Raw genomic sequence first — 144,179 nt, 5'->3', positions numbered from 1 at the left:
CTTGAAATGTCTTTCAATTCTGATCAAGAACAACACATTCTGTAGCCAATGGATCCGAATTACCCTTGGGTGATTGCTATTAAGATTTATCTACTACAAATCAATAGAGCAGATTTTGAAACAGGTTTGCTCAAAATTACACTTCCCTTAACCAACACCACTAAAAAACAGAAAATTCTGAAAATACTCAACGGACCAGGCAGCATCTGTGGAGAGAAAGAGTTACTGGGCTGAATTTTATTTGTGCGCTGTATTTCATGGCAGCGTTCTACGAACTCAGCGGTGTGTCTGCACTGAGCGGCCGCCACTGAGCCCTGTGATATTACATGCAGGGGCTTGTTAGCATTACTGCGACATGCTGCCTACAACCCCCCCCCCCCCCACCGCACCCAAATATTACATGGGGAGAGGTTGGACATCTGGTGCAGCGAGGGACCTTTTGATAGCTGTGTAGCAGGTGCTGGGACCCTATTTAAAGTGCCACAGCACCTGCTTCCTGATCGCTGCCAAAGAAATACTTACCTGACTGCTGAAGAGTGGGGCTGCTGTCAACGTGGCAGCAACGCAGAAAGTGCTGGAGAAACTCAGCAGGTCAGGCAGCATCTGTGGAGAGAGAAGCAGAGTTAACTTTCAGGTCACTGACCAAGTTCACAGACCTGAAAGTTAACTCTGCTTCTCTCCACAGATGCTGCCTGATCTGCTGAGTTTGCCAGCACTTTCCACTTTGCTGCCACATACTTACCCTGCTGTGTCCCAGTGTCCTGTGAAGTTGCGATCCTCTTCCACTTAAGTGTAACATTCCTTGTTGTAGGCATGCCACACCGCGTGAATAATCTTAATTTCGTACATTCTGGGATGAGAGACTTAAATGTACCATAAAAGGCAAATACACAACAGAAAACCATAATTGAAGAATATCTATATACTATAGGCTTCTAATCATCTGATGGGAAAGCTGCAGACTAATATGCTTTTGGAATCTGTATTCATTTCTCTACTAAATGTTATGTGAAAATACATGTAACTGCAAGTAAATGATCTTTGTAAAAAAAAAGGAAAATATATTCATATTCTAGCTGCATTGCCAACTAGCAATAATACACCAATGATTATGATCAGCTGCTGCAGAAGCAAAGTGTTAGTGAACATGTGTCGAAGTGTAATAGATGAAAAACCATGACAACAGTGCAGATTTCCTCACTAGTCCTGCACTGGTTTTCAAACGTGCACAATAAATCTTGCAGCCAGAAGTTAGAGCAATTACATGGTGGAGTCACCTTTGCATTTAAAGGACTATACCAAGAACTGCGAATAGCAGAAGGGTACTCTAGGGTGGCCCCACAGTTCAGCGAAGCCTCTCTACTCACTCTCCTCCAGGCTGTGCGGGCAAGGCGGGAGGTCCTTTTCCCCAGTGATGGTAAGAAGAGGCTCTCCCGCCTGAACAAGGCAGCCTGGCTAGAGATGGCAGAGGAGGTGAGTTGCTGTGGGGCCATCCAGTGTCAAAGGGTCCAATGCCAGAAGGGGATGACCGAGCACTCCCTCAGCCAGCAGGGGCCCTCTAGGCCTCGTGCGCGCAGGGTACAAGTGCCAAAGTCATCCACAGCCAAAGGGCAATCAGATCAGCAGCTTTCCTCCAGCCAGGCTGCCAGCACGGAGGTTGCACCAAGGAGGGGCCCTCAAAAGTGTTTACAGAGAACACATTGACACAAATGGGAATGCATGGGTGTCACAGCAATGTAAATGCATCTTTCACTAAATGTTCCTCACCAACGTGTGTCCTTTTCTCTGTATGAATGATGTGTTCCAGCATGTAGTGCCAATGTCACATCCCTTTGCACCGTTGGCTCTTCAGGAGAGCCAACGAATGCAATAATATCGTTGCCATGCCACCATTACTCATGAGCATCTCCACGGATGCAGTGACATGGACATTTGCTCAGTCAGCTGCTGCCTCTAATGGTTTCCACAGGGATGCTACAGATGTGGACTGGTGCACATCAGTTGAGCGAGGGTGATGTGTGGTTTGCAGAGCTCATGTCGGTTGCTATGGAGCAGAGAGCCTTTGTCTGATAAGCCACTGCCGTACATTCCTAGCTCACTGCTAACCCTGCATCTGCCCTCCCATGCGTCTTTCATGTTGTAGGTCCTCATTGTCCGAGAAGGAATCCTGTTGACGTCGCTCCTCATCATGCCAGGCCTGCCACCTATTGGGTGCGTAGTTGTACAGAGCACAGTGAGTAGCAAAGAAAGGAGCTGGCCTTTTCGGCCCATAGTACAGGGCATCACCCTATCTATCCAGGCATTGGAAGCACTTTTTCAGCATGCCGATTACCTGCTCAATGGTGGCTCTTGTAGCTCAGTGGCTGACATTGTATTTTTCCTCTGCAGCAGTGGTGGGGTCTCTCACTGGTCTCAGGAGCCATGTCTGCAAGGGATAGCCGTTGTCTCAAGAAGCCACCCCTCCATCTGAACCAGTTCAGTGAACGGCAGTGGCAGCTGGGACTGGCACAGGGTCTAGGTGAAATGGCAGCTGCCTGAAAAGCGGGCACAGATTTGCATGAAGCTTTTCTGGTGATCACATACCAGCTGCACCTAGATTGAGAGGATTCCTTTAATGGTAACGTATGCAGGCTGTAGCCTGGTGGGAGGCCTGATGGCCACATGAATGCAGTCTATGAACCCTAAAACCTATGGTCCTCCAGCAATGGTGCCAAAAGTGATGGCCCTCTGGGTCGTGCTCGGGTCGGGTTGGGTCAGACATACATGGTAAGTGCTCTGCTGGTAAGTACTAAAAATAAAAAACTTACCTGAGCTGGGAGTCCGGGACGAGACTGAGTCTGCGCAATGAGCGAATTATGTCACTATGATGTTATCACACATGCGCTGTAGCTTCGTGGAGCTTCCCAGTCGGAAGTTAAGTAAAGGGATGGTCGGGTCGGGGTCAGGTCGGGTTGAGTGGTGCCGGGCTCGGGCTCAGGGCAAAATTAGAGGGACTCGGGCCAGGTTGGGTTTGGGTCGGGTTCTTTTTCCCGACTTGAGCAGGCCTTTACCGCACCTGCCTGTTGATTTTGCCTCTGGCGCATACAGTTCCTAGGAGCAGAGGATGACACAATGTAGGATGAGCCATACCTATTTCCATGTGATAAATAAAGTTGTACCCTTCATTTATTCGAAGGTTCCTAACAGGGTAGAGATTGGTGTTGATGGGTACATCAGGTGCTTTCATGGATCAACAATGAGGCGTGCCATGGCATTGCCCATCTTGGCCAACACTCAGAGTGGCACAGCATGACCACATCAAGATCCTATCAGCTGCACCCATTGCCCCCACCATTCATATAACCTTTACCCTCCTATCCTTTCCGGCACCATCCCCACACAAAGGGTGACTAGAGTGCCATTGCTCCTTCACACACACAAACAAACGCAGAGCGTACACTGTTTATGGAGGGAGGGTGCACAGTACCTCCCTTTATGCCTGCAGAGCTTTCCCTCCAGTAATCCCAGACCCCCTCCCTCCTCTCTTCCAGAATGCAGAGCTGAGGCCCCTGTCTATCTGGACTTACCTTCATTGTCCAATACTCCTGCTTCTGATGTCCTTTCTGGTTTTCTGTTTGTGAACGGGATGGCACATGACGGCCACCCGTTCAACGTAAAATGCAGAAGTGTGGAGCGAGAGGCAGCGGGATGTATAATCTGGAGAGGTAAGTAGCGTTTTACATATTCTACTTGGGGTCCTGCTGCCGAGCGGTGGGGGCGGGGTGGGGGGGGGGGGCGGTGGTGGTGGCCGCACCAAGGTCCCCCTGCTGCTGGTAATATGCGATGGGCCCTTCTCGACCATCATGGTCGAGGCAGGCCTCTGCCCGCAGAATTTTACGGGCCCCCCCCCACCCCCCACCCCCCCCCCCAGCCGCCGCGACCCATGGCGTCCAGGGGTTTGTAAAATTCAGCCCACTGTTTCAGATCTTTGACCTTTCATCAGAACTAAAAGATTGTGATTATGTAGCTCGTACCTGTTTGCGGGACTTTGCTCTGTGCAAATCGGCTGTTGCATTTTCCTACATTTAAACTGACTACACTTCAAAAGTAATTAAATGGCTGTAAAGTGCTTTGGGACGTCCTGAGGCCATGAAAGGTGCTATATAAATGAAAATCTTTACCCGTACTTCAACAACTTTCCCTTTATTCCCATTCTAGTTCCTACTTGGATATACTAATTCTCATGTATTCATTTTGATCTGGTCTGCAGAATCACTTGAATATTAGAAGGAAATAAAGCAGAAAAAAGTTAACATTTAAGGGCTCAGGTGATTTTACATTTAATATGGCTTGGTATTAATGCTTCACTATAATTAACTTGCACCTTTTACAGCTTTCTCTACAGTTTTGTTAAATGCAGAATTGTGATAATTGTAGAGAACTACTGAATGTAATTGCACAAAGTAAAGGAATAATATAATTCATCAAGCAATGGCTAAATTCACTAAATTTCATTCCAAATCAACTGAATAATCTAGTGCAACTGAGATTTGGGAGGGGAATTAAATCCAATTTGACTAATCAGTATATTGGGCTGAATTTTACCTGCCCGCGGTGGCTGAGGAAAAAAAACGGCAGCCCGACTGCTCGGGCCGCATGTCACAGAGCCACCACAATCTTCCATGATGCGGCTCATTTAAATAGCCAGGGTGGGATGCCCCACCCCCCGCCGATCACATGGAGGGGGCGGGCTGTCCGTCCGCAGCAATGGTGCCAGCTGCCTGTGCACAGGCACTGATGCCATTTTTAAAGAGCTGTCAGCCCTACTGGGAAATTTAAATATTTGAAGGGAAATGGAATTAAATAAATAAATACATCTCTTTTTTTCCCCTCTTCCACCCCCTCAATAACAGTTAAATTAATTATTAGCTTTTGCCCCCCAAAACACTAACCTTTACCATCTGATCTTCCCCCGCAAACTGCACAAACTTTCAACTCCAACCTTTCCCACCATCCCCTACACCCATGATGCTAATTTGATCCCGTTTCCCCCCCTGCAACACTAATAAATTTACCTCCCCCCCACCACCCCACAAGTGTTCCACCTCATTTCCCCGGATGGGGACCCGAAGGCGCGGGAGTGCCAGCCGCCAGGCTGAAGATCGCGGCAGGTCATCAGGAGGCGACGTGAGATTAATCTATTCACTTATTTTAATGTATTTAAATATTTAAAATAAGGTCCCATTGCCGAGCGGTGGGGGGCCTGCAATGAGGCCTCGCTGCCCCTAGTGAAATCAGGCCGGGCCCTCCCAGCCTCAGGGTGTGTGATGGCCAACTCCCTGAGGCATTTTCCGACCCCCCCCCACCCCGGCCACTGCCCCCACCACGAACCCGACGTCAGGGGGTTGGAAAAATCCAGCCCATTGTGTCTTGGCTGAAATGCTGCTTACCATTAGATCCAATCTTTAATTATGTAACACCATCGGTGCTGGAAATTGCATATAATGCACATGCCCCACATTTAAAAAGAATACTCAAACAACGAACACCTTGCACATTGTTCTCTGCGTTCAGGTTACAAAAGGTTCACATTTTTAAAAAATACCATTGTGACATTACAAGGATTTGACTACCGTATGTTTTGACTGCAGGATCAGAAATAATTTTCCCTTTCTAACTTTATCTTAAAATGTTCATATTTTAAAGTTACTGAGCACAAGGCAAAACAAAAGTCTTGCTTTTACTTATAAGAAGTTTTGCTTGCTTATCACTCTCGATAGCACAATTTCAGTACTGTCTACATTGTGGGACCAATATTAATTGAAGTCTTTTGAAGTGGTTAACCCTTTAATATAATTGAGGCTTCTACAGAATGCAGAAAGTGACGGGGGTGGGGGTGTGGTGGGGGTTGGTGGGTGTGGGGTTGGGTAAGGTCCAGATAGGAGTCTGAATTTTACCAGCCCCTCACGTCATGGGTTGTGGTGAGGATGCCTGTAAAATGCTAGCAGGAGTGGCCTGCCATGACGCACAACTCCGAAAAGGCCCCGTCGGATATTAGCAGTGGGGGCGAGGCCTTGGTGTGGCCCCCCTGTCACAAAGCGGCGGGGCCTTCATCTAAATATTTAAATGCACATTAATAAGATGCAAATGACCCTACCTGCTGGCGGCAGCCGTTCCACGCCAATTCTATGGCTGCCAATTGCAACTCGCGCGCCTTTGGAACTTTATATGGAGTTCCGAGGCGGGAATCTGGTGGGGAGGGGGCAGGACTAAAATTCTCAGGGCGGTGGGGGGAGCGGGGAAATCGTTTTTGATTGGCTGTGGGGATGGGGGGAAGGGGGTGAAGGGCAAAAGTGACGAGGTTGAGGGGGAAAGTTCGCGATGTCAGTAAAGTTAATTCAGGCTCTCTGGCCCAAAAATAAACATTGGAGTGGTGGATTGAAAGGGCCTCCAGGTTCTAATATAATTTTAAAATGAGGTTTTAACCTATTTCTGCTTTAAATATTAAAATTTCATCTCAGGCCATTAAAAATGGCGCCGACAACTGCACGGTGTTGCCACACGTTGGTGCCAGGGACACGGCGGCCACCCCCGTTGACAAGCTCCTCTATTTAAATGAGCCCCCGGGTGTAATATTGTGGGGGCTCGGCAGCGGCACTTCCATGTCAGAAGGCGGCCGCTTTCACATGCGTCGCCGTGGAGCAAGCTGCGCTGATAAAATTCAGTCCAGAAATGCAGAATCCTGACGTTCACCTGCAGCAGAACTGACACCAGTGTGCTACAAGATGGCGATATTCTCTGCACAGTGCAATGAGAGGTGGTTTATAAAGTCCTTGAGCAACTTTTAACTGCAATAACTTTGAATGTATACATGATAGCAAACTGTAAATGGCACATGAAAGCATCATTCATAAAGTTTTAACACATGATCAAATTTCTAGTCCTCAAAATATCTGCCATTTTTTGTGATACCATTCTTCAGTCTGATTTTCACCAACAGTTCACCTTTCCTGCTAATCCATTTCAGCATTTGAAATAGTGAAAAAACATTAACACAGCATGAACAACATTAGTATTAAAACTTACTTAATTATGCTTTCATATGGCATTTACAGTTTGCTTCTATTATGTGTACTTTCAAGGTTTTTAAAATTGCATAAGGATTTTATAAACACTGTGAAGGAGACCATTTGGTTCATCAAGCCTGTGGCGTCTCTGAAAGAATTATCCAATTAGCCCCACTCCTCTGCTCTTTCCCCATGGTCCCGCAAATGTTTTCCCCTCAAGTATTTATTCAATTCTCTTTTGAAAGTTACTATTGAATCTGCCTTCCTTGAATCTACCAACCTTTCAAACAGTGCATTCCAGATTACAACAACTGCATTTTGTTCCCCCTCATGTAACCTCTGTTTTTTTTTGCCAATAATCATCTTAAATCTGTGTTCTTTGGTTACCGACCCTTGTGCCACTGGAAACAGTTTCCCCTTATTTACTCTATTAAAGCCATTCATCATTTTGAACACCTCCATCAAATTTCTCTGATGAAGGGTCATCGATCTGAAATGTTAACTCTGTTTCCCCACAGATGCCAGACCTGCAGAGTATTTCCAGCATTTTCTGCTTTTACTCCTCTTAACCTTCTCTGCTCTAAGGAGAACAACTTTAGCTACTGCTTTCTCTCATTCCTGTTACCATTCTAATAAAACTCTTCTGCACCATCTTTGAGGTCTTGCCATCTTTCCTAAAGTGTGGTGCCCAAAATTGAACGCAAGGCTCAACCTGAGGCCTACCCAGTACTTTCTCTATGTAGCATCCTCTTTGTCTGAGGATTGCTAATCATGATTCATGCTAAGATATCATTATGGGGCAGGGGGAAGAGGTAGGCCAGAACAGGGATTGAACCCATGCTGTTGGTGTTATTCTGTACCACACTCCGGCCATCTAAGCCCTAACCGCTACTTTAGAAAGGTTTAACATACTTTCCTTGCTTTTGTACTTGTATGTCTCTTATTTATGAAGCCAAGGATCCCATATGGTTTTGAATAACCTTCTCAACTTATCCTGCCACTTTTAAAGATTTGTGTAAGTGTACCCCCAGATCTTTGTTCCTACACCCCCTTTCAAATTATATCGTTTAGTTTATATTGCCTCTCCTCATCTTACCAAAATGTACCATTTCACATTTCTCTGCATTACATTTCACCTGCCATGTGCCTGCCCATTTCACCAGTCTATATCCTGCTGAAGTCTGTTACCATCCTATCATTACTACATTTCTGAGTTTTGTGTCGTCTGCAAACTTTGGAATTATGCCCGGTATGCCCAAGTCCAGGTCATTTCTATATATCAAAAAGAGTAGTGGTCCTAATCCTGACTCCTGGGGGAAAACCACTGTACCCTTTGCTCCTGTCTTCAACAATCATTTACCACTAGTCTCTACTTTCTGTCATTTCGCCAATTTTGTATCCACATTGCCACTGTCCCTTTAATCTCATGAGTTTCAATTTTTCCAACACATAGAAGAGGTATTAGATGACACTTACCATTCTGCCAGACTGCCAAAATGTCTGTTATGTTAAACCTTTCTAAAAGTACTGGTTTGGGGTTAGATGGCTAGAGTGTGGTTATAGAATAGCACCAACAGCATGGGTTCAATCCCTGTACTGGCTGAGGTAGTTCTTGGGGCCTACCTCCTATTACAAGAATAATTTTGGACAAAATTAATAGTCACATGGACAAATGCGGGTGAATTAAAGAAAGCCAGCAGGAATTCTTAAGGGAAACTTGTCAATTGGGCAGCACAGTGGCGCAGTGGTTAGCACCGCAGCCTCAGGGCTCTAGCGACCCGGGTTTGATTCTGGGTACTGCCTGTGCAGAGTTTGCAGGTTCTCCCTGTGACCGTGTGGGTTTCTGCTGGGTGCTCTGGTTTCCTCCCACAGCCAAAGACTTGCAGGTTGATAGGCAAATTGGCCATTGTTAATTGCCCCTAGTGTAGGTAGGTGGTAAGAGAATGGTGGGGATGTGGTAGGGAATATGGGATTAATGTAGGATTCTATAAATGGGTGGTTGTTGGTCAGCACAGACTCGGTGGGCTGAAGGGCCTGTTTCAGTGCTGTATCTCTCTATGACTCTAAAATCATGTTTAACTAACTTTCTGGAGTTTTTTGAGGAGGTAACAGAGAGGGTTGATGAGGGCAGTGCAGTTGATGTGGTGTACATGGACTTTCAAACGGCGTTTGATACAGTGCCACACAACAGACTTGTGAACAAAGTTATAGCTCATGGAATAAAAGGGACAGTAGCAACATGGATATGGAATTGGCTGAGTGACAGGAAACAAAGAGTAGTGGTTAATGGATTAAAACCAAAAAAGTGCTGGAAATACTTAGCAGGTCTGGCAGCATCTGTGGAGAGAGAAGCAAAGTTAATGTTTCAGGTCAGTGACCCTTCATCAGAACTGGCAAAGGTTAGAAATGTAATAGATTTTAAGCAAATAAAGTGGGGGTGGGGCAAAAGAGAACAAATGGGAAGCTGTTGATAGGACAGAAGTTTACAGAGAATAACTGACAAGGAGGTCACGGGGCAAAGCAAAGACAAAGAGTGTGTTAATAGTGTGGTGAAATACAAAGCGTTAGTGCAGAGAGGGTGTTAAATGACAGAATAATGAAAGCCCTAGTCTGTAAATGAGATGCTGTTCCTCGAGCTTCCGTTGATGTTCACTGAAACACTGCAGCAATCCCAGGACAGAGATGTGGACATGAGAGCAGGGGGCTGTGTTGAAATGGCAAGCAACTGGAAGCTCGGGGTCATGTTTTCGGACTGAACTGAGGTGTTCCGTAAATCTGCGTTTGGTCTCCCCAAAGTAGAGGAGACCGCATTGTGAGCAGCAAATACAGTCTACTATATTGAAAGAAGGACAAGTAAATCGCTGCTTCACCTGAAAGGAGTGTTTGGGGCCTTGGATAGTGAGGAGAGAGGAGGTAAAAGGGCAGTATTACACCTCCTGTGATTGCAAGGGAAGGTGCCATGGCAAGGGGACGAGGTGGTGGGGGTAATGGAGGAGTGGATCAGGGTGTCGTGGAGGGACCGATCTCTTCGGAATGCTGACAGGGAAGGGGAGGGGAAGATATATTTGGTAGTGGCATCACACTGGATGTGAAGGCTGGTGGATTGGAAAATGAGGAAAAGGGCAACCCTGTCATGGTTCAGGGAGGGAGGGGAAGGGGTGAGGGTAGGGGTGCGGGAAATGGGCCGGACACGGTTGAGGGCCCTGTCAACCACAGTGGTGGGGGGGAATCCTCGGTTGAGGAAAAAGGAAGACATATCAGAAGCACTGTTGTGGAAGGTGTAGATGGGATGGTTTGAGGGCTCTTCACTTCTTCCTTGAACAGAGGTCCAACCAGTCCCCATCCACCAGCACCCTCCTCCGCCTGGCTGAACTTGTTCTCACATTGAACAACTTCTCCTTCAACTCCACTCACTTCCTTCAAGTAAAAGGTGTTGCTATGGGTACCCGTATGGGTCCTAGTTATGCCTGTCTTTTTGTGGGATATGTCGAACATTTCTTGTTCCAGTCCTACTCAGGCCCCCTCCCCCAACTCTTTTTCCGGTACATTGATGACTGTATCGGTGCCATTTCCTGCTCTCGCCCCAAACTGGAAAGTTTTATCAACTTTGCTTCCAATTTCCAACCATCTCTCAACTTTACATGGTCCATCTCCGACACTTCCCTTCCCTTTCTCGACTTCTCTGTCTCCATCTCTGGGGATAGGTTGTCTACTAATATTTATTATAAGCCCACCAACTCCAACGGCTACCTCGACTAGACTTCCTCACACCCTGCCTCCTGTAAGGACTCCATTCTATTCTCCCAGTTTCTCCGTCTCCGACGCATCTGCTCTGATGATGCTACCTTCCATGACAGCACTTCTGATATGTCTTCCTTTGTCCTTAACTGAGGAATCCCCCCATTGCAGTTGACAGGGCCCTCAACCGTGTCCGGCCCATTTCCCGCATCTCTACCCCCACCCCTTCCCCTCCCTCCCCAGAACCGTGACAGGGTTCCCCTTGTCCTCACTTTCCAACCCACCAGCCTCCCAACATCCAAAGGATCATCCTCCGCCATTTCCGCTACGTCCAGTGTGATGCCACTACCAAACGCATCTTCTCCTCCCCTGTCAGCATTCCGAAGGGATCGTTCCCTCCGTGACACCCTGGTCCACTCTTCCATTACCCCTGACCTCTTGTCCCCTTCCCACGGCACCTTCCCTTGCAATTGCAGAAGGTGTAATACCTGCCCTTTTACCTCCTCTCACCTCTCTATCCAAGGCCCCAAACACTCCTTTCAGGTGAAGCAGTGATTTACTTGTCCTTCTTACAATATAGTTGTTATGACCACGTAAGAAAGGTGTCTAGGGGTCCCTTTTATCCTTTACCTGGTCTTATTGTAACAGCGTTTAATTTTAAACACCGTGTTTTGAGCTCCCCCTTGGTGAATCGTTGTTCATCACTTTCCAATTATAAGGCAAAGAAACAGGTATTCTTAGGTTTAAAGAAGAAAAGTGAAATTTATTAAAAACTTACACTTAAACTCTAATACGGTGAATGCCTATGGATTCGCGCCGCGTCCCACACTGCATGTATACACGATACACACATGCAAATAAGGGCAGAAAAGAGCAGAAGGAAAATAAAGTAAAAAAGTTTGAGGCAATCTCTGAAGAGGGGTTTTTACTGTGCTTTGATTGTAGGTAGTCCTTGATTGTAGGTAGTCTTACTTTTTGTTGGGGTCCAGTATTCTTCTTAAACCTTGTTCAATGTAGGAGACTTTTCTCTCTTGGGGTTCATGTGTCTTCAATGGGTCTTCAGTTCCGTGAAAAAGAGATGAGAGCAGACAGGAGAGAGGTATTCTCAGTCCAGGGGAAAAGAACTTTCTGAGTTTCTGTCTCTCAGCAAATTCAAATTTTTAAAAAAAGCTCCAACAGTCTGTTAGTCATGTGACTAAACTGGTCTGACCACTTCTTCTGAGCACTGGGGAAGCAAGGACTGGGTTCCTTGTTCCAACAATGTATGCTCGCATGCAAATGTCTTTCCAGCCAGGGGCTTGGCAATTCTTTGTGATAGGCCCTCTTTTCTTCCCAGCCACAATTTTAAGTGTTAATTTTCATATGGCAAAATAATGTGTGCCTCAGTCTTGGCAGATGGGGGCCTGCATGACAATAATATACGCTGCTCACGATGTGGTCTCCTCTACATTGGGGAGACCAAACGCAGATTGGGTGACCGCTTTGCGGAACACCTCCACCAAAAACATGATCCCAAGCTTCCTGTTGCTTGCCATTTCAACACAGCCCCCTGCTCTCATGCCCACATGATGTCCTGGGATTGCTGCAGTGTTCCAGGGAACATCAACGCAAGCTCGAGGAACAGCACCTAATTTACCGATTAGGCATGCTACAGCCTACCGGACTGAACATTGAGTTCAATAATTTCAGAGCATGACAGGCCCCCCTTTTTAAAATTTTATTTTGCATTTTTTATTTGTATTTCATTTTATTTTAGTTTGTTTCATCATTACACATTTTTTTTTTTACCATGTGCCTGCCCACTGCTTTTTTTTCATTTTTTTCATGATTTCCCTTGTGGCTAGGGCTTTCATTATTCTGTCATTTAACACCCTCTCTGCACTAATGCTTTGTATTTCACCACATCATTAACAGACTCTTTGCCTTTGCTTTTGCCCCATGACCTCAAAGAACAAAGAACAAAGAAAATTACAGCACAGGAAGATGCCCTTCGGCCCTCCAAGCCTGTGCCGATCCAGATCCTCTATCTAAACATGTCACCTATTTTCTAAGGGTCTGTATCTCTTTGCTTCCTGCCCATTCATGTATCTGTCTAGATACATCTTAAAAGACGCGATCGTGCTCGCGTCTACCACCTCCGCTGGCAACGCGTTCCAGCCACCCACCACCCTCTGTGTAAAGAACTTTCCACGCATATCCCCCCTAAACTTTTCCCCTCTCACTTTGAACTTGTGACCCCTAGTAATTGAATCCCCCACTCTGGGAAAAAGCTTCTTGCTATCCACCCTGTCTATACCTCTCATGATTTTGTACACCTCAATCAGGTCCCCCCTCAACCTCCGTCTTTCTAATGAAAATAATCCTAATCTACTCAACCTCTCTTCATAGCTAGCGCCCTCCATACCAGGCAACATCCTGGTGAACCTCCTCTGCACCCTCTCCAAAGCATCTACATCCTTTTGGTAATGTGGCGACCAGAACTGCACGCAGTATTCCAAATGTGGCCGAACCAAAGTCTTATACAACTGTAACATGACCTGCCAACCCTTGTACTCAATACCCCGTCCGATGAAGGAAAGCATGCCGTATGCCTTCTTGACCACTCTATTGACCTGCGTTGCCACCTTCAGGGAACAATGGACCTGAACACCCAAATCTCTCAGTACATCAATTTCCCCCAGGACGTTTCCATTTACTGTATAGTTCACTCTTGAATTGGATCTTCCAAAATGCATCACCTCGCATTTGCCCTGATTGAACTCCATCTGCCATTTCTCTGCCCAACTCTCCAATCTATCTATATTCTGCTGTATTCTCTGACAGTCCCCTTCACTATCTGCTACTCCACCAATCTTAGTGTCGTCTGCAAACTTGCCAATCAGACCACCTATACTTTCCTCCAAATCATTTATGTATATCACAAACAACAGTGGTCCCAGCACGGATCCCTGTGGAACACCACTGGTCACATGTCTCCATTTTGAGAAACTCCCTTCCACTGCTACTCTCTGTCTCCTGTTGCCCAGCCAGTTCTTTATCCATCTAGCTAGTACACCCTGGACCCCATGCGCCTTCACTTTCTCCATCAGCCTACCATGGGGAACCTTATCAAACGCCTTACTGAAGTCCACGTATATGACATCTACAGCCCTTCCCTCATCAATCAACTTTGTCACTTCCTCAAAGAATTCTATTAAGTTGGTAAGACATGACCTTCCCTGCACAAAACCATGTTGCCTATCACTGATAAGCCCATTTTCTTCCAAATGGGAATAGATCCTATCCCTCAGTATCTTCTCCAGCAGCTTCCCTACCACTGACATCAGGCTCACCGGTCTATAATTACTTGGATTATCCCTGCTACCCTTCTTAAACAAGGGGACAACATTAGCAATTCTCCAGTCCTCCGGGACCTCACCCGTGTTTAAGGATGCTGCAAAGATATCTGTTAAGGCCCCAGCTATTTCCTCTCTTGCTTCCCTCAGTAACCTGGGATAGACCCCATCCAGACCTGGGGACTTGTCCACCTTAATGCCTTTTAAAATACCCAACACTTCCTCCCTCCTTATGCCGACTTGACCGAGAGTAATCAAACATCTGTCCCTAACCTCAACATCCGTCATGTCCCTCTCCTCGGTGAATACCGATGCAAAGTACTCGTTTAGAATCTCACCCATTTTCTCTGACTCCACGCGTAACTTTCCTCCTTTGTCCTTGAGTGGGCCAATCCTTTCTCTAGTTGCCCTCTTCCTCCTTATATATGAATAAAAGGCTTTGGGATTTTCCTTAACCCTGTTTGCTAAAGATACTTCATGACCCCTTTTAGCCCTCTTAATTCCTCGTTTCAGATTGGTCCTACATTCCCGATATTCTTCCAAAGCTTCGTCTTTCTTCAGTCTCCTAGACCTTATGTATGCTTCCTTTTTCCTCTTAGCTAGTCTCACAATGTCACCTGTCATCCATGGTTTCCTAATCTTGCCATTTCTATCCCTCATTTTCACAGGAACATGTCTCTCCTGCACGCTAATCAACCTCTCTTTAAAAGCCTCCCACATATCAAATGTGGATTTACCTTCAAACAGCTGCTCCCAATCTACATTCCCCAGCTCCTGCCGAATTTTGGTATAGTTGGCCTTCCCCCAATTTAGCACTCTTCCTTTAGGACCACTCTCGTCTTTGTCCATGAGTATTCTAAAACTTACGGAATTGTGATCACTATTCCCAAAGTAGTCCCCTACTGAAACTTCAACCACCTGGCCGAGCTCATTCCCCAACACCAGGTCCAGTATGGCCCCTTCCCGAGTTGCACTATTTACATACTGCTCTAGAAAACCCTCCTGGATGCTCCTTACAAATTCTGCTCCATCTAGACCTCCAACACTAAGTGAATCCCAGTCAATGTTGGGAAAATTAAAATCTCCTATCACCACCACCCTGTTGCTCTTACATCTTTCCATAATCTGTTTACATATTTGTACCTCTATCTCACGCTCGCTGTTGGGAAGCCTGTAGTACAGCCCCAACATTGTTACCGCACCCTTCCTATTTCTGAGTTCTGCTCATATTGCCTCACTGCTCGAGTCCTCCATAGTGCCCTCCTTCAGCATAGCTGTGATATCCTCTTTGACCAGTAATGCAACTCCTCCACCCCTTTTACCTCCCTCTCTATCCCGCCTGAAGCATCGATATCCTGGGATATTTAGTTGCCAATCATGCCCTTCCCTCAACCAAGTCTCAGTAATAGCAATAACATCATACTCCCAGGTACTAATCTCAGCCCTAAGTTCATCTGCCTTACCTACTACACTTCTTGCATTAAAACAAATGCACCTCAGACCACCAGTCCCTTTGCGTTCATCATCTGCTCCCTGTCTACTCTTTCCCTTAGTCACGCTGACTTCATTATCTAGTTCCTTACAGGCTTTAGTTACTACCTCCTTACTGTCCACTGACCTCCTCATTTGGTTCCCATCCCCCTGCCACATTAGTTTAAACCCTCCCCAACAGCGTTAGCAAAAGCACCCCCAAGGACATTGGTTCCAGTCCGGCCCAGGTGTAGACCGTCCAATTTGTAATAGTCCCACCTCCCCCAGAACCGGTCCCAATGTCCCAAAAATCTGAACCCCTCCCTCCTGCACCATCTCTCAGTCAGTTATTCTCTGTGACCCTCTGTCCTGGCAACACCTTCCCATTTGTTCTCTTTTGTCCCACCCCCACGTTATTTGCTTAAAATCTATTACATTTCTAACCTTTGCCAGTTCTGATGAAAGGTCACTGACCTGAAACATTAACTTTGCTTCTTTTAGTTTAGTTTAGAGATACAGCACTGAAACAGGCCCTTCGGCCCACCGAGTCTGTGCCGACCGTCAACCACCCATTTTATACTAATCCTACATTACTACCACATCCCCACCTGTCTCTACATTTCCCTACCACCTACCTATACTAGGGGCAATTTATAAAGGCCAATTAACCTATCAACCAGCAAGTCTTTGGCATGTGGGAGGAAACCGGAGCACCCGGAGGAAACCCACGCAGACACAGGGAGAACTTGCAAACTCCACACAGGCAGTCCCCAGAATTGAACCCGGGTCGCTGGAGCTGTGAGGCTGCAGTGCTAACCACTGCGCCACTGTGCCTCTCCACAGATGCTGCCAGACCTGCTGAGTATTTCCAGCACTTTTTGGTTTTATTTCAGATTTTCAGCATCTGCAGTACTTTCCTTTTATTTTATTGGTTAATGGATGTTTTTCGAGCTGGAGGAAGGTTTGTAGAGGAGTTCCCCAGGGGTCAGTGTTGGGACCCTTGCTATTCCTAATAGATGTTAATATCCTAGACCTTGGTGTACAGGGCACATTTGCAAAGTTTTCAGATGATATGAAACTTGGAAGCATTGTGAACTGTGAGGAGGATAGTGTAGAACTGCAAAAGGACATAGACAAGTTGGTGGAACGGACGGATAGGTGGCAGATGAAGTTCAATGCAGAGAAATGTGAAGTGATTCATTTTGCTAGGAAGAACATGGAGAGACAATATAAAATAAAGGGTACAATTCTAACCGGGGTGCAGGAGCAGAGGGACCTGGGTGTATATGTGCATAAGTCATTGAAGGTGGCAGGACAGGTCGAGAGCGCGGTTAATAAAGCATACTGTATCCTGGGCTTTATTGAAAGGGGCATAGAGTACAAGAGCAAAGAAGTTATGCTGAACTTATTTAAGACACTAGTTCAGCCTCAGCTGCAGTACTGCATCCAGTTCTGGGTGGCACATTTTAGGAAAGGTGTGAGGGCATTGGAGAGAGTACAGAAAAGATTCATGAGAATGGTTTCGGGAAAGAAATTTTAGTTACAAAGATAGATTGAAGAAGTTAGGACTGTTTTTCTTTGAGAAGAGTAGGCTGAGAGGTGATTTGATAGAGGTATTCAAAATCTTGAGGGGTCTGGACAGGGAGAAACTGTTCCTACTCATGAAAGGATTGAGAACGAGAAGGCACAGATTTAACGTATTTGGTAAGAGAAGCAAAAGTGACATGAGGAAAAGCTTTTTCATGCAGCGAGTTGTTAAGGTCTGGAATGCGCTGCCTGAGAGTGCAATGGAGGTAGGTTCAGCTGAAGCATTCAAAAGGGAATTAGACTGTTATATCAAAGGGAAGAATGTGCAGAGTTTTGGGGAGAAGGCGGGGGAATGGCACTAAGTGAATTGCTCTTTTGGAGAGCCGGTGCAGACATGATGGGCCGAATGGCTTCCTTCTGCACTGTAACAATTATGTGATTCCGTGATAACACATCTCTATGATTTTCAATTTTTACACAGATAACCTTTTCAGATCTCTGACACAGGATGCTTCTAATATTCATCTAAAGAATCCAAAGATTAGAAATCTGGATTTTTGGGGATGCAATCGATCATATCTCATGAATCTTCTGGAATTATTTGAAGTAACTAAATTAGTAAATAAAGGCTATTCAGTGACATCATTTATTTGACTTTTCATAAGGCACTTGATTAAATTCCATTTGTGAGGATTTTAATATGAATAAGGAATTAACAGCAATTTAATTAACTGGCTTGAAACCTGGGTTGTCAATGAAGAGCTCAGTGTGATGGCAAATGGAAAAAGTTCTATTTTGAAACAATGGGGATCGAATTGGCCTATGCTAGCAGCATGAAATGGGCTCACAGCAAACCTGCAACCTCTCTTACACACTGCCCAATTTCCTTAAAGTCAATGAGCAAAAAAATTGGCTGGAGTCTAAAATGGGCTGCCAATTCACTATGAGCCCATTTCACACTACTGATGTAGACAAATTTCGCCCCGGTGGAGGTCTGAAGGGGTTTGCTTGGGTACTTGCTGTTCATAAAAGGTATGAAGGAATATAGTCTTAGTAATATTTTTTAATTTACTGATCGCAAGACACTGCACATAAGACCCCTGTTGGTTTTTGCCTGTGGGACTGGGCTTCACCTAATCTCACAATCTATAGGTCCATTATGATGAGTATGCGACAGATTCATATCAGCCTAAGGGATCTGGACAAATGAATTAAAGCAAAATATTGTGGATGCTGGAAATCTGAAAAAAGAAAGTGCTGGAAATACTCAGCAAGTCTGGCAGCATCTGTGGAGAGCGAAACATTTAATGTTTCACGTCTGTGAACTTTCATCAGATCTGATGAAAGGTCACAGACCTGAAACGTTAACTCTGTTTCTCTCTCCACAGATGCTGCTGGACAAATTAATTTTATGGGTTAAGGAAGGGGTAATGGATTTTAATTTGGATACATGTAAGATAATGCCCATTGAACAGAAAAATGAACAACATGTATGCAATGAAGGAATCCTATTGTGAAATGGGCCTGTAAATTGTGAGATTGCAGGAAGCTCAATGCTACTTGGATATATCAACAGTTGTCTTCCCATGCAGGGACGACTGCACAAATAATTCGAGGAGATGCTGGCCCCCCAAATGGATACTTCGATGACAAAATTAGAAATGACAAAAAATGAAAACAGCAATGCAATGTCAAATAACATGAAATACAGCCTGGCCTCACATGGACACAAATATGTGCCTTTCCTCAAAAAGTTGACACAACTGGGGTCTATTTTATATGTGCATTAGGCAAAGGTAAAAAACATATTAGGGTGAAATCCATTTGCTAAAAAGACTGGTCATTCTGAAATTGCTATGAACAAGGCTGACTGATTACTAAGGTGCAGCTGACAAGCATTTTAGTTAATCTTGTTGTGATGGAAATCACGCCTGCCAAATGGAAACATGGTCATATGGAACACTACTGAGACTTTTTTTTTACTGGACATTGCACATAACTTGTTTAAAAAAGATGACAGTTGAACAGCTGAAAACATGGTTGCATATTTGCATTCTGAAATAGTCGAATAGAGAGATCATGGGAGTGCTCACTGATTCAATTAACAAGATTGGTCTGGACAATCATGATAATAAACATTCTTTGTCTGTGTAAGAGCCAGAATTCCACACGCCACCGGGTGTGACTGGAGAGCTTTGAGAATCAACAACCCTCGCAGAAGAGGCTGTTTCAAACAAAGAGCTAGTCACATGACTTACCTGCTGGCCAGACTGGGGACTGTTTGAATTGTGCCACACAGAAAGGTTTTTTTTGAGACTTTAACTGAACTCAGAGGAGAAAGCTCTCCAGCAAAGTCGCAGGAAAGACATGGTGACAGCGTAAGCCTCAAGACTACAAAACTTTACAGGCGACCACCGAGAAGACAACTGAAAACTCTCTTCAGCATTTTGGTACCAGATAAGCATGTCTGAAAGTGTGTACTGGGCCCCAGTGAGAACTCCAAGACCTCAACTTCAACCAAGGACTTTACAGCAAAAACAAGACAGTAACTGAATTCCATTTATAGTCAACATTACTTCATCCCCACCCTAATTCTTTTCCCCCCTCTGTAACTATTTGTGTGTGTTTAACTCGTATGCATGCGAGCATGGTTATGTCACGTATTTTAGTAATTTTAACCGAATTAGAGTAATAAGGCTAATAAACTTACATCTTTCTTGAACCTAAGAAAACCTGTCAGTTGGTTCATTTTTAACTACACCTAGAGAGCTTTGAGCAAGGACTCACTGAGGTAGTAAGCTAAAAAAAAAACACTGTGTTTTAAAAGATAAACCCTGTTTTGGCCAAATCAGGAAATGGACAAGAGGGGAGGCTAAGACCTCTTCCTTACCCAGTCGAAACGTTGTGAACAACTGATCAGGTCTCTCTGACAGTTATCAGTATCCTATCTTGAAATGTACATCCGTGGTAATTCAGAAACGTGGGAAAGATGATTCCAGGACTTAGATTTCTGAATTAAGAAGAAAGAGTCAAAGAACTGGATTTTCCCTAACAGAAAAATAATTGAAATTGGCTGTACTCCAAGTTTTTCATGGATAACGTAGATGCAATCAAGAGGTGTAATTTTAGCTGTGAGCACAAAACTGGAATTAAGTGCATAATTACCAATGGCATAAAGAATAGAAGGAATGGTTTTTACATAAAATAACAACTTGCATTTATACAGCCTCTTTAATGTAGAAAAACATACAAAAATGCTTCACAGAGGTGTAGTCAAAAAATGAACTCTGAGCCAAAATAGATAATAGGAGGGGCTGACTTAAAGTTGGATTACAGAGATGGGTTTTAAGGAGGGTCTTAAAGGAGGAAAGGGTGAACAGGTTTAGGGAAGGAATTTCAAGGTATTGGACTTAGACAGCTTAAGGCACAATTTAAAATGATGAGGAGAAGTTGGGGATTGTAAAAGAAGTCAGAAGAACGGAGTTTGGGGGAGGGGGGTTATATAGAATCATAGAATGGTTACAGCACAGAAGGAGGCCATTTGGCCTATCGTGTCCATGCACGCTCTTTTGAGGGTGGTTATAGGTCGGAAGCAGGTTACAGATTGGCGAAACCATGGAGGATTTAAACATGAGTCAGAATTTTAAATTTGAGGCATTGGGAGGCAAGGAGCTCAGTGGGAAAAAGGGTGTTGGATGTGTTGGAATTGGTACAGGATAGGATCTGAGCAGCAGAGGTTTTGATGAGCTGCAATTAACAGAGAATGGAGGCTGGCAGGCCTCCAGGAGAATATGGGAATGTTGAGTCTAGTGGCATGGATGAAGTTTTCAGTGGCAGATGGGTTAAGGTAGGTGTGGAAGTGGACACTCTTCATGATGGACAGAGTATGGAGTTGAAAGTTCAGCTTGCAGTTGAACAGGATGCTGATGTTGTGAACAGTCTGATTCAGCCTGGGACAGTGATCAGGAAGGGTGACGGAATCAGTGGCAAGGGTACAAGTTTGTGGCAGGAGTCAAAGGTGTTGGTTTTAGTCTTCCTGATGTTTAGCTAAGGGAAACTGGATATTGAATAAACTCTGACAAAATAGAGGCAGTGAAAGGTCTGGAGAGGTGGTGAAGAGGTAGAGCTGGGTGTCATCTGTATACATGTGGATGCTGATGTTGTGGAATAAATCAGACTTGGCACGGGGAGTACTCACAACCGACTTTTATTAACTTGTGCACAAGGAGAACAAACACATTAGAGCTCACATTGAGACTCAATGCGATGTTCGGAAGAATTTCAGTAAAACAATGGCAATTATACTATTCTGCAACCAATAATCTTACAACGATAGTTCAATCCTTAATTTGCATTCTAAAGCACCAATAATATTACAATTCAGTTTTTGCTCTAAACGAATAAGATACAGTAATTTTCAATCCTTCGTTTACATATCCTTCGTTTACATATTGGCCTTGCAGCTGGTACAGCGCAATAACAGAAAGAGACATTATGCTTCAACAACACTCTTTTTATCTCATCACCCAGACATGACACATTCCTAAGAAACAGTTAGTGTGAGAAACACACTGACCAGGCAAACCCACACCCTTGTCCGAGGGTGGCTCACCTCAGGTTCCACACTGCCCCACTTTTGTCCTGAAAGGACAATCCCAGTCCTCACTCAAGTTCTATGTCTGCTATAATAAAAGCAAAATACTGCGGATGCTGGAAATCTGAAACAAAAACAAGAAATGCTGGAATCACTCAGCAGGTCTGGCAGCATCTGTGGAAAGAGAAGCAGAGTTAACGTTTCGGGTCAGTGACCCTTCTTCGGAACTGATGTCTGCTAGCCGCTGGGCTTCATCCTTAGTGGGGTCCTGGTCCCTGAGGAGAGGGAAGAGATGGGTTGTTGGACTGTCACCAGGACCCTGGAGATTTTGTGACCGGCAAACGGAGTGGATGCAACAGAGGAAGAGTTGTATGATAATGTATAGGATGAGCTGCACAGACCCCACCTTGTGCCGCCAGCAAGAAGTCAAGGGCCATTGTTGCTAGATATGATTTCAGGGATTCCAAACCTAGGCACATATTCACGTAACAGTAAAATAAAAGCAAAATACTGCGGATGCTGGAAATCTGAAATAAAAACAAGAAATGCTGGAACCACTCAGCAGGTCTGGCAGCATCTGTGGAAAGAGAAGCAGAGTTAACGTTAACTCTGCTTCTCTTTCCACAGATGCTGCCAGACCTGCTGAGTGGTTCCAGCATTTCTTGTTTTTATTTCACGTAACAGTAACTTGGCTACAGTAATAGCAGCACTTAGTTGTATCCCATACATTTAGGCATTTGTATCATCACCATTACATAATCAATTGTGCGAACATAATACAGCCGCAATTTCATTCTTAGAGCATGTTGATCATTCATTAATTCATTTAAAGTATATATGAATAGGTTATACAATCACCCTTGTGTGGCATAACTAATTGTCTATCTTTTATAGAGCAAGTTTGAAAACTGATTGTCTTTAAGGTAGCTGTCCATCCTGTATTCATACATCCTCTCACATCGCCTAATTAATTTCTTAAGTTTCCAAATTAAGTATGTCACATATAACACCATGATACCCAAAACCACTATCAGGACATGGGAGATAATTCTAAACCAGGGGTGCATCTGCACGTTTGACCCCCAGTTCCATAAGTCCTCCCACCAGGTTGAATCGTTTATCTCGTCAATCTCATCTTGTAGCTTCTTCAACTGTTGTTCCAGATTGTAGTACACTACACCAATGACTTCTAGCTGCTGTCTCTCTTTACCCAAGCGTGTGGGCAATTGTGCAATAGTATATTATATTCCCGGAGGTAATTTGTCAAACCTTCCTTAATACTTTCTGTCTTTCGTTTTTGTATGTCTACCAACTCCATCTTCCCCACCCTGGTTGGTATTTGTGCGTTGAAACAAAACGTACTGTTGTTCACCGGACAAGTCCGGTTATGTCCATACTGGTACTCCTTTGTTGTGGTGGTTAAGCAATATCTCCCCTTTCCCATATAGGCCACATGGGTTAGCCCTGACAATGCTTTCCTAGTCTCCATGGTGCAATTTACAGTGGCATTAAACCCACATTTTGATTCTGCCGTTTTATATATAGGATGAGGACATATGACCACCTGGTTTTCCAGACTACACTCAGACAATGTTGTTCCAACTACCTCTTTTCCAATTTCCATAATGTAGGGTAAAATATCATAGTATTTTATGTAATCTTTTCCCCTTCCCCTATATTTTCTACTTCATGTAATTGCATCCCTAACTTATCTCTCAGAATTACAGGTATTCCCAACACTACTCCAATACTCATAGATCCTGTATTTACACATTCCTGACCTTTCCATACCTTAAGTTTTCTGAGTTGGCACCTGATAATTTTATCATTTGTGTGACTAGCTAAGTCCTCCAACTGGGTATCATTGATCCAAACTGGTACCTGTCCTGCATCAATTTGCCTCCAATTTTCCTTCGTTTGTTCTAACATCCACGGACCATATGTACTGCAAACACTTTCATTATTTGAAATGTCGTGGACCTCCTTTACCTTTTCTATGATATCATTAATAGTATGAGCATAACCTTCCCGTACTCTCACCAGTCCTGTCACTGTTTTTGACAGATCCTGTCCTACTTTAGCTACACCACTTCTGTGCCTTTTGTTCCTTTTTCAAAATATCCTTTACTAGCTGACTGAGAGTTCTAACCTTCTGGTCCACATTTTCCAAATCTATAGTATTGACAATTGAAGTTCCTGTATTAAGGACTGTTGCTGCGTCATTCACTAAACTACGTTTATGTCTCTTTCCCTTTATTTTTTTCTCATTACCAAATTCCTGTCTCAACAATTGTTGCAGTAATACCTTGTACAACTCTCGGGTCTTCTCAGGGCACCAGTCAGGTAGCTGGATATCTGAGATATTCAATATTACCGGTACCAACTCAAGCTTTATATTATCATATACAATTTTATTACTTTTTATTATTGCAAGTCCATTTTCTGGTCCTGTAGTCAAGGCCGGGCAAGGGAGACCAGTCACTTGTGGCTGCTGGGTCGTAACCTTACTCGTTAGTAATTCGGATGTGGGATTAACCGTGGTGATTGGAGCTTGTTGTCTGTTTAATAAATTTTGAGTGCTGGTTTGATTGCTGGCTCCTTCCCTTGTACACCCCCCAATGATTTTGACACAAAAGGACCCTGGAGGGCCTTTGCTGTCAAAATCTGACACACCTGGTAGATTAAATTGTCCACTAAAATAAAAGCAATATACTGCAGATGCTGAAAATCCGAAACAAAAACAAGAAATGCTGGAAATACTCAGCAGATTAAATTGTCCGCCAGGCACATAGTAGTTCTTTGCAGGATATTATATAAAGGGGCTGGCTTTAAGTCAAATCCATCAGTAAGGTTCCTGCGATACCCAACAAGGCCCAAAAATGATCTCAGAGCCTTAGTATCTTGTGGTAGGGGGAGTTGGAAGTTTGAGGATTGCCTGTACTCGCATCTGCTCTGTCTCACGCTTTCCCTGTGTTATCACTATTCTCAAATAATAAACCTTTTCTTTCAATATCTGTGCGTTTTCCGGGTTAACTTTCACTCCAACCTTCCAAAGGAGTCGAAGGAGCTCCTCCAGTAGGTCAATTGTCTCATTGATAAAGATGCTGTGACATTTGATGTCTGCAATTAAGTTTTTAAATTCTTAAAGCTTCTGGATCTCTTGCTGTGGCATCAGTTCTCATGTGGCCTTGGAAACTGCCGTTACCTGCTTAAAAAAACACAAAGAATCTATTGTGGCTCTGCCCCTGAGCCCAATGAGTTAATTTGTCCAATTCTATCTGTCAATTTAGAAATTTAAGATTTAATAATGTCCATTATATATAAATTTTACTCTCAGCAATGCAAAATTGTGTGGTGGATTAAATGGAAAAACAGTAGCTGCAGCGGGGTTTTTTTTGTCTCCAAGGGGGCGGAGCAATATCTTCTCAGCTGCGTCACTTTACAAAACCTTTTCTTCTCTGATCGAAAAGAACTACACTCCATTTTAATCTATTTTTTTCTCAATCCTTTTGGTATCCTTAGGGCTGGAAAACAACAAAATCATTTGTAACATTATCAAATTCAAAGGAAAGCATCTCCATCAGGAACAAAGAACAAAGAACAAAGAATAAAGAAAATTACAGCACAGGAACAGGCCCTTCGGCCCTCCAAGCCTGCGCCGATCCAGATCCTCTATCTAAACATGTCGCCTATTTTCTAAGGGTCTGTATCTCTTTACTTCCTTCCCATTCATGTATCTGTCTAGATACATCTTAAAAGACGCTATCGTGCCCGCGTCTACCACCTCCGCTGGCAACACGTTCCAGGCACCCACCACCCTCTGTGTAAAGAACTTTCCACGCATATCCCCCCTAAACTTTTCCCCTCTCACTTTGAACTCGTGACCCCTAGTAATTGAATCCCCCACTCTGGGAAAAAGCTTCTTGCTATCCACCCTGTCTATACCTCTCATGATTTTGTACACCTCAATCAGGTCCCCCCTCAACCTCTGTCTTTCTAATGAAAATAATCCTAATCTACTCAACCTCTCTTCATAGCTAGCGCCCTCCATACCAGGCAACATCCTGGTGAACCTCCTCTGCACCCTCTCCAAAGCATCTACATCCTTTTGGTAATGTGGCGACCAGAACTGCACGCAGTATTCCAAATGTGGCCGAACCAAAGTCTTATACAACTGTAACATGACCTGCCAACTCTTGTACTCAATACCCCGTCCGATGAAGGAAAGCATGCCGTATGCCTTCTTGACCACTCTATTGACCTGCGTTGCCACCTTCAGGGAACAATGGACCTGAACACCCAAATCTCTCTGTACATCAATTTTCACCAGGACTTTTCCATTTATTGTATAGTTCACTCTTGAATTGGATCTTCCAAAATGCATCACCTCGCATTTGCCCTGATTGAACTCCATCTGCCATTTCTCTGCCCAACTCTCCAATCTATCTATATTCTGCTGTATTCTCTGACAGTCCCCTTCACTATCTGCTACTCCACCAATCTTAGTGTCGTCTGCAAACTTGCTAATCAGACCACCTATACTTTCCTCCAAATCATTTATGTATATCACAAACAACAGTGGTCCCAGCACGGACCCCTGTGGAACACCACTGGTCACACGTCTCCATCTTGAGAAACTCCCTTCCACTGCTACTCTCTGTCTCCTGTTGCCCAGCCAGTTCTTTATCCATCTAGCTAGTACACCCTGGACCCCATGCGACTTCACTTTCTCCATCAACCTACCATGGGGAACCTTATCAAACGCCTTACTGAAGTCCATGTATATGACATCTACAGCCCTTCCCTCATCAATCAACTTTGTCACTTCCAAATTTTTTAGCATCTTTTGTCAGAGGTTTCTAATCCAAGGATTTTTTTTTATATAACAAAGATGATTCCAAATTCCAATTCACTGCAATAAATATTTAAAAATCAAAACTGCCAATGTAATATGAGTGAGTCTTATGTCCGGAACTTAAGACTCCCCCAAAACTTGACATGCTAAACTTGAAAGTTCATTGTGGTCATAAATGAAATTTCCAGTTTTTTTTTTCAACTTAACAGGTCAATTAACCTTAATCGTATAAAGTTAACTCAGACTTATTAACTTATAATACTTATTAACTACACACAGAACAGAATAGCATGTGCTTTTTAAAAAAAAAGATATATAAATTACGTCATTTTTCTTGTTCTTTCTTCAGGCGCCTTTTCAAATGCCTGTAAAAAATCAAAAACTAAAGAAAAAGTTATTTAACATTCTTAACATAAAATATTTAACACCAACTCCTTACACAAACTTTAAACAGACAGAATCTTTCCTATATCTCCTTTGTTTATCCTTCTCTCCCTTAAACCAATATCCAATTTCTGACATTTGCTACTTGAAACAGTCAGTAAAACATGTATTTAATTTAAACTCCAAGAAAAAACTAGAACAGATTTTAAACTGGAACTCCAATTAAAGCAGTGTTTTAAACTTCAAATTGGATTTCTGCCAAACCTCTTCAGACCTTCAAGGCTGAAGCTTATCTCCTACAAAATTGCCTTTTCACAGTTGCAAAACCAACTTTTAAAATCAAAATAAAATTTTAACTTAAAATATAATTCAATTTTATATCCCATTCCTGGGTGCACAATCTTAAATTGAAATTAATACACTCAACAATCACTTTTCACACCCATTCAATTGCAAACAACTTAGAAAATTGATTCCTGTAATGGGTTATGAATTCAAAATACCAAAATCTCTGTCAAATTCCCTGTCCCGATGTCAAGTTTCAACTAATTCACAACCAAAATAGGTTCCCACAAAATATACACGTGTAAAAATAGAAAAAGTAACAGACTCATTCCTTCATCATTAAGGCCAGATAACAAAGAGTTAACGACAGTCGGTTCTACAGAACACAAGCTGCACAGCCCACATTCATGGAAGCTTCCAACATTCACACATTTGAATCAAAAGACACAGTAACTTGTTTTTACTCACTTGAAATTTCCTCCTCCTGCTCAACAGGAGGTTCAGACTTCTTAGGAGCCGGTCCCTTCTGTGTTTGCGCAACCAGGATCCTGGCTTTGGGTGCCTGTCTCACTTCCTCAGATTTTCGTGCAATTTCCTGACTCTTCCTCCGCGACTCATTGAAGTGCTTCTGCATTTCCCTCTGCCAGTTGAGATACGCAGACAAACCTATGTTCTTTTTGCCACTTTTCTCTATCTCCCCCAAAACACATCCCAAACTTTCAATTCGGTCCTTATTAAAGGTACCGTCGGGCGGGAACATCTTTTCCCTACCCTGCGTCCACTTCACCCATCTCGGGACATATAGAATGCTTTCAGGCCCATAATGTATGTACATATATGCATTAGGTGTTCCCTTGGGGGGGGACCCCAGTCCCCTTTGTTAACGAATTTCCCATAATTACAACAAAAGCTAATCAGACTTTACCTTGCCAGCCGGCTTCCGAATTACCTACCAATCTCGTCGACCTGGATCTGACGGGGCCTCTAACCCCGAGGGGGCCTCTAACCACCCTCCGAGGGGGCCTCTAACCACCCTCAAACTTTTCCGGATCCAGACGGGGACTCTAACCCCGAGGGGGACTCTAACCACCCTCCGAGGGCGACTCTAACCTCCCTCAACTTTTGGGGACTCTAACCCCGAGGCGGACTCTAACCTCCCTCAACTTCTGACGTCAGGCCGGGGCCTCGAATCCCGAGGGGGACTCGAACCTCCCTCAAACTCTTCTGACTTACCCCGGTAGTGCTACACAGGTGAGCGTGTGCGTTTCCTCGGTCAAAACCTCGTAATGCCGAAATCAGGCAGCCGCGGTCATCGAGCTGTTGACCCGCGAGGCACCATGCTAGTCTCCCGTGCTAGCACTCCGGGAGTTTGTCATCTCACTGGGACCTCCAAGAAACTGTTGTGGTAGGGGGAGTACTCGCAACCGACTTTTATTAACTTGTGCACAAGGAGAACAACACAGTAGAGCTCACATTGAGACTCAGTTCTGAAGAATTTCAGTAAAACAATGGCAATTATACTATTCTGCAACCAATAATCTTACAACAATAGTTCAATCCTTAATTTGCATTCTAAAACACCAATAATATTACAATTCAGTTTTTGCTCTAAATGAATAAGATACAGTAATTTTCAATCCTTCGGTTACCTATCTACCTCACCATTGGCCTTGCAGCTGGTACAGCACAATAACAGAAAGAGACATTATGCTTCAACAACACTCTTCTTATCTCATCACCCAGACATGACACATTCCTAAGGAATAGTTAGTGTGAGAAACTGACCAGGCAAACCCACACCCTTGTCCGAGGGTGGCTCACCTCAGGTTCCACACTGACCCCCATGACTGTAGAATATGTTGCTAAGAGGCACGTAGATGTGGAAAAGAAGGGGTTCAAGGTTAGACCTTGAGGAAATTCTGGAAGATAAGCCTGTTGGCAATTGCCTGTTTGGCAATTTACAATATGATTTCTTTTTATTCTATATAAAATACTAAGATTTTGCACTATATTGTTGAATGTATATTTTTATATTAGGTTACATTTTGTAGTATCTTCAGTAGCTCCCAAAAGATGATGGGATACAATACAATCATAGAACACTGAAAGAGACCATTTGGCCTTTCATGCCTATCCAATTAGCTATCCAATTAGACCCACTCTCCCTGCTCTTTCCTCAAATCCCTACAAATTTCTCCATTTGAAGTATTTATCCCATTCCCCTTTGGAAGTATTATTGAATCTGCTTCCACCCTTTCAGGGTGTGCATTCCAGATTATAAGAACTCGCTGCATAATTTATTTTTCCTCGAGTCATCTCTGTTTCTTTGCCAATTACTGTCCAATAGTTACTGACTGTTCTGCCACTGGAAACAGTTTCTCCTTATTTACTATCAAAACCCTTCATGATTTTGAATACCTCTTAAATCTTGCCTTAACCTTCTCTGTTCTTAGGAGAGCTATCCCAGCTTCTCTAGTCTCTCTCTATAGTTATCATATATTGAGACTATACATCTGGCGGAAAGGGAGGAAACATCCTTGGGCAAACTAGACAGCTAGAGTGAGATGAGCAGAAGTAAATGCAGCTGAGACTATTTATGCTTAGCCATAACAAAGATTAGAAGTAATAACAAACTACAGAATGGATCAGACTGAGTTTTTAATACCATCACAACCCTCACTTACCCATAATTCACATCTCACACACACTGTCAGCTAATCAACCATGGCAGCTATATTCTCCAAACTCCTCGCAAGACTAACACACTTCACACTTTCTTGCAGGAGAAGGTGAAACAGGATACAAGCTACCACCAGATAAGGAAGAGCCCTTCTGCACCCTCTTCACCTCCTTTTGAAGAGTTGCATGCTGACCATTATGGGAAAGGACAGAGCAGAGCCTGTGGAGACTGGCAATGCTGTGGAAGGTTTATTTATACCTAATCCTCTTTGGCTCTTCTGGCTTCTCCCTTACCTAATATACTCTGTATGACAAGCTGCAGATGCTTTCAATACCCATTTCTTTCTCTTTGCTCTTCCTCATTTTTTTTATTCGTTCATGGGACGTGGGTGTTGCTGGCTAGGCCAACATTTATTGCCCTTGAACTGAGTGGCTTGTTAGGCCATTTCAGAGGGCATTTAAGAGTCAACCACATGGTCTGGAATCACATATAGGCCAAAATAAGATGGCAGATTTCCTAAAGGACATTGGTGAACTAGATTAGTTTTTACAACAATTAACAATGGTTTCATGGCCACCATTAGACTATCTTTTAATTCCAGATTTTTATTACTTGAAATGAAATTTCACCATATGCCATGGGGAGATTCGAATCCATGTCCCCAGAGCATTATCTCTAGATTACTCCTCTAGTAACATTACCATTACATTGCAAACTAACCCTTTTCCCTCTTTTTCATTTCAACTGCTGACAATGTCAGTGTCCATCAGTCAGTGGAGGAAGAAGGGGGTAGTGTTCCTAAAGTAGCGCCAATCATTTGCTATGACTCACTCTCACAAGCACCAGCTCAGTTACTGATAATACATGGACTTTAGAGACTAAGTTAGAGGAGGGACCTGCATGTAATGACTCACGGGCTCAAGTGTGCAGGATCTAGGGAAGGGAGATAGGATTCCTCTAGTACCAGCTTGCCTGACGATGAGGTTACATACACTGGAAAATGCTAGGTGCATTGGGCAGAGAGCTTGCACACAATATCATGGAAGTATGGAGCAGTCCAACTCAAACTTGTCTCAAGACTTTTGCATAGAGCATGGAGACCAACATGGACTGAATGGCCAGCTCCATCAGCATCACAATGGAACCTACCATGTTGGAATGTTTTATGACAACTCCCACAATTTCCATAGCAGCACAACCTGCTGCCATTTAAGTTCATATTGCAACGAAGGCAGCTCACACTGATGACTTGGGTGACTGCCATCTTGGCTTTGAAAGCACCTGTTGATAAGGGTTTCCAGGGTATCACATCTCTCCTGCACGCTATTCACCAGCGGATGCCTCGGATGCGCTGACCCAGCGGAGAGGCCTTGGCCTCATAGGAGAGGCACCGGCTGGCATCTCCCATTTACATAATTGATTACCATATCAGAATATTTCAAAGCATTTTACACAAGTAATTACTTTTGAAGGGCAGTGTCAAATGACTTAATAATCACTTATTATTTGTATTATTCCAAGAGAATTATATTTAAACAAAGTTTTTCTTTTTTGACTTCTGAAGTGAGAAGATACCAATTTTAAATCTAAGTTTGGGCTAGGTGGAAACTTCAGAAATGGGCCTGGGACTCCTCACCTCTGCAAAAGAAAAGGTGCTGGAAGCTGGTCTCTCTTTACCCAGATGAGAGTCACCATAGGCCTCTAAGTCTCCAGGAGAACCCTCACACCAACACATCACTGAACTCATCTCACTTAGGGAGCACCTTATACAAGGAGTAAATTAAGAGTTAACACAAGTAAATTTTCTAGCATAAAGGATAGATTGTGCGTATGGATTTGTTGCAAACTTTTAGTGAATGTTGTTCTGGAACATGTATGAAAAATGCTGTAAAAATGGCCTTACATGTACCTCAAAATGAAGTCAGTAGACAAACTAGGTAGCTAGGCGAGGATAAAGATAAATTAATTAAACCATGAAGGTTTATACAAATGAAATATTCCTCACACTGTGTTAGACTTGATGATTGCACAATGTTCAGCACCATTCGCAACTCTGCAGAAACTGAAGCAGACCGTGTCCACATGTAGCAAGACCTGGACAATATCCAGGCTTGGACTGATAAGTGGCAAGTAACATTCATGCTGCATAAATGCCAGGCAATGGCCATTTCAAACAAAAGAGAATCTAACTATCTCCCCTTGACATTCAATGGCATTACCATCGCTGAATCTCCCACTATCAACATCCTGGAGGTCACCATTGACCAGAAACTGAACTGGACCAGCCACAGAAATGTTGTGGGAACAAGAGCAGGTCAGAGGCTGGGAATTCTGTGGCAAGTAACTCACCTCCTATCTGCCCAATGCCTGTCCACCATCTACAAGGCACAAGTCAGGAGTGTGATGGAATACTCTCCACTTGCCTGGATGGGTGCAGCTCCAACAACACTCAAGAAGCTCGACACCGTCCAGGACAAAGCAGCCTGCTTGATGGGCACTCATCCACAAACATTCACTCCCTCCACCACCGATGCTCAGTGGCAGCAGTGTGTATCATATATAAGATGCACTGCAGCAACTCACCAAGGTTCCTTTGACAGCACCTTCCAAACCTGCAACCTCTACTACCGAGAAGGACAAGGGCAGCAGATGCATGGGAACACCACCACCTGCACGTTCCCCTCCAAGCCACACACCATCCTGACTTGGAACTACACCACCGTTCCTTCACTGTCGCTGGGTTAAAATCCTGGAACTCGCTCCCTAACAGAACTGTTGGTGCACATGCACCCTCAGGACTGCTGCGGTTCAAGAAGGCAGCTCACCACCACCTTCTCAAGGGCAATTAGAGACAGGCTATAAATGTTGGCCTTGCCAGCGATGCCCACATTCCCCAAACTAATTTAAAAAAAACTTGGCTCAGCAGAGCTGAGCTCAAATCAAGGTTGGCATTCTCTGTACAGTACTGAGGATGTGTTACACTGTCAAATGTGCCATCTTTCAGAGAAATGTTAATCCAAGCCCTCATCTGCCCACTCAGGTGAGCTCCAAGCCATTGTTGCTTCCTTCACTGAAGCATATGACAGGATGGACCTTACTTTAAATATTTGGAAAACTAAGGTCATCTTTCAACTCACTCCTGCAGCACAACATCATCCTCCGTTGATTAGGATCCATGGCAAGACCCTGGAAAACGTGGACCATTTTCCATATCTCGGAATCTCCTCTCAACGAAGGGAGACATAGATGACAAAATCCACCACCATCTTCAATGTGCCAACTCTGTCTTCAGCCGACTGAAGAAGACAGTATTCGAGGACCAGGACCTCAAACCCAGGACTAAGGTCATGGTGTACCAGGCAGCAGTGTTCCCTGCACTCTTATATGCTTTGGAGACTAGGACAATGTAAGGCACTGGAGAAATACCACCAATACTGTCTCTGCAGAATCCATCACATTTGTTAGCAGGATGGGTGGTCTAATGTCAGCATCCTCTCCCAAACCAATATTCCCAGCATCGAGGGCCTAATCATCCAAAACCAGCTTCGCTGGGTGCGTCACGCCACCAGCATGCTTTACAGAAGGCTCCCAAATCAACTGCTCTACTCTGAGCTTCACCGAGGCAAAAGACCCCTGGAAAGGCGGAGGAAACGCTTTAGGGACGTTCTCAAGGCATCCCTGAAGAAATCCAAACATACCCACCGACTCATGGGAGTCCCTGTCCCTCGACTGCTCAAAGTGGTGAAGGTGCATTCGGGAAGATACCGAGCACATTGTGAGATTTCTATGGGAGCATGCGGAAGTCAAGTCCAGGCAGTGGAAGGAGCGCACCCAAGTGACTCCCCCCCCCCCAAGTGACTTGCCTATCCAACTCTTCAAACACCCCCTGCTCTACATGTGGTGTAGTCTGTGGTCCGCGCATCGGACTTGTCAGCATGTTAGAACACTCTGAACCAGAGTTCCCGAGGGACTGCCTAAGAAGGCAGGGACGGGGGATTTTACCTGTTTACTATTGGCAGTGAAGGTATAACTGGAGGCGAAAGACTTTTGTTCACCACAAAAAGTGAACAATTGAACTGTCATCTCAATCAATTATTCCCAGAACAATAAATCTCAATTGGAATGAACGCCTGGCCGGTTAAAAGGCGGGACCGAATAAACAGGACTCAATTTCAATTGGTAGTTCTTTTGCGGTTCCTATGGCAACGATATGCGATTGACAAGTGTCTTGCTTTATATGAAGTGTCGCCGCTCTCATCACAAGTTAGTGATATTGAAGCAATGGGAAACCTTTTGGAGAACGCATGCATTTTGTTTGGCATTTTTGCCATTTTTAGTTTTTTGCTAAAAGTAGTGAAATGTCTGAAGTATTTTGTACTCACCAAGTGGTTTGGAGTACCGAATTCGTTCTTTAATTCCTTGGGCGAATGGGCAGGTAACAAATTTTTGCGCTAATGGATTTTTTCCAGCCAATTGTTACATTTTAATACTTGTGTGTTAATATATAGTAATACGGGATATCTACAGTTTCGATTTTTTTTTTTACTGGTTTGAACTTAATTGTGCACATCTTTGCGGTATTAGGAAATTTTTTTTTATAGATGAAAATTTCGAAAGGCGAGGATGAAATATAATTCATATCAATTTATTTTGCTTAAGTTTCTTTAAAAAAAATGCTTGCCTTTCACAGCAGTGAAAGGAAATCTGGAACGAAAGGTCCCGAAATTGTACTCACTTTTTAGGAGGAAAGTAAGAGTACTGGGTTGGAATTTGTCTCGTAATTCAAATACGCCCAATTTTTAATTATTGCAAAATACAATTTGAATTCTAGTGGAACTGGTTGCTGGCAAAAAATATAATCTGCCACGAAGTGGTGCATGAATCGCTAATGACATTATTTGAAGACGGTGTTCTCCTCCGTGTCCTAACCAATGTACAGCCCTCAAATAGGATGATGATCACACTGTTGTTTATGAACGCTTGCTATGTGCAAATTGCTATGGAATTCCCTACATCACAACACACTTCAAAAACTGCTTCATTGACTGAAGTGCTTTGCATTACCTGAGGTTGTGAAAGGTGCTATACAACTCTTATTTTGTTGATTCAACAAATACATAATATAAATTTTTTTTTTTGTACAACCCTTAAACTGTTTACAATACTCGCAAGCTCGTGGAACAGCATCCCATTTACCGATTAGGCACACGACAGCCTGCCGGACGGAACATTGAGTCCAATAATTTCAGAGCATGACAGCCCCCCATTTTGCTTTCATTTTTAGTTATTTCTTTTTTTAACATTTTTTTTTTACATTTTTTACAATTTTTATTTTTGCATTTATTTCATTTCATCTTTGTTTGTTTAGTTTGCTTACCCACTTTTTTTTTTTCAGGTTTGCACTTGCTGCTGTTCAATATTCAGTGTATTTACACCTAATCTGTACTAATGCTTTGTCTTTCAACACACCATTAACATATTGTTTGCCTTTGCTCTGTAACCTTTTGGTCAGCTATGTGGCCTGGTCCAATCTAGACCTCCTTTGTTATCTCTTGCCCCACCCCCACCTCACTTGCTTATAACCTGTGACTTTTCTAATATTTGTCAGTTCGGATTTCGGGTCAGTGACCCTTCATGTTAACTCTGCTTCTCTTTCCACAGATGCTGCCAGATCTGCTGAGTGATTCCAGCATTTCTTGTTTTTATTACAATACACAGCAATTTATAAAAATGAATAAAGGCACATCTAATTCAATGACTCCCACACCCTGCCACTGAAGCCCAGCTTCAGTGAGAACAGGCTCAATCCGAAAGGAGAGGCATCAAAGTTGCCTGACTTTGTGGGGGGGGGGGTTGAATTTTACTGGCCCCCTGATGCTGGGGGACCTGGAAAATCTGTCCAGGAGAGACCTGTTGCAGGCCTCAATGCTGGGAAGGCCCTGTCCCATATTACTGGTGGCAACGAGGCCTTGTGGTGCCCCCCCACCCCCCCACTGCCGCTCAGTGGGAGCAGGATTTAAATTGATATAAATTAATGACCATCCTGCTGCCATATTCTGGTCAGTTGCCAAGACTTCTGGGCCTTTGGATCTCTTCGGAGTTCTGAGGTGGCACACTGGTTGGGAGGGGGAGCAGGTAAGTTTTCAGGGTGGGGTGGGGAAATTGGTGGAGGGGGTGGTGGGAAGGGATTAAAGATGAAAGTAAATTAACTTTGGGAGGGTTAGGTCAGGATTGCAAGGTAAGCTTTTTTTGGGGTGTGGAAGAGGGTAAGTAATACATTTAGTTTAGTTTTTTTTTAGTTTAGAGATACAGCACTGAAACAGGCCCTTCGGCCCACCGAGTCTGTGCCGACCATCAACCACCCATTTATACTAATCCTACACTAATCCAATATTCCTACCACATCCCCACCTGTCCCTATATTTTCCCTACCACCTACCTATACTAGGGGCAATTTATAATGGCCAATTAACCTATCAACCTGCAAGTCTTTGGCATGTGGGAGGAAACCGGAGCACCCGGAGGAAACCCACGCAGACACAGAGAACTTGAAAACTCCACACAGGCAGTACCCAGAATTGAACCCGGGTCGCTGGAGCTGTGAGGCTGCGGTGCTAACCACTGCGCCACTGTGCCGCGGAGCCAATTCCGTGGTGTGCCCTGCCATCTTTGAAGCTCACTGAGATCAGCAGTGAACTGGAAAAATTCAGCCCCATGGAAATAAAACGCGTTGACCCAGATTTTGCGGGTGGTGGCGTTTGCAACTGACTGCACAAAGAAATCCAAATTTACCTGATTTCATATGTTGCTGTGGAAACTTGCTCTTCCGGCTGCAGCATGGGCCCAGCAACAAAACCATGGAGGCTGTGCAGCCAGGTGCATTGCTGGTGAAGCCATGCCTCTTGAGGCCAGGCTGTCAGTTTTCTGGTGAGTGCTTTATAATAAACACTTCTGAATTTAAGCTTACCTCTAGACTTGTCTGTTCCAATGCATTCCTGTTTGGCCTCCCACATTCTACTCACTGTAAACTTGAATTCATCCAAAATCCTGCTGCCCATGTCTTAACTTGTACCAAGTCCCTCTTCCCTATCACGGCTGTGCTCGCTGGCCCACGTTGGCTCCCAATCAAGCAACATCTAGATTTTAAAATTCTCATCCTTTATTTTCAAATCCTTCTGTGGCTTCACTCCCCTCCCTATCTCTGTAATCTTTTCCAGCCCCACAATGCTCAAGATATCTGTGCTCCTCTAATTCTAACTCTTGCGCATACCTAATTTTAATTTCTCCACCATTGGTGGCCGCACCTTCAGTTGCCCAGGTCACAAGCTTGGAATTACCTCCCTACACCTCTCCACCTCTCTTCTCCTCTAAAATACTCCTTAAAACCTATCTCTTTGGCCAAGCTTTTGGTCATCTGATCTAATACTCCTTTTGTAGTTCGATGTCATACTTTGTTTTATAATGCTGCTGTAAAGTGCCTTGGGGCATTTTGTTACATTAAAAGTGCTATATAAATATAAGTTGCTGACTGTTCTTAAAGTTGTATAGCAATTCAAATATTTCATTTTACTTTTTCAGTTTGTATTTACATATTCATTTACAATGATTCACTCAACTCAAATTAAATGTCACTTTAACGCAAATCAGCAGATTACAGCTCCAAAATATATCTTCTCCTCTTTTGGCCTCTTTATCTTGAGACAATGGATAAGTGCCTGGAGGTGGTCAGTGGTTTGTGAAGCAGCGCCTGGCGTGGCTATAAAGGCCAATTCTAGAGTGACAGGCTCTTCCACAGGTGCTGCAGAGAAATTTGTTTGTCGGGGCTGTTACACAGTTGGCTCTCCCCTTGCACCTCTGTCTTTTTTCCTGCCAACTGCTAAGTCTCCTCGACTCGCCACACTTTAGCCCTGCCTTTATGGCTGCCCGCCAGCTCTGGCGGACGCTGGCAACTGACTCCCACAACTTGTGATCAATGTCACAGGACTTCATGTTGCATTTGCAGACGTCTTTAAAGTGGAGACATGGACGGCCGGTGGGTCTGATGCCAGTGACGAGCTCGCTGTACAATGTGTCTTTGGGGATCCTGCCATCTTCCATGCAGCTCACATGGCCAAGCCATTTCAAGCACCGCTGACTCAGTAGTGTGTATAAGCTGGGGATGTTGGTCACCTTGAGGACTTCTGTGTTGGAGATACGGTCCTGCCACCTGATGCCAAGTATTCTCCGGAGGCAGCAAAGATAGAATGAATTGAGACGTCACTCTTGGCTGACATACGTTGTCCAGGCCTCGCTGCCATAGAGCAAGGTACTGAGGACACCGGACTGATACACTTGGACTTTTGTGTTCCGTGTCAGAGTGCCATTTTCCCACACTCTCTTGGCCAGTCTGGACATAGCAGTGGAAGCCTTTCCCATGCGTTTGTTGATTTCTGCATCTAGAGACAGGTTACTGGTGATAGTTGACCTTAGATAGGTGAACTCCTGAACCACTTCCAGAGCGTGGTCGCCAATATTGATGGATGGAGCATTTCTGACGTCCTGTCCCACGATGTTTGTTTTCTTGAGGCTGATGGTTAGGCCAAATTCATTGCAGGCAGCCGCAAACCTGTCGATGAGACTCTGCAGACACTCTTCAGTGTGAGATGTTAATGCAGCGTCAGCAAAGAGGAGTTCCCTGATGAGGACTTTCTGTACTTTGGACTTCGCTCTTAGACGGGCAAGGTTGAACAACCTGCCCCCTGATCTTGTGTGGAGGAAAATTCCTTCTTCCGAGGACTTGAACACATGTGAAAGCAGCAGGGAGAAGAAAATCCCATAAAGTGTGGGTGCGAGAACACAGCCCTGTTTCACACCACTCAGGATAGAAAAGGACATGTGCGATGCCAATATCATCACCCTCTATAAAAACAAAGGTGACCGCGGTGACTGCAACAACTACTGTGTTCTCCCTTCGTCAGATACAGGAGAAATGCCATGAACAACAGATGCCCCTCTACATTGCTTGCTTTGATCTCACCAAAGCCTTTGACTTCATCAGCAGACGTGGTCTCTTTAGACTACTAGAAAAGATTGGATGTCCACCAAAGCTACTAAGTATCATCACCTCATTCCAAAATATGAAGATTGCTTTTAAAGAGATTCAACAAAAATACAAATATATTAACCCTAACTATGCACGATCAGCATTTTTAGCACCCAATATGTTGAATAGCCAATGGATGCACTTCATCTGCAGACAGCAGTGCTGCTTCCAAGTCAAAAGATAATTTACTCATGGAAGTAAAATATTAATTTGGAATCCATTATATTAGAAGTCATATTTATAATGTATGTACATTGGCAGCTCAACAGCTGGCCACCTAGTTATAGACAAAATATAAGCTACTGCAGTCAGCTCCATATCTACTCCCACTGAGTTTGTCCCTTTTCTTAAAAAAAAAAATATTTTTTTTTAAGATGGCTTGGATGAAATGTTGCATTCTGCATAGGTCCTTGCAAAAGACACTGGGGCAAGATCCTTTATGTAAAAAAAAAAATTAATTCAGCTAAAAATCAGATTTTATAATCAATACCACCAATTTTTTTTTTATTCATTCGTGGGATGTGTCGCTGGCTAGACTAGCATTTATTACCCATCCCTAATTGCCCCTGAGAAGGTGGTGGTGAGCTGCCTTCATGAACTGCTGCAGTCCTTGGGGGTGTAGGTAGATTCAATGCTGTTAAGAATTCCAGGATTTTGACCCAGTGACAGTGAAGGAATGGCAATATAGTTCCAAATCTGGATGGTGTGTGGCTTGGAAGGGAACTTGCAGGTGGTCCTGTGCATCTGCTGCCCTTGTCCTTCTAGTTGGTAGAGGTCACAGGTTTGGAAGGTGCTGTCGAAGGACCCTCCGAACATATGAATTAGGAGCAGGAGTAGGCCACTCAGCTGAACCGATTACTCCACATTTCCACATACCCTGATAACCTTCCACCCCCTTGTGTATCAAGAATCTATCTACCCCTCTCAAAAATATTCAAAGACTCTGTTTCCACCACCCTTTGAGGAAGAGAATTCCAAAGACTCACGACCCTCAGAAATTTTTTTTCTTCATCTGTCTTAAATGGGCACCCCTTATTTTTAAACAGTAACCCCTAGTTCTAGATTTTTCCACAAGGGGAAACATCCTTTCCACATCCACCCTGTCAAGACCCCTCAGGTTCTTATGTTTCAATCAAGTCACTTCTTACTCTTCTAAATTCCAGCCGATACAAGCCTACCCTGTCCAATCTTTCCTCAAGACAGCCTGCCCATTCCAGTATTAGTCTAATAAACCTTCTCTGTACTGCCTCCAATACATTTACATCCTTCCTTAAATAAGGAGACCAGTACTGTACACAGTACTCCAGATGTGGTCTCACTAATGTCCTGTATAGCTGAAGCAAAACCTCCCTACTTTCGTGTTCAATTCCCTTTGTGATAAACAATAACATTCTATTGGCTTTCCTAGTTACATGCTGTACTTGTATACTAACTTTGTGACTCATGCACTAGGATGCCCAGAGCCCCCTCCCTCCCTCGCTCCGCTCCTCTGTCTCCCCTCTTCAACTCTGGGCTTTTTGCGTGCTTGTTAAACCTCCGCTGCAGCTGTGCTCCTCTCTGTCTCCAGTCTTCGTGAGTTGCTGCAGAGCATCTTGTAGATGGTACACAATACTGCCACTGCATTGATGGTGGAGGAAGTGTTAGTGGATGGGGTGACCATCAAGCGGGCTGCTTTGTCCTGGATGGTGTCTAGCTTCTTGAGTGGTGTTGGAGCTGCACCCATCCAGGCAAGTGGAGAGTATTCCATCACACTCCTGACTTGTGCCTTGTAGATGGTGGACAGGCATTGGGGAGTCAGGAGGTCTGTTACTTGCCACTGAATTCACAGCCTCTGACCTACTCTTGTAGCTGCAGTATTTGTGGCTGGTCCAATTCAGTTTCTGGTCAATGGTCACCCCCAGGATGTTGATAGTGGGGGTTTTAGCGATGGTAATGCCATTGATTGTCAAGGGCAGATGGTCATTGCCTGGCACTTGTATGGTACAAATGTTACTTGCCACTTATCAGCCCAAGCCTGAATGTTGTGTAGGTCTTGCTGCATGTGGACATGGGCTGCTTCAGTATCTGAGTAGTCGTGAATGGTGCTGAACATTGTGCAATCATCAGCGAACATCCCACTTCTCACCTTTTTATGATGGAGGGAGGGGGGGGGGGGCGGCAGGGGAGGTCATTTATGAAGCAACTGAAGATGGTTGGGCCCAGGACACTGCCCTGAGGAACTCTTGCAGTGATGTTCTTGGGCTGAGATGATTGACCTCAACAACCACAACCATCTTTCTTTGTGCGAGGTATAACTCCAACCAGCGGAGAGATTCTCCTGAGTCCCATTGACTCCAGTTTTGCTAGGACTCTTCGTTGCTATACAGTCAAATGCTGCCTTGATGTCAAGGGCAGTTACACTCCTCACCTCTTGAGTTCAGCTGTTTTGTTCATGTTTGGACCAAGGCTGTAATGAAGTCAGGAGCTGAGTGGCCCTGGCAGAACCCAAACTGAGTGTCAGTGAGCAGGTTATTGCTGAGCAAGTGCTGCTTGATAGCACTCAGTGACCCCTTCCATCACTTTACTGCTGATTGGGAATAGACCGATAGGGTGGTTATTGGGTTGGATTTGTCCTGCTTTTTGTGCACAGGACATAGCTGGGCAATTTTCCACAGTAGTGGGTAGATGCCAGTGTTGTAGCTGTACTGGAACAGCTTGGCTCAGGGCACAGCTAGTTCTGGAGCACAAGTGTATTGCCAGAATGTTGTCAGGGCCCATAGCCTTTGCAGTATCCAGTGCCTTCAGCCTTTTTTCTTTATCACTGGAGTGAATTGGAATGGCTGAAGACTGGCATCTATGATGCTGGGGACTTGGGAGGAAACCTTGATGGGCACAATGGTCACTCAGCACTTCTGACTGAAGATGGATGCAAATGCTTCAGCCTTGCCTTTTGCACTGATGCACTGGGCTCCCCCATCATTGAGGATGGGGATATTTGTGGAGCCACTTCCTCCAGTTAGTTGTTTAATTGTCCACCACCATTCACAGCTGGATGTGGCAGGACTGCAGAGCTTGGATCTGATCCATTGGTTATGGGATCGCTTAGCTCTGTTTGACGTGCTGCCTATGCAGTTTGGTATGCAAGTAGTCCTGGGTTGTAGCTTCACCAAGTTGACACCTCATTTTGAGGTATGCCTGGTGCTGCTCCTGGCATATCCTCCTGCACTCTTCATTGAACCAGGGTTGGTCTCCTGGCTTGATGGTAATGGTAGAGTGGGGGATATGCCAGGCCATGAGGTTACAGATTGTGGTTGAGTACAATTCTGCTGCTGCTGGCCTGTGCCCAGTTTTGAATTGCTAGATCTGTTCAAAATCTATCCCATTTAGCACTTTGGTAGTGCCATACAACACAATGGTGGGTATCCTTAATGTGAAGGCGGGACTTTGTCTTCACAAGGATTGTGCAGTGGTGACTCCTACCAATACCATCATGGAGAGATGCATCTGCAACAGTAGTTTAGTGAGGATGAGGTCAAGTAGGGTTTTCCCTCTTGGTTCCCTCAGCACCTACTGCATACCCAGTCTAGCAGCTATGTCCTTTAGGACTCAGCCAGCTGGTTCAGGAGTGGTGCTACTGAGCCAATCTTGGTGATGGATATTGAAGCCCCCCACCCAGAGTACATTTTGTGCCCTTGCTACCCTCAGTGCTTCTTCTAATTGGTGTTCAGCATAGAGTACTGATTCATCAGCTGAGGGGGTGGGTGAGGGTGGTAGGTGGTAATCAGCCTAAGTTTGACATGCTGTGAGACTTCATGGGGTCTGGAAGTGATGTTGAGGACTCCCAGGGCAAATCCCTCCCGACTGTATACCACTGTACCACCACGTCTGGTTGCTCTGTGTCCAGCCGGTGGGACAGGACATACCCAGGGATGGTGAAGAGACAGTGTGCAAGGTATGATTCCATGAGTGACTATCAGGCTGTTGCTTGACTAGGCTGTGGGACAGCTTTCCCAATTTTGGCACCAGTTACCAGATATTGGTAAGGACAAATTTCCAGGGTTGTCTGGGCTGGGTTTTCTATTGTTTCCGGTGCCTAAGTCAATGCCAGGTGGTCCGTCCATTTTCATTCCTTTTCTTAGGCTTTGTAGCAATTGGATACAACTGAGTGGCTTGCTAGGCCATGTAAGAGTCAACCACAATGCTGTGGGTCTGGAGTCACATGTAGGTCAGACCAGGCAAGGATGGCAGATTTACTTCCCAAAAGGATATTAGTGAACCAGATCTCACCACTATTAACAGTTTTTAATTCTGGATTTATTAATTGGATTCAATTTCCACCTTCTGCCATGGTGGGATTTGAACCCATGTCCCCAGAGCTGTGGGTTACCAGTTGTGTGACATTGCCACTACCTCCCTGTATATAATCAGTCAGGACCCCTTTCTCTGCATTGCCCTTGTGCACCCCAGTAAGTCCCATGGGTTTACCCTGCAACTTCCAGCATTCTGCATGACGGTGTCTCAACATGTGACAAAGGCTTGTGGACCTCACTTTCACTCTCAGCTTCATCCTTTCTGGCCTGAAGAGGGGATCCTGGGGCATTCCCAGCTGTCCTTTGTTCTGGTTACTTACCTTCCTTTCATCCTCCCACTTGTTCACCACCTCAAGTTGGGGATGACTAACAAAGGGTTTGGGCTTGTAAACAAGCTCTTGATCATCAGCAATCTTAGCTGCCTGTCTGTTGAAACCTTCTGGTTCTCTACATGGATTCTTGCTAACAGAGGGAATTAATTCTCCTGGAAGAATTTAAAAATTAACTCCCTAAAGTTCTCATACGTGGCCTCTACCTTTAGTGCCCATATCCAACAATCAAAATTAATTTGCTTTACCCTCAAATTCTATACAAGCTGGCCTAGGCTGTCTCCAGAGGTTCAAAAATTTCTGCCTGTATGCTTCAGGGACCAACTCATAAGCAGTGAGAATTGCCTTTTTTTTTCCAGCTCATAATCTGCATAAGCTTCCTCAGAAAACATGGCATAAACTTCATTGAGCTCTGTCCATCAACCTACTTTGCATGAGCAGTGTCCAGCTTTCTTTCGGCCACTTCATCTGTCTGGCTATTGTTTCAAAATAAATGAAAAATGCCTCTACATATCTTTCCTGGAATCTTGGGAGGGCTTGTACAAATTTAAACAGCCCTCCACTGGTTCCTGGGCTGGAGTCTGATCTTTCCTCACCAGAACTTTCACTGGAGTCAAGACAACCCCTTTGTCTTTGTTCCATCTTTTATAATTCTCTTTCCCGTCTTTCAAGTTCATGTTTCTTCTTCTGTAACTGAATTTTAGCTAATTCAACAGAACTATCATCTGGTTTGCCTTGTTCTTATAATTTCAAATGCTGCACTATTCCTGAAAATAGACATGTTGAAGCTCTTCATCTTGCACTTAGCTGGACAATCTGCAAGAATACCAATGTAAGGGAAAACAACAACTTTATACTTTGAGAAGAGAGTGCTGATTGGTAGAGGCATTGCCATGGAGAATGCACCAGTTTACGGTGACTGACAGTTAACTGCCAAGCTTTGTTTGAAATTTAAACCTGGCAGCTTGACTGGTCAAGGCATTGCCCTGAGGAATTAACCAGCAAATGGCTGTCACTTATTTTGTTCAGCTGAAACAGAAACAATGTTTGTACATATTCTTTCTGTCTGCAGTGAACAGGGCCCTGTATATTAATATATGTAGCTTCCAGTATGTGCAAATGTGCCACACTGCGACCCCTACTGACAATCTTAAATTGGTTGTCAGCATAATTCTTAGCACACTGGATTATTTCGCAAATGTTGTCCAATCACGGAGCCACATCTAATGTTGGACACTGTTTTGAGTTTTGCAAGCATAGTCTGGTTGAGTATGGCCTGTACCTAGCCTGTTGTGAACAGTAGAAGGGACATGTTTAATACGATCCACCAGTCTTTGGGACATACGGCCTATGTAACCTAGCATCACACTGGCATTGAAATTCATATATCTCATTACTCATTTGTGTGATATGCAGGATGTCTTTTTGGCTTGACTGCAGCATGTGGCGAACACAACATGTGTTGCTACTGCATAGTAGCAGCGTGAAACAGCTAGCTTTACCTGTTGCTCAAATTTTTGGGATGCATTACCCTTGATGGGCAGAGCGCATGAGGTTTATGCCATGCTTTCTGAGGAGGCTTCTGCAGATTAAGTAGTGGCAAAAAAGACTATTCTCGCTGTTTTGAGTTGGTCCCTGAAGCATACAGGCAGAAATTTTGGAACCTCCAGAGACTGCCTGGGCCAACTATATATAGCATTTGAGAGGTTAAGCAAATTAATTTGGATGTTGGATGTGGGCACTAAAGATAGAGACCATGTATGAAAACCTTAGCGAATTTAGGATTGTCAGTAGGGGTTGCAGTGTGGTACATTTGTGTGTACTGGAAGCTACATATATTACACCAGGCATTATTCTTTGCAAACAAAACATGTACACACATTGTGCTTGTTTCAGCTGGAAAAAAAGTAAGTGACAGCCATTTGCTGGTTCATTCCTCAGGGGAATGCCTTGACTAACCTGTCAAGCTGCCTGGTTTAAATTTCAAACAAAGCTTGACAGTTAACTGCCAGTCACCATAAACTGGTGCATTCTCCATGGCATTGCCACTATCAATCAGAACTCCTTGTGCAGTATAAATTGTTTTCCCTTACATTGGTTATTCTTGCAATTGTCCTGATGATTGAAAGACAAAAAGCTTCAACATGTCTCTATTTTCAGCAATACTCCAGTTATGTACCAGTAAATGACTAGCTGTTCTATTACTTCAATTATGTCTGCTTCTAGAGTTTTTCATGGTCTATCTCCTATGCCTGGCACTGTCTGCTCCTTTTGAGCATCTTGTCTTATTCTATCCCTATCACCCTCATTTAAAATACTTGTTCTCTACTACCCAGTCAAGTATCATAAATTTTTCTCAGCTCTTTACTGCTCTCATCCTCTGTGGTTTCACCCTCCATCTCAATTCACCATTCTTGCAGGCAGGGGGGAGATGGTATGGATAACGTATAGTTTTCACTTCACTGTCTAGTGTTTTTTAATCTTGTTTTTGTCCCTGTGTTGTAGTGGTCAAATAAACAGACAAACAGCAGGTTTTCTTACAGGATTAAAAGAAAGATGAATCATTTGTTAAACAATATCTGAAAATATTCCCAACTTCATCCACTCACAAATGTGCACACACAGATTGGAGGATAGGTTGCATTTAAGTCAGATTATTATAAAGGGTTCACTTTGAAACCTTGGTTTTCCAGGAGGAATTTTTAACAGTGGTACAGGCCTGGTGTTCCTTTTCTTGGTTCACTGAAATATTGTAGACTCCTCTGGTTAAGATTCAGTCAATGTTGGTGGCAAAGCCTGTTATGACTTCTCAGGTGGGGAGTTTTCAAGGTCACCTTGCAGTGTCTTTGCCTCTGTGGTTTAAAGATATTATAGACAGGGTGGTCTTCATGGCTAGAATGAATCTTCTGTTTCCCGGCTGGCTGACTTTCTGTTCTGTCTTTCAGAGAAGTATATTTAAGAAAACATTATCAGGTTTGGTTTTGGTCAGGTGACCATAGATGTTCTCTCCTGGTGTGTTTTTGAATGTGGGATCATTCTTGCACAATGGGGTTTTAATGTGGCTTAACTTGATTAAAGTGACTTTGTCCCATCTATTATCTTGGCTTTGAATTCAGAGTCTCCCTGTCTGTGAAGGCCTTTGTTAACCCAATTCTTGGAGATAGGAACTACTTGGTGTTGAATGGGCTGTTTGGCATATTAACGTACCTTCCCACGGATAAGTCCAGATGTGGTGACAATAGATTTAGTCTCCAACAGCCACTATGTATACTTGCAGTATTGGAGAGGTCACCTGACCTCTTACTCCATCTTGTCTGTAGCAAAAGTGTCCTTTTTTTTTTTTGGAGTTTAGTTCATCAGTTTATTTTTACAGTTCATAATTGCTCCAGTTTGCTCTAGTTCATAACTGTTCCTTGTGTGAGCATGACACCATGCTCGCTCTCCTGAGCTTGGTGCCCTCCTATCCATCCTTAATCTATCCCTCAATCCATATTCACAGCCACTCCCTTCACATGGCCTCATTACTCCTTGTTGGCAGGAATGAATCTAGAAGAATCACTCGACACTCGGGTCTGCTCCAATGTCAAACAGTTTATTTAGTTACGCTGGCGGGGAGCAGGTCACTGGGCTGTCCAGATGCCTCTCCACAGAACAAAGGAAAATCATCCATACTTATACATTTTCAAACAGTTACTCAGCCCATCCTGGCTGGACATGGTCCAATCACAACGATTATCGATTATATACATTGATTCTTAGAGCCAATAGAAGCAGTTACTAGGCATAAAGGGGCTGCATGACTGGCCCATACACAGGGGATTATCCGTGATGTTTTCCATACCCCCTTATCTTCACCTCGTGACAATTGTTAACACCTTTGTCAGCATTCCACTAGGGCGTCTGCTTTTCATTTTAATTAGCCTTTTGTTTGAGATTGGATTACTCAGCTCCTGTGGAATGTGGTCAAGTTAACTGAGCCCCATGTTACTGGTTACTCAAATAATGTTTAAATATTATGATATTTATGGCAGGTGCCTCTGCTTGGGAATTCCCTACAACAATACCCCCTTTCAGTAGGAGACTAGCCCTTTAAACTCGCCCAGTATTCCCTGCCTTGGACATGCTGGCCAGTCACATGATTTCAGGACTTCTGGTTGTACTATCTCTCTAATGTGATCCAAATGACTTATTCCCCTGGATAGACAAATTGTCTGTCTTGCTTTTGCTCTAGTATTCACCCTCCTTCGCTGCCCATATCGCCTGCATGATCGGCAGGCCAGTATGCCCATGTTATGGCCAATATCAACTGTATTCCAACTAGCACATGAGACACTATCCAAATCCAGGGGTGGATATTCACATTCATTCCCCAATCCCAAATCTTCTCCTACCAACTCCGGTCCTGCAATTCTGTGTCTGTATCTTTCTCCAGCTTTTTGATTTTTGTCTGCAGTTGGTAGTTTTACAGATTGGCCCACCCTGAGCCTTATTTCCCTTAGCACTTCAGCCAGGTGTGGGATGGGGACTGGTTCTGGTTCCTTGTAATCCTGTAGGTGATCATGGAGATGATCAGTGACGTTAATGATCTTGGTACCTCTACGCTGAACGTGGATAATTCGGGCTTGCCCTATAGTGACTGGTCGTAAGGGTGTAAAGCAAAAATTAGAAAATGGGATAGGGCATTGCAGATTATTGTAGCAGTAGGAACTTTCTGTGGCGGAAACGCAGTATTTCCCTTTACCTCCATAGCCTGTTCTTGCAAAATGCTTTGGGGCAGGTATGATCTCTACGACACAACCGTTGGTTCGATTGAACCCACATTCATCCAGTTCTCCCTGTCCCACAGGGTGAGGACATACTGTAAGTCCCCCCACTTTGCTTGCATCCCATGAGGGAGGTTTCATATAGTGTATTTGAGTATGGCAGAGGTTTCAGTTAAATAGCAGCGGAGGGAGGTATTACCCCATACGACCCCAATATTTTCCAACTGGTAATGGGGAAATGGCCCTGAGTCCCTACAGTGACTATTGGGATCATCAGGACTATTGCCATCCTGTAGCTTTGCCCATTACGCAGTCTGGGATCACTGGATATACTGAGTACTTTCGGAGTACAATTGTCCAGTGTCCCTTTTCTCTCGGCTAGCCGAGCCAGATGTGGGCTGTCTATCCAATCAGGCACCTCCCCACTTTGGATCTGATCGAGGTTGTCGTGTCTGTCCCACCATCCACAAGCCATAAGCATGACCAAGTTGTCCCTGCCTTAGCTTTGCAGCATCTTCCCGTTCTGAGGTGGTTGACAGTTCTGGCATGTGCCTCTAATATCGTAATTCTGTCTAATTGTATCTCCGTGCCCTCTTTTCCCAAATTGGTGTGATCCTCCTGATTTTTCTCTGCTTTCTTTAAGAGTCCCTTCATTACTCCTTTAAGGTGTTCCATCTTTTCATTCAGACCTTGTATATCTAATGAGTTTACTATGGAGGCACCGGTATTGAATCCGGTAGCAACGTCATTAACTATCCCCCTCTTTGTTCTATAAAGCTGATCCTGGCCTCTAAATCTAGTGGCACCCATGGCATCGGCAGCCTGCTGCATTACAATCTTTCTTAATACACTGCATATTTCTTGCCTGTTCTGTACAATATCCTGGCATTTGCATCCCTGAGATATTGACCAGGACAGGCACAATCTCATGTTTAACATTATCATACAATGCTTCCCCTGGGCTTGATGTACCCACACATCCATGTTCCTTTCAACTTTCCTTATCTGTTGCCCAATGGGAGGGGCACAAACCATTCCAAAGACAAAGCTCTGTTACCCCTTCCCCTTTCTGTCTGGTCACGCAGTTAGCACGGTCATCTGTGGAACACCGTACACATACTGCATCTTTGCCTGGATTCACCATAAGCCATGCAGTCAAGTAGGTTTACTCGCCGTTATACACTTCCCATCCACCATGTTGTGCAATGCCCCATAGTTCATATAGTCCATATTAATACTCCTTTCATTAATCCGTTGTGCATCCATTACCGGGTCTTTATTCTTCTCCGGATATTAGCATCAGGTCCCACAGCCACTGCAGTCCGGTTCTTTCCCATTCACCACTAGTGGTTATATCTAATTTAAACACACTGCCCTGGTGGTCACCAGGTGTTGGTACTTGTCCATGTTGAGTATCCCCCGATGAGGGATACATGTCTACCTGTGGGGACTGAACATATTCTGGGGAATCCAGGAGTTAATTTATATTATCTCTACTCTCTCGAAATTATCTATATGGTCCCATCACGCTCTGGCTTCGTTCCCCACAATCCTTGCCCAGTTAGTAGCCCATTTAATAATAATCCAAATGCCTATCAACACTACCATTATTCCCAGCCCCCCGAGTAGTCCATTCTCAAGTCTATTCTTCCATTCCTGGTATCTCTTTGCGTACCAGGTGGTGTTTATTTCGGAGTCTATCATTTGCTGTTGTCTTTATATACCTTCAGTTGGGACCTGTTTCCATCGGCCCTTCCCTTTACCATTACTTTGTCTCCCACAACAGGCACCTTTTGTCTGTTCCTCTTCTGTTTCTATAGAACCTCCTGCCTCACCTTGTTATTTGCACAACTCCTTCAAAAATCTTTTAACCCTTTCTCTTGCGGGTCCTATTTCCTCACTACCTGCTATGACATCCCCTGGCAACCTCATTGCCCTTCCTGTCATTATTAAGGTGTTTAATTTAATTTATCCTGATTATTATAAAGTCATTTTCTGAGTTGTCTCACTGCACTGGCTGTATTAAACATTTCATGCCATGCTATTTCTCAAGTGAGTAAACATGTTTGAGACCTGTTCATCAGGTGATATCAAAAGATCAAAAATGGGCAGACTTTCAAATGTAGCTCTCCTTTTAAAAACTCATATCTCCAAGAGAAAACTAACAATTGCCAGTCTTATCTACACTTTCCTGACTTTCACTAAAATTCTAGACTTCTTGGAAATTTCACACAATATTATTTTAGCTGTTTGAATTCTAATTTCACCATTTGTTTATACCCAGAATTCCTTTATTAGCTCTTGCATCAGCCAGATCTAATTGCCAATTCCTATTAATTATAATTCTATTTCATTTTGAGCCCTGGAGAACCTTTTACAATCAATATTCATAATTCCTTAAAACAGAAATCAAACATTTCCATTTGATTCCAGGCATTACCATATATTTTTTTTTAAACCTTGGATGACATTTTAATTCCTTAAATAACTTGCCAAATTAAACTGGATTTTCGGCATCTCAGATTATTTCAAATTCAAACAGTAAATTTCCCTTTGAATGCTTTAAATAACCACTCATATCAATTTAATTTTGTTTATCGATTCCAATTTCTTATGCCCAGACTTGGTGATATTGCATTTTTTTTTTAGTAAAGACAGAAGTGCTTGCAACTATTTCTCCTTCTCAAGCACTTTGTCTCATTGATAAAGATAGTTGCAGCAAGGTTAATTTCTTGCTTGTCTCCAAATGGGCGGAGCAAAGCATTCTCTGCTGCGTCGCTTTATGTAACCCTTTTTTTTTGGGAAAAGAACTAAACTCCATTTTAAATGTTTTTTGGTATCCTTGGGATTTTCAAACAACAATCTTTCGTAACATTATCAACTTCAAAGGAAACCATCTCCACCAGGAAAGACAGCATTTTAGATTAAATTCCAATTGTTTCCAAACTTTTAGCATCTTTTGTAAGAGGTTTCTAATCTAAGGATTTTTTTTTTTATAACAAAGATTCCAATTCACTGCAATAAATATTTAAAAATCAAAACTGCTGATATGAGTGAGTCCTATGTCTGGAACTTAAGACTCCCCCAAAACTCGACATGCCAAACTTGAAAGTTCATTGTGGTTGCAAATGACATTTCCATTTTTTTTTTTCGAACTAACCAGGTCAAATAACCTTAACAGTATTAATTTAATTCAGACTTAATACTTATTAACTACACACCAAACAGAATAGCACGTGCTTTTTTTTTTTAAAAGATAGGTAAGTTATGTCATTTTTCTTCGGGTGCCTTTTCAAATGACTAATAAAACCAAAAACTAAAAAAGTTATTTAACATTCTTACAACAAAAGACTTAACACCAGCTCCTTACACAAACTTTAATCTTTCCCATTATCTCCTTTGCTTATCCTTCTCCCCCTTAAAATCAATATCCAATTCCTGACATTTGCTACTTAAAACAGTCAGTAAAACATGTCTTTAATTTAAACTCCAAAAAACTAGAACAGATTTTAAGCTGGAACTCCAATTAAAGCAGGAGTTGTAAACTTCAAATTGGATTTCTGCCAAACATCTTCAGACCTTCAAGGCTGAAGCTTATCTCTTAAAAAATTGTTCATTGCCTTTTCACAGTTGCAAAACCAACTTTTAAAATAATAAAACTTTAACTTAAAATATAATTCAAGTTTATATCCCATTCCTGGGTGCACAGTCTTGAATCAAAATGAACACACTCAACAATCACTCTTCACACTCGTTCAATTCCAAACAACTTGGTAGACTCTGGCTTTCAACATTAAAGCCAGACAACAAAGAGTTAATGATAGTCAGTTCCACAGAACACAAGCTGCACATCCCAGACATTCAATTCATTCGTAGATGCTTCCAACATTCTTAGTCGAATCAAAGACACAGTAACTTGTTTTTACTCTAAAACATAGTCTTTTATGTCGCTCTGCCATAAACCTAGTGAATGCTTTTCTTTTTGTCACCACTCCCTTCGTTTTGCGGCAGGGTCATGGGGATTCCAATTAGATTTAATCATCTTATCGATTAACTTTTTATGTTTCTCTGGCAGGTAAGGGACCCCTCTGGTCCCCGCTCGAGCTATATCTTTTCACTGGCCAGGCTTGGGTAGGATTAGAACCGTTAGAATCTACTCTGAGGTCTGCTTTTAACCTAGCACAACTTGTAGTAGACCGTCTCCTGGCTAACTGGTCACAAGTCTGTCCATATTTCATACAACAAGCTTATGATATATATACACATACATATATTCCAAACCCTCCTTGACAGTGCCTACGTCTCAACGAACTACCTACCACCGTTTGACCATTGTTCAGATCCTGTTCACAAACTTGGCATTCGTCGGTCGCGAAACACCACCCAGCCCTGGGATAAGCTTTAAAGATACTCACCCGGTATTCCTGATGGCATTAACAACCGCCGAACCCTGTTCTCAAGTTCGGGATCAGGCTTCAGCCAACTCCTCCTTGTTCCCTTCGCCCACTTAATTCCTGGCCTTCACGTGGGACTCAGTCTTCATTCCGGTTCAGGCTGGGTGATTGGGATATCCGGGTCGCAGAAGAGTTGACTTACACCTGATCCTGCCGACTACGCCAGTTGTTAGCGGGAATGAATCTAGAAGAATCACTCGACACTCAGGTCTGCTCTAATGTCACAGTTTATTTAGTTACGCTGGCGGGGAGCAGGTCACTGGGCTGTCCAGATTCCTCTCCGCAAAACAAAGGAAAATCATCCATACTTATACACTTTCAAACAGTTACTCAGCCCATCCTGGCCAGACATGGTCCAATCACAACAATCATCGATTATATACATTGGTTATTAGAGCCAATAGAAGTGGTTACTAGGCATAAAGGGGCTGCATGACCAGCCCATACACATAGGGGATTACTCATGATGTTTTCCATACTCCCTTATCTTCACCTCGTTACAAGCTAGCACCTTTGTCAGCATTCCACTAGGGCGTCTGCTTTTAATTTTAATTAGCCTTTTGTTTGAGATTGGATTACTCGGCTCCTGTGGAATGTGGTCAAGTTAACTGAGCCCCATGTTACTGATTACTCAAATAATATTTAAACATTATGATATTTATGGCAGGTGCCTCTGGGAATACCCTACAACACTCCTATCATGTCAATCACCGATAAGCCCATCTTTGATCACTTCCTTGTATTGCTCTCCACACACATCCTCCTCCATCTCCCAGCCCTACTTCACTGTTTCTAGCCCTGGACAAAAATCTCCCAGTTCACTTTCAAAATCCTGACTGTCTAGCAGTTGGCCTTCCATTCTTCAATATATCTGCAGCTACTGATCTGCTCAACCACGCCCTCAATTCTGCCTTTTTTTGATCATCTAGTCCTCATTTAACACCATTACATTCTCTTGTCCTGGTACAACCCTCAGCTCCACTACCTTAAGTCCAAGGGGTGCAGAATAGAACAGATGTGGCGGACAACTGGTTTAGCTATTCACCACTAAATCTGACTGGATGCCAAAGCAGGGTCCTGTTCACTATTCCAGGATCATCTTGAAATACAAAGATAATCAGTCACATAGGATGTCATTTGTGACTATGACAAAAGTAAACCATCTCTCTTCATCCTTTTTGACCTGTCTGCAGCCTTTGACACAATTGACCATCATCCTCCTCCAACTCGTCTCCACGATCGTCCAGTTGGATCAGACTCCGCTCGTCTGGTTCCATTCTTATCTATCAAGTCCTAGCCAGAGGATCTCCTGAAATGGTTTCTCTTCTAGCTCCTGCACTGTTATCTCTGGCCTCCTCCTATTTCTCATCTACACACTGCTCCTGGGCAGCATCATCCAAAAAAAACACACAATTAGGAACATAGGAGCAGGAATAGGCTGAGCCTGCTCTGCCATTCAATTAGATCATGGTTAACAACACCTGATCTACCTCACCACCTCACTTGACCCCTCCATTGTCTCTAATCTGTCAGACTGCTTGTCTGACACCCAGTACTAGATGGGCAGAAATTTCCTGCAACTAAGTACTGGGAAAACTGAAGCCATTGTCTTTGGTCCCTGTCACAAATGCTGTTCCCTAGCAACTGAGGCTGAACCAGACTGTTGCAACCTTGATCATATCTTTGACCCTGAGATGAGTTTCTGACCACATCTGCACATCACTAAGACGATCCATTTCTGTCTGTCTTATCACTGCACTGCCATGACCCCCCACTCCCACCAACCACTATCTCAGCTCATCTGCTGAAAGCTTTATCCATGCCTTTGTTACCTCTAGACTTGACTATTCCAATGCACTCCTGGCTAGCCTCCGAAGTCCTACCCTTTATAAACTTGAGGTTATCCCAATGCTTCTGTCACAGCAAGGCCCATTCACTTGTCACCCATGTGCTCGCTGACCTACATTCCAGGTCTCCATTCTAAAATTCCATTCTTTGTTTTCCAGTCCCTCCATGGCCTCAGTCCTTCCTATCTCTAATCTCCTCCTCCAGCCCTACAACCCTCAGATAAATATGCTCCTCCAATTCTGGCCTCTTGTGCACCCCTCATTTTTAATCATTCCACCCTTGGTGGCTGTGTCTTCAGCTGCCAAGGTTCTAAATTCTGGAATTCCCTAAACCCCTCTGCCTCCATCTTTCCTCCTTTTAAAGCCTACCTCTTTGATCAAACTTTTGGTTAAATTTCCCTGATATTCTCTCTTGTGGCTCAATGTGAAATTTCGCTTGATAACTCTCTTATGAAGCTTCTTGATTTTTTTTTTACAATGTTAGTTACTTTATAAATACAAGTTGTCATTATTAAATGTGTTACTGTTTTTAGCTGTTAAAGGAATTAGCAGAAGGTTACATCAAACAATTTTCCTCTGCACTAAAGTGACAAGCAACAAAAAGGAAATGTTAAGTTTAGCAAAGCATCTTACAGCCTGTTTAAAATAGCTTCCATTTTATATGGAAGAGTGACTGAGTCCATGTTAGGCATGCACAAACATTGGGAAATCATGTGAAATTCTCAAATTGCTGCTTCTTGCCCTCTAGTCCTCCACAGGACAAAACAGCATGACTGACATCAGCCCATTTTTGTGATCTTGTCATGTGTTGAATTCGATCTTAAGAGTTCCAATGCTAATGTTCTTTCAGTGCTTTGAGCAGAAAAGAAACCAGTCTCATGATTTTATGCAACCAAATGTAATTTTTGTTAATAGATCATTCAGCTCTCAAAGTAAATTCCTTACATATAAGGGATAATTCCACGTCTGACAGCCCATGATTTTCTGACCATTTTAGCATCTGGAAAATAGTGGGCAATGCATGCTTGAGTTTCCAAGGTATACTGAGTCTGGCTCCTTCCAGGAGTGCAAATGCTGAAATTTATCCCTGCTGTCCATGATCACTAGTTTCTTTGCTTTTTGAGGTAATTTTTTTTTTTGTTCAGTGAATTTTAACATACTACAGTAAATTACTGCTTAATTATATTTTCAGTTGTCACTGGTGGAACAGATGGAATTGGGAAAGCATATGCATATGAGGTGAGATGTTGCCATGATTTCTTGCTGCATAAGTTACAAAACTTAATTGGTTATTTTGGATACTTTTTTGTCTTCTGACTTTATTTAATCTACAATTACTTGTGTATCAAGATGTTTTATTTCCAGGTATATACTCTAAAGAAAATTATTATTCTGATACTCAGTGATCACATTATTGATGGGTTAAAGACTGGTTTTGCAGTTGGGTTTAGAGTGTATATTACCATGACACTGCCCTAAAAGTTAGGCATAAGTAATCATTTTATACCAGTGGTTCCAAGCCTGAAATTTAAATTCCTTGCCCAGCAATACCTGTTGATATTTGTATGTTCTAATTTGTCATTATTTCTGCCTGAAACATGAACACTGATATTGGAAATTTGAACTTTTGAGTCCACTTTTTCCTGTACTTCCTGAACTTGCATAGTGAGTACGATGCATGCTACTTTTTGTGCTCTCAGCCAAGTTTTATCTGACATTTTAATTTTTTTTGCAAATTTCTATGGACAGTTGCCAGGAGTGCTTTATGCCTTGCTGCAAACACCCACATGTGGAAATCAGTGAAATTCCTTGTGCCAGAGCAGACAGGCAGATGCCTGATAGCATCATAGAAATCACAGAAGGTTTAAGGCACAGTAAGAGGTCACTTTCCCATGATGTCTGTGCCAGCCGAAAAACAATCCACCTATTCTAATCCTACCTTCCAGCATTTGGTCCGTGGCTCTGCAGATTACAACTCTTGAGGTGCATATCCAAACTCTTTTTGAATGAGTTGAGGGTCTCTGCCTCAACTACCCTTTCAGGCAGTGAGTTCCAGACCCCCTCCACCCTCTGGGTGAAGAAGTCGTTCCTCATCTCCCCTCTAATTTTTCTACCAATCACTTTAAATCTATGTCCCCTCGTCACTGACCCCTCTACTGAGGTGAATAGACCCTTCTCTTCCACTCTATATCCAGGCCCCTCAAAATTTTGTACAGTTCAATCAGATCTCCCCTCAGCCTTTTTCTGTTCCAAGGAGAACAACCCCAGCCTATCCAACCTTACCTCATAGCTGCATTTTTCCAGTCCTGGCAACATCCTTGGAAATCTCCTCTGGGCCCTCTAGTGCAATTACATCCTTTCTGTAATGAGGCGACCAGAACTGCACACCGTATTCAAGTTGTGGCCTAACCAATGAGTTATACAGTTCCAACATAACCTCCCTGTTCTTGTATTCTATAACTTGGCTAATAAAGGAAAAGATTCCATATGTCTTCTTAACCACCTTTATCGACCTGTCCTGCTACCTTCAGGGACTGAACATTCACTCCAAGGTCCCCTACTTCCTTCACACTTCTCAGTATTTTTCCATTAATCGTGTATTCTTTCGCCTTGTTTGACCTCCCCAAATGCATCACCTCAACTTCTCAGATGAATTCTATTTGCCACTTTTGTGCCCATCTGACCAGGCCATCAATATCTTCCTACAGCATCCTCCTTGCTATCTAACACACGGCCAATCTTTGTCATCCGCAAACTTCTCGATCATGCCCCCTACGTTTACGTCCAAATCATTAATATACACCACAAAAAACAGAGGACCGAGTACTGAGCCCTGCGGAACACCACTGAAAACAGCCCTCCAGTCACTAAAACAGCCGTCAACAATTACCCTTTGTTTCCTGCCATTGAGCCAATTTTGTATGCACCTTGCTGCATTTCTCTGGATCCCATGGGATTTTTTTTAACAGTCAGCCACGTGAGACCTTGTCAAAAGCCTTGCTAAAATCCGTGTAGACCACATCAACTGCACTACCCTCATCTACCTTCCATGTTACTTCAAAAAATTCAATCAAGTTGGTTAAAGAAGATCTTCCCTTAACAAATCCATGCTGACTATCCTTGATTGACCTGTCCCTTTCTAAGTGACAGTTTATCCTGTGTCTCAGAATAGATTCCAATAATTTGCCTACTACTGAGTTTAGACTGACTGGCCTGTAATTATTCGGTCTATCCTTCGCTCCCTTTTTAAGCAGAGGTACAACATTAGCGGTTCTCCAATCCTCCTGCACCACATCTGTATCCAGTGGGGACTGGAAAATGGTGGTCAGACCTTGCACTATTTCCTCTCTCGCTGCATTTTACAGCCTAGGATACATTTCATCTGGCCGTGGTGATTTATCAACCTTCAAGGATGCTAATCCCACTAATACTTCCCCTCTCCCTATGTTTATCACATCTAATACTTCACACTCTTCCTCAACTATAATATCTGCATCGTTTCTCTCTATTGTGAATACAGATGCAAAGTATTCATTAAGAACCATATCCATATCTTCCTCTCCTACACATAGGTTACCTTTTTGGTCTTTTATGGGCCCTGCTCTCCTTAGTTATCCTCTTACTCTTATTGTATTGATAAAACATCTTTGGGTTCACCTTGATTTTTGCTTGCCAAATTTCTTTCTTGCCCTCTCTTTGCTTTCCTATTTTCCTTTGATTTCACCCCTGCACTTTCTATACTCTTCTCTGCTTTCTGCAGTATTGAGTTCTGTCAGACAAGCTTTCCTTTTTCTGCCTTATCTTGCCCTGTAGGCTCCCTGACATCCATGGGGCTCTAGATTTGGCCGCCTCACTCTTTTTTTTCCTTTTGTGGGACCATATGTACCCTGAACACTTTGCCTCCCACTGTTCTGATGCTGATTTACCTTCAAGTAGCTGTTTCCAGTCCACTTTTGCTAAATCACTCCTCAGTTCAGTAAAATTGGCCTTGTCTGAGTTGAGAACTCTCACTCCTGTTCTATCTGTCCTTTTTTTCTTTTCTTTAATTGTTGAAACTGACTAAATTGTGATCACTACCACCAAAATGCTCTCCCACTGCCACTCCTTGCACCTGCCCATCTTCATTTCCTAAAACTAAGTCTACAACTGCACCCTCTTGTTGGACTTCCTACATGCATACTAGGCAAAAATGTTCTCCTGACTGCATCTCAAGAATTCTGCTCCCTCAATTCCTTTCTCACTAAAACAATCAGTTAATATTTGGGTAATTAAAATCCCCCACTATTACTGTCCTATTGTTCTTGCACTTCTCAGAGGTTTGCCTACATATCTGCTCTTCTATCTCCTTCTGACTGGAGGTCGATAGTACACTCCCAGCAGTGTGATTGCCCCTTTTTTTTTTTTTGTTCCTTAACTCAATCCATATGGCCTCATTTGATGAACCTTCCAACATATCATCTCTCCTCACAGCTGTAATAGTTTCCTTGACAAATTGATTCTCCCCCCTCCCTATCACATTTGAAAACCCTGTTAACCACGAACGTTGAGCTGCCATACCTGTCCCTCCTGCCATGTTTCTATAATAGCTATGATATCATGCTACCACGTGTCTATCTGTGCCGTCAGCTTTATTTGCTATACTCCTTGCATTGAAATAGATACCCTTGAGCATCGCCAATCTTTAATTTTCTAACCCTCGTTTTCTGTCTTCCAGACTCCTCCCTTAATTTTCCACCTTCCATTTTAATTTCTGATTTTTGTCCTGGTTGAGTCTACCCTCCGGTCCCCATCCCCCTGCCAAACTAGTTTAACCCCTCCCCAACAGGACTAGCAAAACATCCTGCAAGGAACTCCATCCTGGCTCTGTTCATGTGCAGCCAGTCTGCCCTGTCTCCCATCTCCCCCACAGCCAGTCTGAGATATGAGTGCCTAAATAACCACTGTACTGGATAATTCTTCAGAAATGCCCTGATCATGGCATGTGCTTTTTCATGATACACCATGAAAGAATGCATGCCTGAGTGAGAGCCAATGTTGTATAATTGGTTACACCCTAGTCAATGTGCCACAAATCAAATAGCTGAAATATCTGTCTGCTCAGGGTCTGACAGCAAAAAAAAAAACCAATTCAGAGCTGTGCCATTTTCTGCAAGGGCACCTGTGGATAATACATAGCAGAAGATTGGGACATGTGGTGATCATTACAATCAGTTGTGGTCTGAAACTTGACTGCATCTCCTTGCATGTTGACCTATGGGGATGGTACCATGGCATGTCACAGCAGTGTTGCTCAAACTCCTTATTCAGCACCAGCTGATTACAGCAGCCATCAAGCTGGGGGCTGGTGCTCGACTGCTCTGTTTTGAGGGCTCCCTTCACTTTCATTTTGGCTTGCCAGTTTTTAATATCCTGCTCTCAACCTTGGCTAAAGCTTCAAAAGGTTAGAGATGACTTTTTGGGCTCTCCAAAAGCTTTCTGAATTTTTGTTCCCCTATTTTTTTTTTCTCAAAGAATAGTGGGTATCTGGAATGAGCTGCCAGAGGAGGTGGTGGAGGCAGGAACAGTAGCAACATTTTAAGAGGCATCTGAACAGGTGCTTGAATGAGCAAGGCATAGAGGGATATGGAATTAATGCAGGCAGGTGGGATTAGTATAGATAGGCATTATGGTCAACATGGATGCAGTGGGCTGAAGGGCCTGTTTCTATGCTCTGACTCTAATGTGACACTCCAGTTTAATTGGTGTGATTTATTTAAGTTTCACTTGCATGCAATTCTTCTCCCCAGCACCAATGTGCTCCTAGGCCCATCTATGTCTGCATCTGTTCCTGTGAATAATTATTTCGATGAGTTTACCTCCAAATTGAGTGCTAGTAGCATTATCTTTTTTCTAGTAGGATTTGCATCAGTTTCTAACCATTTAGAAGTGAAACACAAATCTACCCTCTTTTCTTTCAATGCCCATAATGCTCTAAAATGTTTCTTTTCTCTACAGTTTGCCAAGCGTGGTTTTAACATTGTACTTATCAGTAGAACTAAGGAGAAGCTGATGAAGGTTGCAGGTGAAATTGGTAAGATGATTTTTTTTCTGTTAGTAATTTTTCTTTTTTTTTTTAAACTAAATGTCACCATTGACAAACCCTGGATAAACCATGTAAATGAGAATGGCTAATCAGGGCAATTTTATAGACTACAAGAAGTAGTTTTATTTTAATTTAGGCTTGGTTTGCCTGCCATTTTTGCTTATGGTAGAAACATCTGAGTTTTTTTTTCTGTTCCACTTTAATACTTCATTACGTGGGTTGGGGAGCAATTTGTTTTTGTGTTCCACATACTGGGTGGATAGTGGGAATGGCAAAAACAGCACATGCCCACAGGAGTCTGCATAGGACCTGATCAATTTGGCCATGGGTCCTTTTTTATAAGCTGGTTGGTGAGCTACCAGTGTGAAACATCCTCCCCAGTAGGCAGCTCACTAATCTGGAGATGGGAAATTGGATGGGTGATTGAATGTAAAGGTCCTTTAGCTATACTTTAATGCAGAGATTAGTATCAGGAATGAAAAGAAGCAACAGTCAGAATATTTGTAGAGCTGCAACTGCATTAAATTTGAATGTCAAGACTTTCTATAAATGTTGCCAAAACCTCACCCAACTTTATCTGACTAGATGTCTAGCTTTTGATTTTGTGGCTCCATAGTTAGTGGATGGAAGCAAAAGTTGGCAGTAGCCAGGCAGGCTGAAATGAAAATGGTATCCGGGGTTGTTACGACCAGGTGAGACAGGGGTCTAGGGGTTCCCTCTCAGCCTTTGCCTGGTGTAACCATAACAGGGTTTAATTTTAAAAAGTGTTTTTAGCACCCACCACCCCCCTCCCTGGCCCCCAGTGAATCCTTGTTCACTGCTTTCCAATTGCAAGGCAAAGAAATCAGACAGGTTTTCTTGCATTTAAACAAGAAAAGTGGAAGTTTATTAATCTTGAACTCTAACTCGGTTAACGACTACCAGTACATGATATGACCACACTAGCATGCATATGTGATAAACACATGCAGATAGAGACAGAAAAAGCAGAAGGAATAAAGGGGAAAAGTTTGAGACTGTAACTACCAGATATTGCCCTGATTTTGATGAGTCTTTGTCAGTAAGTCTTGTTGTTCATTGGGGCCCAGTGCACGCTTTAACTTGTTTCGATGCAGGAGTTTTTTCTCTCGAGGTTTGTGTGTCCTCAGTGGGTCTGGAGGCTTGAGAAAGCAAGAGAGTCAGCCAGGATAGAGGCTGTCTTGTTCCAGGTTCAGTTACAGTCTGATCAAACTGTGCTGTGAGCACAATTCAAACCTCCAAGTTGGTCAGCAGGTTAGTCATGTGACCAACTGTTTTTATAAAAAAAAAACTCCTGTTTGTGGACTTCAGAGCTCTGTGGGGGGTGGGGGTGGTCGTGCTATCTCCCACCCTGACTAGATGTGGATCACCATTGCCCAGCCCAATCTCTGTTAATTGAATCAGTGAGCAATTCTTTGTCTCTCCAAGCACTGTCTTAGTATGCAAATGTCCTCCAGCCAAGTGTCTGGTGATCTCTTGTAAAACAAGTCATTTCTTCACTCCAGCAACAGTTTAAAAATTAATGTTCATATGAAATTAATACGCCTCATTCTTGGCAGGTGGGGGTCTTCATGACAGGGATCTTGACCCCAATTTGCATACGAGTCCCTCACCTGTTTCAGGTGGGAGCTCTGGTCACCAGAATGGAGGTTCATCCAAAAATCAAGATTGACAGTGACTCTATGATAAATCAGCATAATTACTCCTGTTTTTTAACAGCTCTCACCAATAGTTTTCATTCATTGTTTAATCCACAGTGGCAAAAATATTAAGAAATGCAAGGTTAATTTTTACAGCCAGGTGGTATCAGTGGGAAATCTCTTGTGTTCATACATGTTGGTTTTGCTGCCCACTACTTTCTGTCTGGGTGGTTTGCCTGTAATTTCTTGATTTGCACGGTGAGGAGGCACCCTGTCGCTAGCATGCATTCATAAAATTACCCTTCGTTTTTAAAGTCTTCTGAAGTACAATGCACTGTTTGTGATTCCCATGTACTTTGTAAAAAGAAAGACTTGCATTTAGATAGTGCCTTTCACGATCAGGATGTCCCAAAGCACTTTTACGGCCAATGAAATGATGACCATGCCAATAATGCCAAGCACTGTCCTCTCCAAGGAGGTGAGCTGTTCCTGTCCCCCACCAGTTTGTTGCTGCTGCCTCCTATTATGGGTCACCTTGACCTGTGGGTGAGGGGGGAAAAAAGAGAAAGATTGAGATTTTGAAGTCTTCGTCCCTGACAAAACAGCAGGACCTGTAGTGGGTCAGGAGCTCTATTGCTGCAGGAGCAGATTTGCTGCATTAGTATCCTGGCATCAGTGTCTCACTTCTGGGTTTCCTGCCCAACCAGAGGGGGATGGTGGGATCATGCACTGGATCTATCTGAAGGTTCACTGTTTAAAAAGACCCTAGAAGGGATCGGAATAGTTGCAGGAAATCTTGTTTGGGAAGGAACCAGAAAGCTGAAGAATGGAAGGAAGACTTGGGAAGGCTGCCTCCTGGTTCTCTGCCTCTTCCCTGGAGGTCATGATGGAGACGGTGAGGGCCAGAAAAGAAGTCCTTTTCCCTGTTGATGGGAGGAAAAGACCAGCTATGCAAATAAAGCAAGTTTGGCTGGTCACAATGGAGGCTGTAAGCAGTGGGAGTGTGGTGCCCAGAACTTTGATTCTGGGCCAGAAAAGGTAGTGTTGTATTACTTGCAGGCAACAAACCTTTCTCTCACCTCCCTAACATTCTCTGACCAACACTTCTTGTAGTTTCACCTACTCCTTTCACTACAGGCACCATCTCAAATCTCCATCACAACAGCTAACCTCATGTTCACTCTCAGGAGGGAGGGTGCAATGCTGGACCTAATTCTGGGGGATGAAGCCAGACAGGTGGTTGATGTGTTGGTGGGGAGCACTTCGGTGATGGCGACCACAACATGGTACAATTTAAGCTTGTTATGGAGAAAGAAATAGACAAGTTGCAAAAAATGTTTTGGGTTGGGGGAGAGCGAATTTTAGCAAAATAAGGCAGGATTTGACCAAGGTAGACTGGAAAGAGCTAATTATCAGGAAATCTACAGAAGAGCACAAAGGAAATGGGGAGGGTACTGGCCCAACATGTTCCCTCTGGGGTAACTGGTAGGAGCAACAAGCTCAGAACCATGGATGACCAGAAACATTCAGGGTATGATGAGAAGGAAATGAGGCATTTAGCAAATACAAGGAGCAAATCAACAGAAGCATTAGTGGAGTACAAAGTGTAGGATGGAGCTTGAGAAAGCAATTAGGAGAGCAAAGAGGGGATATGAGGGCTCTGGCTGGTAAAAGTAGGGAAAATCCCAAGACATTCTATATCAATGGGAAGGGGATAACCAGGGAAAGAGTAGGACCTATTGGGGACCAAGGGGGAAATCTGTGGGTGGAGCCAGAGGACATTGGTAGGGTGTTGAACAAACACTTCACATCTGTCTTCACCCAAGAGAATGAGGATGTAGATATGGAACTCAGACTGAGGTTCTTGAGCAAATTGTCATGGGGAGTGACAAGGTATTGGAGGTATGACAGGCTTAAAAGTAGACAAATCTCCAGGTCCGGACAATTTGTGTCCCAGGATGCTGTGGGAGGCGAGGGTGGAGATTGCAGGGGCTCTGGCACCACCCCCATGGCAGAGAGGAATTAAAAATTTGGGTCCGAGGACTGGAGAACAGTTAATATGGTCCCACTATTTAAGAAGGGTTGTAGAGGTCCCTCATGGGAGACTTATCAAGAAAGCAAATGCACATGGGATACAGGGTAGCTTGATGAGGTGGATTCAAAATTGGCTTAGCTGTAGGAGACCGTGATGACAAACGGTTGTTTTAGTGACTGGAAGCCGGTGTCCAGTGGCGTACCGCAGGGATCTGTGCTGGGTCCCCTATTGTTTGTCATTTATATAAACGACATAGATGACTATGTGGGGGGTAGGATCAGTAAGTTCGTGGATGACACAAAGATTGGCTGAGTGGTTAACAGTGAGGTGGAGTGTCTTGGGTTACAGGAAGATATAGACGGGATGGTCAAATGGGAAAACTGAAAAGTGCGAGGAGATACACTTTGGAAGGAGTAATGAGACATAGACGTATTCAAAGAACAAAGAAAATTACAGCACAGGACCAGGCCCTTCGGCCCTCCAAGCCCACGCCGATCCAAATCCTCTATCTAAACCTGTCGCCTATTTTCTAAGGGTCTGTATCTCTTTACTTCCTGCCCATTCATGTATCTGTCTAGATACATCTTAAAAGACACTATCGTGCCCGTGTCTACCACCTCCCCTGGCAATTCAATGAATGGCCTGACACTGGGAAGTTCTGAGGAACAAAGGGACCTTGGTGTGTTTGTCCATAGATCTCTGAAAGCAGAAGGACAGGTTAATAGGGTGGTGAAAAAGGCATATGGGACACTTGCCTTTATCAATTGAGACATAGATTACAAAAGCAGGGAGGTCATGTTGGAGTTGTACAGAACTTTGGTAAGGCCACAGCTGGAATACTGTGTGCAATTCTGGTCGCCACATTATAGGAAGGATGTGATTGCACTGGAGGGGGTACAGAGGCGATTCATCAGGATGGTGCCTGGGATGGAACATTTAAACTATGAAGAGGTTGGATAGGCTGGGCTTGTTTTCATTAGAGCAGAGAAGACTGAGGGGTGAACTGATCGAGGTGTACAAGATTGAGGGGCATGGACAGGGTGGATAGGGAGCAGCTGTTCCCCTTAGTTGAAGGGTCAGCTACTCGGGGACACTAGTTTAAGGTGAGGGCAGGAGGTTTAAGGGGGATTTGAGGAAGAACCTTTTTACCCAGAGGGTGGTGACGGTCTGGAATACACTGCCTGGGAGGGTGGTAGAGGTGGGTTGCCTCATCCTTTTTAAAAAAAGTACCTGGATGAGCACTTGGCATGTTATAACATTCAAGGTTATGGGCCAAGTGCTGGCAAATGGGATTAGGTAGACAGGTCAGGTGTCTTTAATGCATCGGTGCAGACTCAATGGGCCGAAGGTCCTCTTCTGCATTGTATTATTCTGTGATTCATCCTATTGCCTTTCACACACATCCCTCAGTCCCCTCCTCAAATGTTCTCATTCCATCTTCAACACACATTCCACTTCTCACACTCCGAACTCTCTGGCTTCTCTCATTGCAGGCGAAGAAACCTGAGGGGTGGACCTGCAGCCATAGCCACCCTGACTGTGATGGAGGAGAATGTCCTGGAGATCAGCAGAGTGGCCCATATACTTGGTATTAACGATGGAGAGATGGGGTTGGCCTCGAGACCTAGTGACAACATTAAATGTTGCATGCCACTTGCCACTTGACATCAATTCAACATGTGAAACTGTTAACAATAGCTGGACTGTCATGATCTGCACTATGCTGAGTTTGAACTCTTTCACAATGCCAGCACTAACTCATACCTTGCACCTTCCATAGGTTGTTCATGGGTGATGGAGGAGCTGCTGAGGGGTCAGGCTGGAGTCCTTGGAGGAAGCTGAGCACTTTGAGGATGCACATCACATGACTCATGCACACCTCCACCAGAGCAGATACACCCACCTTGGTGGATTAGAGTACAGATTGGTTGTCATATGGTGAGGAGCACAACACATGCAAGCAGGTGCTGGACATAGGGACAGCAGTGGGGAGCCCCATTAGAGGGTGCAGGACACTCCAAGCTGCTCAGCTGGACAGAAAGGAACTTGCGCAGCAGCAATGGGAAATGTGTGCTTCTGTCAGCATTTCCAGAGGCAGCATGCACCCCTGGAGAGAGATTGAAGGAGTCTACCATGAGTGCCATACTGTTTGAGGCATTGATGTCCAGCTCTATGGAAAGAGTAGCCACTGTATGGAAAATCGAAGAAGCAAGCATTGAGTGCATGCTGGCCCAGCCCAATAGCCTGCACACTCTGGCTCCCACTTTACACAGGATAGAGAAGCCTCACTGTGATGGCTCAACGCCTGAAATGCAGCCAAGTGCTCTCTCACTCTTGGTTAACAGGGATGTGCAGGTGGGCCCTGCAAGGGAAGATGGAGAAAAGGCACATGGCAGTGGGTGCTCTTTTCAAGGCGCTCCCACTTCTCATCCTTTGCCCCAGCTTCACCTCAGACAGAGTTGGACATGATCACCTTATAGTTAATGCAAACTAACTGGACATGAGTGGAAGCCCTTCTGATTCCTGAAGACTGACTGATCTGAGAGCACTGTCATGTGGCAATCACCCTGTGAAACTGATGGCACTCTGGGTTTGAGTGACCTCATCCACGTCAAAGTTGGTATAATTGGCAGCATTGGAAAACGAGGCATTTCTGACCTGGGTGAAGCACTTGTGGGTAGCTGACTGATATCCTGGAGATGTCTCCAGCAGATCCCTGGAAGGAACGGAAGGCAAAAAAAAAACAGATGTCGCAACCTTGAAGGCCACTGACTGTGTGCCCAGCTGGCCCCCTTGGAAGGAGGTCTACTTCCAGGAGGCTGCAGATGTATGTTGCAACCTGCCATGAGGGCCTGAGCCTCTTGAGGCACTGCTGTTCAGTCATATTCCAAAAGCTCACCTTCGGCCTATATACCCTGTGCTGGGGGTGTCTCCAAGTTGGAACTTTCTGACCATCCCCCCTCTCCCCCCCCCCCCCCCCCCCCACTCCCATGTGGAGAAAGCGGTTGCAGATGCTGGTGTTGTCACACCTGGTGCTGTTGCCTTTCTTGTGGTTGCTCCTCCTGCATATGTTGCTCCCATGCTGCAGTGAAGACTGACAGCAAGGAAATTGGGATGCAGGTGAATATACTCCAAGGTACTTGAAAGTACTCCCAAAAGTTGCAGCTGTTTCTGAAATTAGTGATTTGATCCTGTCAGCACAACCTTTGCACTGTGGTTAACCATAAGCTTGCTAATTTTCAGTCCCAAGGCTTCCCAGCAGGTCAATTTCAATAAGTATTCATTCCCTGTTGAGCTTCCGCACCCTGGAGAGGTGCAGAGAGATCATGGAACCCATGTGCTGGCTGTTAAAACAGGGTTAAAGTCACATCTAATGAGCTCTTTGAATATTTTAGTTTCTTGACAGCTGTATGGGGGTTTCCCCTTACCTCTGAGCCTGCCTGGGTCAAACCTGGAAATTGGAGGGATGATGCCAGGTTCCTGACTGCCACAGGGTGTATTACAGTATGTTTGGGTGATGTGCCTATCATGGTGAAAAGCTGGCACTATATAGAAGCTGAGATGTGGGTGTGAGGATTGTAGCAGTGGTAGGTGCATGAGGGTTAGGTGAAGTATATGAATGTTGGGCATGAGTCCTGATTGCTAAAGATTGTTTTGTTTAGTGAATGATGGGGCTATGGTGCATTGAGTAGTGTGTGAAGTTGATGATGCATTCACTGGCTGATCGCTCATGGGAGATCATTGAACTTCTTCTGGCACTGTATCCTTGGTGGGGAGGGTCCCACTCCTGGCTGTCTGTTCCCACTGCCTTCACAGTGTGTGTATGGAGGGCCTCCTGGCCCACTGCAGATAGATCACCTCTCCTTTTAATGTCCTGTACTAAGGCCTCCAGAGCTGCATCCAAACACCTAGGGAGGAAAAATCCCTCTTTTTTTTTTTTTTGGTCTACTGGTTTCTTCCTGCTCCTAATGTGCTTCCCAGCCAGTTGCATTCTGGCTGTAGCAATTCATTCACCTTCCTTTTTAGTGTTGTAGGCTAGCTTTAACTGCTGGAAGCATCACATGAATATAGGTCCCCTGCTGAACGTGTAGCCACAGAACAATATATTTAGCACTGGGCTGCGCGGCACAGTCATAGAAATGAGCAGGCAGCATGAAGTTTGCATGCTGCCTACATTAACTTGCACCCATTGAAAGCAATCAATGATGCCTTATTAAAGTCTATGGGCTAAAAATTCAATCTATTGAATAGCCTGGCTAACTATGCTTTTAATTTGTCAGTTATTTAAGAATATTTTAATACTAAATTAATCTTGCCAATAAGTACCACACTCCAACACTAATCTTAACTGTAATTTTTAGAGGCAGCAAGAAGTTAATGATGAATTATTATAACATAACTGAACTACCCTTTAAGCTATTTTTATGGATGAACGATATTGACTAATTTTCAACTGCAACTTAAGTGCTACGAACTGAGGTTAATAAACAATTGTTTCATGACTTTATTGTCTGCCTGTCTTTGATGATTGACAGTAAATTTATTCACTTAGTACCTTGTGCAGGTCCTGATGGGAGTTTGGTAATATAAATGCTAATGTAACCTGACCTGGTTGATGTGATGCTGTCCAATTCCAAATTAAGGCATTATAAACCAGAAGAGTTGAGGTGGGGTGGTTACAGATTTGTCTGCTGCCATTTGTGAATATTCTTAGCAGGGTATCAATCCTACAGTAGCCTGCAGTTCACTACCAGTGAATTACTGTGCAAATTTATTTGAAGGGTGTGCCTGATTTCTGTTTCAAGGCAGTAAGTAAAAGGAAATGGGAAGGTGGTCTACCTTATTCCTGACCCAGAGAATTGCTGACCTTTTGTATTTCTCCCGTGGGGAAAGGCCTGTCAGTTTATGGTACCATCTGTCGTCCCTATGTATATGCTGGAAGATGGGCATAACCATCGTGTTATGATTTCCATCAGCTACCATCTCTAACCTATCTCCTAGAAACTATATAAGTGTCTGACAGTCTTAAAGTGGCAACTATAGTTGCTGCAAGACTTGCAACTCTCAAACATTGCTAGGACAATGATTTTTGGACCATTTATACTGTAGCATCTTTGAGTTGCTCTGTGTCCAATGAGAAAAATATGTACTTTGGCTGAGGAAAATGGATTTTCCTATGGTGGGACCTTTCTGTCTCAATGGCTAGGATTTTATGCTGGCGATGGGGGTCTTGACGTCTGGTAAAAGTGATGCCGAGAACCCCGTGTCGCCTCTTCAGAAGGCTTGCTGAATCAGGCACTTAAGTGAACAGTGGCAGGTCTTCCACAAGATCAAGGACCCCCAGCACTGGAAGTCATGTCCTCAGAACTGCTGGCCAATCTGAGGCTGGCTGCTCTTCCACTGAGCAGCGCCACCATGGAGGTAGTGGCTGCTGCCAGTGGAGTAACTCCCTGAGGCCCAGGAACAGTGTTGGACCTAGGGTCGCTCTCGCTCTTGCGCTCTCCAGTACAGATCCCGGGGAGGCCCAGCTGCAGCTGGTAAAGCTAAGTTTGCAGACCACAACCAACAACTAGGATACAAGGGTCACAACTCCCTCTTCTTTCCAGAGCCTGAGAAGCAAGCCCAAACTGTGCACGTGACCCAGCAAGTACTTCAGGACTACAATTTCAACTAAGGACTCTGGGACTGCTGAACTTTATTTCAGACTCTACTCCAACCACCCAACTGTTTTCCTTCTATAATCTGTGTGTGTCTCTCGTGTGGATGTGTAGTGTATTTTAGTAATATTAACTGGTTTAGAATTTTAAGGATAATAAACTTACATCTTTCTTGTTTTAAATCCAAGAAAATCTGTCTGGTTCTTTTTCAATTATGCCAAAGAACCAGAGCAGGTGCTCACTGAAGTGGTAAGTTCAATCACATTTTAAAAAAAGATAAACCCTGTCATGGACAAACCAGAGAAGGGGCAAAAGAGGAGCCTGAGGCCCCCCCTCACCTGGTCGTAACAAGTGCCTTCAGCTGTTTGCAGATCTTCCTAAATTTCTAGTTAGTCTAGGTATAGATGGGTTTGCTAAGGTATAGATTTGCATACAAGATGATTTATTGATTAGGAGTAGGGGAAGAGGCTGGAAGCCAGCAAGGACAGTGTCCAAGTAATTGGGCTAAATTTTTGTTGGCCTGAGGTGACAAGATCAGAGGCGGGCATGTCTGCCATTTTGTACTACTAGCTGGCAAATTGGTCTGACTGGTTCACTCCTCGGATATTTTTGTGGGGTGGTGGTGACTGCTAACTGCCTGTTGCAGGGAGTGCAATCATCCTCCCTTGCCTTTCAGGAGTTCACTCACCCTCCCTTATTTCCAACCCACATGGGAGTTCAATCACCCTCCCTTATCCCTGGTTCTTGTGGGAGTTCAGTCACCATCCCGTAGCCCCTTCTGGGAGTTCAGTCACCCTTTTTTTTTCTGCTACCTAAGTTTGTTCTCCCTCTGCACGTGCAAGTGATTACCAGGCAAGACTCTAGTTTCTTTGTTAGAACACAGGTTTATTCAAGCATGCAGAAGAGCCACATGAATCAAGTCGAAATGTGCAAGCTGTCTGAACCACAATGGTCGTACATCTTTATAAGATTACTTGTCAGACATTGTTTACATACACCAATCAGATTATACAGTGATTTAAATGAGCCAATCATGACTCCTACATCCCCACACCACATTTAACATGATCATAATGAAGTAGTTAGAGGGGCCTTTTGGTCAGTATGACAGCCTATCCGAGGAACTGCACATACATACTGATTAAAGACTCCACTTAGCGACCAACACACACTCATCTTCTGAGCACCAGTTTATCAAAGACACACCTCCCCCTCCGCTTGTCTGATTCTGTCAGACTCAGCAATTTCATGTAACCATGGTCTTTTAAAGCTTGTTCTTTGTTTCATGTATCCTTTTTAGCTGTTTTTTTTTAGCTTTTTTTTTTCTTTTTCACTGCCCACAGTAGAATTTTTCAGATGGCAGGCAGGACCCCCGCTGAGGCTGAAGCCCAGGCAATGGATGGAGGCAGTCTCCCAGTGGCACACTGAGTGCGGCCAGTGATGCTGCCTTTTAATAACCCTTCTGCCCCCCCCTGCCCTGATTGCCAGTGGGTCACAGCTGTAGCCGCAGGCCATCCTGTGTGGGGGGGTGGATACTCTCTCCACAATGCTGGCCTGGCAGCTGTGGCCACATTTTATTTTTAAATACTGGAAAGTCTTCAGAGGGTGCCTCCATCTTAAGGTGCCCTTGTAGACACCCACCTACTTCATTTCCCACATCTGACGGTGGGGCTGCTGATCTTGTCTGCTGGATGGCATCCTGTTGGCTCTCCAGACCCAGCATAGGCCTCCTGGAGGTGGCTAATTAAATAGCCGTGTCCTCCAAAATCTCCCTCTGGATTCCGCTGCCAACAGTTGTGGGTTCCCGACCTACATTTCATCCTGACAGCATGTTCGGGGCCCAGGAGTGAAAATCCTGCTCATTGAGTGAGTGAGTCTAGATGTGATCAATGAATGGAGTAGGGTAGTTAAGGTATGGATAGAGGTGGGCCGTATTGCAGAAGTGTAAGTAAACTGGCTTTGTGATGGAAAAGAAATGAAGTTTGAAACTGAATTTATGGTCAGATAGGATGGCAAATTTATGGATTGATTAGGAAAACTGACAACGAAGCTGAAGTTTTGCAATGTTTCCAATTTTAAAGGGAGGGAGGATATGGCAGACCTGGAGAGTCTGGGAATGTAGAGACTAATCCAATGGCCAGAACCTATTTCCATAAAGTTCCTTGACTTACCACCCTGTCCATCTCAGGCCAGTGGCAGAGTTAATCAATCTCTTGGCAGACCCCATGGCCAAATTAACCTGTACTCTGCCTTTCTCATCCAGCTCGTGAGAGGTGGCTACATACTGATGGGCTATTCAGATAGCTTCTTGAATTGCTTGCCTAGACACTCCCCGGGGTCTAGTCGATAAAGGTTTTGTCATCCCACCAGTCCCTGAACAGGTACCCTGACGTTTGACTGGGTAAGTGGAATTCCCCTATTGTGAACGGGTCGGTAATTTATAAGCAGAAGCTGGTCAGGGCGGTGCAAACTAGATTGCTGTATGCAAATTCAGGTTCATTAGTAATGAAGCGCCACTGAGTGGGTGAGACTTGTATGGCTCAAAGCGTCTTTTATTGGTATTGCTGATGGGGTAACCCTACTGACCGTAGTTAAGGGCATCAAGAGGTACGGCAGGAGCACACGATTATAATTTTTGGACTCTGCACAGCACCCCTGGGTGCTTAGTAGGAGGAAGTTGTTTATGGACGACATGTACCTGTACGATCCTATTCGGTACACCCGGCCTCCCTGGGGAGCTCCCAGGGATTCGAACCGATAGCTGTTAGTGGAGGTCCAGTTTGTGTGATGTTCTTGTGGGACAGCCATGATGAACTTAATAACCCCTTCCACTTCTCCCTCCTGGGGTTGTGTAACTACCAGTTGTTGCAGGTCTCCATGTAGATTTATAAGGTTCAACCAACTGATGGATTCAAACATGTGTTCAGGGATCGCCCCAAATCGGATGTCCTCTATACCGAATCGGACACCGTCTATAAGATCTTTAGCTAACATGTCGCAGGCCTGCCCCTTTGCCTGTAAATCCGTTACATTTAGGATACTTGTAGCAGTTTTATTTAATGTGTGTAGCAAGTCTTCCCCTAAGACCTCTATAGAGGTTAAGGCATACTCCGTTCCCTTTGCTGCGAACCATATTCTCCTTGCCGTTTCAGTTACCATCCAGGAGGCGTACCTGTTTAACTCGGGTTCGCACGGAGTTTATTGTTGAATTGGCACTCCCGAATATTCCGCCAAAATACCCCAGTATGCTGCTTTTCCTCTTCCCTTCGTGAGCCCACGGGTTGATTTTTGTCCCCAGGGCAATCTTGAACTTGTAATCCCGTTCTAACTTCGCCATCTGGTGGGCTGCCCAACGCCCTGAACTGGGATGTTCCCTGCAGTGGGTATTTAATATCGGGGCCAGCCCGGTGAGGTTATAAGATGCCTCTATAGTGACCATAGTTATGTCATGCAATAGCAGTTTCTTACTCCCTATCCTAATTAACCCGTCTATTGGTGGATCAACTACCTCGGGGCATCAGGTGGGTTTCTGATATCCACAGGTGCTTAAATTATAACATCCTAACATCTACACATCCATATCGCTCTAACATTAATACACATCTCTTCACAATACTGTCCGTCTAATCCAGGTTCCCACACAAAGGGGGGCAAATCTAACCACCCCACTGTTACATTGATTCCTACATTTGTCAGTAACGGGCTGTACGTAGGATGTGTTAACTTGCATACATACCACCAGTTCCCCAGCCTTGTCCTTGTCGTAAACCCCCTTGAGGTCTAAATTACCATCAGAGTCCACGGTGTATATTACTTCAGCATACTGTATGGGGATCAGGGTATCATGATTGAAGGATGTGTTCGAACTGCCATCCTAGACCGCTAGCTGGGGTTGCTGTGTAGCCGAAGTACTTTGCCCATGCACACCCAGAGTTCACTAATCGTAGGGGTTTACCTGGCTTTGTCGAGGTGACAGTGATCATTGTCCCAACCTGTGCTGTAACCATCTGGGTCTGGTGGCAATTGCTGATAACCCTGTTGGAGATCCATGTTGTTGCCTTCTCCTGTCCCTCCTTGCAGTAGCTGTACATATTGGCCCCAGGTGTAAACAGCTGCTTTGGTTGATGTGTCTTTTTGGGACTTCCCAGGCTGAGATCTCGCTCACATCCCACATCCCGAGTAGTATAGATAACCTGTAGAGACATTCGCCGTGGTAATTTCGGAACACAGTTGGTCCTTATGAATCTTTTAACTGTCTCATGTTTCCATTTATTTCCTGTTTTCATATCAATGAGCACACATGTATCACCTGTCATAATTACCTCATGTGGCCCATGCCATCGGCGTTGAAGTCCACCGCATTCTGGACCCCTTCTGACCATTACCTTATCTCCTACCTGCAGAATCTTCTGTTTTTCCAGCTGCTGATTCAATTCTATGTCCTTAGCTGCCTGTCTGTCCTTAACATCTAGTGTAGATGTTTACTCATTTTCTGTGACATACACTCAGATTCTGCCTTTAAGTGGGCCTTCCTTTTGGTAACTGCATTGCCTGTCCTGTCATTCACTCAGTGGAGTAAATCCTGTATTCTTATTTTGGGTGGCCTGTAGGTGCATCAGAATGCTGGGTAAAACTGTTGCCCAGCTATTCCCTGTTTCTCGTATTTCTTTAGCTATAGAGGTCTTTAAAGTCCTAGTCCTTCTTTCTACAATTCCAGAACTTTGAGGATGATAGGGGATGTGGAATTTCTGTTTTATCCCCAGAATTCCTTTTATTAGCTCTTGCATCAACCCAATCTAATTGCCAATTCCCATTAATTCTAATTCTTTTTCTTTCATGTGCCCTGGAGAAACTGTACAGTCAATACTTTAAAACAGAAATAAAACTTTCCCATTTGATTCCAGGCATTACCATATTTTGTTTTTTTTCTTCTCTATCCTAGATGACATTTTAATTTCTTAAAAGTAACTTGCTAAATTACATTGGATTTTCGACATCTGATTATTCCAAATTCAAATAAGTGTTGCTGGCTTGACAGATTTTATTGATCCATTTAATATCTCCCCAAAAGAAACTTTGTTTATATTTAGCAACCACCTAGATTGTTTTTTGTTTTCTAAAACTTTGATTGTCGTCTTCAATGTCAGATAAAGTTCCCTTTTTGAGTGCTTTAAATAACCACTCATATCAATTTTAATTTTGTTCATCAATTCCAATTTCTTATACCCAGACTTGGTGGTATTGCACTTTGTTTTACATTAAAGACAGAAGTGCTTGCAACTATCTCTCCTTCTTGAGCACTTTGTCTCATTGATAAAGATGCTGTGACGTTTGTTGTCTGCAGTATGTTCTTAAATTCTAAAGCTGCTGAATCTCTTGCTGTGGCATCAGAATCCATTGTGGCTCTGTCCCAAAGCCCAGTGTATTAATTTTATTTTCAGCAATGCAAAAATTAAATGGAAAAACAATAGCTGGAGCAAGGTTAATTTCTTTGCTTGTCTCCAAGGGGGCGGAGCAAAACATTCTCAGCTGCATCACTTTGCGTAATCTTTTTATTTTCCCTGATCGAAAAGAACTAAACTCCATTTTAAACTCTTATTTTGGTATCCTTGGGGGTTTAAAACAACAAAATCATTAACATTATCAACTTCAAAGGAAACCATCTCCATTAGAGAAGACTGTAGTTTAGATTAAACTCCAATTGTTTCCAAACTTTTAGCATCTTTTGTAAGAGGTTTCTAATCCAAGGATTTTTTTTATATGACCAAGATGATTCCAAATTCCAGTTCACATCAATAAACATTTAGAAGTTTTTCTCAACTTAACAAGTTAGTTAGCCTTAACAGTATAAACTTAATTCAGACTTATTAATTTATAATACTTATTAACTACACAAGAACAGAATAGTATGTCCTTTTTTAAAAAAAAAGGATAGGTAAATTACATTTTTCTTGTTCTGTCTTCAGGCGCCTCTTCAAATGACTAATAAAGCCAAAAACTAAAGGAAAAAGTTATTTAACATTCTTACAACAAAAGATTCAACACCAGCTTCTTACACAAACTTTGATCTTTCCCATATCTCCTTTGCTTATCCTTCTCTCCCTTAAAACAATATGCAATTTCTGACATTTGCTACTTAAAAACAGTCCGTAAAACATCTAAGTTTAGACTGCAAAACAAAGCAATAGCAGATTTTAAACTTTGGTCCAATTAAAGCAGTGTTTAAACTTCAAATTGGATTTCTGCCAGACATCAGACTTTCAAGGCTGAAGCTTATCTCTTAGAAAATTGTTAATTGCCTTTTTACAGTTGTAAAACCAATTTTTAAAATAAAAATACTTTAATTTCAAATATAATTCAATTTTATATCCCATTCCTGGGTGCACAATCTTAAATTGAAATGAGCACACTCAACAATCACTTCACACTCATTCAATTCCAAACAAATTAGAAAATTGATTCCTGTAATGGGTTATGAATTCAAAATACCAAAACTTGTGTCAAATGCCCTGGCTTGATGCCGAGGAACACAAACGGGTTCCCAACCAAAACCTGACTCAAGGTTCCCACAAAATATACACGTGTAAAAATAAAGCAAGTAACATTTAGATTTTTAGATTTAGATATAGAGATACAGCACTGAAACAGGCCCTTCGGCCCACCGAGTCTGTGCCGACCATTAACCACCCATTTATACTAATCCTACATTCCTACCACATCCTCACCTGTCCCTATATTCCCCTACCACCTGCCTATACTAGGGGCAATTTATAATGGCCAATTTACCTATCAACCTGCAAGTCTTTTGGCTGTGGGAGGAAACCGGAGCACCCGGAGGAAACCCACGCAGACACAGGGAGAACTTGCAAACTCCACACAGGCAGTACCCAGAATTGAACCTGGGTCACTGGAGCTGTGAGGCTGCGGTGCTAACCACTGCGCCACTGTGCATTGAAGCATCATGCTTTCAACATTAAAGCCAGACAACAAAGTGAACATAAGAACTAGGAGAAGGAGTGGGCCGTCCGGCCCCTCGAGCCTGCTCCGCCATTCAATAAGATCATGGCTGATCTTTTCGTGGACTCAGAGCCACTTACCCGCTCTCTCACCGTATCCCTTAATTCCTTTATTGTTCAAAAAGATATCTACCTTAGCTTTAAAAACGTTTACTGAAGTAGCGTCAACTACTTCACTGGGCAAGGAATTCCATAGATTAACAACCCTCTGGGTGAAGAAGTTCCTTCTTAATTCAGTCCTAAATCTGCTCCCTCTAATCTTGAGGCTATGCCCTCTTGTTCTAACTTCACCTGCCAGTGGAAACATCCTCCCTACTTGTATCTTATCTATTCCCTTCATGATTTTATATGTTTCTATAAGATCCCCCCTCATTCTTCTGAATTCCAATGAATATATTCCCAATCTACTCAGTCTCTCCTCATAAGCCAACCCCCTCAACTCCGGAATCAACCTAGTGAACCTCCTCTGCACCCCTTCCAGTGCCAGTACATCCTTTCTCAAGTAAGGAGACCAAAACTGCGCACAGTACTCCAGGTGTGGCCTCACAGGTACCTTATACAGCTGCAACATAACCTCTCTGCTTTTAAACTCAATCCCTTTAGCAATGGAGGACAAAATTCCATTTGCCTTCCTAATTACTTGCTGTAACTGCAGACCAACCTTCTGCGATTCATGCACAAGGACACCCAGGTCCCTCTGCATAGCAGCATGCTGCAACGACGGTCAGTTCTACAGAACACAAGCTGAACAACCAAGGACATTCATTTCATTTGTGGAAACTTCCAGCATTCTCACATTCGAATCAAAAGACACAGTAACTTGTTTCCTATATTTTTGGGCGAGGTGAAGAGACAGAGTCCCTTTGCCTCCCCACTCCGCGACAAACTTGAGTTCCGTTTACTGATCAGTTTCTGATGTTTTCAAGCGTAGAAGAGGGACATGGACCCTTCTCCTCCCATTGCTCAACAAACTCTAGTTCCCCCTTTCCAGCTGCAGCCATTTAGTTAATCGTTTGCCCTGGACCCCCTCGGTCCCACAAACTTGAGTCTTTTTCTCTTGCCCTCCTTTTTTGGTTCGAATCCACCAACTTGGGCTCCCCTATCATCTACCAAGTCCCGTGAGTATTTTTCAAAGGAAATACTCACCAAATCATGGCCAGTCCGCGTGGACAGTCCTGATGGATCCTTCTGACTACGCCAATTGTTCAATCATCATCCCCATGTGGGAGTTCAGTCACCCTCCCTTGCCTTTCGGAAGTTCACTCACCCTCCCTTATCTCTAACCCGTGCAGGTGTTCAATCACTCTCCCTTAGCCCTGCTACTTGTGGGAGTTCGGTCACCCTCCCGTAGCCCCTTCTGGGAGTTCAGTCACCCTCCCTTGTTCTGCTACCCATGAGAGTTCATTCTCCCTCTGCACGTGCAAGTGGTTACCAGGCAAGACTCAAGTTTCTTTGTTTGAACACCAGTTTATTCAAGCATGCAGGAGAGCCACACAAATCAAGTCAAAATGTGCAAGTTGTCCGAAACACACTGGTCATACATGTTTATAGGATTACTTATCAGACATTGTATAATCTGATTGGTGTATGTAAACAGAGTGATTTAAATGAGCCAATCACGACTCGTGCCACATTTAACTTTGTTTTAGTGTGATCATAATGAAGTGGTTAGAGGGGCCCCTTGGTGGTCCGTATGACAGCCTATCCGAGGGGCTGCACATACTTACTGATAAAAAGACTCCAATTAGCGACCAACACACGCACACATCTCCTGAGCACCAGCTTATCAAAAGGCCACACCTGATTGTCAGTCTCAGCAATTTCATGCATCCAAGGTCTTTTAAAGCTTGTTCTTTGTTTCTTGAATCCTTTAAGCTTATTCTTTATGCCATATATATATTTTTAGCTTTTTTTCTTTTTCACCGCCCACAGTAGAATTTTTAAGATGGCAGGCAGGATCCCCGCTGAGGCTGAAGCCCAGGCAATGGATGGAGGCAGCCTCCCTGTGGTGCACTGAGTGGGGCCAGTGATGCTGCCTTTTAATGTACCCTTCTGCCCCCCAAGTCCTGATTACTAGTGGGTCACAGCTGTAGCTGCAGGCCATCCTGTGTGTGTGTGGGGGTGGGGGGGGGGGGTGGGAGAGCGGGGGGTACTCTCTCCACAATGCTGGCCTGGCATCTGTGGCCACATTTTATTTTTAAATACTGGAAAGTCTTCAGAAGGTACCTCCATCTTGAGGTGCCCTGCAGTCAACCCCTACTTCATTTCCCACATCTGACGGTAGGGCTGCTGATCTTGTGTGTTGGATGGCATCCTGTTGGCTCTCCAGACCCAGCATAGGCCTCCTGGAGGTGGCTAATTAAGTGGCCGCCTCCTCCAAAATCCCCCAAATTCCAGATTGAATCCTGATTTTTTTTTTAAATATCTATTTAAAAAAGGACCCCTTGGCTTTCCTATGGGTTTCCTGCACACTTGATTGAAAGATTAAATTAATATTAGGATGTGGTGGAAAGTGTTTGAGATCAGAGGGGGGTTGAGCTGTGCCCGCAGTTTAATTTTCCCACTCCACTCCCAGTTTCACCCAAACAGGTGAGTTAAAACCAGGGAAATAGGTTTGGTCGTCTTGATGTCGAGCTGGAGGAAGTTGATTCATTGAAGGTCAGATGCTGGACAAGCACAAATAGTAGAGCGAGCTAGTGGAGAGAGAAGTGGGCATTAGCAGTGTGCATGTGAAATCTGATCCTATGTCTGATATCAAGGGGCAGCATGCAAGTGCAGAAGAGTTGAGGATCGTGGATCAATCCTTTGGGGTTTCTATAGGTGATGGGAGAGAGGACAGAAGAAATTTCAGGACATCTGGTAGCTACATTTGGATATGTAGGAATAAAAACAAATGAGGCTAGAACAGTGATGCTGGTCGGTGCAAAAGAGGCATTAAGACCAGAGGAAGGGAGAATCCAGAAAACTATAGACCTGTCAGTTTAACGTGCTGTGGGGAAGTTAGTGGAATCTATCCTTAGGGCAGAAGGAGCATTTAAGCAAAAAAATAGTTTAGCATAGATTTGTGAAAGGTGGATTATGCCTGATTAATCTAGATGAAGTTTTTGAGCATGTGACTAACCAGGTGGACATGGGAATATCTATTTGTTGTCTAAATAGACTTCCATGAGGCCTTTGATATGGTTCTGGATAAGATTATTAGCAGACATGAGTGCATGAGATTGGAAGTAATTTTGTGATATGGGTTGGTAATTGATTGGGAGGCGGGAGACAGAGTAAAGAGAGAATATATTTTGAATGAGACATGACAATTGGTGTTACCCAGGATATGTACCGGGGCCTCAACCTTTCACTCCATGAAGGAATACAGTTATATGTCCAAGTTTTCAGATGATACTTATTTGGTAGATACAGTAAATTGTGTGAATAGAAGAACAAAGTTACAAAGGGACATAAGATTAGAGTGGGTAAAACTATGGAAGATGGAGCTCAATGTGGAGAAGTGAGGTAATCTACTTTGGATACAAGAGGGACAAATCAGAATATTTTCTTAATTACAAGAGACTAAAGAACTTTGGAGGAGTAAAGGGATTTTGGTTTTCAGCAATGCAGACCACTAAAATCTATTGCACACATACAAAAAGTAATTAAAAAGCCTAATGTGATGTTGGCTTTTATCTCAAGGGAGTTGGTATACAAAGTGATGTTTTAGTTGTACAAAGCCTTGGTCAACTTCTATCTGGAGTTTTGGGCACTGTACCTCCAAGAAGGATGTATTCATCTTGGAAGGCGTACAGAACAAATTCATCCAAATTATACTAGAGCTCAAGGATTAAATTATGAAGGTAGTTTTCATAAACTTGTTTTTTATTCCCCTGCTTAGAAAGGTTTGGGGGGGAGGTGGTGGGGTGGGGTCGGGAGATGGAGGTTGGTGGTATGTAGCAGAATTTAATGATGTTTTAAAATGGTAAAAGGATTTGATAGAGTAGATACTCCATATCCCCTGAATGGGCACCATCTCTAAGTAGATGGGCCAATTGAGAGTGAAATTGGGAAGTGCTTTTTTTTTTGCACAAAGGATAATCAATGTAGAATTATCTACTTTAAAAAGTTGTAGATGCTAGGTAAATATAAATTTTTAAGACTAAAACTGACAGATTTTTATTAGGCAAGGGTACCAAATAATATAGATCAGCAATGGGGACGCCACTCTAAGTCTGTTGTAAGACCCCCTCTCTGGACTAAAGGTTCTTGTCTTTACTCTTAATATCAATGGCACACAACAACTTGGATACTGTTTCACTAAATGTGATACACCTTTATTAAATCTCTAAGCAATAGTACCTACTCACAATGACACTGGTTGCTTAGGAATCCCGCGAGCTAGGGTCCGTCTCAGGTGGTCAGTCCTTCGACAGATCTTCAGGCCTGACTTTGAAATGGCTGACCAGGCCACTGTACCGACTGCATTAACAATGCCCTTGAGGGCTGCGGCTTTATACACCTTCCTGACCCTTGGCATATAAGGCAATACCTTAAATCGGATTGTCCAATTGGGTTATTAATCCACCCTGGCCATCCAGGACCACCCCCACGTAGTCATATCCTGCCCTCAGTCGGGGGGGGGGGGGGGTGGTGGTATCTCCAGTTGCATACCAATAATGGGTGTGATTACTGTATCTTGGGGCAGGTGGAAGGCCATTCACACATCCCCCCCCCCCCCCCCCCAAAGTGCCCATTGTCTAGTTCAAGTTTCTGTAGACGATGTGTCAGTGGCAATCCACTACCCACCTCAGACATACCCGTGTGTGCGCATACCAGCAATAATGTCATTGGTTAGAACTTTCCCTTCGTACCTCCATCTTACCACCATGAGACAACCTCTGCCCAAAGGAGTCCACCCCACATTCATTAATATGAAAGAAATAAAAGCACGGTTTACATGATTAAGAGTGATTAATACAATTAAGGTAAATAATAAGTCTTACACTGTACAAAGAGTTGTCATTTATATTTCCGTGCTGGAGCAGCAGAGTATTAGATGATGGGAATGAGCTGGTTATAATGAAAAAGAGCGGAGGGAAAACTATTTGTAAAGGTCATCCAACATTAGGGAAGAATTTTGATAGAAACTCTAAAAATATTAGTGTACAAGGGTAATTTTATTTTGTAAAGGGAGAGAATATTATCAGAGTTGTCTCTTATGTGAGCAAATATGTTGGAGAGATTTTCTAGAGTATGGACATATACTCAGCACTAAACTGCCAGGAACCCACATGAAGACCAGCAGAAGGTGATGGCTGCCTTCCCCCCCACCCTATGTCTCCCCAGCAAGAGGTATTTAAAAATAAATATTTGTTGTTGCCTCCAGCCACAGCAAAATTCCACTTGCCTGCCAATGGCTACAATACTGAAATGCAAAAATTGTTTAGAAGCATGAGTAATCCTGAAATTTTTTTAGTCATACCCAGCAAATTAAGTAAGATGTTTATGCAAATTTTTTTGTAAAAGTTAGTTGAATCCCAAATGGTGTGTCTGATAACTGTTCATATACAATGCTTTTTTTTTTTGCATATTTCACAGAGCAAGCTACAGGAAGAAAAGTAAAGACAGTTCAGGTAAACTTTACTAAAAGGGACATCTATCAGCACATAGAAGAAAATCTGAGAGGACTTGAAATTGGGGTCCTGGGTAAGTAAGTTAAATCTTTTGTTAACCAGCTTAGGAAGGTACATTACATAATTCTTGCTTTAGGATTGTGGGGAGTGATTCTGTCTCAGCTGTCTTGGACGTAAGCAAGTCGGTTCAAAATAATCAAATTCTGTCCTGACATACACTGCAAAATTGGCTTCAGATTGCGTATCATGTTATTAAAATATTATCACAAATGAGGGGCCACAATTACAAAGCGATTCTTGAGGGTTTGGGCTTTTCTCATTGAGATGAGAATGTGAAGGAATGATCTGATGAGGGCCTTGAAAATTGTGAAGAAGTATGATGGGGTAAATAGTGATATTATGGGCTGGATTTTAAGAGCCCGCTGCCAACCCCGGCGGCGGTGGGCTGTATGCCAAAGAGCTGCCGCAATCTCCTGCATGTTAGCTCAGTTAAATAGCTGGGGCAGTCTGCCCCTCTCGATCATGTAGAGGGGGCGGGCTGTCTGTCGCCGGCAATGGAGTCAGCTGCCTATGCACAGGCACCATTTTTAAAGGGCAGCCAGCCCTGCTGGCATATTTAAATTTTGGGGCAGAATATCTTTATCAAATAAATTCCTAATGCCCCTTTCCCACCCCACAATAACAATTGCATTAACGTTTTGCCCTTGCCCCCCCACCAAAGCACAAAGTTTAATGTTCACCTCTTCCCACCATCCACTACAGCCATTACATTTATTTGACACCCTTCCCACCAGTGTCACGCCGGCTTTCCTCATACATGGAATTGAAGATGCGGGAGTGACTACTGCTGCGCTGGAGATTGTGGCAGGACTGGGAGATTGCAGATAGGTTTATTTACCTTTATTCAAATCATTCATTTAAAAATATTTAGATTCAGTTCCTGTCATCCAGTGGCGGGGGGCTGCCATAGAGCCTCGCCGCCACCAGGAGGATCGGGCTGAGCCATCCCAGCATTGGCCTTTGTGGCGGGCCTCTGCCAGACCCATATTCCAGCCCCCCTCCCACCACGGAGCCTGACATCATGGGCTAGTAGTCTGTGGGATGGCAATAGAAGTGCACATATTTATGAAAATAGCAAAATTGAGTTTTGAAGAAAAATTTCTTCAAGGGTGACTAGATTGTGGAATTCTCTGGCATAAACTGTCATGCTTGAACCATCAGATAACTATATTCTCTGGAGTTCAGAAGAATGAGAGGTGATCTCATTCAAACATACAACATTCTTACAGGGCTGAACAGGGTAGATGCAGTAAGGATGTTTTCCCCTGGCTGGGGGACCAGGGGACAAAGTCTCAGAATAGGACTGAGATGAGGAGGAATTTTTTCACTTGGTGGGGGCAGATGGGGAGGGGTGGGGTGGTGAATGTTTGGAATTCTCTGCCCCAGAGGCTGTGGAGGCTCAGTCATTGAATATATTCAAAACTGAGCTTGATAGATTTCTACATATTTGAAACATCAAGGGATACAAGGAGGAAGATCAACCATTATCTCATTGAATGGTGGAACAGTCTTGAAAGATTGAATGGCCTACTCCTGTTCCTATTTCTTATGTTCTTGTGTTCTTAACTATGACTGTCATTTGTGAAGAACCCAGAGAAGATGTGCATTATGCTAGACATAGCTAGTTTCACTTTCAGTATAATAAAAGCAAAATACTGCGGATGCTGGAAATCTGAAATAAAAACAAGAAATGCTGGAACCACTCAGCAGGTCTGGCAGCATCTGTGGAAAGAGAAGCAGAGTTAACGTTTCGGGTCAGCGACCCTTCAACTGGATGAACTGGTGTTCCGATGCTGCCAGACCTGCTGAGTGGTTCCAGCATTTCTTGTTTTTATTTCACTTTCAGTATGACAACTTCAATAAAGTTTTCAATGCAGTAACCCATTATGAAGTGGAGGCTGTGGTTGATGCCACTACAACCAATTAGACTACCACCACAATAAGTAGTGCTAAGCAGCCAGCATTGCAACCTCTGCCAGCTTTGGCTATAATTGATTTGAGTTCAGCATCTACATTGCTGCCTCATTCAGAACTTTTATCAATTATCAGTTGACCTTGATCAAGAATCAAACAGCAATTTCCACAAGGAACTTGGCCAAGTAAGTTAGAGTTGTCTGAGCAGGAGTTATATTATTGGATGAGTAGTAGCTGGGTTTCTTGTCTTATGATGACTATCATATGAAATTAAAATTAGTAGATATAAGTGTGATACCCAGAGTGCTTCAGTTATTATGGGTTGGATTTTACCAAGCTCACGACATCTGGCTCTCTGGCGGGGGTGGGGGCGGAAACAGGAATTTGGGTCCGGCAGCGGTCTGCCACGGAGGCCGATGCCAGGCGGTCCCGGTCCGATCCTCCTGGTGGTGGCGAGGCTCCATGGCAGCGCCCACCCACCCCTCTGCCGCTGGGCAATGGGAACAGCATTACAGTATTGAAATGGGTGACCTGAATAAATTTAAATAAACTTACAAAGAACAAAGAAAATTACAGCAATATAATAAAAGCAAAATACTGCGGATGCTGGAAATCTGAAACAAAAACAAGAAATGCTGGAATCACTCAGCAGGTCTGGCAGCATCTGTGGAAAGAGAAGCAGAGTTAACGTTTCGGGTCAGTGACCCTTCTTCGGAACTCTTCGGAAAGAAAATTACAGCACAGGAACAGGCCCTTCGGCCCTCCAAGCCTACGCCGATCCAAATCCTCTATCTAAACCTGTCGCCTATTTTCTAAGGGTCTGTATCTCGTTACTTCCTGCCCATTCATGTATCTGTCTAGATACATCTTAAAAGACGCTATCGTGCCCGCGTCTACCACCTCCGCTGGCAACGCGTTCCAGGCACCCACCACCCTCTGCGTAAAGAACTTTCCACGCATATCTCCCCTAAATTTTCCCCTTTCACTTTGAACTCGTGTCCCCTAGTAATTGAATCCCCCACTCTGGGGGAAAAAGCTTCTTGCTATCCAACCTGTCTATACCTCTCATGATTTTGTACACCTCAATCAGGTTCCCCCCTCAACCTCCGTCTTTCTAATGAAAATAATCCTAATCTACTCAACCTCTCTTCATAGCTAGCGCCCTCCATACCAGGCAACATCCTGGTGAACCTCCTCTGCACCCTCTCCAAAGCATCCACATCCTTTTGGTAATGTGGCGACCAGAACTGCACGCAGTATTCCAAATGTGGCCGAACCAAAGTCCTATACAACTGTAACATGACCTGCCAACTCTTGTACTCAATACCCCGTCCGATGAAGGAAAGCATGCCGTATGCCTTCTTGACCACTCTATTGACCTGCGTTGCCACCTTCAGGGAACAATGGACCTGAACACCCAAATCTCTCTGTACATCAATTTTCCCCAGGACTTTTCCATTTACTATATAGTTCACTCTTAAATTGGATCTTCCAAAATGCATCACCTCGCATTTGCCCTGATTGAACTCCATCTGCCATTTCTCTGCCCAACTCTCCAGTCTATCTATATTCTGCTGTATTCTCTGACAGTCCCCTTCAGTATCTGCTACTCCACCAATCTTAGTGTCGTCTGCAAACTTGCTAATCAGACCACCTATACTTTCCTCCAAATCATTTATGTATATCACAAACAACAGTGGTCCCAGCACGGATCCCTGTGGAACACCACTGGTCACACTTCTCCATTTTGAGAAACTCCCTTCCACTGCTACTCTCTGTCTCCTGTTGCCCAGCCAGTTCTTTATCCATCTAGCTAGTACACCCTGGACCCCATGCGACTTCATTTTCTCCATCAGCCTACCATGGGGAACCTTATCAAACGCCTTACTGAAGTCCATGTATACGACATCTACAGCCCTTCCCTCATCAATCAACTTTGTCACTTCCTCAAAGAATTCTATTAAGTTGGTAAGACATGACCTTCCCTGCACAAAACCATGTTGCCTATCACTGATGAGCCCATTTTCTTCCAAATGGGAATAGATCCTATCCCTCAGTATCTTCTCCAGCAGCTTCCCTACCACTGACGTCAAGCTCACCGGTCTATAATTACCTGGATTATCCCTGCTACCCTTCTTAAACAAGGGGACAACAATACTGGCTGCAACTTTGTCGTGTCAATTGTCTAACCTTCCTCAGACTCTCTGCACTCGGTATCTGCCTGTTCAACAGCTACCCCATCCACTGATCCGTAGCTCCGGTTCCCATCCCCCTGCCAAACTAGTTTAAACCCTCCCGAAGAGCTCTAGCAAACCTCCTGCCCAGAATATTGGTGCCCCTCCAGTTCAGATGCAACCCTGCCTCCTCCATTGATTCTGTCTGTACAGGAGGAGGTAGCAGCCAGACAAACTGGTCAGTGGCAAGTGGTACTAAGGAAAACCACAAAGAAGAAGCCTCCAAAAAAGGAACAGGTCACCATCCAAACCAGTGGCAAGAGGATGCTACAGTCTGAGACAGACTACAGCAGCTCCTCCTCATTGGACATGCAAGGGCCAGAAAGACGGAACCTGCAAATGCAGCAGCAGAACTCAAAGGAGCTGGAATAGCAAGGCCCCTCAGCTCCAGGGCACTGGAAGCTGTGACGGGCCCAGCTCGCCCCAACCATGGGGAGGCGGTGGCATACTGGTATATGGGGAGGTGGTGGCGTACTGGTATTGTCACTGGACTAGTAACCCAGAGACCCATGTATTGCTCTGGGGACATGGGTTCGAATCCCACCACAGCAGAAGGTGGAATTTGAATCCAATTAATAAATCTGGAATTTAAAGCTAGTCTATGATGGCCATGAAACCATTGTCGATTGTTGTAAAAACCCATCTGGTTCACTAATGTCCTTTAGGGAAGGAAATCTGCAGTCCTTACCTGGTCTGGCCTACATGTGACTCCAGGTCCACAGCAATGTGATTGACTCTTACATGCCCTCTAAATGGCCTAGTAAGCCACTCAGTTCAAAGGCAATTAGGGATGGGCAATAAATGCCGGCCTGGCCTGCGATGCCCACATCCCATGAATGAATTTTTTAAAAATTTCCGGGGACAGGGTAGGTGTTGGGTCGCTGGTTGCAGCGGACTCACTTTTCTTCTGAAATCTCCGGGCCTGCCACAATCTGCGGCGCAGCAGACGGCACTCCCGCCCCTTCAATTCCCTGTCCGGGGAAAGCCGGTGTGATACCAGTGGGGAGGGGAAGAGTTAATATTTTCAGTGCGGGGTGGGTTCAAACAAATCTAATGCGTATAGGGGATGGTGGGAAGGGGTGAACTTTAAACTTTGTGCAGTCTAGGGGTTGGGAAAGGTTGAATTTAAAAGTTAAGTATTTTGGCAGGGGAGAGACCATGATCAACCACTTTGATGCTGTGCCAGGTAAGTTTTGAGTAAAATGGCTGTAACCAGTTCTAGAGCTTCAGGCCAGGGAGTGCGTAACACCATTCGGGTGGTGGTGAAGGATAATGAAGGAGGTGCACCTGTTGACCGTACCTTCTTCATTAAGAAAATCCTATTGATTGCTGTGGATTCCAAGCCGCGAACATCATCTTCTGCCTGCAGCTTAATCAGCAGTGGATATTTTGACGTGACGTTCAAGCATCTAGTTCCCTTGGGTGTTCCAGGAGAGGGGAAACCAAGTGCCGCTGTCGATCCTCACAGTGGAGGCACTCTTCACATTGCCGTCGCAACGCAACCGGGTGGTGACAATCCACCTCTACAACCCTCATGTTCCTGTCATGGATGTACTCCCCTTCCATGCCAGGTATGTCGAGGAGGCCGGCAGCAGCAATGATATCAAAGACCCATTTAGGATTTGGATCAGCAAGCGGCAGGTCAAGGTGACCTTGAAGGTAAATGCCAATGGTGCCATCATCCGGGCCGCCTCCAGCTTCGCTATCAGGGGAAGTCGAGGCTTCTTGGTCTATGTGGGGCGGCCCAGAGTTTGTCACACCTGTGGCAAATCTGGTCACGTGGCAGCTAACTGCAGCACAGTCGTCTGCAACAAGGAAGGCCATCAGACCAAAGACTGTAAACCGAGCAAGTGCTGCAAACTGTGCGGTGAGACAGGCCACCTCTACATAACCTATCCCAAATGCTGCCTCAGTTATGCTAAGGCAGCAAGGCCCAAAGAAAGGCCGGGAGAAGGAATGGTGACCGCATTTCGTGCTGGGAGGGAGACCAGCGATCCTCTCCACAGCGAGGAAAGTCTATCTGAGAAGAAGAAAAGTGAGTCCGCTGCAACCAGCAACCCAACACCTACACTGTCCCCGGAAATTTTTAAAAAATTCATTCATGGGATGTGGGCATCGCAGGCCAGGCTGGCATTTATTGCCCATCCCTAATTGCCTTTGAACTGAGTGGCTTACTAGGCCATTTAGAGGGCATGTAAGAGTTAACCACATTGCTGTGGATCTGGAGTCACATGTAGGCCAGACCAGGTAAGGACTGCAGATTTCCTTCCCTAAAGGACATTAGTGAACCAGATGGGTTTTTACAACAATTGACAATGGTTTCATGGCCATCATAGACTAGCTTTAAATTCCAGATTTATTAATTGGATTCAAATTCCACCTTCTGCTGTGGTGGGATTCGAACCCATGTCCCCAGAGCAATACATGGGTCTCTGGGTTACTAGTCCAGTGACAATACCACAACGCCACCGCCTCCCCATATACCAGTATACCACCGCCTCCCCATGGTTGGGGCGAGCTGGGCCCGTCACAGCTTCCAGTGCCCTGGAGCTGAGGGGCCTTGCTATTCCAGCTCCTTTGAGTTTTGCTGCTGCTTTTGCAGGTTCCGTCTTTCTGGCCCTTGCATGTCCAATGAGGAGGAGCTGCTGTAGTCTGTCTCAGACTGTAGCATCCTCTTGCCACTGGTTTGGATGGTGACCTGTTCCTTTTTTGGAGGCTTCTTCTTTGTGGTTTTCCTTAGTACCACTTGCCACTGACCAGTTTGTCTGGCTGCTGCCTCCTCCTGTACAGACAGAATCAATGGAGGAGGCAGGGTTGCATCTGAACTGGAGGGGCACCAATATTCTGAGCAGGATGTTTGCTAGAGCTCTTTGGGAGGGTTTAAACTAGTTTGGCAGGGGGATGGGAACCGGAGCTACGGATCAGTGGATGGGGTAGCTGTTGAACAGGCAGATACCGAGTGCAGAGAGTCTGAAGAAGGTTAGACAATTGACACGACAAAGCTGCAGCCAGTATGATGGGTTGAAGTGTGTCTAATTTAACGCAAGAAGTGTCAGAAATAAGGGTGATGAACTTAGAGCATGGATCAGTACTTGGAGCTACGATGTTGTGGCCATTACGGAGACGTGGATATCACGGGCAGGAATGGATGTTGGATGTTCCGGGGTTTAGATTTTTCAAAAGGAATAGGGAGGGAGGTAAAAGAGGTGGGGGAGTGGCATTGCTAATCAGGGATAGTATCACAGCTGCAGAAAGGGAGGTGGTCAAGGAAGGTTTGTCTACTGAATCATTATGGGTGGAAGTCAGAAACAGGAAAGGAGCAGTCACTTTGTTGGGAGTTTTCTGTAGACCCCCCAATAGCAACAGAGACATGGAGGAACAGATTGGGAGGCAGATTTTGGAAAGGTGCAGAAGTAACAGGGTTGTTGTCATGAGTGACTTCAACTTCCCTAATATTGATTGGAACCTCCTTAGTGCAAATAGTTTGGATGGAGCAGTTTTTGTCAGGTGTGTCCAGGAAGGTTTCCTGACTCAAGATGTAGATAGGCCGACTAGAGGGGAGACTATGTTGGGCTTGGTGCTTGGCAATGAACCAGGCCAGGTGGCAGATCTCTCGGTGGGAGAGCATTTCGGTGATGGTGATCACAACTCCCTGACCTTTACTATAGTCATGGAGAGGGACAGGAGCAGACGGGATGGGAAAATATTTAATTGGGGGAGGGGGAATTACAATGCTATTAGGCAGGAACCGGGGAGCATAAACTGGGAACAGATGTTCTCAGGGAAATGCACGACAGAAATGTGGAGGTTGTTTAGGGAGCACTTGCTGCGACTGCTGGATAGGTTTGTCCCGATGAGGCAAGGAAGGGATGGTAGGGTGAAGGAACCTTGGATGACAAGAGATGTGGAACAGCTAGTCAAGAGGAAGAAGGAAGCTTACTTAAGGTTGAGGAAGCAAGGATCAGACAGGGCTCTAGAGGGTTACAAGGTAACCAGGAAGGAACTGAAAAATGGACTTAGGAGAGCTAGAAGGGGACATGAAAAAGTCTTGGCGGCTGGGATTAAGGAAAATCCCAAGGCGTTCTACACTTATGTGAGGAACAAGAGGATGGCCAGAGTGAGAGTAGGGCCGATCAGGGATAGTGGAGGGAACTTGTGCCTGGAGTCGGAGGAGGTAGGGGAGGTCCTAAATGAATACTTTGCTTCAGTATTCACTAGTGAGAGGGACCTGGTCGTTTGTGAGGACAGCGTGGAACAGGCTGATATGTTCGAACAGGTTGAGGTTAAGAGGGAGGATGTGCTGGAAATTTTGAATGATATGAGGACAGATAAGTCCCCGGGGCCAGACGGGATATACCCAAGGATATTACGGGAAGCGAGGGAAGAGATTGCTGCGCCTTTGGCGATGATCTTTGCGTCCTCACTGTCCACTGGAGTAGTACCGGATGATTGGAGGGTGGCAAATGTTGTTCCCTTGTTCAAGAAAGGGAATAGGGATAACCCTGGGAATTATAGACCAGTCAGTCTTACGTCGGTAGTGGGCAAATTATTGGAGAGGATTCTGAGACAGGATTTATGATTATTTGGAAAAGCATAGCTTGATTAGAGACAGTCAGCATGGCTTTGTGAGGGGCAGGTCATGCCTCACAAGCCTTATTGAATTCTTTGAAGATGTGACAAAACACATTGATGAGGGAAGAGCAGTGGATGTGGTGTATATGGATTTTAGCAAGGTGTTTGATAAGGTTCCCCAGGGTAGGCTCATTCAGAAAGTGGGGAGGCATGGGATACAGGGGAAGTTGATTGTCTGGATACAAAATTGGCTGGCCCATAGAAGACAGAGGGTGGTAGTAGATGGAAAGTATTCAGCATGGAGCTCGGTGACCAGTGGTGGTCTGCAGGGATCTGTTCTGGGACCTCTGCTCTTTGTGATTTTTATAAATGAATTGGATGAGGAAGTGGAAGGCTGGGTCAGTAAGTTTGCCGATGACACGAAGGTTGCTGGAGTTGTGGATAGTGTGGAAGACTGTTGTAGGTTGCAACGGGACATTGACAGGATGCAGAGCTGGGCTGAGAAGTGGCAGATGGAGTTCAACCTGGAAAAGTGTGAAGTGATTCATTTTGGAAGGTCGAATTTGAATGCAGAATACAGGCTTAACGACAGGATTCTTGGTAATGTGGAGGAACAGAGGGATCTTGGGGTCCATGTCCATAGATCGCTCAAAGTTGCCACCCAAGTTGATAGGGTTGTTAAGAAGGCGTATGGTGTGTTGGCTTTCATTCACAGGGGGATTGAGTTTAAGAGCCGAGAGGTTATGCTGCAGCTCTATAAGGTCCTGGTTCGACCACACTTGGAATATTGTGTTCAGTTCTGGTCGCCTCATTATAGGAAGGATGTGGAAGCTTTAGAGAGGGTGCAGAGGAGATTTACCAGGATGCTGCCTGGACTGAAGGGCATTTCTTACGAAGAAAGACTGAGGGAGCTAGGGCTTTTCTCATTGGAGCGAAGAAGGATGAGAGGTGACTTGATAGAGGGGTACAAGATGATGAGAGGCATAGATTGAGTGGATAGCCAGAGACTTTTTCCAAGGGTGGAAAGGGCTATCACCAGGGGGCATAATTTTAAGGTGATTGGAGGAAGGTTTCGGGGAGATATCAGAGGTAGGTTCTTTACACAGAGTGGTGGGTGCGTGGAATGCACTGCCAGCGGTGGTAGTAGAAGCAGATACATTACGGACATTTAAGCGACTCTTGGATAAGTACATGGATGATAGTAGAATGAAGGGTAGGTAGTTAGTTTGATCTTAGAGTAGGTTAAAGGTTCGGCACAACATCGTGGGCCGAAGGGCCTGTACTGTGCTGTTCGATGTTCTATAATGTTAAATCCACTACGTAATGTGTTTCGGCCTTGGACTACCTCACCGAGGTCAAAGCCCACCTGCTGTTTCTACAGGAGTGTGGAATCCCATACCTTAGCACTTGCAGGCAATGGTGGTCCCACAGGCCATCGATCTGGTCCGGGGGGAAATGATTCCCGTTCCTCCAGCCTGGGTGTTCTGCTGTGGGGTGGCAACTTCAAAGTTCAGGAGGTGGTGGGCGGCTGCCTCCTCGTAGCGGATGTAATGTACAACAATGCTGTGCTCCAGTTAATCAACGTATACGCCTGGTTCAATGCAGAGAGTGATTGACCATCCTCCAGCAGCTCCCACAGCTGGAAGGAGCAAGTAGACATGGTAGAACATAAAATGAGCATGTGGGAGCAACATTCTCTCCATTGTGGGTAAGAACCTGATCATCAGGTGCGAGGCACTCACGTTGCTGTACGTGGCGCAGGTCTGGCCCATACCCCACTCCTGTGCCATGGCGGTCACCCGAGCCATTTTCTGCTTTATCTGGAGATGCAAAATGGACCAGGTCCGGAGGGACACAATGTTCAAACCTCTGGGTAAAGGTGGAAAAAAGTAGCCAACATTGCCCTCATCCTGATGACCACCTTTGTGTGTGGCTACGTCAAGCTGTGTGTAGAGCCCCAGTACGCATACGCCAAGTGTCACTATGTGCTGAGGCCCCCAGTGTTGCGAAGGGTCTGGTCACTTTGCTGCAGAATGCTCCATCCAGTTGGACTGTGCAGTACCACCTATCCTTCGTGGAATGTTTGTGCAGAAAAGCACCCTTGACCACCAATCCATCAGGCAGTGATCTGCACAGAATGTCTTCGGGGCCCTATGGGAAAAGGAGATGGTGGATCCTGTCGGATGGTTCCCTGAGCAGACTGCCCAAGTCATTTGGCAGAATGCCTCATCACCAGAACTTTCAAACAAGCACCAAGACATAGCTTGGCTGGTGGTGAGAAGGGCCCTCCCCGTCAGATCCTTGCTGCACGCCCGGAGTCTCTCAAATCCCGCATGCTGCCTTTGAGGTGGCTGTGGTGGAGAAGAGACCGTCGCCCACCTCTTTCTGGAATGTGCCGTGGCAAAGCAAGTGTGGAAAGAGATGCAGTGGTTTTTGTCGAGGTTCATCCTGAGCAGCTCTGTAACACAGGAGTCTGTGCTCTACGGGCTGTTTCCATGGACGCACACCGAGATAAACATCAACTGCTGCTGGAGGACCAACAACTCCGTGAAAGAAGCTCTTTGGTCTGCCCGAAACTTGCTGGTCTTCCAGTTCAAAGAGTTGTCCACGACCGAGTGTTGCAGATTGGCACATTCCAAGGTCTGGACTACGTGCTGAGGGACTCACTAAAGCTTGGGGCAGCCACCGCAAAGGCTCAATGGGGAACGATCACTGTGTAAGGTCCTCCCGCCATAGTGAACTGAGGGGCTGGACCTCGTGAAAAACCCCTCTGTCTATATGCACCTCAATATGGTTTTGCTGTGTAATGCAAATGGAATGGAAGGGTTGTGAGGCAACTCTCATTCTGCATTGAAGGAAACTAATTTGTTTATTACTTTCTGGAATGTCAACTTGGAACTGTTTTGTAATTTTTTAAAATAGTTTTTTGTGAATCAAGTATATTTTGGGGAAAAATGTTTTGAGAGGGAAAGGTAAATAGTTAATGTAATTGGAGTGAGAAAGGGGCATTAGAAATTTATTTGATACATTTTGAAGGGGTGTATCTTTAAAAAAAATTTAAATATGCCGGCAGGGCTGGCCACCCTTTAAAAATGGTGCGTGTACACAGGCAGCTGACGCCATTGCCGGTGATGGACATGTGATTAAGGGAGCGGACTGCCCCAGCTATTTAAATGAGCTGCCGTTCAGGAGATCACAGAGGCTCTTTGGCATGCGGCCTGCACATGCAGACTGCCATTTTATTGAGCTCACCGCCGAGAGTGATGGTGGCCTCTTAAAATCCAGCCCTTTGTTGCTTCAGATATTGTATACCGCTGAGCTCAGTAATTCCTTTTAAGTCTGTTCTTGGATTATCAGCAATATTCAATATTTTGAGACATTCTTAAAAAAGTCAATAGAAATGGACACATATAAAAAGACATTAACTAACTTTTTTTCATGAGCAGATTGATGATGCAGGTATAAAAAGAACAAACCAAAATATAGCTAACTGGGCAGCAAGAATGTTTTTTGCAATTTTCTGGGATTACGGATTGAATTTGGGAAGTGTGCAAAGCTGCTTTCACATTATTTGGGTAGGTTTTAAAAAAAAAAAAATTATTTGGGTACTGATTAGATCAATGCAGTGTATATACAAAATTGCATTACGTTTTTATATATTGTAAAAATAAATATAACTGCTTTAATTTTTCTTGTAGTGAACAATGTTGGAATGATACAAAACCCAAATCCATGTAGATTTCTTGAAATGACTGACATAGATAAGGTACAGCACTTAATTTTTTTAATGCCAGAATCTGCCTGTTATACTTTGAAGCAACACTTTACTTTTTGTTAGATTCATAATCATGTGACACGATGTATTGGGTCAAATAGCAGTAGTGGTTTTGTGATATTTAAGTTAAATAGTTTTGCCCATTTTAGGGAAACTGCTGCCATCAAAGAATTGCTGAAGCATAGAAATCCTGAGGCATGGGAAGGATTATTTTAATACATTTGCTAATACTTTGACAAACAGAAAATTAACTTAGTTGTTTTGAAAGCCCATCCCATTCCTGTTAAGTTTTTTGTCATTAATTGTTTGCCCAGTTTTGTCAAGACGACATCAGTAGGTTTTCTTTGTCAGAAATATCAACTTGCTCCCTTGATGGCTTTGTGTGTAAAAACACTGCCATTTGCAGTTCAATCCCTAATGTTGAGATGCCACTTCTGAAAAATCAACTCCAATTGATTGGCCACTGTGTCTGTATGGCTGAAAATTGTCTCCCCTGCCAGGTCCTGTTCTCAACTCAAATGTCCAACTTTCTAGGGGAGGACAGAAAGCACTTCAATGACACTCTGAAGTTCTCCTTGAAGTGCAGCTGCATTGTCCTTAATGACTGGCTGGAGCGAGCTATCAACTGTTCAGAATGGCAAGAACTTGTCCACCAAGCTGCATCATGCTTCAAGTCCCAACACCTTAATGATGAGGCAGAGCCATGGCGCAGAACAAAGCAAATCCTGCACTCCAGATCCCACTACCTCATGGGGCGTCCTGACCCATGTGCCCAACAATCTGTGGATTGAAAATATGACTGCCCAGTCACATGACGCCCAATGGCAGAAAGTTGCAATCCTGAGTAGACACCATCCCGAATCGAAGGACAGCCGACGACAATGTTGAGATGGACGATTTCAGCTGTAACAGCAGTTGGGGGTGCTATAAATGACCCCTAGTGAGCAGAAATCACTCCTGGGCTACTGCTTCTGAATGTTGTCCAGTGACTGACCTTTGCTATAAAATGCTTGTTGGTTTATGTCTGAGAACAGGATAAGCATTGAATTTTTTTAAAACTCTTTTTCACGGATGTGTGTGTTGCTGGCAAGCCAGCATTTGTTGCCCATCCTTAACTGCCCTTGAACTGAATGGTTTGCTAGGCCATTTCAGAGGGCAGTTAAGACTCAGCCACATTGCTGTGGGTCTGGAGTCACATGTAGGCCAGACCAGGTAAGGACAGCAGATTTCCTTCCCTAAAGGACATTAGTGAACCAGATGGCTTTTGACAACAATCAATGATATTTTCATGGCACCAAGACTGAGACTATACTTTACTATAGAAAGCCAAGAGGAGTATAGGGAGTGGAGGGGTGAAATCAAAAAGGAAATTAGAAAGTTAAGAGGGCACAAAAGAATATTGGCAGGCAAAATCCAGGTAAACCCAAAGATGTTTTATCACCTCTCATTCTTCTAAATTCCAATGAATAAAGGCCTAACCTGTTTAGCTGTTTTTGATCCGACAGCCCCTTCATCCCAGGAATCGACCTAGTGAACCTTTTCTGAACTGCCTCCAATGCAAGCATATCCTTCTTTAAATACGGGGACCAAAACAGTACGCAGTTCTCCAGGTGTGGCCTCACCAACACCCTGTGCAGTTGTAACAAGACTTCCCTATTTTTAAAACTCCAACCCCCTAGCAATAAAGGCCAAAATTCCATTTGCCTTCCATTTGCTGCACCTGCATGCTAACCTCTTGTGTTTCATGCACAAGAACACCCAGATCCCTCTGTGTACTACAATATTTTGTAGTCTTTCTCCATCTAAATAATAATCTGCCTTTTATTCTTCCTACCAAAGTGGATTACCTCACACTTTCCCACATTGAACACCATTTGCCAAATTTTTGCCCACTCACTTAACCTATCTCATAATCAATTTTCTCCCTCTATTAGTTTTTTAGTCATCTGTTGCTGGTTTCTAAAAACTTCCCAATCCTCTGGCCTACCACTCGTTTTCGCTGCATTGTATGCCTTTGCTTTTGATTTGATACTCTCCTTAACTTCCTTTGTTATCCACGGGTGGTTCATCGTTCTCTTCGAGTCCTTCCTTCTGACTGGAATCAATGTTTGCTGAGTATTATAAAATATCTGCTTAAACGTCTACCACTGCTCATCTACTGACTTCCCCTATAGTCTATCCTCCCAGCTCGCTTTAGACAACTCTTTCTTCATCCCTCTGTAATTGCCCTTGTTTAAGTTGAAGACATTGGTTTGAGACCTGGGTTGCTCATCCTCAAGCTGAATTTGAAATTCTACCATGTTATGATCGCTTCTCCCTAAAGGATCCTTAACGACGAGCTCTCTTATTAATCCTACCTCATTACGCAATACCAAATCTAAAATAGCCTGTTCCCAGGTAGGTTCTGGAACGTATTGTTCTAAGTAACAATCCCTGAGGCACTCTACAAATTCGTCTTCCATGCTACCCTTGCCAATTTGATTTGTCCAGTCTATATGCAGATTAAAATCACCCATGATAATTGCAGTGCCCTTCTTACACGCCTCCATTATTTCCTGATTAATATCTTTGTCCTACAGAGAGGCAACTCTTCGGGGGCCTATAGATCACTCCCACCTGCGATTTCTTTCCCTTGCTATTCCTTATTTCCACCCAAACTGATTCTACGTCACGATCTATTATACCTATATCATTACTCACAACTGCAGTGATCCCTTCCTTTAATAGCAAAGCTACCCCACCTCCTTTTCCTTTCTGCCTATTCTTCCAGAACGTTGAATATCCTTGAACATTGAGATTCCAGTCCTGGTCATCCTGCAACCATGTCTCAATGATAGCTATCAAATCATATTCATTTATTTCTATCTGTGCTGTTGGCTCATCTATTTTGTTACAAATGCTACGTGCATTCAGATAAAGAGCCTAAGCTTTGACTTTTTACCATTTTTACCTACTCTGGTTCTAATTTCTGCTGTACTCTTGGGCTTGTATTCTCTGTCCCTTCCTGTGATTAATGTATGTTCCTGCACCTCTGCTCTGCCTTTTGACTTTTTAAACTTCCCTTCAATTGAAACCAGCACCCACCACCCCCACCCACTATTTAGTTTAAAGCCTTATCTACAATCGTAGTTATGCAATTCACCAGGACACTGGTCTCAGCATGGTTCAAGTGAAGCCCATCTCAACGGAACAGCTCTCTCTTTCCACAGTACTGGTGCCAGTGTCCAGGGAGGGATAGACTGAACAATTACAGGCCAGTCAGTCTAACTTCAGTAGCGGGCAAATTACTGGAATCAATTCTGGGAGACAGGATAAACTGTCACTTAAAAAGGCACAGTTTAATAGAGGATTGTCAGCATGGATTTGTTAAGGGAAGATCTTGTCTGACCAACTTGATCGAACTTTTTGAAGAGGTAACAAGGAAGATAGATGAGGGTAGTGCAGTTGATGTGGTCTTCATGCATATTAGCAAGGCTTTTGACAAGGTTCCACATGGCACAGTAGTTTTAAAAAAAAAAAAAAAATCCCATGGGATCCAGGGAATGTAGCAAGGTGGATACAAAATTGGCTCAATGACAGGAAACAGAGTAATTATTGGCGGGTGTTTTTGTGACTGGAGAGCTGTTTCCTGTGGCGTTCCACAGGGCTCAGTATTGGGTCTTTGAGGTACATATTAACAAATTGGATGTGAATGTAGGGGGCCTGATGAAGTTTGCAGACAACACAATGATTGTCCGTGTGATAGATAACGAGGAAGATAGCTGTAGACTGCAGGAAGAGATTGATGGTCTGGTCAGATGGGCAAAAAAGTGGCAAATGGAATTTAGCCTGGAGAAGTGTGAGGTGATGTATTTGGGGAGGTCAAACAAGGCAAAGGGATACACGATAAATGGGAAAATACTAAGAAGTGTAGAGGAAGTGAGGGACCTTGGAGTGAATGTTCAGATTCCTGAAGGTAGCAGGACAGGTCAATAAGGTAGTTAAGGCATATGGAATCCTTTCCTTTTAATAGCCGAGGTATAGAATATAAGCGCAGAGAGATTATGCTGGAACTGTATAACTCATTGGTTAGGCCACAACTTGAGTACTGTGTGCAGTTCTGGTCACCTCATTATAGAAAGGATGTAATTGCACTAGAGGGTACAGAGGAGATTTACGAGGATGTTGCCAGGACTGGAAAAATGCAGCTAAGAGGAAAGATTGGATAGGCAGAGAAGGCTGAGGGGAGATCTGATTGAAATGTACAAAATTTTGAGGAGCCTGGATAGAGTGGATGGGAAGGGCCTATTTACCTTAGAGCAGTCAGTGACTGGGGGGCATAGATTTAAAGAGATTGGTAGAATGATTAGAGGGGAGGTAAGGAAAAACTTTTTCACCAGAGGGGAGTGGGGGTCTAGAATTCACTGCCCGAAAGGGTAGTTGAGGCAGCAAGCCTCATCTCATTTAAAAGGCGTCTGGATATGCACCTCATGTGCCGTAACCTGCAGAGCTACGGACCAAATGCTAGAAAGTGGGATTAGAATGGGTGGATAGTTTCTCGTCCGGCATGGACACGATGGGCCGGGTGGCCTCTTTCTGTGCCATGGACTTTCTATGACTAGCTTTCAATTCCAGATTTTTATTAATTAGATTTATGAATTAATTGAATAAAAATTCCACCAATTACCATGGTGGGATTTGAATCTGTGTCCCCAGGACATTAGTCTGGGCCTCTGGATTACTGGTCCAGAGTCATTACCATTATGCCACCATCCTCCCCCTGCCCCTGATGTCCTCCATGGTAAAATAGCCTGATATTTCAGCCTGAATTTTCCTCTGGAGGAGTGTCAAGGTGGGACTTCATGTGCTCGGATCTCCTGAGACCGCAACCCATTTTTGAGGGTTGGGGCTTATTTTGTTTTTTTTGTTATCTACTTTTGGTGGGGTCCCAACTCACAAGGGAAATGTTGCAGTGGAATGCCTGCTGCAGGGCCAGGAAGAGAATGAGCAGCCTTTAAAGGAGACAGAAGCATCCTGAAGATAATGCAATTTAAGAAGAGGCTCTTGCTGAGCTGAGAACCTTCTGGGAAATGGTAAAGGGCCTGAAGAGAGAGAGAGAGCGAGGTGCTTATGATCAGGCTGTCTTCCTCCAGCATTTGAACTTGGGTTTGATGTCCCTATCTTGCAATCTACTGCCACTTCTCTCTTGTCCTTGGATTAGTGGTAATTGAGACAAGAGACAGGGAAATTGGCTGGATTCTTGGAATCTGCCATTTATATGTGGCAAAGCCGTCGAGGCTGACTTTCCTGCTGTGAGTGGGGTGGAGCAAGATTCCTGGTGGTGCTGGCAGGGGTGGAGATCTGGTAGTCCTCCCCCACTCCCATTCATTTTTTTGTTGCCCAAATCTAGTGTTTGCTATTAAGACTGGCATAGAAAAAATGAATACTTTGAGGGAAGTATCTTGCCTGTACATTTCTGGAATCTATAGCTTCAGGAGAGGAGGGGTTAAATTCAACATTATTCACCACAATTTTGAAGTGGAACAATTGTTGAAATATTGAAATTTACATTGACAGCAAGATATAAATAAACCCTTTGAGATGTTTGTAAGTAGCAAATTGTTTCACTTGCTGTTTACTATCTGGATTCTTGTATTTTATATAGTTCTGTTGGATTTACTTTAAAGCAATATTCTTTGAAACTCTAATTGCTTTATCATTAAGTTTGTAAACTAATGGTTACATAATATTTAATATTGGTTGCACTTTTGAATGTATTTATGTGACTCACGACAACAGAACTGCTGAGCTGCAGTATAAACACTTCAAGTGACTGGATTAAGCTCCCTACCTCCATCACTGCTTGCTGCCATTATAATAAATTGAGTGTCATTTGGTCATTGAGAAGACCGTTTTCAAACTTACAATTGTTTTATCATATAAAGTATTTTATGGGAAAATCTGAATTGGGATTTGCGATATGGATGTTCAAATATCTAATTCAGTAATTGTAATAGTGCTGATTCTAATGCTGCTGTATCACTTGCTAATATTCTTTGTTTCTGTACATTAGACCATCAATGATATGATTGCTGTTAATGTGGTAGCTATTACCAAGGTATGTTGTCTAGTACTAACAATTTGCTCTTTTCCTACCAGAAGTGTGTGATGCAAAGTACAGTTAAAGTAGCATTGGATGATTCTCCTTTCATGATTTTTCTTTCTGCTCTTGGTTGTGTCCTGTGTAAATTCTACAAATGAAAGACTTTTGTAATTATTAAATCACTACCATAATGATTTTCATTTAAATAGATGTCTTAGTATTGTTATAACCAGGTGAGAAAGGTGTCTAGGGGTCCTTCTCAGCCTTCACTTGGTCTTACTGTAACAGGGTTTAATTTTAAATAGTTTTTTAGCTCCCCCTTGGTGAATCCTTATTTACCGCTTTCCAATTATATGGCAAAGAAACTAGCACAAACAGGCTTTCTTAAGTTTAAAGAAGAAAAGTTGAAATTTATTAAAAATAAACTCATTCGATTGAAGCCTACTGATACATGACGGATCCACGCTAGCATGCATACGTGACATACACATGCAAATAGAGACAGAAAAGAGCAGAAGAAAAACAAATTTGAAAAGTTTGAGGCAATATCTGAAGAGGTTTTGTTACAGTTCTTAAAGCTCACTGTAGAGTCCTTGATTGTAGGTAGATCTTGCTTTTCGTTGGGGCCCAGTATTCTTCTTTAAACCTTGTTCGCTGTAGAAGACGTTTCTCTCTTGGGGTGCATGTGGATTCAGAGGCTTGTGAGAATGAGATGGGAGCAGGCAGACAGGTGAGGTTGTGGCGAGCCAGCCAGGAGAGATCTTCTCCATCCAGGAACATTCTGCTTTTTGCCCAAACTGTTTGTACAAATTCAAAAAACTTAGGTTGCCCAGCAGGTTAGTCATGTGACTAGCTGGTTTGACCATGTCTGTTTGTGTATCTTAGCAGTCAGCCTGAATTGTGAGCTCCCCCACCTTCCACGTCTGGTATTCAAAAATTCAGTGTGGGTTGAATGTCAGGGAATTGCTGCTTTGTCCTTCCAAATACCGTCTGCCAGTATACAAGCAGCCCTTCCAGCCATGGCTGGTCTGTTCAAGTCCTCCCCTCACTCCAGTAACAGTTTAAAATCAATGTTCATGACAAAATTAATGTGCCTCATTCTTGGCAGGTGGGGGCCTAGCATGACCATATGTTATAGTATGAAAATGCTATAATCTGTCCTCTATCATCATCAATGTGATGGTAGGTGTTGTCAACAGTGTTATCAAGCTCCACTTAAACAACAACAACCTGCTCACTGATGCTCAGTTTGGGTTTCGCCAGGGTCACTCGGTTCCTGACCTCATTACAGCCTGGGTCTGAACATGGACAAAAGAGCTGAACTCGAGGTGAGAGTGATTGCCCTTGGCATCAAGGCAATATTTTCCCAAGTGTGACATCAAGGAGCCCTAGCCAAATTGAAGTGAAATGGGAATTTGGAGAAAACTCTCCACTGGTTGGAGTCATACCTAGCACAAAGGAAGATGGTTGTGGTTGTTGGAGGCCAATCACCTCAGCTCCAGGACATTGTTGCAGGTGTTCATCATAGTAATGTCCTAGACCCAACCATCTTCAACTGCTTCATCAAAGACTTTTCTCCATCATAAGGTCAGAAGATTGTTCGCTGATTTGTACGATGTTCAGTACCATTCGCAACTCTTCAGCTACTGAAGCAGTCAGTGTCCATATACAGCAAGACCTGGACAATATTCAGGCTTGGATTGATAAGTGGCAAGTAATGTTCATACCACGCAAATGCCAGGCAATGACTATCTCCAATAAGAGAATCTAACCATCTCCTCTTGACATTAAACGGCAGTACCACTGCTGAATCCCCCACTATCAACATCCTGGGGGTTGCCATTGACGAGGAACTGAACTGGAGCAGCCACATAAATATGGTAGCAACAAGAGCAGATCAGAGGCTGGGAATTCTGTCCACCATCTACAAGGCACAAGTCAGGAGTATGATGGAATGCTCTCCACTTGCCTGGATGAGTGTGGCTCCAACAACTTTGGAAGCGCGACACCATCCAGGACAAAGCAGCTCATTTGATCAGCATCCCATCCACCACCTTAAACATTCACTCCCTCCACCACTGACTCAGTGATAGCAGTGTGTACCATCTACAAGATGTACTGCAGCAACTCAGCACACCTCCTTTGACAGCACCTTCCAAACCCACAATCTCTTCCACCGAGAAGGACAAGGGCAGCAGATGCATGGGAACACAATCTGCAAGTTCCCCACCAAGCCACACACCATCCCGACTTGGAACTATATCGCCGTGCCTTCACTGTCGCTGGGTCAAAATCCTGGAACTCCCTCCCTAACAGCACTGTGGGAGTTCCTGCACCAGATGGACTGCAGTGGTTCAAGAAGGCAGCTCACCGCCACCACCTTCTTGAGGGCAATTAGGGATGGGCAACAAATGGAGCATGTAGCAACTTGAAGCATAGAGACATGCCCACCATAAGCCCAAGTATCGTTCATCCTACTAGACTCCTGGGGATTAGATTTGGCTTTGTAACCAGGTTTATCATTTAATATCCGTAAGAAATAATTTTGTAGTTTGATTTTGGATCTTTTGGTGTATATTGCTGAACACTGTTGAAGGGCACATTTTTAAAAAAAAGATGCAGAAGTGTATCTTGGTGCATTAATATCTTGCTATCATTTTCAGATGACCCAGCTTGTCTTGCCAAAGATGAAGGAGAGGTAGGACTTTGACATTTTTTTTTGGCAATTAGCGCTGACATCACTTAAAAAGACTGAATGTTATTTTGTACTTAGGTTTTTGTGCATATGTGTATCCATTGGACAATATTCCACTTCAGTTCAATGGATGTTCTGTCAGCCAATTGGGCGCAACATGTAAATTTAATTCAAAATTGGATTTTAATACATCCTAATGAGATACATTGGAAATGAAGAGCTAGCTGATATGTAGAAATCAATAGTTAAAAATGGTTTGAAATTCCTGGCAGTGCAGCAATATCTGGACTCCAGTGTGGAGGTGATTGCACAGCATGGAGCCATTCCTGATGCTACATAAAGTGTGGAATAAACAGAGAGGGGTTCATACATGAGCACACAGTGGCCGTTGGGGGGCAGAGTGGGGGGGGGTGGGGGGGTTGCAGGCAGCCAATCCAATGCAACTGGTGACAAGTGAAGCCATCCTGGATATGCGGTTCAGCTATCCTGAGGTGATGAGGAGCAGCACATGCAGAGGTGATGCCCAAGGGACAGGGAGGGCAGGAAGACACTAAACTCAGTTTCCTGAACATGTTGAAGCAGCAGGCACAGCCTCCGGCAGCACTATCAAAGGCAGATGGTTGCTGATTTGTGCTGCCCTCATGGAGGAGGGCCTTGCTGGTCGCATGGGCACATCCTGCCAGTGGCCTTGAATTTCTTTGCCTCTGGGTGATTTCAAGGGTGACAGTGGACCTGTTTGGCATCTTGCAAGCGTGTGAAGGATGCACTGTATGAGGGAGCATTGGAGTACATTGACTTCCAGACTGATGGGGCCACTCAGGCCCAGAGCACTGTGGACTTTTGTCTCCATGGTAGGATTTCCTCAGGTGCAGGGTGTGATCGACTGCACCCAAGTGGCCATCAAAGCACCAGTGGAACTGCTTGGCATTTACCAATAGGAAGGAATTCCACTTCCCTAACATATAACTGCTGTGCAACCACCACAAGAGTTTTCTGCAAGTATGTGCATGGTTTCCTGGCAGTTGCCGTGACGCTTTCGTCCTGAGGCAATCCAAGGTGCTGCAGCTGTTCATGCCACCAGAGACTATGTGGATGGCTGTTAGACGACAAGTTATCTGCTGAGGAAATGGCTGCTGACACCTATGCATAACCTTACAATGGAGGCAGAGTCGCTACAACTGCTGCCATCTTAGCAAAAGGGCAGCCATTGAGCAGGCCATTGAACTCCTGAAGATGTGGTTCCAGTGCCTTGACCTGTTGGGGAAGGGGTGGTGCCCACCAGTACACTCCCTCAAGGGTTTCTCTCATGGTGCTGGTATGCTGCGCTCGGCGCAACATAGTCCTCCAGTGAGGTGTGGACCTTTGGCAGGAAGATGCGGAGGAGAAGCACATATCACCTGAGGAGAGGAAGACCTGGCGGAGCACAGTGATCCTGTGCTGCAAGGCCTTCCAGACGTCCAAGGGAGCCAGCAGCTGGGGGGCATCTAGTTGCCCATCAATGTAACTGACTGGTCAATGCTGCAGAATGTGCTTGTTAGTACGATGTTCCTGCAACCCCGCAACAGGATGCTGCATATGGCTCTCCATGAGGTTGGCTACTCTTTCAATGGAGGAGCTCATGGAGTCATATGCCTGACATATTGCGGAACACATCTCCTGAATCGACTGCTCTATTCCCTGCCCAAGGCTTCACACTGCCTCAGGGAACTCTAATATTTGGGCTTACATCACTGTTTGCTACTCCAGAAAGACCTGTCTTGATATGTGACATTTTGAGGCTGAGCATAGCTGGAACTGTCCTTCATCCTCCAAGGGTGCTGCCCCTGTCTCTATCACTTTCTGCTCATACGTGAAGTGTTGGTCACCCTGTGCCACGTTCTAAACCCACGTGAGAGCCCCACCAAGATGAGTATCTGTGCTGGTGAAGGGCGCACTTGACTGCTGTGATGGTGCATCGGATGCATCTTCCTCCTGTGAAATTGCTGCTGACAGCACAGTGGTATGCTGAGGCTGCTCCTCCAGAACTGGCCCTGCCGGAGACATAAGACATTGGTTCAGAAAGCCCCCCTCTGTCACTAGCTGCTTACGCAGAGCTGCAGCAGCCCATAAAAGCTTACACTTTGGCCTGTAGTAAACAAGTGAGGATGGAGCTCCATCCCATTCACATGGGAATGGTAACAAACATTACCCTCTCCAATGGCCACCCATCTTGCACTTGCTGACTTCCTTCCGAGATGCCACCCTGGCAATTTCAAGGGCTTCCTCCTCCGTGGCCATAAGTATAGCGATGTGCCTCACCACCATTGGTGGAACCCCTTTTTCATGTGTTTTTTTTTCTCTCCCTGCAAAGACGAGAGAGAGTTAAGATCATGGTACCGTCCATCACCACATCCTGCAGCTTACTCATGTGCTGTCCATGGCTCCAGTGTCACCACCACAAGCGCTTGTGGTGAGTGTGTTGCCCATGGCTCAAGTTTGCACCTGAGTATACATATTCTCACTGTTCCTGAGCACTGTGCTGTCAGGCTGCTCTGCTCCAGAGCTGTGCTGGTGACTCTAGAATTGGAAGCCTGTCATCTGGGTGTATCGCTGCACTCACCTTGCCAGACCTCAGAAGGTTGAAGCGCTTCCTGCACTGCACCCATGTCCTGCTGACCACAGTGTGGCTGCTCACCGTCTCTTGTCGGTCTCCAGAAACAGGACACTCCTGCGTCGTGTAACTGCATCTAACAGCAGCTCCGGGGAGGAGTTGGTAAATCGTGGGGCTACCCTTCCAAGGGTGAATGGCATTTTGCTGCTCTGCTGTGTTCCGGCCTCTGCCATCGCCCAGAATGCCAGCGTTCACAATCATGGCTGCCCTTTTAAATCAGGTACTCTGCATCTACATCCCACCTCCTCAACACTTCCACCACCCTAATTGGACAGTGAATGCAACAGTGGGGCACTAATAAATCGCCCCCTTCAAATTACTGTCAGATGGCTGCCAGCAACGTTGAGCAGAATCAGGACCTGGAAATGATCCCAACCCTGGAATGAAAATACAGCCCAACATTTCAGGTTGGTCACCTTTGGTCAGAACTGGAATAAGTTAAAGATGTAACAAGTTTTAAGTAAGTGCAGCGATAGGGAAAAGGCAGTGGGGGCGGGGGGCAGGGTGGAGGTGGAGGTGATGGTGTAGGGGTGAAAAGATGGAAAACAAAAGGGCAGGTCCCCGTTTTGGTGGATACCTGATCAAACAGGAGAAAGGAAGCAGAAAGCAGTATAACTGAAATTGATTAAAAATTTGCCTTGACCTGAATAGAGGTCATGATCAAATTCTCAGTCTTGTCAAGTGCTTTGGCGGAGTGGCGCGAATTTTGGCTCACCCACATGGGTGGGTTAGGAGTGAGTGGTGGGGTGAAAATTTTATATATCTGAAACCCGATTTCCAACCCGACCACTTCTAAGTTTTTTATAGAGGTGGGACAAGGGCAGGCAGCCAACCTGTTCCCAGGGTTGGCAATTTAGATATTTTTTAATGAGGCTGGCAGTCTAATGATTTAACCTGCGTTGCAGGTTTTAGTATGTAGTCAGGTTTCCCAGGCCTCTGGAAACTCGGCAGCTGAAGTGAGATGAGGGCGGCTTCAGGTAGAAGGTTAAGTGCCTTCACAGCACTGCCCGTCAGCCACCCCCTCCCACCCCATACAAAGGGCCCTGGATACGTGGATTGGACCCACCTAATCCTGCTCCAGCATGCTTCCCGCCCAATTGGAATCCAAGCCTATAAATCAGGTTGATTTCCTGACTGGGAACTGTCACTGTGCAGTTAAGATCTCTTGGCTTCCATGTTTCCCGTCCAAAATTCTTTCGTCCCTTCTCCTCCTTCCCCTCCCGCCCCCCCCCCCCCCCCACCCCCAAACCATGTGGTCATGTTCCTTCTGGGGATGTGCCAGAGTTGTAAACATGGGCAGTCTTCTGAAAGATCCTGCCCTGTAATATTTGGCCACCAAGGCACGTATACTGCTGATTTTATTGAGTCCAGGAGTCGATCCCTAAGATTACAAAGAACAAAGAACAAAGATAATTACAACACAGGAACAGGCCCTTCGGCCCTCCAAGCCTGCGCCGATCCAGATCCTCTCTCTAAACATGTCACCTATTTTCTAAGGTTCTGTATCTCTTTTCTTCCTGCCCATTCATGTATCTGTCTAGATACATCTTAAAAGACTCCATCGTGCCCGCATCTACCACCTCCGCTGGCAATGCGTTCCAGGTGCCCACCACCCTCTGCGTAAAGAACTTTCCACGCATATCCCCCCTAAACTTTTCCCCTTTCACTTTGAACTCGTGTCCTCTAGTAATTGAAACCCCCACTCTGGGAAAAAGCCTCTTGCTATCCACCCTGTCTATACCTCTCATGATTTTGTACACCTCAATCAGGTCCCCCCTCAACCTCCGTCTTTCTAATGAAAATAATCCTAATCTACTCAACCTCTCTTCATAGCTAGCGCCCTCCATACCAGGCAACATCCTGGTGAACCTCCTCTGCACCCTCTCCAAAGCATCCACATCCTTTTGATAATGTGGCGACCAGAACTGTACGCAGTATTCCAAATGTGGCCGAACCAAAGTCCTATACAACTGTAACATGACCTGCCAACTCTTGTACTCAATGCCCCGTCCGATGAAGGAAAGCATGCCGTATGCCTTCTTGACCACTCTATTTACCTGCGTTGCCACCTTCAGGGAACAGTGGACCTGAACACCCAAATCTCTCTGGACATCAATTTTCACCAGGACTTTTCCATTTACTGTATAGTTCACTCTTGAATTGGATCTTCCAAAATGCATCACCTCGCATTTGCCCTGATTGAACTCCATCTGCCATTTCTCTGCCCAACTCTCCAATCTATCTATATTCTGCTGTATTCTCTGACAGTCCCCTTCACTATCTGCTACTCCACCAATCTTAGTGTCGTCTGCAAACTTGCTAATCAGTCCACCTATACTTTCCTCCAAATCATTAATGTATATCACAAACAACAGTGGTCCCAGCACGGATCCCTGTGGAACACCACTGGTCACACGTCTCCATTTTGAGAAACTCCCTTCTACTGCTACTCTCTGTCTCCTGTTGCCCAGCCAGTTCTTTATCCATCTAGCTAGTACACCTTGGACCCCAAGCGCCTTCACTTTCTCCATCAGCCTGCCATGGGGAACCTTATCAAACGCCTTACTGAAGTCCATGTATACGACATCTACAGCCCTTCCCTCATCAATCAACTTTGTCACTTCCTCAAAGAATTCTATTAAGTTGGTAAGACATGACCTTCCCTGCACAAAACCATGTTGCCTATCACTGATGAGCCCATTTTCTTCCAGATGGGAATAGATCCTATCCCTCAGTATCTTCTCCAGCAGCTTCCCTACCACTGACGTCAGGCTCACCGGTCTATAATTACCTGGATTATCCCTGCTACCCTTCTTAAACAAGGGGACAACATTAGCAATTCTCCAGTCCTCCGGGACCTCACCCGTGTTTAAGGATGCTGCAAAGATATCTGTTAAGGCCCCAACTATTTCCCCTCTCGCTTCCCTCAGTAACCTGGGATAGATCCCATCCGGACCTGGGGACTTGTCCACCTTAATGCCCTTTAGAATACCCAACACTTCCTCCCTCCTTATGCCGACTTGACCTAGAGTAATCAAACATCTGTTCCTAACCTCAACATCCGTCATGTCCCTCTCCTCGGTGAATACCGATGCAAAGTACTCGTTTAGAATCTCACCCATTTTCTCTGAGTCCAAGCATAACATTCCTCCTTTGTCCTTTAGTGGGCCAATCCTTTCTCTAGTTACCCTCTTTCTCCTTATATATGAATAAAAGGCTTTGGGATTTTCCTTAACCCTGTTTGCTAAAGATATTTCATGACCCCTTTTAGCCCTCTTAATTCCTCGTTTCAGATTGGTCCTACATTCCCGATATTCTTTCAAAGCTTCGTCTTTCATCAGCCGCCTAGACCTTATGTATGCTTCCTTTTTCCTCTTAGCTAGTCTCACAATTTCACCTGTCATCCATGGTTCCCTAACCTTGCCATTTCTATCCCTCATTTTCACAGGAACATGTCTCTCCTGCACGCTAATCAACCTCTCTTTAAAAGCCTCCCACATATCACATGTGGATTTACCTTCAAACAGCTGCTCCCAATCTACATTTCCCAGCTCCTGCCGAATTTTGGTACAGTTGGCCTTCCCCCAATTTAGCACTCTTCCTTTAGGACCACTCTCGTCTTTGTCCATGAGTATTCTAAAACTTACGGAATTGTGATCACTATTCCCAAAGTAGTCCCCTACTGAAACTTCAACAACCTGGCCGGGCTCATTCCCCAACACCAGGTCCAGTATGGCCCCTTCCCGAGTTGGACTATTTACATACTGCTCTAGAAAACCCTCCTGGATGCTCCTTACAAATTCTGCTCCATCTGGACCTCTAACACTAAGCGAATCCCAGTCAATGTTGGGAAAATTAAAATCTCCTATCACCACCACCCTGTTGCTCCTACATCTTTCCATAATCTGTTTACATATTTGTACCTCTATCTCACGCTCGCTGTTGGGAGGCCTGTAGTACAGCCCCAACATTGTTACCGCACCCTTCCTATTTCTGAGTTCTGCCCATATTGCCTCACTGCTCGAGTCCTCCATAGTGCCCTCCTTCAGCACAGCTGTGATATCCTCTTTGACCAGTAATGCAACTCCTCCACCCCTTTTACCTCCCTCTCTATCCCGCCTGAAGCATCGATATCCTGGGATATTTAGTTGCCAATCGTGCCCTTCCCTCAACCAAGTCTCAGTAATAGCAATAACATCATACTCCCAGGTACTAATCCAAGCCCTAAGTTCATCTGCCTTACCTACTACACTTCTTGCATTAAAACAAATGCACCTCAGACCACCAGTCCCTTTATATTCATCATCTGCTCCCTGCCTGCTCTTCCCCTTAGTCACACTGACTTCATTATCTAGTTCCTTACAGGCTTTTGTTACTACCTCCTTACTGTCAACTGACCTCAATTGGTTCCCATCCCCCTGCCACATTAGTTTAAACCCTCCCCAACAGCGTTAGCAAAAGCACCTCCAAGGACATTGGTTCCAGTCCGGCCCAGGTGTAGACCGTCCAATTTGTAATAGTCCCACCTCCCCCAGAACCAGTCCCAATGTCCCAAAAATCTGAACCCCTCCTTCCTGCACCATCTCTCAAGCCACGCATTCATCCTGACTATTCTTTCATTTTTACTCTGACTATCACGTGACACTGGTAGTAATCCTGAGATTACTACCTCTGAGGTCCTACTTTTTAACTTGGCTCCTAACTCCCTAAACTCTGCTTGTAGGACCTCATCCCGTTTTTTACCTATATCATTAGTGCCTATGTGCACAATGACAACTGGCTGTTCACCCTCCCCCTTAAGAATGTTCTGCAGCCGATCTGAGACATCCCTGACCCGTGCACCTGGGAGGCAACATACCATTCGGGAGCCTCGTTTTCGACCACAGAACCGCCTATCTACTCCCCTTACAATCGAATCCCCTACGACTATAGCCCTTCCACTCTTTTTCCCGCCCTTCTGAACAGCAGAGCCAGCCACGGTGCCATGGACCTGGCTACTGCTGCCTTCCCCTGGTGAGCCATCTCCCTCAACAGTATCCAAAACGGTATACTTGTTTTGGAGGGAGATGACCGCAGGGGACTCCTGCGCTGCCTTCCTGCTCTTTCTCTGCCTTTTGGTCACCCATTCCCTTTCTCCCTCAGCAATCCTAATCTGCGGTGTGACCAATTCACTAAACGTGCTATCCACGACCTCCTCAGCATCGCGCATGCTCCAAAGTGAGTCCATCCGCAGCTCGAGAGCCGTCATGCGGTCTAACAAGAGCTGCAGTTGGACACACTTCCTGCACGTGAAGGAGTCAGGGACATCAGCCATGTCCCTGAGCTCCCACATTGAGCAAGAGGAGCATGACACGGGTCTGAGATCTCCTGCCATTTTTAATCTTAAACTTAACTTAGTTAAATGAAAAAGGAACGAAAAGTTTTTACCAATCACAATAAAACCAGAGAAATCGAAAAAGCCTTACCTTATAAACACCCCACCGAGTCCTTTTTTTTTGGTTAGAGGAGGAGGGCGGGTGGGAGACACGACAAGTGTGGTGTCTCGGGTTCAGAAACAGCCCAAATATATAGTGTTTTACTTACCCAGCAGCCCCCTGGCCTCCGCCGAAAAACAAAAGGAAATTAAATTTACTTTCAAACTGACCTTCCCAGCTGCTCACTCGCTCACACTCTGCTCCCGAAAAAGCTGCTTCCCAGCTGCTCACTCGCTCACACTCTGCTCCCGAAAAAGCTGCTGCAATGAAAGGAAAGTTATTTTAAACCGCCCAAATATATAGTGTTTTACTTACCCAGCAGCCCCCTGGCCCCCGCCGAAAAACAAAAGGAAATTAAATTTACTTTCAAACTGACCTTCCCAGCTGCTCACACTCTGCTCCCGAAAAAGCTGCTGCAATTAGCTGTGCTGTTCCAGCCTAGCACTGGAAAAATTCAGTGAAGTTCATGCTGGATTACAAGGGAAGGCAGAATCCCTGCTGCATCCTCCTTCTGACTAAATGGTAACAAACTTATTTTATCCAGGCATGAGTGGAGTCGTATAAACTGGATTTCCATTCAATATACAACGAACATTTGCCATGCACTAGAGATCTGTTTGTAGTTGGATTTGACTGGGTTTGACTTTTTTTTTTGGTGGTAGTACAGATAACAAAAAAATGAGCTTGTTTATTCTCCCTCACAGAATTATCTTGATAGCCATGAGCCAGTTCTGACCAGAATTTGTTTGGTGAAACATGACCAAATATTTCTCAGTCTGCTCTGATCAAATATTGTTGCACCTGGACAAAGTTGTTACCACTTGTGCTGCAGAGGCATATTTCTTGCCTGCACAGTTGGCACATGGACAAATCTGTGCTGGCTGTGCTGCATAATTATTACATGAATTGATTCGGGACAATATTGGGAGATTTCCCTCTTGCACCTGAAATGAAATTGCTGCTATGTGTTTGTGGAAAACCAGTTCCTAATTGCAGCACTTGTCTCATGTTAAATGAAAATGACACATGTATCAAAGATGCAATGGTCCTGTGATCAAAAGGGCAGGTAATAGACATGTCAGGTTTCTGGCATATTATTTTTCAGTTATTTGCTGGCCGGTGAGTGAATTATGAAATCACTTACTATCTTGTCTCCAGGAATGAAGTGCCTAGTTTTCATTCAGTGCCTCTCCAGCAGAGTGACTGACTGACTTCAGGAAGTCTGAGTATGAACATCACATTTAGAAACAAAAATTCTCTAATCTGTGACTAGTTGCATTTAAATGATGGCATTAATTTAAAAATGTCCCAAGTACCTTTAAAGAGGTGGGTGGTAAAATAAAACTAAAGTAGTGAGTGCCATGTCATGGGGAAGTAACTGAAACCTTGGTTGAAAAGATGAGTTTTGCAAAGGTTTTTAATGATGGAGAAAGAAATGGAGTGGCAGTGGGGTGGGTGTAGGCAGGGAATTCCAGAGAATGGGGCAAGGTGGCTGAACAAAAAGATGTATAAAAAAAGGTGTTATGGCAAATAATTAGAGATGGAGAGCCGTTAATTCCCAGCCTCGTGTTTTCCCAGATAGATTACAACTGTTGGCCATCACCTCCCTTCCACCCCCCCCACCCCCACCCACCCACCCTCCTCCCCGGCATCGGATTGAGAGGCTGGCGGCTGCTGGTCTCTGCTTGTTCCAGGTCCTGTTTACCGGGTGGTGGTGGTTCCCCTCCACCGCCTTTGTTCGGCGGAGAGTTTAATCTGTTGACTTTTTTTTAATTAAAATAAAACCACCCGGTTTGTATATTTCTACAATATTGTATAGTGTATATTGTAGAAATCAATGCAAATCTTTGGAAAACAAGGATAAAGCTGTACAAAACACCTCAAATCCTCTTAAACATACATACTTGTTGAAATCAGCATTTAGCTGCCAACATTGCGATGTAATGACTAAAATCAGTACATTCTGTCTGAGGACAAAAGGAATGAAGTCAACAACTGAATTAAAGGGAAGTTGACACAATCTTTCATTGGAAAAACATAAGATAAAGTTATGGCGTCAAAACATTGTCAGTATGAATTAGCCAGCTGTTATAAATGGGCACAGTTGTTTCATAAAAGTAAATATACAAACTGGGTGGTTTTATTTTAATAAAATAAAAGTAAACAGATGAAACTCTCAGCCGAACAAAGGCGGTGGAGGGGTACCACCACCACCCGGTAAACGGGACCTGGAACAAGCAGAGATCAGCAGCCAGCAAGGTGGCTGAACAGAAAGATGTATAAAAAAGGTGTTATGGCAAATCTTCTAGATCTTCTGGATCTAGTCTAATCTGATTTCTCTTTGGAAAGACAATGAACAGTATCTGTAAAGTATATTTTATATAGAACTATTATACTTTCAGACAAAAGGGTCTGATTCTGAACATTTCGTCCGGTGTGGCTAATGCTCCGTGTCCGATGTACTGTTTGTACAGTTCTACTAAGGTGGGTATTTTTTTAATAAATGGGTTATTTTAATAAATCTAGGCTAATTTTCCCTGCAAAACATTTTTTGTACTTCACGTTTAAAACTCGGAGTGACAATTGACAAAGTATGGAATAAGCAATTAGGACTGTAACTTCATTGCAAGTGTGTTGGAAACCCCAGTTATGCACATAAGTGAGGTTTCTATTGCATTTCCAGTGAGGTTACAGCAGTAGAGCAGGAGAAATTCATGGCCTAAACCAATGACTTGTCGTTCTATTCAGAAAATTATACAGAAAGTGTTATGGAAATTGAATTAATTGATTTTGTTTCTGGTTTTAAAAATAATTTGCTTTTCTTTGTCAAGACTTTTAATTTTGACTTCCATTATTTCAGATGCTCTCAATAAGGAAATGGAACAAATATTAAATGCTGTTGGATAGTAAAACGTTCTAATTCCTTACACCCACCCCTGAGGCCATGTAATCTCTTGGGAGAGGCAAAAAAATCCTAAAGTCAACAAGGGGAAAAACACTCTGTAAAATACCTCTCTGATCCCCTTGGGCAGTTGAAACCAATCCAGGAGATCATGGTCCAAGTGTTATCTATAAAGACACTTTCCCTCTTTATATGATGCAATCTTTGCCCTGGATAAGAACCGATCCAGTTCTCTCTTGAAGGCATGCAGGGTCAGCATCTACCATATCAGTTGGCAAAATATTCCAAAGGCTCTCAATTCTCTAGAAATAGATCAGCCTAACATTCAGTCTATTCCCACTATTGCATAATTTACTTATTCCCAGTCTGTTAAACTGGAGCAATCTATCATTAGGGATGCTATCCAGCCCTTTAATTATTTTATAGATATCTATCAGGTTATCTCTAAATCTACATTACTCTAAAGTAAGAAAGAAAGACATTTATTTATAGTGCCTATCACAACCTCAGGACATCCCAAAACACTTTACAGCCAACAAAATATTTCTGGAAGTGTAGTCACTGTAATGTAGGATGCACAGCAAACTCCCACAAACAGCAATGTGATAATGACCAGATAATCTGCATTTTGTGATGTTGATTGATGGATAAATATTGGCCAGGAGACAAGGGATAGCTCCCCTGCTGTTCTTTGAAATAGTGCAGTGAGATCTTTTATGTCTACCTTAGAAAGCAGACAGGGCCTCTGTTTACCATTTCCTCCAAAAGACTGCACCTCTGACATTGCAGCACTCCCTCAGTACTGCTTTGGAGCGTCAGCCTCACATAATGAATTGAGCCCACTGGAAAAAAAAAATTACTAGCAATTTTCATGACGGCTGTATCCTTTTAAGCAAGTTATTTTCTCTTCTCATTTAATGTTCAGCTAATAACCTCTCAGTGGAAAGCGAAAAGGGTGGTACTAATCAGAAGAGATGGAGGGAGGGAGGGAGAAAAACAGCAATGCAAAGCAGCACAGTGTTGAGATTTGCTGTTTTCTTGACTTTCTGAATGTAAGGCCTGAAATTCCAAAGATACAAATGCATTATTATGTATTGTTTAGGATTAAACAAGTTCATCGTGATAAGCTGCGATCTTTTAAAATAGTTTTTTTTCTTGACATATTCTGGATAATTTAAAAATGTATGAATCTCTTTTTCTCAAATTATTTGCTAGGTATTTATAGAAAGATTCTCTAGAGGCTGTCGGGAAGAATATGGTTCAAACGGAATTATCATACAGGTAAAAGTGGATTATCCTAGTCAGGATGCTTATGGGAAATGGAAAAAACACGGAGCTTGTGCTGTGTGTTTCCGCTGTATTTCTACTGTATAAAGTAATCAGCATTTTTAGTTTTGCAGGACAATATTTTAGATAAAACTTTGAAGCAGAATGGTAAAATAAACGTTGAATATAGCCAAATTTAAAGTTAAATTGAAATTGCATTACTATACTAGCTATGTACTTACTGTGGATGAATGAACATGGTGGGCTGGATTTTACGTCGGGGGATGGGAGCTGGCCACCGACGTAAAAGTCGGGGGCGAACCCACTTCCGCCCGGCCCGGGGATCCGACCTGCATTTTACGGGTCCCCAGGCTTTAATTGTTCCGAGGGACTTGCACCCGCTTAAGGGAGGAAGTCCTGCCTCGTTGATCTGTGGACCAATCATCGGGCCGGCAGCCCTTGGCTCCCAGTGGCACTGTTGGGACTATGAAGCCAGGATTCCAGGTAAGTTAGGGTTGCCTCGCTGGGCTAATTGGTCGCACCCCAGTGAGGCAATGATGGTTGTTTGGGGGGTTGGTGGGGGGGTGGTGGCGGGGGTGTGCGTCTCGGGTCCTGGGAGTGGTTGGGGAAGTGGGGGCGGCCCTCAGCCGGGCATCCTGTTTGTCCAGGCCCCCTGCTGGTGTGCTGAGAGGCTGCCGGGTTTCACTGGGCAGCCTTTCATGTCTCATGGAGGCCCGCTTGCCACGGGCAAAATCCCGTGGAGGTGGGCGAAGGCCCTGAAGTGGCCAGTTATGGGTCCTGATTGGGCTGGGGCGGGCGGCCTGTTTCTCACCACCCCACCCCCCGGCCCACGTAAAGTGGGGCGGGGTTGGAAAGGCCTCCCAGACCCTCCCGCTCAATTTTACTCCATCTCCCTGCCACTATCCGGTTTGCTGGGGTGGTGTAAAATTCCGGCCGGTGAGTTAGAGCACAAGAACTTTTTAAGATAAAAGACCAGATGACTAACCAGCTTCTCCCTTTTTCATGGCTTGAATCCTTTCTCAGAATAAGCAGAGTTAGAGAAATGTTGCAGCACAAAAGGAGGCCACAACATTGGGTTACTTTTGGCGTGATTTTTTGAGGTGGCTTTGGAAAGATTATAAATATTTTATCTAAATTGAAAGATATTGGATCCTATTCCCCAATGCGGTCATTTTACACTTAAGGGGCTGCGTCCCTTTAATTGTGTTTTCCTCAGTTGCCTAATAAGAGCTTTACAATGTGCTTCCATTGTGCCATGCACAATGCTTAGAGGGCACTAACAATTTTGTGTTTTTGGACAGGACGTTGACTAGCCTCTTCCCCACAAGGTTCAGACTATGATATTCTTAAGTAAAGATAGAGAGCTTATTAAGCACAGCAAGGATTTACAATGCAATACTTACCCAACGGCAGTAGTTATACAGCAAAGTAAAGGCCTGCTACCCGACCCGAACCCAACAGGACCCGACATGTCAGGTTCGGGTCGGTTTAGGCCCATCTTCCGGATCCAGCTACCTGGCTTGGGTCAGGTCGGGTCGGGCCGGACACACACAGTAAATGCTCTGCTAGTAAGTATTGAAATTAAAAAGCTTACCTGAGCTGGGAGTCCGGGACGAAACTGAGTCTGTGCAGTGAGCCAGTGACATTACTGACATCATCACTCATGTGCTGCAGCTTCCTGGAGGTTCCGAGTCTGAAGGTAAGTAAAGGGATGGTCGGGTCGGGGTCGGGCTCGAGCTCAGGTCGGGCCCGGGACAAAATAAGAGGGACTCTGGCTGGGTCGGGCTCGGGTCCACTGTGGTTTAGTCGGGTTCGGGTCGGGTTCTTTTTCCCGACCTGAACAGGCCTTTACAGCAGAGTGTCCTCGGTTCTTGCCTCCTGAGCTGCTGCAGTGCAGTCTTCTCTAAGTGTTGTATTGACTAGTACGGTCTCTTCTTCAAATCTGTGTGACCCGATGTCTCTCAGCACCTTCCCTTTATCCCCTCCCCCTATGGGTTTTTTCATTCCGTATTACGTTACATTCTACCTTTAACCCTTTTGGCCAGGTATGACCTCACCTTCCATTCATTGTCTCTACTGATGGTTTGATGGCCTAAGTCATTGTTACACAATGTTTGCTATCCCCATCAACATTCCAGTCTTGAATGGCTTATGAGTACCTTTTTTTAAAATTTGCCTTTCCATCCCCATGAGGCTTGCAAGTCTATCACCTTATTGTTACTGAGTCTGTCTTAATTGAAATGGAGAAGGGCAGTCATCAAGACACAAAAACAGAAAGTGCTGGAAACACTCAGCAGGTCTGGCATCATCTGTGGAGAGAGAAGCAGAGATAACACTTCATCAGAACTGGCCAAAGTTAAAAATGTAATGGACTTTGAGCAAGTGAAAGGGGAGAGGGAGGGAAGGTGTATGATAGGGTACAGGGCAGGAGAGATTAACAACAGATGTCCCAGAACAAAAATCCTGAGTGGATTCAAAACATGAAGGATGGAACCTCAGTTGGAATCCACGTGGAATAAGTTGGAGCTGGAGACAGTCACTGAGCAAGGAGATGTGGTTGTGAAAACAAGTCCAGACATCCTGTCTCATCTCCAAAAGCCACTTCTGCTATTGTTGCTACAGTGGACACTGTCTTTCACCCAGTACAGCACACAAATATAACATGATTCCAAACACAAGGTACATAACTTAATTCTCATATACATTGATACACAATGTATAACTATTTCTGAGCATAACTGCAACTCAAAAATATAGCACCTCATGTAATCTGGAGCAGGCCATAACCTGCACCAGTCCATTCAAGCAGTACAGTAACAACAGATTAAACATGGCAGTTGTTAACCCCTTAGTTCCTACAACATAATTTGTTTAAATTAACTGATCTCATTATATTGTGTGGCAGCTATGACCAGTGCTGGTGCATGGTGGTTCTGGTGCCAAGAAATGTAAATGGTAAAATTCTTAACAGTGGATGAATAGAGATCTAGAGGTAAAGATAATTCCAGTGATTTTCACTGTACGTATATCAGGGATGAAGGGTCCTAGTTATGAAGATAGGCTGAAAAGGCTTAGGGCATTTTTTTTAACTTGCAGGAGAATTGAATTGATTTTTCCACAATTCTGACAGTTGGTTCTCTGCTTGGCAAATTAGTAACAATGGGGCACAGACTCATGAATGTGACTAGAACAGTACTGGAAGAATTTTTCTCTGAGGATTACTAAAAAATGGAATGCTTTACTATAAATGGCTGTTGTAGTAGTGGCTACAATTTTGGAACACCTTTCTCCCAGCACAGTGTTTTAGGACAGGGAGCTCATAAAATAAGGCTTGCAGGCCCATGCATTAGATACAAGGGGCTGAATCGTCGCACCCCGCCCCCAACCGCCTCCCCAGAGTTTGGGAAAATACCAGTGCTGGCTGGCTGGCACGTTTAGTTTTGAGATGCTGTTCCCAGCATTGATGTTCATCAGGACGGTGATCCTGTCTGCCTCCCGATTGAGACCAATTAAGTACTTAAGAGCTTGTTAGAGGGGAAGGTTTGAATTTTTAAGGGGTGCATGGGTTTCACATGCTTTCTGTTGCACTGAAGGGAGGCAGTACTGAGTGGGGAGCCAGTAATGGCTGCCCGAGGGAAATATTCCAGCTGCCATAACAGGGTCAGCAGGGCAAAGGGGGACTTGGCATTTGGATAGGAGGTGTCCTTGGCGCTGCGCAAGTGGCAGGGAAAATGGGCACTCAGCAATCTACATTGAACAGGGTCCTCACTGCCCTGGCATTGCAGGGGCAGAAGAGCTGAGGGCAAAGCTGCCAATCACAAAAGGGTGGTCATGTGGCCAGAAGGAAGGCTGCAGCTAGCAATTTGGGCATAATTGTCAGATTTTAGGCCTAGTGGTGATGAGGGGCAACACCCTCCACAGGAAGGTGGAACCCCAAGCAGCAGGAAGGCACGATACAGAAAAGAGGGGCAGGAAGACAATGGAGGCCACACGCTCCCCACAGGATCTACTGCCGAAGTCTGAGCTACCTGGAGATGACCGAATCCCAGAGCTCCAGGGGATTGCGACTCTCCAGGCAGAGATCTGTGCTCTCGTCACCAAAGATCGTGAAACACTGCTTGCCATGCCCTTCCAGTAGCTGTCAAAGTCACGTCGGCTTTGAACTTCTTTGTCTCCAGCTCATTCCAAGGATCAGCTGTGGACCTTTGGTGGCGTCTCGCACTGGCAGCACACCATTGCATCTTGCAGGTCACCAATGCTGTCTTTGCCAGATCTGAACAGAACATTCATTTCACGACAGACGCAGTCTTGCAGGCACAGAGAGCACTTGGTTTTGCCGCCAACGCTGGATTCCCCCAGCTTCAGGGCATTATCAATTGCAGCCATGTGACCATCGAGTCATCCAGCACCACCCACTCACATTCATTAACAGGAAGGGCTTCCACACTCAACGTCTAACTAGTCTGTGACCACAAAAGCTTCCTCTGTGTGTGAGCTCCATTTCCTGGCAACTGCCACAACTCCTTCATCCTCCAGTAGTCCGGATTGCCTCAGATCTTCACGCTAAGTGTGTGGATGGATCCTAGGGAACGAGGGATGTCCCTTGAACAGATGGCTATTTACCCCTGTACGTGAGTACCAGACAGAGGTGATACAACCAATGCCACCTGCTCAGTAGGACAACCCTTGAGCAGGCCATCGTGCTTCAGAAGATGCACTTCCTGTGTGTGGACTGGTTAGGTGATGCCTTCCAATACCCTCCTGCAAGGGTCTCTGGCATTGTGGTCTGCTGCACTCTCCATTACATGGCCTTCCAGAGAGGTGTAAACCTTGACGGTGAGGCCATGCATGGAGACCGCTCATCGGTGGAGGAGCAGGAGGTGAGGGAAGGGGGAATTGGAGGTGGAGGAAGATGCCACTGAACATAGGAGTGCCTCTGCTGCACAACAATGTGGCTGGGCTTGGCTCTGGGCACAGAGGGCTCATGAGGATGTCATTAATATCAGGGATCTCTGATTCAGGAATGTTTCAACTGAACATCTATCACCCAAGTTGAGGGAGATGAGATACCTACACTAATGCATGCATGGAAGACGCAGCCTGGAACCTCCGTGGTACAAATTCAGCCCAAAGCTTTGCTATTTTTTGTAGTTGAAGTCTTTTTTGGAGGTAGGGAAGATCATGCTCTACAGGATTTTATGTTTTAGGTGGCCTCTGCCACAGCACTGGGTGTATGAATAACCCTGCAACCTTACCTGCTTCTCTTGAATTCTTAAAGGAGGATTATTTGGTTAATAATTTTGCTTAGCTTTGCAATTTACATTTGCATTTTGAATCCCAGTTTGGTTTAGGAGGTCAGTCAAGTTGGGCATCTATTTTGTTTATGGATCTTCAGCCTGGAAGCTGCTTCCCTTCTCTGTTCACACAGGCCTGTTAATATTGAGACCCAAATGCACAGTATAAGGAATTAAATATATTTTTTTACGTTTAACTTTGTTCTGTTCTAAAGTTACAATATTTATATGGGCTAGTGCAATGAGTAAAAAGATCACACTAGCAATTATGGAGGTAGAGTTTTGCTGTTCACTAATTTTATAGTGAAATCATAATTGAGTGCAGAAATAAAATGTTCTGGTGAGCCTTGCATTCATTTTTGCTAGTGAACAATGAGAATCTTTCACCTGCACTTCTCACATTATTCCATTCTGTCCTATGTACAAATCTGGTAAATAGGTATTTTCTACTGGTCCAAGTATCAAGAGATGTGGATGAAGGGTGCGGAAGGTGAGAAATGACCCATTTCCAGGAAGGCTGGAATCTTTACTGCGGCCAATTGCTTGGCGACAGACTGCCAAGGAAACCAGCCTTTTAACATTGAATGCAGATCGCTTCATTACATCAGAAGTTTGTGGGTTCAAGTCCCACTCCAGAGACTTGAATCTACAATGTGGACTGACAGCTCAGTGCAGTACTGAGGGAGGCTGCACTGTTGGAGGCGTCTCAAGCAGGTTTCTCACCAACCGAAACCCCCCACTCCCCCCAACTTGTCTCTGGTAAACCCTGAAGTGGCCATGTTGGAGGCAGATTGGAGTTGTATTTTCAGGTTTTAAAAATTTTAACTGCACCTGTTGCGAGAAGTTAAAATTCATTTCTGAGTATCTAGAGATTTCTGAAGTTCCCATGTACTCTTTTGCAATCTACATTTGTATCAACATCATTATTCAGGTCAGATTAAAAAGTTTTAAAATGCATGGTTTATATTTTCAGATAAAAACATTGTAACTTAGCACTCTTCCAGGCTTTTCTGCTGGAATGCAAAGGGTTAGGGACATAGAAAATAGCAAGTCGTCAAGGACCTCAACTGCATTTTCAACTGGAGAAAAGTCAGAATATAGCTCAAATCAACATTACAATTTTTGGAGTCATTTAATTGCCTGGCTGCAGCATCGCTGGAGGTGACCACACTCTACAAAGTAGATGGTAGAGTGCCACGTAAGATGACACCAGAGACACTAAAAGCAGACTCCTGCCTCCTCTCAGCTACAGTTTAGAAACTCCTTGGCAGACCTTCCAATACATGTATAGCTGTTTGTGGGAGACCAGCAGTTTTCATTCCATAGCTAGGCCCATGGAGTCCTGTTACCAATACCTGCTGATGCTCACTGACTGATATATCACCGCAAACTGATGCCTCTGGCTTCCTAGTTCATGTGGAGTGCCTGTGTGTGAGCTGGTGCCTGGGAGGGATGGAATGAGTGCTGTACCAACAAGATTGCTCGCTCTCCTCTTTTTTGAGGTGTCTTGTTGTGCAGGAGTCTCTTCCTGTTGAGTAGGATTAGAAGAAAGAGAAAAGGACAAGGATGAGAATGGCTGATAAATGATGGACATTGGCAGCTGGTAATCTTGATTTTGTATATTAGTTATAGATATTGAAAATGTGAAGCTGGCTGCATGTTTGCTGAAGCGGATGAAGGGTTAGGAGTAATATGCAAACATGCAGCTGAGGTAAGGTACCAGCCTCACCCTTATCCAAATGTTGCTCACTGTAGCGCAGCCATTGATCCTGGGTGAAGGCAGTGATGGAAACTCCTTTCCCGTCATCTTGTTCCTCTCCAGCTAGTGTATGGTCTTTTTCTGTGGAAGGGGGAGTGGGGTGGTGGTTGGTCAGTGAGCAGCTACTGTAAAGGTAACTGGAGATCTGTGGGTCTTCTGTGTGAAATCGATGTAGTGTGAGCTTTGGAAGAATCAAGGTGGAATGAGGATGGGTGGGTGATGTAAAGGGAAGTATGTGCAATGTGAGGAGTGCTGGGAGAAGTTAGTGGTTGTGCAATCAGTAGTCTGAGAAGAGAATAGTGTTAGTGTCTGGTATGAAGAGTGGAAAGGAAGAGGTATTATAGTTGGATTGAGAACGAGACGTTGTAGTATGCCCTTGTGATTGCTGGAGGAGAGAGAATTGTTGGGAGTGGTGGAGAGGGGGTGAAAGGAGTATTGAGGTGCATACCAGATTGAGGTGAAGAGCTCTAATCATCCTTGATGCTCTTGTGAGGTTATTAAACCTCTTTCATAGACCCTTTCAGCCACCTTTCAATTGGGCCAGTTTCAATGTGACCTTGGTGTTTTTGCAGCTTCTGGGGAATAGTTACTCCCTCCTTGCCCTTGCTTCTCCACTAGAACCTCCAGGGAGGCATCAAAAAACTGTTGAGGGCAGCCTTTCAACTCAACTCTGGACAACTCTTGAATGCATTTTGTTTGCAATGTAAAATGCAAGCAGAGGATGTAACCTCCCTTTTCAGAGGTGCATCCCAGATTTAAGCAGGCCTTGGGAGTCATGTGCACCATTGTATGCATGCTGTGGACAGGTTATCTCATTTGCAATGCAAGTGGGAAAGTAGTCCATCAATAATGAATTATTTTTAGCATTTTGTTTTTTCAGATTTCCAGCATCTGCTGTATTTTGCTTTAATAAAAGTTGAAATGGCTTGGGCCTTGCACTGAACTGTCATGGGGGCTTGCTGCCCTCCTGGTTCATGTCCCAAGTTAACACTGCAGCTACAGTTTACATTGTTTTATCTAATACTCTTATTCTTGATTTTACTGTGTATAACAACGGTAGAGTGATTAGTAATACATTAAAAAATCTTTTGTGCACACTTCCAGTCCATTCATTCTTTTAAAGTTTCTGTGTTCACATTTATAATAAAACCCATCATGCTGTAATTATTCCCTCCCCATTCTATCATCCCTTCCTCTGGGGCTCTTGGTGCTCTGTCCTCCAGCCTTTTATTATTTTTCCCACCCCACCCACCTCCCCCAGGTTCTAATTTGTCTGTAACCTCTTGCAATACTCGACATTTCTCTTTCTACCTCTCTACTTTCTCCACCCTGCTACTGAACCTCTAACCCTGTTGTACTTTTCCCTTCCCCTCTTCCCAGCTTCTAAACCTGTTCCACCATTCATTCCCTGCTTTTAACTCCTTCCTCCATGGCTCTATCTATGCACAACCTTCCCCCAACTGCACTCTACCTTCTTCTTCTTGTCTTCAACATAGCGATGCTCTCTCACCCTGGTCTAATTTTCTTCTGCTCTCTTCATCCTATTGGTCTCAAGACTACACTTGGTCTTGCCACCACTGTTCCTCCGGTGCAATGGGTATTTCTATAAAAGAAAATCCTTCGCTCTCCACCAGTGGTAAGGAGTAGATAGTGCTGACTTATTCTGCTGACCCCACCAGTGTATGTGGATCCTGGGCAGGGTTGTTGCACTGGAATATCTTGCTAAAGTAGTAAGCAAAATTAGAAGACTGACAAAGTGAAGGTAAGCATCAAATAAGATCAGAATGCAGAATTAAAGGCATTTTATCTAAATGTACACAGCATTTGCAACAAGGTTGATGATTTGAAGGCATCCATTGAGGAAAATGGGTATGATTTAACTGCCATTACAGAGACGTGGCTACAAGGTGACTAAGATTGGGAACTGAATATCCAAGGATATTCATTATTTAGGAAGGATAGGCAAAAACAAAAAGGAGGTGGGATAGCACTGTTAATAAGGGATGAGATCAGTACATTAGTGAGCGAGGATCTTAGATCGAAGGATCAAGACATGGAATCAATTTGGGTGGAGGTAAGAAACAGTAAGGGGCAGCAAACATTGGGAGTTGTTTATAGGCCACCAAACAGTTGTGGTAATGTTGGACATGGTATAAATCAGGAAATTAGAGACGCATGTAATGTGGGTAATACAGTAATAATGGGTGACTTCAATTTATCAAATCAGCACTAATGTTGTGGAAGATGAATTCCTGGAGTGTGTGCAAGATGGATTTCTGGGGTAGTATGTTGAAGGCCCAACTAGGAATCGGGCTGTTTTAGATTTAGTATTATGTCATGAGAAAAGGCTGATTAATAACCTTGCTGTAAAGGAGCCTTTGGGAAATAATGACCATAATACAATAGAATTTCACATTAAGTTTGAATATGATCTAGCTCATTCTGAAACTAGCATCTTGAATCTGAACACAGGAAACTATGAAGGTATGAGGGGCAAGTTGGTTATGGTGGATTGGGAAAGTACACTAACAGATTTGACGGTAGACAGGCAATGGCTAGTATTTAAAGTATAACATATGTTCCTCTAAGGCACAAGTACCCAATGGGAAAGGTGAATCAACTGTAGCTAACAAAAGAAGTTAAAGATTGCATTAGATCAAAGGAAACGGCTTATAAGGTCGCCAGAAAAACTGATATGCCTGAGGATTGGGAGCAATTTAGAAACCAGAAAAGGATGACCAGGAAACTGATAAAGGGAAAAGAGAATATGAATGCAAGCTAATGAGAAACATTAAGCTAGGCTGTAAAAGCTTCTTTAGGTATGTGAAGAGGAAAAGATTAGCTGGGACAAATGAGAGCCCATTACAGATGGAGACGGGAGAATTTATAGTGGAGAATGGGGAAATCGCGGAGAAACTAAACACTTACTTTGTGTCTGTCTTCACAGAAGAAGATACAGAAATTCTCCCAGAAATACTGGGGAACCAAGGGACTTGTGAAACTGAGGAACTGAAAGAAATTGGTATTAGTCAAGAGGTAGCACTTGAAGGTTGATAAATCCCCTGGACCAGATGAGCTACATCCCAGCGTGTTGAAGGAGATGACTATAGAGATAGTGGATGCATTGGTGATCATCTTTCAAAATTCTGTAGATTCTGGAAAGGTTCCTGCAGACTGGGATGTAGCAAATGTAACCCACTATTTAAGAAGGGAGGAAGAGGGAGAATGGAGAACTACAGACCTGTTAGTTTGACATCAGTAGTAGGGAAAATGTTAGAATTTATTATAAAGGATGTGATAACTGGACACTTAGAAAATCATGGTAAAATTGCGCAGAGTCTACATGGATTTATGAAAGGGAAATCATGTTTGACAAACATGTTGGAGTTTTTCTTTGAGGATGTTCCATTACTGTGGGTCTGGAGTCACATGTAGGCCAGACTAGGTAAGGATGGCAGATTTCCTTCCCTAAAAGACATTAGTGAACCAGATGGGTTTTTACAACAATCAATTACCATGATGTTGCCATGAAACTGAGACTAGCTTTCAATTCCAGATTTTTAAAATTAGTTTAAATAAATGAATAATTAATTATTAAACAATGGAATTTAAATTCTATCAGCTGCCATGGCAGGATTTGAACCCATGGCTGGAATTTTTCGTTGGGCGGGAGGCCCTGTCCACCGCCTGAAAAGTCGGTGGTGAGCCTGCCTCCACCGGACCTGGGGAGACAGACAAGGATTTTATGCTCCCCATGCCCTTAATTGGTCTTGGGCGGACTTGCAACTCCTTGAGGCAGGAAGTCCTGCCGAATGGAGCTGCCAGCTAATCAATGGGCTGGCAGCTCTTAGTCCCAGCAGTGCCACTGGGAGCAGCGGCTACTGCTGGGACTACAGCCAGCCACCTCAAGGAAAATACAGGGCTGGATTTTACTGTAGGTAGACGGGACTTCGCCACAGACGTAAAAGTCGGCGGCGAACCCACTTACGCCTAGCCTGGGATCCGACGTGCATTTCACAGGTCCCTGGGCTTTAATTGTCCCGAGGCAGGACTTCCACCCTCTTGAGGGAGAAGGTCCCGCCTCATTGAGCTGCTGGCCAATCATCGGGCTGGCAGCTCTTAGTCTCAGCAGCGCCACTGCGAGGGGTGGCCACTGCTGGGACTGCAGCCCAGCTGACCGAGTAGGATGCCATGGACCTGGGGCTGAAGGTATTTTGGGATTGCCTCACTGGGCGGGGGGGCGGGATCAGTCTGCTGGCGAGGCAAGGGTAGTCATTTGAGGGGAGGGGGTGCGTCTTGGGTGCCAGGGGTGGGTTGGGAGGCAGGGGCGGCCCGTAAAATATTGTGGAGGCGGGTGAGGGCCATTAAGTGGCCACTTAAGGGCATTGATTGGTCTCGGGCCGGCGGGCCGTTACCTGCCCCACCCCTCCTGAGCTTTCCATTCAATTTTACGCCGCCCACCCCCCCCTCCACCCTGCACCACCATCTGATCTGCTGGGGCGGCGTACAATTCAGCCCACAGTGTCCTGGGCTTTATTAGGGGCATAGAGTACAAGAGCAAGGAAGGTATGTTGAAATCATAGAAAAGTTCTGGCACAGAAAGAGGCCATTCAGCCCATCGTGTCCATGACGACAGAAAGAACTAGCCGCCCAATCTAATCCCACCTTCCAGCACCTGGTCCATAACCTTGCAGGTTACAGCACCTCAGGTGCAGGGCCAGGTACCTTTTAAAATAATTGAGGGTTTCTGCCTTCTCCACCATTCCTGGCAGTGAATTCCAGAAACCCACCACCCTCTGGGTGAAATAGTTTTTCCTCATGTACCCTCGAATTCTTCTACCAATCACCTTAAATATGTGTCCCCTGGTAATTGACCTCTCTGCTAGGGGAAACCGGTCCTTCCTGTCTACTCTATCTAGACCCCTCATAATTTTGTACATTTCAATTAAGTCACCCCTCAGTCTCCTCTGTTCTAAGGAAAACAACCCTAGCCTATCCAATCTTTCCTCCCAGCTGCAACTTTCGAGCCCTGGCAATATTCTTTTAAATCTCCTCTGCACTCTCTCCAGAGCAATTATGTCCTTCCTGTAATGTGGTGACCAGAACTGTACGCAGTACTCCAACTGTGGCCTAACCAGGGGTTTATACAGTTCCAGCATTTTTTGTTTATTCATTCATGGGATGTGGGCATCACTGGCCAGGCCAGCATTTATTGCCCATCCCTAATTGCCCTTGAGAAGGTAGTGGTGAGCTGCCTTCTTGAACCGTTGCAGTCCATGTGAGGTAGGTACACCCACAGTGCTGTTAGGAAGGGAGTTCCAGGATTTTGACCCAGCGACAGTGAAGGAACGGCGATATAGTTCCAAGTCAGGATGGTGTGTGACTTGGAGGGGAACTTGCAGGTGGTGGTGTTCCCATGTATTTGCTGCCCTTGTCCTTCTAGTTGGTAGAGGTCGCGGATTTGGAAGGTGCTGTCTAAGGAGCCTTGGTGCATTGCTGCAGTGCATCTTGTAGATGGTACACATAGCTGCTACTGTGCGTCAGTGGTGAACGGAGTGAATGTTTGTAGATGGGGTGCCAATCAAGCGGGCTGCTTTGTCCTGGATGGTGTCGAGCTTCTTGAGTGTTGTTGGAGCTGCACCCATCCAGGCAAGTGGAGAGTATTCCATCACACTCCTGACTTGTGCCTTGTAGATGGTGGACAGGCTTTGGGGAGTCAGGTGGTGAGTTACTCGCCTCGAGATTCCTAGCCGCTGACCTGCTCTTGTAGCCACGGTATTTATATGGCAACTCCAGTTCAGTTTCTGGTCAGTGGTAGCCCCTAGGATGTTGATAGTGGGGGATTCAGCGATGGTAATGCTGTTGAATGTCAAGGGGAGATGGTTAGATTCTCTCATGTTGGAGATGGTCATTGCCTGGCACTTGTGTGGTGCGAATGTTACTTGCCACTTATCAGCCCAAGCCTGGATATTGTCCAGGTCTTGCTGCATTTCTGCACGGACTGTTTCAGTATCTGAGGAGTTGTGAATGGTGCTGAACATTGTGCAATCATCAGCAAACATCCCCACTTCTGACCTTTATGATTGAAGAAAGGTCATTGATGAAGCAGCTGAAGATGGTTGGGCCTAGGACACTACCCTGAGGAACACCTGCAGTGATGTCCTGGAGCTCAGATGATTGACCTCCAACAACCACAACCATCTTCCTTTGTGCTAGGTATGACTCCAGCCAGCGGAGGGTTTTCCCCCTCATTCCCATTGACCTCAGTTTTGCTAGGGCTCCTTGATGCCATTACAACCATGCTTTTGAATTCTATACCTCTGCCAATAAAGGAAAGCATTCCATTTGCAATCTTCACTCTGTCTACCTGTCCTGCCACCTTCAGGGACCTGTGGACATACACTCCAAGGTCTCTCACTACTTCTTCTACCCCTCCCAATATCCTCCCATTTATTGTGTATTGCCTCGTTTTATTTGCCCTCCCCAAATGCATTACCTCACACTTACCTGGATTGAATTCCATTTACCACTTTTCCGCCCACTCAACCAAACCATTGATATTCTGGAGTCTACGGCTATCCTCTTCACTATCAACTACATGACCAATTTTTGTGTCATCAGCAAATTTCCCAATTATGCCTCCCACATTTGAGTCCAAATCATTAATATATACCACAAACAGCAAGGGACCCAACACTGAGCCCTGTGGAACGCCACTGGAAACTGCTTTCCATTCACAAAAACATCTGTCGACTACTACCCTTTGTTTCCTGTCCCTGAGCCATTCTGGATCCAACCTGCCACATTCCCCTGTATCCCCTGGGCTTTCATTTTACTGATCAGTCTGCCATGTGGGACTTTGTCTAAAGCCTTACTAAAATCCATGTAGACCACATGCACTGCACTACCCTCATCAATCCTTCTTGTTACTTCCTCAAAAAACTCAATTAAGTTAGTAAGACATGACCTTCCCTTAATGAATCCTTGCTGATTATCCCTGATTAATCCGTGCCTTTCTAAGTGGTATTTTATCCTGTTCCTCAGAATAAATTCTAGCAATTTACCCACCACCGAGGTTAGACTGACCAGCCTATAATTATTTGACCTATCCCTCGCACCCTTTTTAAACAACGGTACAACGTTCACACACCTCCAATCGTCTGGCACCTCTCCTGTATCTAGTGAGGATTTGAAGATGATCCTCAGCGCATCTGCTATTTCCTCCCTGACTTCCTTTTCAGAACCTGGGATGCAATCCATCCGGCCCTGGCGATTTATCCATTTTTAAGGATGTCAGATCCTCTCGTACTTCCTCTCTCATTATGCTTATCGTATCTAATATTTCAAACTCTTCTTTATCTACAATGTCTACATCGTCCCTCTCCTTAGTGAGTTTTTTTGTCTCTGTCTTCACAAAGAACCCTGCCCATATCTTCTGCATCCATGCGTAAGTTCCCTTGTACATCTCTGATGGGCCCTACCCTTTCCTTAGTTATCCTCTTTTTCTTAATGTTCTGAAAAAACTTCTTTGGGTTTTCCTTGATTTTTACCTGCCAATAATTTTTCATATCCTCTCTTTGCTTTTCTAATTTCCTTTTTTACTACACCCCTGCACTTTCTGTACTCCTCTAGGCTTTCTAAAGTATTAATACTTTTGTGATCGTCATAAACTTTCTTTTTCTGCTTTAACTTGCCCTATATGTTTCTAGATCACCAGGGGGCTCTAGATCTGGCAGTACCACCCTATATCTTAGTGGAGACATGCCTACATCGTGCCTGTAGTATCTCGCTATTGAATGCCTCCCACTGGTTTATCACTGATTTTCCTTCAAGTAGCTGTATACAGATCGCTTTCACCAGGTCACCTCTCAGTTTCTTAATTTGTCTTCCCCCAGTTTAGAACTTTTGCTCCTGTTTTATCTTTGTCCTTTTCCATGATTATGCTAAAACTTGCTGTATTATGATTGCTATCTCCAAAATGGTCACCCATTGTTACTTCCTCCACTTGTCCAGCTTCATTACCGAAGACTAAATCTAATTGCGCCCCCTCTCATTGGGCTTGTTACGTGCTGGCTAAAAAAGTTCTCTTGAATGCTGTTTAAGAAGTTTGTCCCCTCTGTGCTCTTCGCAATGTTTGTATCCCAGTTGATATTGGTGTAGTAGAAATCCCCAACTATTATTGTATAGTTTTTGCACTCAGAAATTTGCCTACATATTTGTTCTACCTCCCTCTCACTATTTGGGGGTCTATAGTACACTCCAAGTAGTGTGGCTGCCCCTTTTTTTTATCTGAGCTCCACCCATATGGCCTCAATTGATTCATTTAGCATATCATCCCTCCTCACAATTGTTATTGATTGATTGCTTAACTAATAATGCTACACCCCCTCCTTTTTAATCTCCCTCTATCCCGCCTTAAAACTCGATATCCAGGGATGTTGAGTTGCCATTCTTGCCTCTCTTTAAGCCAAGTTACCGATATAGCAACGACATTGTGTTGCCATGTGTCTATCTGTGCTGTCAGCTCATCGGCTTTATTTACTATACTCCTTGCATTTAAATAAATACCCTTTAACACTGACAAATTCCTGTGCTACACACTTTTTAACCTTTGCTTGCTCTGTCTTTCAGAGTCACTCGCTAATTTTCTGCCTCCTGTTCCTGCCCTGAAAATGTTCTATCTAAAACTGTTCTCAGGTTACCATCCTCAATAGCACTAGCAAACCTTCCTGCAAGGATATTTGTCCCAGTCCCGTTCAGGTGCAGACAGTCCAGCTTGTACAGGTCCCACCTTCCACAGAACCCGTCCCAATGCCCCAGAAATCTGAAGCCCTCCCTCCTGCACCATCTCTCCAGCCACACATTCATCTGGTGTATTTTCCTATTTCTATATTACTAGCACGTGGCCTTGGGAGTAATCTGGAGATTATTATGTTATAGGTCCTGCTTGCTAATCTTGTTCCTAACTCCCTAAACTCAGCCTGCAGGACCTCATCCCTCTTTCTTCCTATATTGTTGGTACCAATGTGGACTATGACCTCTGGCTGTGCACACTTGCCCTCCAGAATGCCCTGTAACCGCTCAGTGATATCCATGACCCTTGCACCAGGCAGGCAACATACCATCCTGGAATCATGTCTGTGACCACAGAAATGCCTATCTGTTCCCCTAACTATGAAATCCCCTATTGCTATTGCTCGCTTGTCTTTTCTTCTGCCTCCCTGCACAGCTGAGCCACCCATGGTGCTCTGGTCATGACTCTCGCTGCACTCTCCAGAGGAACCCTCTCTGCCATTGGTACTCAGAACAGAATACTGGTTAGAATGTGGGATGACCTCCGGGGACTCCTGCACTACCTGCCTTGACCTCCTTGTCTATCTGGCAGCCACCCAGTCCCTCTCTGCCTGTGCTCTCTTAAGCTCTGGGATGACTACCTCCTGAAACGTGCTATCCACTTAGTTCTCTGCCTCGCGGATGTGCCACAGTGACTGTAGTCACCGCTCGAGTTCTGAAACCTGGAGCTCAAGTTTCTGCAGGTGGTGACACTTGCTGCAGATGTTTGTGTCTAGGACACATGGTGCGTCCACGACTTCCCACATGTCACAGGAGGCACATTCCACTTGGCCAAGCTGCCCTGCCATTACTTAGCTTTACAAACTAACTAATGCTCATGTAATAAGTGGAATAACTTACCAGATGCCAATCAGGATTTTCCCCTGTACCATAGAGGCTGAAAAGGCAGAAAAGAAAAGAAAGACTGCAAAGAGCATCTTTTTCCCCTCGTCAGTAAAATCCCCCACACACAACTCACAGCCTTACTCTGTCCAAGCAGTACTATTCTAATTAGTAATTATTAATAAATTACACTAATTAAAAAAACTTTAGTAGTACTAACCTTATCACTTACAAGGTAGCTATTTGAGGGTTTAAAAAATTTTTTTTTCTCCCTTATTTTTTAAAGCTATTTACAGGTAATAACAGCTGTTACTTACCAACCAATCGGCTTACAGATTTCCCATGTTAGTTTTTTTTCCTCTTTTGAAACCCAGCGCACGCTGACACAAACAGAGCCTGCCGACTGCCACTGCTCTGGTCTGAGGTAGGTGTGGGCATCGAGCTCTGCTGTTTATTTCCACAGGTCCCACTCCAGATCCACCTCCTCCCAGGTCCGCTGCTGTTGCTCTGGTCTAAAGTGCCATGAACTTGTATAAGACACTAATTTGGCCTCAGCTGAAGTATGGCATCCAATTCTGGGCACCACACTTTAGGAAAGACGTGAAGGCATTGGAGAGAGTACAGAAAAGATTCACAAGAATTGTTCCAGGGATGAGGAATTTCAGTTATGAAGCTAGATTGGAGAAGTTAGGACTGTCTTCCTTGGAGAAGAGAAGGCTGAGAGGTGATTTGATAGAGGTATTCAAAATCATGAGGGGTCAGGACAGAGAGAAACTGTTCCCACTCGTGAAAGGATCGAGAATGAGGGCACAGATTTAAAGAATTTGGTAAGAGAAGCAAAAGTGACATGAGGAAAAATCTTTTCACGCAGAGAGTGGTTAAGGTGTGGAATGCACAGCCTGAGAGTGTGGTAGAGGCAGGTTAAATTGAAGCATTCAAAAAGGAATTAGACTGTTATATGAAAAGGAAGAATGTGCAGGTTTACGGGGAGAATGCCGGGGAATGGAACTGAGTGAATTGCTCTATCAGAGAGCCAGTGCGGACACGATGGGCTGAATGGCCTACTTCTGCACTGTAACAATGATATGATTCTGTTATTTGCAGCATAGATAAAGGAGAACCAGTGGATGTGGTGTATTTGGATATTCAGAAAGCTTTTAATAAAGTCCAACACAGGAGGTTAGTAAACAAAATTAGAGCGCATGGGCTTGGGGTAATATTCTGGTATGGATTGAGAATTGGTTAACAGACAGAAAGCAGAAAGTAGGAATAAATGGGTCATTCTCAGGATGGCAGGATGTTACTAGTGGAGTACTGTAAGGATCAGTGCTAGGGCCACAGCTGTTCACAATATATAGGATGCAAGGAGGTTTCAAGGAAACTTGGACAGGCTAAGTGAATGGGCAAGAAGATGGCAGATGGAATATAATGCATACTTTGGTTCTGCCTTCAGAAATGTTTGGGAACGCAGGGCTTAGTGAGAGAGGAACTGAAGGAAATAAGTATTAGTAGAAAAATGGTGTTGGGGAAATTGATGGGATTGAAGGCCGATAAATCCCCAGGGCCTGATGATTTGCATCCCAGAGTACTTAAGGAAGTGGCCCTAGAAATAGTGGATGCATTGCTGGTCATTTTCCAAGATTCTATAGACTCTGGAACAGTTCCTACAGATTGGCGGGTAGCTAATGTAACCCCATTATTTAAAAAGGGAGGTAGAGAGAAAGCAGGGAATTATAGACCAATCAGTCTGACGTCGGTAGTGGGGAAAATTCTAGAGTCCATTATCAAAGATTTTATAGCAGGGCACTTGGAGAACAGTGGTAGAATCGGGCAGAGTCAGCATGGATTTACGAAAGAGAAATCATGCTTGACAAATCTACTAGAATTCTTCGAGGATGTAACTAGTAGAGTTGATGAGGTGGAGCCTGTGGATGTGGTTTATTTGGACTTTCAGAAGGCTTTCGACAAAGTCCCACATAAGAGATTAGCATGCAAAATTAAAGCGCGTGGAGTTGGAGGTAGTGTCTTGGGATGGATAGAAAATTGGTTGGCGGATAGGAAACAGTAGGGATAAATGGGTCTTTTTCCGAATGGTAGGCAGTGACTAATGGGGTACCGCAAGGATTGGTGCTAGGACCCCAGCTATTCACAATATATATTAATGATTTAGATGAGGGAACTAAATGTAATATCTCCAGATTTGCGGATGACACAAAACTGGGTGGGAGGGTGTGCTGTGAGGAGGATGCAGAGAGGCTTCAGGGTGATTTGGACAAGTTGAGTGAGTGGGCTAATGCATAGCAGATGCAGTATAATGTGGATAAATGTGAAGTTATCCACTTTGGTAGCAAAAACAGAAAGGCAGATTATTATCTGAACGCGATAAACTGAGAGAGGGGAATATGCAATGAGACCTGGGTGTTCTCGTACATCAGTCGCTGAAGGTAAGCATGCAGGTGCAACAGGCGGTAAAAAAGGCAAATGGTATGTTGGCCTTCATAGCGAGAGAATTCGTGTACAGGAGCAAGGATGTCTTGCTGCAATTATACAGGGCCTTGGTGAGGCCACTCCCTGGAATATTGTGTGCAGTTTTGGTCTCCTTATCTGAGGAAGGATGTTCTTGCTATAGAGGGAGTGCAGCGAAGGTTTACCAGACTGATTCCTGGGATGGTGGGAATGACGTGTGAGGAGAGATTGAGTCGGTTCGGATTATATTCACAGGAGTTCAGAAGGATGAGGGGGATCTCATAGAAACCTATAAAATTCTAACAGGACTTGACAGGGTAGATGCAGGAAGGATGTTCCTGATAGTGGGGGAGACCAGAACTAGGGGTCATAGTCTAAGGATACGGGATTCAGGACTGAGATGAGGAGAAATTTCTTCACCCAGAGAGTGGTGGTCCTGTGGAATTCGTTACCACAGAAAGCAGTTGAGGCCAAAACATTGTATGTTTTCAAGAAGGAGTTAGATATAGCTCTTGGGTCTAATGGGATCAAAGGGTATGGGGCGAAAGTGGAAACCGGTTACTGAGTTGGATCATCAGCCATGATCAGAATGAATGGCCGAGCAGGCTCGAAGGGATAAATGGCCTACTCCTGCTATTTTCTATGTTTCTATAATGTGAATAAGTGTGACGTTATCCACTTTGGTTTTAAAAAAAAAAGACAAAATATTTTTTAAATGGTGAGAGGTTGGGAAGTGTTAGTGTCCATAGGGACATGGGTGTCCTTGTTCATGAGTCACTAAAAGCTAGCATGTAGGTGCAGCTGGCAATTAGGAAGACAAATGGTATGTTGGCCTTCATCGCAAAGGTATTTGCGTACGGAAGTAAAGATGTCTTGCTGCAATTGTATAAAGCCTTGGTGAGACTGCACCTGGAGTATTGTGTACAATTTTGGTGTCCTTATCTATAGTCGGATATACTTCCCATTGAGGGAGTGCAACAAAGGTTCACCAGACTAATTGCTGGGAGAGATTGAGGAAAGTGGGCCTGAATTCTCTAGAGCTTAGAGTGAGAGATGATCTAATTGAAACTTACAAAATTCTTACAGGGTGTGGCAGGGTAGATGTAGATAGGATGTTTCCCCTGGCTGAGTCTAGAACCAGGGGACATAAACTTGGAATAACTAAGGGGTAGGCCATTTAAGACTGACATGAGAAGGAATTTCTTCACTCAGAGGGTGGTGAATCTTTGAGCTTCCACAGCCTTCCAGGATAGAGAATTTCAGTCATTGAGCATATTCAAGACAGAAATTGATAGATTTCTGGAGACTAATGACATCAAGTGGTATGAAGATAGCATGGGAAAGTGGCTGAGGTGGATGATTCGCCAAGATCTAAGTGAATGGTGGAGTAGACTCGATGGGCTGAATGGCCTACTCCTGTTCCTATGATCCTATGGCCACATGCACCAGTATCTGTGCATTAGGTACTGGCGGAAGGAAGGGATGCAAGAAACATGACACTGGTAAGTCATGGGCAGGCCAGCCAGCACCACCAGTTTTCCTTGATGCAGACAGTGCCAGTGCTGGCTGCATTCAGGAAAAACAGATCTGCATGCAGCCTACAAGGATCTCTTCAGGTCGCCACCAGAAAGGTAAGTTGGTTAAAAGTACTTGGGAACACAGGAGCAGGAGTAGCCTGCTCTGCCATTCAATATGATCATGGCTGATCATCCATTTCAATGCCTTTTTCCCACAATATCATCATATCCCCTTATGTCATTCGTGTTCAGAAATTTGTCAAACTCTGCTTTAAACATACTCAATGACTGAGCTTCCACAGCCTTCTCAGGTAGAGAATTCCAAAGATTCACAACCCTCTGTGTAAAGAAATTTCTGCTCATCTCTGTTCTAAGTGGCTTTCCCCCTTATTTTGAAATTGTGTCCCCTTGTTCTAGACTCCCCAATCAGGGGAAACATCTTAGCTTCATCTAACCTGTCTATTCCTTTAAGTATTTTGTAGGTTTCAGTGAGATCACTTCTCATTCTTCGAAACTCTGGAGAATAAATGCTTGAATATAGAGCTGGGAGAAGCTGGTATATTCCTACTGGCTCTAACACTAAAATAATGGGCAGCTACCAGCAATTACTCAACTCCTCCCCCTCCCCCCCACCCCCAACTTCCAATCACATGATCGCTCCCTTCCCATCACCAACCCCATTCCCGGATTGCCATCACTACCCTCACCTCTGAGTTTACCCCTGTCTCCTGGATCACTTTATTTTAAGGACTTAAATGAGGTCTGCTGGCAAACACAATGACCCAATCTTTAAGGCCTCTTTAGTGAGCTGTGTAGAGCTGCCAATTAGGTATCCAAGGCCTCATTAGTTGTGCTTCAGGCCTATTCATTCAGCTGCAGGGATTGTTCCCTGCATGCCTATTGTGTGATGTGAACCAAGTTTTGTACCCCAGTGTGTTTCGGTCTCGCCCGACATTGTGATTTTGGGCCCAAAATCTTTTACATTATTTTCTAGTAGTGTTCTGAATGAAAATAACTTTTTTTTTGTTTATTTATAGTGTTTAATGCCATATGCTGTTTGTTCGCAAATGTCATGTGTTAAGCCTGGGGTGATTGCACAGTTAGCTGAAGACTATGTGAGAAGCTCATTGGATTGTACTTTACTTGGAGATCGATGCAGTGGCTGTCTGCCACATGAGATACTGGTAATTATTTGTAGTGAAAATTCATCTTGCTGTCATCAGGCTTGGCAATGAAATTTTAACTGTGATTAATTCAAAAGTGTAATAATAAATTACACAATAGAGCAGATCACCCTTTAAACGTTTTTTCTGTTTTTTTTTAGACCTATATTTGTGGCAAAATCCCACAATGGATTATTAACTCTGATGCATTTCTGGATAAAATGATGGACTTTGTGCAGAATTCTGTCAGAAGTTAGAGCAACAATCAATCCTGGAGAGGAGCATTATCTTCATCTAGATCATTGTGATTAACAGTCCACTGTACTGTCAATACTGTATTCAGATTATAGCTTTGCTTAACAATATTCAGTGGCTTTGTCTTTTTTTAAAAAATTGTAACAAACTTACTGCAACTTTCATCAAAATTGCAAATACTTAATGCAGTTCAAAATATAGGTGCCGATAACCCCAAGCTACATGCGTGGGCAGAGCTGGGTGAGTGGAGAACAGATAGTGTGGTATCGGATGAAAAACGCAGAAGCATTTTCAGCATACCTGTCTGTGCCATTTTAACACAGCAGCGGGCGTGTTGCAGACCTACATGATGTGATCTCAACTTAAAAGTACCAATCCAAAGATGGAATTTGAAGAGTATGGGAAACCTAAGTGAGATAGAGAACATGGCTCCGCAGAGAACTGGGGCTGGATTTTAACAGCGGTGGCTCGTTTAAATATCCAGGGACCCAATCTTGTGGAGGGGATGGGCTGTCCGTTCCTGTCAATGGCGTCAGCTGCCTGGGCGCAGGTGCTGGCACCATTTTTAAAGGGCAGCTAGCCCAGATGGCAAATTTTTAAAGTCCTAACCCCCAAAATTAAATATATACATTTCTAACACCCCTTTCTCACCACCTAAATAGCAATTACAATAACTAATTGCCCTTCCTGCCCCCAAATACTTACCTCTAACATCTGACCTTCACCCCCAACTGCACAAACATTAAGGTTCAACCCTTCCCACCATTCCCTACACCCATTGACAAACTTATCTGGCACCCCCCCCCCCCCCCCCAACCAGTGTAGTGCTCCATTTCCCTGGACGGGGATCTGAATGTGCAGGAGTGCCGACCGCCGCGCTGAAGATCGCAGTGGGCCCTCAAGTTTGGAGGTAAATGTATGTAAATTCATTCATTTCATTCATTTTATTCATTTGCATATTTAAATTGTGGTCCCTTCGCCCAGCGTTGTGGGAGGGTGGTGGAGAGTGCCGCCACGGAGCCTCAACGCTGCCGGGAGGATTGGGCTGGGTCTGTGGCAGGCCTCATCCGGAGCTATCTTCAGACCACCCCCACCATGCATCACAATGTTGAAGGCTTGGTAAAACCCAACCCCTGACTCTACCCAATAGATACGATATACTTGCTACCTTTTGAGGACAAGGATGAAGACTGTCAGAAGAACAGCCAGAATGTTGACTATGGCATCTTGGAGCAGAAGCTGCCCACAGGTTGGGGGAGTGCTGTGTGCTATTTGTAGGGGATTCAGTAATTAGGGGACGGAAAGCATCCTCTGTAAGCAGAGTCCCAAATAATACATTGCCTGTCTGAAGCCCGAGCGAAGGTTTGAATTTATATTGGAGAAAGTGCGGGGTGATCCATGTTGGGAACAACAACATAAGGAAGAGTAGACAAGAAGTCCTGTTTGGGAAGTATCGGAAACTAGGAGTTAAATTGAAGGAGAGGACCTCAAGGATTATACTCTCTGGGTAATTACCCAAGCCATGTGCAGATTTGTCCTAGGTTAAGTAGATCAGGATGGTGATTATGTGACTGAAGGAGTGGTGTGGGAAAGAGGGCTTCCATTTCATAAGACATTGGCACCAGTGTTGGGGCAGGAAGGAACTTTATTGGGATGTGCTCCACATGAAGTGGGCTGGGTCCAGAATCCTAGTGGAAAGGATAAATGGGGCCGTCACAAGGACGTTAAGCTACTAAATGGTCTTTGGGGGGGGGGGAGGGGAGGTGAAAAAGGTAGTATAAATAATATTTCAAAACAAACCGAAGGGAAGAGAGTAGAATAATAGTCAGAAATTGTGCTATCGGCGCTACATGTAAAGGGATAACTAAAAGATGTACAGTAATTAAACCAGGAGAGAGAAATAAGAAACATGAGTAGAACATGAAAACAGAAGGACAGATGTGTGTGGCCCAAGTAACAAATGCACAGAGTATAAGGAACAAATAGAATGAATTGCAGGTGAAAATTCAACTTGGAGGGTAGGACATGGTAGCCATTACTGAGACATGGTTGCAGGTTCATCAGGACTGGCAACTAAATATCGCAGGTTATAATGTCCACAGGAAGGATAGGGAAATGGTGAAGGGGAAGGAATAGCCTTGGTGATTAAGTATGAGATCACTTTAATAATGAGTGGATATAATGAGAGGTAAGCAGGCAGTGGAGACCTTTTATGGCTAGATTAAGAAATAGAAAAGGATTTAAGACTGTAGTGGATTGTGTATTGGCCTCTTGGTAGCAGATGTGAAGTCATAGAATATATCAATGCTGAGATTAAACAAGCATGTAGCAAAGCCAGAGGGGTTTTTATGAAGAATTTAAATTTTTCATATAGATTGGGACCAGCAGACTAGCACATGTCAGAAAAGTGGTGCATTTCTTGAGTGTGTTCAGGTACGTTTTCTTCAATCATATATCCTGGACGCATCAGGGGCCATGCCGTATTAGATTTAGTAATGAGTAAAGAGCAATGTTCCCTCTAAATTTTCATTGTATTGGGCAGGTTACAATCTCTTGTGAGCATTACCTCTTGTCCATGGGTAACTTACATTTTAGCAGTCACTGTATTTCCTCTAAGTTGTGAGTGGTCTGCTTGTTTCAATGCGTGGTACATTCCAGATTGTTGTGCACATGCACCTTAGAAGAAACATTGGTCTCCTCCCATTGGTCCCAAACCACCACCTCATGCAGGTCACGTTCCACCTCAGCTTCTCATTTCCCAATCCACCTCTCCTCTAACAGGTCACATTCTTCTACTCTCTCCCATCCCATTCTACATCTCATACATCCCGTTCTCCTCAGATGTACTAGTCCACGTTCTCTCACTGGTCCCATTCTTGCTCTGCTCTCACCAGTCCAATTCTCCCTCTCCTCACACATCCTAATCTCCCTATCCTCTTATATATGTCCCATCCTCTCTCTCCTCACATGTCTCAATCCTCCCCTCCTCTAACTGGTCCCATTATACTTCTACTCCCACATGCCCCTATTCTACCCCTCCTCACCCTGGTCCCATTCTACCCCTCCTCATATACCCCACATATACCCCACAAGTCCAGCTTGGGTCTGCAAATGAGACCCGACCCAAGCCCGACAGAACCACATCTGACCCAAGCCCGACCCAGCTCGAGTCTTTCCATTTTTTCCTACGCCTGACCCGACCATCAGTTAACCTATCTTCCGTTTTTCACTTTGTTGCTGATCTGCACAAGCTTAAGAAAAGTGTAACAAAACCACCTTTCTAGTCAAATAATTACATTAACATTAGAGCCACTTACCTGAGGTTGTGATCGAGCGTATCCCACCCGACCCGAGCCTGAATACCAGACCGCAAGTGCAACCTGGGTTCGGGTCGGGTAGCCGGCCTTTACCCCACATCTGGACTGTTAGCTCCTCTTTTTGACATGAGCGTTCATGCTTTCAGGGGAGTAGATGAAATGTGGAAGATGCACACAGCTTGAAAGTCTGTGCTTAGATCATAAACAACCTTAAAAATCCATTCATCTCGCAAAACAGTGAAATGAAACTCATATAATCTGGTGTCTCAGCCATTATCCATTAACCTGGACAGGTTCCATTAACCTGCACTTTCCAGGCTTGCATACATGGCTCACTCAAAGGTAGATGTTCATTGGCCATACAATGCTCATACACTTACACTTATACTTACTTGTAGTGTGCTGCTTGTCCCACAGTGCAGTCTGTAGTTTATCCTTTAGAGAATTATTCTCTTGAATCAGATACTGGATTTCTGTTCTTTAAGCCTCCAATTCAGACATCTTTCCACAGTGAGAGGGGTGAGCCAGCATTCTCTCCCTTCCCTATTGATCAACTTTACCCCAGACCATGTGTGTTTATCTGACCATGAGTGGCTGCACCTGATGGGATTGTGACCTTTAGTTCCTGTGGGCTTTTCTGGGCCATTCAACACCAGGTTAAGTCCTCGGCCTTTGAGAGCTGTTGAATGGGGAGCACTCCCAAGTCTGGCTCTAATCCAGGGCTGGCAACCAGATGTTCCGCGGGCCCCATCACTTTTATTCGGCTCAGTCCCTCCCCTCTCCTCAGGCCATCAGTTACTAGGGAATTTTCCTTAGTCTCCCTCTCTCACAACCCATGACCAATATTAACTGGGATAGTCTTAGTGCAAAAGGCTTAAAGGGAGCAGAATTATTAAAGTGCATATAGGAGAACTTTTTGAGCCAGCATGTAGAAAGTCCTATAAGAGAAAGGGGTGTTACTGGGCCTAATTCTAGGGAATGAGGTCGGACAAGTGGTAGAAGTGTTAGTGGTGGAGCATTTCGGGGATAGTGAACATAACTCTAAGATTTCAAGTAGTTATGGAAAAGGACAAAAATGGATCGGAAATAAAGGTACTGAATTGGAGGAAAGCTGATCTCAATATGATAAAACAGGATCTGGCCAAAGTGGACTGGGAACAGCCACTTGTAGGAAAGTCTACATCAGACCAGTGGGAGTCATTCAAAAAGGAAATAGTGAGAGTTCAGGGCCAGCATGTTCCTGTAAAGGTGAAGGGTAGGACCAACAAGTCCAGGAAACCCTGGATGTCAAGGGAAATAGAGGATTTGATAAGGGAAAAAAAGGAGGCTTATGGCAGATTCAGAGGGCTGAAAACAGCAAACGCCCTACAGGACCATAGAAAGTGTAGGGGGGTGGGGGTGGGTACTTAAAGTAATTAGGAGAGCGAAGAGGGGACATGAAAAAACACTGGTGGGGGGGCAAGATAAAGGAAAATCCAAAGGCATTTTATAAGAATATTAAGGGCAAGAGGATAACCAGGGCCCATTAGGGACCAAAGTGGCAATCTGTGTGTGGAGCCAGAGGATGTAGGTGAGGTTTTCAATGATTACTTTTTATCTGTGTTCACTATGGAGAAGGACGATGTAGGTGTAGCGATCAGGGAGGGGGATTGTGACATAATCGAACAAATTAACATTGAAAGGGAGGAGGTATTAGCAGTTTTAGCAGGCTTTAAAGTGGATAAATTCCCAGGCCCAGATGAGATGTATCTCAGGCTGTTATGTGAGGCAAGGGCAGAGATAGCAGGGGCTCAGACACAAATTTTCAAATCCCCTCTGGCCACAGGAGAGGTGCCAGAGGACTGGCGGACAGGGAATGTGGTACCATTATTCAAGAAGGGTAGCAGGGATAAACCAGGTAATTACAGGCCAGTGAGTCTAACCTCAGTGGTAGAGAAACTATTGGAAAAAATTCTGAGGGACAGGATTAATCTCCACTTGGAGAGGCAGGGATAAATCAAGGATAGTCAGCATAGCTTTGTCATGGGAGATCATGTCTAACAAACCTGATTGAATTTTTCGAAGAGGTGACTAGATGTGTAGATGAGGGTAAAGCAGTTGATGTAGTCTACATGGACTGCAGTAAGGCTTTTGATAAGGTCCCATGTGGGAGATTGGTGAAGAAGGTAAGAGCCCAATGGAACCAGGGCAATTTGGCAAATTGGATGCAAAATTGGCTTAGTGGCAGGAGGCAGCAGGTGATAGTCAAGGGTTGTTTTTGCGATTGGAAACCTGTGACCAGTGGTGTATCGCAGGGATCGGTGCTGGGACCCTTGCTGTTTGTAGTGTACATTAATGATTTAGA

At 44.4% G+C, this 144,179-nt stretch overlaps 1 protein-coding gene across 1 annotated transcript; it reads left to right on the top strand.

Moving 5' to 3' along the window:
• Nucleotides 1–34,036: 34,036 nt before the first annotated feature.
• Nucleotides 34,037–138,571, top strand: hsd17b3 (hydroxysteroid (17-beta) dehydrogenase 3). The gene is given in 11 exon segments (XM_068029015.1): nt 34,037–34,349; nt 55,871–55,917; nt 60,673–60,748; nt 82,710–82,817; nt 95,223–95,290; nt 101,352–101,396; nt 104,045–104,079; nt 114,603–114,684; nt 116,318–116,383; nt 138,138–138,284; nt 138,425–138,571. Coding segments are annotated over 11 exon segments (1,134 nt in total).
• The last annotated feature ends 5,608 nt before the right edge of the window (nt 138,572–144,179 follow it).

The sequence above is a fragment of the Heterodontus francisci genome, chromosome 4, assembly GCF_036365525.1.
Source record: "Heterodontus francisci isolate sHetFra1 chromosome 4, sHetFra1.hap1, whole genome shotgun sequence".
Classification (NCBI taxonomy): Eukaryota; Metazoa; Chordata; class Chondrichthyes; order Heterodontiformes; family Heterodontidae; genus Heterodontus; species Heterodontus francisci.
Note: the sequence above shows the minus strand (reverse complement) of the source record. Positions and strands in the feature narration are given on the sequence as shown.